This window comes from Zootoca vivipara, chromosome 7 (assembly GCF_965207765.1).
Source record: "Zootoca vivipara chromosome 7, rZooViv2.hap1.1, whole genome shotgun sequence".
NCBI classification, from domain to species: domain Eukaryota; kingdom Metazoa; phylum Chordata; class Lepidosauria; order Squamata; family Lacertidae; genus Zootoca; species Zootoca vivipara.
Window position 1 is genome coordinate 23,910,671 of NC_142590.1, and position 144,179 is coordinate 24,054,849.

At 42.7% G+C, this 144,179-nt stretch overlaps 1 protein-coding gene across 18 annotated transcripts; it reads left to right on the forward strand.

The window, feature by feature from the left end:
- The first annotated feature begins 2,284 nt into the window (after positions 1-2,284).
- Positions 2,285-63,326, forward strand: ZNF644 (zinc finger protein 644). 18 transcript variants are annotated; one of them, XM_088673824.1, is made up of 10 exons: positions 2,285-2,425; positions 3,556-3,615; positions 16,466-16,522; positions 30,696-30,841; positions 43,444-45,480; positions 45,907-46,453; positions 46,653-47,255; positions 50,352-50,474; positions 60,746-60,848; positions 61,636-63,326. In XM_088673824.1, exons 5-10 carry the CDS (start codon positions 43,480-43,482, stop codon positions 61,826-61,828), a joined length of 3,570 nt encoding a protein of 1,189 aa, XP_088529950.1. In that variant the 5' UTR covers positions 2,285-2,425; positions 3,556-3,615; positions 16,466-16,522; positions 30,696-30,841; positions 43,444-43,479; the 3' UTR covers positions 61,829-63,326. The 18 variants fall into 18 exon arrangements, with proteins under 18 accessions (XP_088529950.1, XP_088529944.1, XP_088529952.1 ...); XM_088673818.1 differs by having other exon boundaries at positions 43,444-46,453; XM_088673826.1 differs by lacking the exon at positions 50,352-50,474.
- The last annotated feature ends 80,853 nt before the right edge of the window (positions 63,327-144,179 follow it).

Genomic DNA, 144,179 nt, shown 5'->3' on the forward strand with positions numbered 1-144,179 from the left:
CATCTGACCTCCTTTACCATATAGTTGTATGATGGAAGAGGCAATGATAATGTTCATAGGTATAATGGATTATAAGTGCGTTATCTGCGATTTACTCATATTAGCAGAATAACTCGAGTAATGCAAGTAGTGATTTGTACACATCGTGTAATGCAGCGCCATTGATGCCAGAACTATATGAGGTGTGGACAACTTTTACCATGCCCAAAGTCATTTCAGTATATGTGCTGGACTATATAGATTCACCCATATGCGTTGCACGCTGCACTGAAGTTCAAGGACATGTGGTGAGAATAAGAGTGTATGCAATGTTTTCTTTCTGGGATGGTTTGGCATTTCACTGCCAGGAAATATTTCCAGACATACTGGAGACAGAACATCTTCACTGATCATATGACAGCCAGTGTGGATGGTCGAAAGATTTACACATGGGCCCAATTCAGAGCTGGTTAATATTACCTTTAAATCCCTGAACGTCTTAGGACGAGGTTACCTAGAAGTCTCTCTCCTCCTTCCATATGAACTGTATTATGATCTGCCTTGCCTTGTGTCTGAACAACGGAGATTGGTTGATGGGAGAAACTCTAGAGCAGGGGTCAGCAAACTTTTTCAGCAGGGGGCCAGTCCACTGTCCCTCAAACCTTGTGGGGCGCCGGACTATACTTTTTTTTATATATATTAAAAATATGAACGAATTCCTATGCCCCACAAATAACCCAGAGATGCATTTTAAATAAAATAACACATTCTACTCATGTGTAAAAGCACCAGGCAGGCCCCACAAATAACCCAGAGATGCATTTTAAATAAAAGGACACATTCTACTCATGTAAAAACATGCTGATTGCTGGACTGTCCGCGGGCTGGATTTAGAAGGCGATTGGGCCGCATCTGGCCCCTGGGCCTTAGTTTGAGGACCCCTGCTCTAGTGATTATGGAATACCCTTCCTAGGAAGACCCAGTTGGCTTCCTCCCTGATGGTTTTTACTCTCTCGAAAAGCCGTTTTTCTCAGCAGGTACCCAGACTTTGAAACTGTGGGTATTTTTGTGGTGTTCTTACATTCCCGTAAGTGGTGTGGAGCTTCATCTGCTGCTTGGTTTTTTTAAAATGTAAACTATTTTAATTATTTTATTGCCTTGATTGTTAGGTGGTGAAGAGTTTTCATCTGCTGTTGTGCCGGCAACGTTTTCTGGCGACACCCCAGGTGCCTCTTGACCCCATCGCCCCTGCTGCTGGAGATGTGAGGAGCACCGAGATCTTGTTAGAGTATCACAAGGAACCCAGAAGCCACCGCTGTCCCTGCTTCTCCAGTGCCATTGGACCCCTCCTGCCCTTCCCTTCAAAGTGTTGGTGCTGACCTTTAAAGCCCTAAATGGCTTTGTCCCAGTATACCTGAAGGAGCATCTTCACCCCCATCGCTCAGCCCAGACACTGAGGTCCACTTCTAAAGGTCTTCTTCTGGTTTCCTCACTGCGAGATGCTAAGTTACAGGGAACCAGGCAGAGGGCCTTCTCCGTAGTGGCACCCTCCCTTCAGATAGCAAGGAGATAAACAACTATCTGACTTTCAGAAGACATCTGAAGGCAGTCCTGTAAATGTCTGGCATTTTATCATGTTTTTACTATTCAGCTGGAAGGCGCTGTGGCAACAGCGAGATCTGTGGAACTCCCTGCCTCCGTGTGCCTCATAGGCATGCTCACACTGCAGCCCATAAAATTGCTTCCGGCTCCTTTAGGACCATGTTATCCAGCTGAGAGCGAACTTCAGGGGAATTCAGCCCTGAGCACCAAACCAGGCAATTGATCCTTGAGAAGTTATGGCGTGGGCCTGCCTGACATCCGCTTGAACGGGATGGGTTGCCATATTTTGAAAAGTGAAAACCAGAAAGCCCCGAAAGTTGTTTTTAAGCCTTTTTTAAGGAAACCACCAAAATTCGTTTTTTTTAAAAAAACAAAAACACCAAATAACCCTTGATTTTTCGATTGAAGATTCAGGGCACCCCCCCCCCCCGGTGTCAATCCCGGCTTTGAAATGCGACGTCCGGGAGCATGACAGCCCCAATGTAGGGCGAAAATTGGATGATGGCATAGTGTCAGAAGAAAGCTCTTTCCGTTTGCACATTGTGAGACCCAGGATACGGCTGCTGAAAATAATAGACCTTGTCCTCTCCCCGATGTCGATTCGGAATCCTAGCGGCGTCCAGCCAAACCCGGACTGGTGGTAGCCGGAGCCAGGCCGGAACCGAGCAGCCAAAGGAAGCAAGTTCGGGAAAGGAGGGCAAAGGCGGGCGAGGGGCGGGAAGAAGAAGACGCCTCCGCACATGCGCCTTAGGTGAGTCGGCGTGATGCCGTCACGGCGCCGCACGCAAGAGCCCCCACCTCCCCCCGCTCCCTCCCTCGGTGTGACGCACGCCCTGGCGAGCCCGTGAGTTTTCCGTTATGATTATTATTCATTACGGGAGGGGTGGGAGGGAAGAGGGGGGTCTGGGAACGGGCGGGGAGGGCGCGCGCGGAAAGGAGGGAGGGGGACGGAGCGGAGGGGGAGGGGTCTCGTCTCCCTCCTGTCGCATCAGGGAACATGGCGGCTGCCTCCGGTGCGGCAGAGGGACTGCGGCCAGGCCGGGGTGAGTGGCCGCCGGAGGAGAGGCGGGCTCGCAGGCGGGAAGATGGGCTCGTTCTTCTCCCCTCAGAGCGAAGCCTGGGACGGTGGGGAGGGGGCGGGGTATGCCGCTGCCGCCGCCGGCCTCCTCCTCCTCCGGCCTCCTCGTCCGACTGGGCCGAACACCAGAGAGCCGGGGCCTCCGCTGAAGAGGGTTTTTCGCTCGGAGGAGGCCGCGGGCGTGGGGAGAGAAAGCCGGGGCGACCCCACCAGCTCGCGAAGGCCGTGGAAATAGCGAGGTCACCCTGGCTGTGGGGGAGGGACGGCCAGCTGAAACCAGGGGCTCCTCGTCCATGGGGCGCCTTGACTACTTTTGTTTGCTTCCCCCTCCCCATTTCCAGGCCAGGTGAAAGTACCTGGGCCTCCCGGGTGCCACTTTCAAAGCCCCCCCCCGCTTGGTCTCCGTTGCAAACGGCACCAGCGCAAGGCCGTCGAGGCTCTAGCCCCACTGCGCCCTTGAGTTTCGCGATCCGACCGAGTTCCACGGCTTCTCGCCGGTGGAAGCGGAGTGCTTTCTCTCCTGAGCTCCCCTTTCAGCTCGCTGGGTCGGGAAGGCTCGCATCCTCCGGCGAGCTCGGCAACTTCCATAAACGTGCCAGGGAAGTTTTGGAACGGGAACGTTCAAAATCGCACAGGGACAATAGTAACCGGTGGTACTGATCGGCAGCGGACTTCCTGCACTATCCAGTTGCCTAGGGATGGATGGTGTCCTGAAATGTTTCCAAGCTCTTGTAGGCACACTTGTTGCTCTTCCCTTGGTCTGGCGCTCACATGACCGGCAAATCTTAACCAGGCACTTGAGATGTAACTGTTAGGCTACAGGAATGTGTGAGGATGTAAATCACCTGTGTTGTGTTTTGATGGGACAACTAACGTTCGGAATTCCTTGTCCCCAGGTTGAAGAATTTCAAGATGTGAAAGAACTTGGGCGGAAGAATTTTGCTGCTTTAGCGTAGGTAAGGCTTCAGGGGACTACGATCTATGCAGAATTAGAAACGGAGATATGAAGGCCAGGAGCTAAAGGGCACCTTAAACCAAGGTTGCAGGTGCAGCAATGGAATGTCTGGGTGCGCTTTTTTTATTATATGAAGCTGAAAATGAATGGTGGCTAAAATCTTACATTCATCTTTCACATGGTCTAGTCTTTCCCCTGCCCACCCCACTAATATTCTTAAGATGGTCTCTTCTCCAGTCTTTGGAGAGTAGCTGGTAATTGGGAGGCAGAAAAAGGTCCTCCTTTCTTTCCACACTGTGGTTTTAATTGGAAATCTTAGGTGCAGTACTGCTTCCGGAGCTCAGAAGCTGCTTGCACTAAAGAAATTCCCTGTCACAAAATGTGCCTAGAACAATGGGACTTTGGATCACTGATTCTACATATTTCCTGGTGTGAAAGCTGTACTGCAAGGACTTGAAAACACTTGACAAAACAAAATAAGCTAAAATGTAAATTAAAGAGTTGTCAATTCACCAAAACAATGCAGAGTACAAAGAAAAGGTCAATATGACAATCCCTTTACAACAGCAGAGATGGTACTAGTGGATCAGTAGTTTTTAACATCTGGTTCATACTGAGGTCACTTCATGGGCTTGGACACACTATTGGGGAAGTTACTGTTCTCTTTGCATGTTACTTTACTCTAAGTAATATAAGGTGTGAGTTAAGAAGTGGAAAAGTTAAAAAAAGGGGCTGAAAACATGAACCCGAAATACATCCATGTTATCAGGACTGATGCATGAAATTTGCCAGTCTTTCAAAAGTTAATTCAAGAAAGGAAAAACAGTCTTAATACGTAGTTTTTCAGTTATTCGTAAAATGAGAGTAGTGAATCTTTCTCATATTTACGTTTTGGGGATTAATTTAACAATGACTGCAAATAAAGCAATACTATTTAAAAGCAGTATGCAAAATTAAGGCTCAAAAGTGATTCGATATTGGGCCCATTTGTGGAACCTTATTCAGAAATACAGGACACAGTTTCAAATTAATGTATAAGTAGCACACCTTAAACCAATGACTTGGGAATATTGTCATGGTATATTTCAAAATACTGGTACTGCAAGGAAAACTACTTTTTCATACTTGATGATGCTTTTATTTCTTAATTGGTCTGGGCAGGTAAAAGAGATAACATTGTGCAGCATTAATGTATCAGAAAGGCTTTATTAAAAGTAAGAGGAGTTGTCCAGAAGTAGGGTAGATAGACTAGGAAGGTCTGGATTTGAGTTCCCACTTAGACACATAGAGAAGTGATTGGGAAAACATACATCTCAATTACACTTTTACTTACTAATTCATTATTCATTTTGAATGTGAACAGAGCCTGCTTTGCTCTTAAGAACATACGAATGTAAAAACAGCCTGCTGGATCAGGCCAGTGTGTGGCTCATCTAGTCCAGCATCCTGTTCTCAGAATGACCAGCTGGATGCCTGTGGGAAGCTTATAAGTGCAACATGAGCACACTCCCCGATTCCACCAACTGGCATTGCTGCCTCCAACAGTGGAGGTAGAGCATAGCTATCATAACTAGCAGCCATTGATAGCCCTCTCCTCCATGAATTTAATTCTCTCTTAAAGCCATCCAAGTTGGTGGCTATCACTGCCTTCCGGGGCATAGTTTGACTATGCACTGCATGGAGAAGTACTTTCTTTTATCTGTCCTGAATATTCCACGAAAGTGACAAATATATTTGAAACCTGCTATTCCAGGAAAAGTCGTCACTGACGAGGTTTGCTGCCACCTTGCTATCTCCGGCTAAGTCATGATTTGCCTTAGTGTTTTGCCTGCCTGCCTGCGCATGAACGGGCTCTCTGGTTGGGCGCGAGGGTCCGGCTGCTGGGGAAGGAGGGAGGGAGCCTCTCCCTGGCCCTCCTCCTGCTTCCCCCTCCCCAGAGCCTTTAAAACTTCCGGCCGTGGCGGGTGAGTTGGCGCCTTTTTTGCCAACTCCCCCCCCATAGGAACGCATTAATTAAATTTCAATGCATTCCTGTGGGAAACCGTGCTTCGCAAGACGAAATTTTCGCAATACGAAATGATTCGTGGAACGAATTCATTTTGTCTTGTGAGGTACCACTGTAAATGGGGCCAATAACTTTAGCATGTGTTGGGATTAGCAAAAACCAAACCACAGAACTAGTGGGCGCAATGGCCAGATTACCGTGTTTCCCCTTTTTTAATACGTAGTCAGAAAGTAAGCCATGGCAGCATTTTTTAGCATTAGTGAAATATAAGACACACCCTGAAAATATGACATACCTCCATGCCGTGTAGAGCGAGACCGCCGAGCGCCCTAGCCAGCCAGCGGGACCCAGCCAGCCAGAGGGGCGTGGAACCGGCTGCTGCTGCTGCAGCAGCGAGCGTGTGGCGCGCCCGAGCCAGCAGCCTGGCCTCTTTTTTTTATTTGCCTGCCTGAGGAGGCCTGCCGCCCCGCCACCGGAACCGGCGGCTCTCCGCAGCGCTGAGCACTCGGAGTGGCCTGGCCTCTTTTTTTTGGTTTGTTTGCCTGCCCGAGGAGGCCTGCCGCCCCGCCACCAAAACCGGCGGCTGCAGAGTGGAGCGCTCCGCAGCGCCGAGCGCTCGGAGCGCCCTGCAGCACTGGGCGGAGCACAGCGGCCTGGCCTCTTCCTCTTTTTTTTTTCCCCGGCTGAGGAGGCCTGCCGCCCCGCCGCTGGAACCGGAGGCTGCTGAGCGAAGCGCTCTGTAGCGGCAAGCGCTCTGAGCGCCCTGCAGCGCTGGGCGGAGTGCAGCGGCCTGGCCTCTTCTTTTTTTTTTTGCCTGGCCGAGGAGGCCTGCTGCCCCGCCGCCGGAACCAGAGGCTGCAGAGCGGAGCGCTCCGCAGCGCCGAGCGCTCGAAGTGCCCAGCAGCGCCGGGTGGAGCGCCTAGTCAGCGGCCTGCCGTCTCGGTGCCTGGAACCGGTGGCTGCTGCAGCGCCGCACAGAACGCCCAGCATCACCCCGAACCAGCGGCCTGGCCCCTCCGAGGAGGCCTTAAGGTACATCCCCTGAAAATAAGATACCGTGTGTTTTTTTGAGTAAAAAAAGGTAAAAGACGGTGTCTTAAAAAAAGGAAACACGGTACTAACAGTATTGATATTGCCTGAAAGTAGACTAAAAAAGCAGTTTAGGAGTCATTGTTTTTGTTAGTGTTTGTTATATCCCTCATTTCCTCATAAATTAATTATTGATTATTTATCCCTAGTGTTCAGAAGCATTGGAACATTCATTACATTTATGGGGCTGGGAGCCAATATGTCCATATCATTAAGTCAGGATTTGGTTAAAGTCATGTGATTTTTCTTTAAAAAAAGAGTCATGATTTTTTAAAAAAGAAGAGCATCAGAAGATCATTTCTTCAAATTTGCATGGCTTTTAACAGATAGGTGCTTATTTGAACATTTAGAATTCAAGCTAAAGTATCAATTGCTTCAAATTACAGGTAGGTAGCCGTGTTGGTCTGGGTCGAAGTAAAATAAAAAAAATCCTTCAGTAGCCCCTTAAAGACCAACTAAGTTTTTATTTTGGTATGAGCTTTCGTGTGCATGCATACTTTGGTATGAGCTTTCGTGTGCATACTTCAAATGACACTGATTCTATTATTTCAGTGAAGGATCTGAGAAAAATATTAAGACATGGTATATACTTTTGGACAACTTTGTATTGTGCTGGTGGACTTAAGTCTTGCTTAGTGAAATTAAGCCAATACTTTACAAGCTGACATATCTAGGAAACTAGGAAGTTACTGATCATTCACATTTAAAATTCTATCTAGAAATTGGTATCCCACATACTTAGTTTTGTTCAATATTTATTTGGCCATGTTGGGGCAAATTATGGGACCAGAGGACAAAATTATGTGGCGTGTAGCAAGAACCTATTCAGTTACCGGTAAGTGTTGCAGCACCTTGGCCCAATTCCATCCTGGCTAGCAGCCATCTGAACACCTTGCCATGCACTCTGCAGCTATGCTTTTCTTCTGTGTGTAGAGAGAGGAAATTTGCTGAGGAGCCAGTGCAGAAGAACTTGGGCAGTTGCTACGCCCAGGCAGCAATGGTGGCCCTCTTTGGCAGTGTCCATGCTCTCCAGATTAAGACTAGAAGGCATAGAGAGGTGGAAATGGTTGTAGAATGCAATGGTGGGCACCTGTCTCCTTACATCTTTATCAGGAAGAGGGAGGGGACAAGAGGTGCCAGCCAGAAACTACATGCCAAGACAGCTTCTAACCTCTATGTTGCCACTTTCTTTTCTACCTGAAACAGTTCCTCTGTTTATGAAACAGCCTTCTACTTTCTTAGCCTTTCACTTTTAGGCTTAGACTTGTAGTTTTAGGACTGGTAGGAAAAATGAATCACTATAAACCTGTAATAAAAGGGTTGTGTTTTGTAGGTAGGGCTCAGGACTTTCCCCCCCCTTGCAGGAAGGGAGAGAGCTTGGGATGTAGTCTTCTGGCATGCAAGCAAGGAACTCTTCAAGGTTCAGAGGAAGAATTGGGACACAGTAGTTGATTGCCTGGGGACAATTCTTTTTCGCCATTTACAAATGACTGCCACAGCTGTGGTAAGCCAGTGGCAGCCAGAATAACTGAAGCATCTATCTATGTCATCAAAGCAGGGCAACCAAGGAGAGAGGCATGGATCAAAAGTGCCATTCACAATCTCCTCTTATCTTTGGGGACTCATTGGTTCCCCCCCCCCCTCAACAGTAGCCTCTTGCACCTCCTGAAAAGAGCTTTTGAGACCCTCTGAAGGAGGGAAACAGGAAAACAGGCAAGCGGCCTCATGTATATGGAAGTGTTTTTCCTGTGTGCAGAGACTTGAATGCATGCATGTACCATGTTGGTTTTGCTGTACGCTCATCAGAAAGCTTAATGTTTATAAGATCGTTTTAAAAGCTTTGACTGTTATAAAAAGTACTAAATACATTGTCCAGGAACATCCCACTGTTAATAACAAACTGCTTTAAGTTGCAATGAAATATACTGTAAAGCTTTATACTCTTAGGCCAAAATATAAAGGCTGAAGAGCTAATCTCCAAACTTTCCATCACTTTATCTGCTGTTGTCAAAGTGTCAAGTTACCTCCTGCCTGGAGGCTGGAATGGAGCTTTTTATGGTTTTTTTTCCTGTCTCCCAGCTGCTGCTAAAAGATGGCAAATGTATTTTCAAAAATCACACAGTTTGCAGATGACTGGGTTGTGGAAAGGAGGAGAATGATTTTCTGTTGTACCACTTTCTGTCCTGTTCTGTGTAAATATCCGTTCACTGAATAGCTCTAGAGTTAGGCAGTGTTTCTGATAGTATTTGTAGTGATTGTCTTGATTCTTGAAAATTTCAAGCCATGGCTGTGTATTCAGAAATAGGTACAGTGTTAATTAGTCCTTGCATATACTGTAGGTAATATGACCGGATGTGGTGACTTGTGATACTTTATGTCTGAGGTTTTCAATCTTTTTGGGTCCACGGCTACCTTGACAAACTACATTCTTTCTGCGACGCCCCTGTGGGGCTCAGGAGCCCAGTTATGTCACCCTTTGCCTGCAGAGCTGGCAGCTTCTCACCCTTTTTCAAACACCCTCCCTTGTGGAGTGTTCCCTCAGCCTCCTTCCCTTTCCCTGGGAGTCCTCTGGGCAGCCCCTGGTATCTGAGCTGCTCTACCCCACCCCAAAGAGAGGTGCCTCCTCACACTGCCCCACAGGGGCCTGGGAAGCACCTCCTGGACAGCCCCAGAGGCACCATTCATCTGGGGAGCTTGTAGCCAGGGCTGCTGCAACAAACAGATGTGCAAGCCTTTGGGGAGACAGAGACGCGAGAGGGCATCAGAGGAAGGGAGGGAAAGAGGGACAGAGGCCAATGTTGCCCGTAGCACCCCTGACCATCATTCAAGGCACCCCATGGTGCCATAGCACACTGGTTGAAAACCACTGCTTTATGTTTATAAATCTACACTTGAAACTACATGATGACTAATGACTATCTCCTGTAGATCTGTGAGGGGGTGCCAAAAAGAGACAAGAGTTGAGCTGGGTTTGCCTCCTAGAATTGTAGAATTGGAAGGGACCCCGAGGGTCATCTAGTCCAACCCCCTGCAATGCAGGAATCTCATTTAATGTTTCCATGTCAGCTGTGGAAAATTATATTGGCATCTTTATTCACTTTAGAAATCAAGAATCCTTGTTGCTTGCTTCTTTAATGAAGATAAAGCTTCAGGAACCCCCATCCTTTTACCTGTATATATTTCTGGGAAGAGGTCTCCCTTTCAGTGGTAGTAAATATAGATGATAGTGGTTGGAGATGGCACTTGCCTACCAGTCATCTCACCCTGCAAACACTTGAGCTTTCGTCATTGCACACTTAGTTTTCACCTAGCCTTTTGCAGCAGCTATTTGTTGGGTGTGTGGCAGAGCTGTGGTAGCTGTCTTACGCAGGACAGCAAGATGGATGAGTGCTGAAAGCGAATTCCAACTGCTAGCATTTGTACAGGTGTTGATGGAAGGCAGTTTGCTTACTTCTTCTAGAGGTCAGGCCTTGGTTACATTGTGAGTTAATTCTGCATAAGCTGTAATTGCAGGTTAGTCTTCTACCATAAACAAATCTTGGTAATTTTTCCAATTTAAGGATGGTATAAAAATCTGATAAATGTCAGTAACTAATTGCCCAGTAAACTAGCAGTGTGGATAAATAAGAATTCTTCCTTAGCCCATTCATTTTCTGTTGATCATTAGCAGCCAGAGGTGAATTGACATTTACAAATACTATTGATTTCAAGATTCAGATTTTGACTGCAGAATTTCATCTTTGAAATGGATAAGATTTAAATGTACCTGACTTAGGAAAAGGTGAAACCAGGCCTTTGCTGGGAAGCCTCAGGAGACATTTATAGTACCGTATTTGGCTTCATGGTGCATTCATTATGATACATGGACTACTATATGGAGGCCTGGTTTGGTTGCCAGAGCAGAGAAACCTGCTTGTGTGGCCTGCCCACTTTTGGCAGCCTGGTACACAATTCATCATGATATTCTTGCTTCATACTATATTGGTGTGTTTTTATAGCTAAGTAGGACTGAACTCTGAAATCTATGTTTAAGTTAATCATATAGTTATTGAAATCTTCTGGGCATTAAAATGTCAGGAATTGTACAAGGATAGAAATGAAAAATAAATTAGGATGATTTTGGAAATGAAAAAGAACATTTTTGTAGTAGTTTTTCAGCAGTCCAAGTTGGTAATTCAGTTGAGAGAAGCTGAATTTTAATATTTACAACAAAATGAAGTCATGAAATGTTTTCTTCTACTACAGATAAAACATTAGTTAAATTTTGCTTTGTCTTCTGTTGATTTTGTAATGAATTACTTACAAACTTTACTAACTCTTGTCTCCAACTTCCTACAGTTTTTACATCAGCTGCATGTTGTCTTTAGTGTTTTCTGGTTGCCTCATAATTTTCCACTTTGTTCTCTTGCTTGGTTTTCATTTTTATATTTTTATTCTACCTTCTGATCCAACTTATAAAGCATTTTTCTCATCTCTTCACCACCTTGTCCATCACTTTCCCTTCACTCTGCTGACACCCTTCTACTTATCAAGCCCAATATTTCTTCATTCTTGCCACCCTTTTCACTGTTTCTTTCCACCAGAATGCCCTGCTTCCTGACGTAACAGAGATCTCCCTTGGTCTCTATATTTTAAAGAGCTGCTAAGGATCTATATCTTTGCTCAAAGTTTTCCTACTCTCTTCTCCTCCATCATTCTCCCTTTATCTGATTTCTGTTACTCTTGGGTAGTGAGTTTGTAGGCAAAACATAGCAGTTTTGTTTGTATACAAATGCATAGTTTCCCCCCAAGTGCTGTACAGTTAATGCATATGATTAATAATCTTATTACAGCACATTGGAGTGTTCAAAGCACTCAAGATACATTACCTTGTAATTTGGATAGAACTGTATCTTGTGTTAGTTAGCTGGTAATAACTAAAAGTTGAGTTTTTGTGTTGTTCCTGGGTGTTTATTGGAGTAGTTACTTTGAATGTAGGGCAGTGAATGTGGTAACAAATATGGCATAGACTTGCATAAAATGCTGCTTGTCGGTCCCCTCTCCCCAATTGTGCTGGGCTTGGGCATGCTACAAGCATTTCCAAAGGGATGAGACATTCTCTTCAACTCAGAGGGAAGGGGTTGGGCCTCAACCTTGCAAATATGCTGGGACTTGTAGGCATCCTGAAGACATTGGCTGATGTTAGAACGTGTCAGAACAATCTGCAGAAAGCTCATACCGGTTAAAGATTGATGGGTCTATTTATGGCTAGTGGGAAGATGACTGGAGAAGCATAGGAAACTTCTATGGATTTTTGCAAGCTTCCAGTTGTAAGTCAGATTTTGAGTGGTAATTGTAGCCTACAATATAGGGTAAATGAATAGTTATCTTCAAATTTCCTATTTTACCAGAAGGAAGGAAAGTGGGTTCATTTTAAAATTGGAGTAGTTCTGTTCTGCAGTAGTGCGTAGTTGAAATGCAGATGAAAGTTGCGTTAGATGGCAATATTCTTTGGTGTAAGCTTATAGAAAAATAGAAAAGAGCACAAGTTAATTATTGCCACCTTCAGGTTTAAAGGGAGAGTGCAGTAAGAAATGCAGAATCGTCAGTGTTTGATACAAAAAGAAAATGGCTACCAGAAATGAGTGCTGGTGCAGCAACATGGCTTGCTGTAGTTTTTTATGTGCTGCTTCTCCATCTTCCTGATGGTTTTGTTGTAAATTCTGATATAATTTGAAAAGAATTACATATATGTTATTTTGGTATTTTGAATTTTGTAATAAAAAATGACTGATTCTCCTGTAGAAAATATCTGATTCAGATTCATTAATTTACATAAAGCACAAGGAATTAAATCTCATCCCTGAAAGATGCTGGATATCCATTTTTAATCCATTGCTCTGACACAAAGCTAGACGCTGATCTTTTGGACACATTTAAGCATCTTAGGAACATAAAGTTTCTGTGGCACTGTACCTAGTTTATTTCAAATATATAGTTAAGCTTAGAAAATGTAAATGGTGAAAATGAAGTTTCTGTACATTTCTATAATCAATGAAATATCATCTTCCTTACTTGCAAGTGCCTTCCCTCCACCTCATTCTTGAGGAATTTTTTTCTGGAATATTTTTCATTGATTCATTTCCCCCCTGAAATATGCCCATTTCTAAAAATAAATGAAATCCATCTATAACCATGAATGGATTCCAATACAATATTGTCAAGCTTGGCAGCTTTCAAATTAATAATTCCCAAGCAGTTATTCCTAGGAATTGTGTGAGAAAGTGTGTGTGTGTGTTTTGTAGATTTCTAAGCAGGGATGAGATACACAGAATAATCCGAACCAAGTACAGTACAGTAATGAACTCTCAGGACTGGCTGTGCAGATAAAATGAGAACCAAGCTGAAACTTGTTATTTCATTTCCTAACTACAAGTGAAAGCAAAACTGAAACTAAAATGGTGATTGCTATTGCTTTCACTTTCCGCAACACCATGAAAAGAAATTGACATTCCCAGTGTCTCTCTTCAGGGCCTGTCCCCAGACTTCCCTTTAATGTATTTGCTGCCACCACCTAAAGACTTTGGGAGCTCCAGGACTTTCACTCTGTAATATTACCCATATACCTTTTCAACTATTGACATAAGTCGAGACATATTTTGGTTTAGAATCCACCCAGACTACAGCACAGATCAGGAAACAAACATTAATTCAATTAGTGCATGCAACAAGCAGTCATTAAATGCAGCATTCTTATAGCTCTAGTTTTCTGATTTAACTGACTAAACATGCTAGCAGCTGTTCTCATATATTTTATTTCTCTCCCAGTTACCCCTACTCTCCCTTAATTAGCCCTTGTGCTAGCCAGCACTAATTAACTGTCAATTCCTGCCTTCCACTCCCTGCCAGTCATTCCCTTTAGCTCTGCTTAATATTTCATTCCTCCACTGTTAAGTCAGCCTTCCACTTAGATGTCTGGTACAGAAACTACTATGTGGCCATGCACATAATTCTGCAGGTAGCGACTGTGAAACTGGAGGTGTCCAAGTTGGATGAACTCTGAAGTAGAATTGTGGACAACCATGATACATCATACACAATTCTTTTGTAAAATTGTTGTGTTAGTAGTTTTCACTGCCTTCATCCCTCCACCTCTTAAACAATGTAAGGGAAGTGCAAACTATCTATAAATTTTTGCAAGTTATTATTTCCTTGTAAGGTTTTGAGTTTCTTTAACATTTAAACCACTTTTAAGTATAATAATGTGCCTGATAAAATATGTTGATTCAAAAACTTTTAAGAACTACCTCATGCTAATTTTATAAGTCACATGATGAACATGTTAGAATTATGAATTTTCCAATTCAAACTCCCTACCACTTTAAAAATCAATTCTATTTTAAATTCAACTATGCAAGAAACTGGCTACCTCTCTATTTGCAAATTAAGTTTTTCATTATTGATGCAAAATAACCATGTTTTAAGAAGGGAGATGCCAAGAAAAAATGCCACTTTTAAGAGTTTTAACCACAAACATATAGATGTATCTGCTTAGGTAAGCTGACTTTGTGAAGAAATTAGTTGTCTCCTGGGCTCTGGCATTCTCATCCCACTTAGCCAAGAGTTTGTAAGCTTTTGCCACACTACGTACTGTATATGGTTAGTTTTAGAAGAGACAATTGCAGCATGGTTTAGGTAACTTGCTATAGACCAGGCATCCCCAAACTTCGGCTCTCCTGATAGAGGATCGAAACTGAAGCTACAGATCAGGGACAGCTACTGTGGTATACTGATATGTTTTGAACTACAACTCCCATCAACCCCTCTAGCAAGTCCCATGATCAGAGATTCTGTGTCAAAGCAGGATTATTGCTGATTCACTGAATAAAGCTTTGAAAGGATTTTAATTCTGTTGTTGCCACTGGTATCTTGATTCCTTTGTTACATTCTGGAACATTTTTTTTTCATCCTAGCATTTGATTAACTACAGTGGTACCTCGGTTTACGAACACCTCGGTTTACGAACTTTCGGTTTACGAACTATCCTAACCCGGAAGTTAGTAAACCGAGGTGCCGGAGGTCTACTGAGCGTCCGATGCCTTCGGGGAGGCCGGGCCTTCGCTCCGATGCCTCCTGGAGGCCCGCAGCGAAGGCCCGGCCTCCCCGAAGGCATCGGAGCGAAGGCCAAACCTCCCCAAAGGCATCGGAGCGTCGGATACCTTCGGGGAGGCTGGGCTTCGCTCTGATGCCTTTGCGGAGGCCGGGGAGCGTTTCCGCGACTGGGCTGCAGCCGCGAAAGCGGTCCCCGGCCTCCGCAAAGGCATCAGAGCAAAGCCCCAGCCTCCGGAAGGCATCGGAGCCGGGACTTCGCTCCGATGCCTTTGCGGAGGCCGGGGACCGCTTTCGCGGCTCCCCAGCCTCCGCAAAGGCATCGGAGCGAAGTCCCGGCTCCGATGCCTTCCGGAGGCCGGGGAGCGTTTCCGCGACTGGGCTGTGCAGCCGCGAAAGCAGTCCCCGGCTACCGGAAGCCGGGGACCGCTTTCGCGGCTGCACAGCCCAGTCACGGAAACGCTCCCCGGCCTCCGCAAAGGCATCGGAGCGGCTTCCGGAAGCCGGGGACCGCTTTCGCAGCTGCACAGCCCAGTCGCGAAAGTGCTCCCCGGCCTCCGCAAAGGCATCGGAGCGACTTCGCTCCGATGTCTTTGCGGAGGCCGGGGAGCACTTTCGCGACGCTCCCCAGCCTCCGGAAGGCATCGGAGCCGGGACTTCGCTCCGATGCCTTCCAGAGGCCGGGGAGCGTTTCCGCGACTGGGCTGTGCAGCCGCGAAAGCGGTCCCCGGCTTCCGGTAGCCGGGGACTGCTTTCGCGGCTGCACAGCCCAGTCGCGGAAACGCTCCCCGGCCTCCGGAAGGCATCGGAGCCGGGACTTCGCTCAGATGCCTTTGCGGAGGCCGGGGACCGCCTCCGCAAAGGCATCGGAGCGAAGTCCCAGCTCCGATGCCTTCCGGAGGCTGGGGCTTTGCTCCGATATCTTTGCGGAGGCCGGGGACCGCTTTCGCGGCTGCAGCCCAGTCGCGGAAACGCTCCCCAGCCTCCGCAAAGGCATCGGAGCAAAGCGGTTAATCCGTTCTAGGGGGTGTTTTTCCTCGTCTAGAACGGATTAATCAACTTCCCATTACTTTCAATGGGAAAGTTCACTTCGGTTTACGAACACTTCGGTTTATGAACAGACTTCTGGAACCAATTGTGTTCGTAAACCGAGGTTCCACTGTACTGTCTAGTAACAGGTTTCAATTTCAGAAAAAAACTCTGAAAAGAAGTACTGTTTGTAAAGAAACCTGTATATACTTCAGCAGGGCTGAAGACTGATGGGTACTCAGGATATTTGAGCATTATCTTAATCACCACATTCTTCTATAAAATGTAGTCATTGGAGAGTTGGAGGAAAAACGTGTATATAGAGGTTTCAATAATGGGATAAATAAATGTTTAGGTATAAATGTAAATGTTCTCAAAGCTATCAACATGAGTCTGACCAAACTGCGGGAGGCAGTGGAAGACAGAAGTGCCAGGCCTGCTCTGGTCCATGGGGTCATGAAGAGTTGGACATGACTAAATGACTAAACAACAACAACAATTAAGAAAGTAACTTATGTGGTGTTTACTTGTTGGTGAGATTGAATGAATACATATCCATTTGTACAGCCTGGCTGCCTATCGGGTATAATAAATTTGCTATCAGACAACTTTATCATAGTTTTTTATTTACTGCTTGTAGGTTTGTCTTGGTATTGGATCCAAACTTGCAGCTTGAAGAGGGAGAAGGCAAACATAGGTAAGCAGTAAAAGCTTCTACAGGTTTGTATCTCAGTTGGAATAATAACTAACGATTATTCAGAATCATAACTGTAATTTCTTTTCTCTCATATGATGTTATACTGTAGTTTTACAGCTTTCCACTTTTTCATAAATAAACCATAATAAAGAAATCAAAATGCATGAAGTTTTCATTAAAGCAAATGTCCTTGCATATGATCATCTCTGCAAGAAAGCCATTAGTTTTCATTATGTGATTATTTATTTGTTTACTGCCCTTTATGAAGATACGGGGCAACCCAAGCAGTTTCTGTGCCAAAATGGTGCCTAAACCTTGATTGAAAAGGATCTAAAAAATCAGTTTCCTCCCAAGAGTGCCTGGGTATGGTCTGCAACCACCTGCTCAAGAACCTTGCCCAAGAAAGGGAAATTGGCCACTGGCCACTAGTTTCTTAGATTTTCCAAATCCACTGAGTGTTTCTTGAGCAGTAGTTTTACCACTGCCTCTTTCAAGCAGGCAGGTACCACCCCCTCTTGCAGGGAGTCATTAATCACCTCTCTGGCCCAGCCAGCTGTTAGATCTTATCAGTCAGGAGGGGCAGGGATTCAGAGCGCAAGCTGTCACCCTGACTGATTTAAGCACCTTGTCCACATCCTTGGGCCTTGCTAACTAAAACTCGAAACAACTCAACACGACTATCTAGTGTTCTGGATACCCCTTGAGATTAATCTGCTGTCACAGCAGAGTTACAGTCTCAGTGGATGCAAATGATTTAATTCTCACAGTGCCTTGCAAACAAGTCACAATGCTAACTTCGATTCTGCCACCTCCTTCAGACCAGACTTTAAGCGGCCTGCACTACCTGGAAAAGCTGTGCCAGAAGGAACAAAGAGGATGCTTTGGAGGCAGCACAGTATGCCTTCCAAAGTGGACTCTATGATGAGCCCTCTCCTGTGTTCAGTTACATTTGACTGGAGTTTACCTCCACTTGTGTTTAAGCTGTCTCCCAGCTTGTTTCCTTGCCCTAAGCTCTGGACTATTACCAGGAAGCCAGGCGGGCTCCGTGAAGTGGGAAAGGGCGCTCAAGGGCCATTGTGTCAGTGTCCCGAGCAATTTGGATGTTCCAGAGGTTGGCCAGGGCTTTGACAGGAGTGCCAGTCATATCAGCAGGTAAACCCTACAGAGATGTCTAGAAACCCATTGGCTCCATCAGCCTCTGAGAGTGGAATCTCTTAATTGGCTCGTTGCAGAGGGGTAAAGGTGCTGAAAGCCTAAATCTTGCAATAAGTGATCTGACCATGCTGATGGACTGATGTCAATATCCCCCAATTTTAGATCACCCCCTTCCTTCCCAGTTGAGCAAACGTCCCAAGTGTGGCCTGTCATGCTTTGGGCCGGTGACATGTTGAGATAGCCCCATGGTCGTCATGGCAGCCATGGAGCCACCCCAGAGCCAGTTGCCTCAGCATTAATGTTGAAGTCCCCCAAAACCAGCAGTCTGGGAGTCCTTAGCACTACCTCTGAGACTAGCCTTGGTTCTGTATACCTGAATGAGCGTCTCCATCCCCACCGTTAAGCCCGGACACTGAGATCCAGTGCTGAGGGCCTTCTGGCGGTTCCCTCATTGCGAGAAGCAGCTGCCACTTTCTTTCCGTGCAGGGAGGGTGCGTTGGAAGTTTGGGATATACTCGTTACGGCGAGTATATCCCAAACTCTATATTTTGACTGAAAAAGTAGGGGGTCGTCTTATACGCCCAGTCACCTTATACGCCAGCATATACGGTATTAGCTGCTGCTTGATCATGAGTTTAGAATTGTTTGTGGAGACCATTTGGATGCATGAGTCCATATCACCATTAGTTTTATTGTAATAAAGAAGTAGGCAATTCTGATTTATTTATTTCATAAAATTTATACACCACTTGCTTGTAAAAAAGAACACCTATCAAAGTGGTTTAGAGAAAAGTTGTTCTGAGATTGCTTGTATACACTACCCTTCATTTATTTGTTATATTGCTTCAAAGGGTCAAATATTTTTGAACATCAAAAATGTAGTTGGCACTGTAGGATTTGAGGGCAAGGAACTTTGGGGAGATTTCTGTTTTTTTGATGTGCCAAGCTGAGTTTGGTTTTTCTTAAGTTAAGCCTCTGGCATGCTGGTGATGTTATCAGTTGCTATACTGTATTCTATTCAGAAAATGATAAATCTGCTGTTAGTTTCCTAGCCTGTGTATGGCCTGGTTTTTGAGCTCATGGGGCACTTTTCTTCACCACATTTATGTCTGTAAACCAGTTATGTTCAAGATACAATCACAACACATGTGGGTTTGGATGGTATGTTCAAATGGAACAAATCTGTTCATAAACGGTAACTCATTGCGCAGTGCATTGTGGGAGAGTGCACAGCTTATGCACACAGGCAAACTTGTCTCCTGCATTGGCAGTTCGACATTGACGATTCAAATAAAATTTGAGGACTTTGTCTATTGTTTCCTTTGAAGGATGCCAGTGACATTTGGCCCAGAAGTGCTGAGGTCAACCCTCAACAACGCATTTTGCAATGATCTTTCTGTGTGTGGAACAGAAAGATCCTTTTTTAGAAGTTGCCATTATGTCTGGCTTTCAGTTAAGGTGAATGTGCTGGTTGCCCAAAAACATATTTGCAGGTACAGTTACATTCTTAAGGATTCTAAAACCTGGATCAGCACGTTTTGCACAAAATGAAAGCCATGATGAAATAAACCCCAGTATTGCCGGGTCAGAAGGAAGGTTTGAAATGGGTTTTATAAACCCATGAGGTATAGATTACTAGTAAATAAAAACTTTAAATACATTTCACAGCATCACTTTGACCCAGCACCTGAGGTGCATGGTGTACATAGGGGTAAAATTGACATCAAAAATCACAAAAGTAAAAGCTTCAATATTTCCCTGAAGTATGGAGACTCCCCCCCCCCCCGAAACACCATGTGGTAATTCCCAGGTTGATGTAGTTGAGGACTACGGAGTTTTGGAGAACAGACACAAAAGTTTTATGAAATTTCCAGTGCTATTGGAATGTCTATAGCCCTGTCTCTTGGCCAAGGGGTAAAGCCCTGTAAGCTAATGGTTATCTCCACATTAGTCCTTTTCACACATTATTAATGTGTTGGGCTCTCACAGTTTTAAGGTGGAGTGCAGCTACTCATTTTGCCTTGCCAGCTCTGTCCTCTGTGTTGCACATGGCTGTCTGCAAGGAAACCCCCTACGCTTCAGCAGCTTCTCACACATAGGAAATCCGTGGGATTGGGAATCCTGGTGTCCGGAATGCATCAGGCCTTTGTGAGATGCTGCTTGTGCGTAGAGATTCCACTGCATACAACCATTCTTAACGTGGTCATTGAGGGCATGGCATAGTTAGAGTGGAGCTTGAAACCATGATTTTCCTATTCGCCAGTAATATGCGAATAGGGCTATTGTGGTGGGCAATTCTGTATGTTAAGTAAATAAATATAGTAATTAAAAGTAATCAAGTAATTCTTGCTTTCATGGCAACTATTTCATAGGATGATATTCTAAGGGATGTGTTCGTGGAGAAGGATACATTCCTTTCTTTTCCTTCCACTGTATGTAACACACTCCTTGTTCCTCTTTCCCCATTCCAAACAAAGCATTGTTTTTCATATAGAATGTGCTTTGTTGCTTTCCATTCTACATGGCAACATTTATGTGTTTATATATTTACCACCCTTTCTTCCTTTAAACCTTTGCATAAGGTCTAAGAACAAGTTGCAAGTTGAGAAGGCCTGCCTTAGGTTACACATTTCCTCTTTTTTTAGTTTAGAATGCTTTGTTTTATCAAATTCACACTGCTGCTCTTTTTCAGAAACAATTTTAGGTGGGTGTTAAAATCATTAACTCACTTTCTAGAGTGTTTATTTCTGAAATGTTGCTAGTTTAATTTGTAAGAAATTTGTCTCAAGAAGCATCATAAAATGTTAGCAGTCAGAACAAAGATCCATCCAGTTCATTATCCTGTTAACACCAAACATCTCTGGAATTTTTTGAGGGCATTTATAACAGTATATTACTACTGCTGTAACTGCTACTATTTTGTTGCTGACATTAACTAAAGTGCAACGTCCCCTGGGTCCTCGTTGAGCTCATTGGGGAAGCCGGAGTATCTAGTTGTATAGTTGCCCAGCCTCACCATAAACATAGCCATGGTAAACCACTGCAATCACTTGCAGAACTACACAGCAACAGGACTCTCCATAAATATGTTTGCCTTTCTAGAAATGTAGGGGGAAACCCTTTTACCAGTAATTTTCAAATCAACTTTTAAAGATTTTGCAGCAAAACTGTGTTTTACACACCAGATCCAAATTTGAAAGCTAAATTAATTCAAATCATAACAAGAGCCTCTCAGATACACATTTTGATGGGAATGAAATGCAGAGATGATGAAATATTTAAAATGAAATGAAATAGAAATGCATTCAAGAAAAGCTATGAACATATGTATTTTCCAAAAGAGTGTAGTTTTCAGTTTTATTTAAATTTAAGAGAGTTGTTATAACATGATCTACCAACGGTATCTTACATGTTGGAAAAATAAAAATATACATAGACAGAAGGTAAATGTTGATCTTGCTCCAAAAGCAAGGGGAACTTTATTCAGTTGTGGATATGTGAAAAAAGAGTTGATTTTGGGAAATCTTATAGATATTGTTTAATATTTGAAACAGTTTAATATTTAAAACTAAACTAATCAGTCAACTGATTGTCATCCAGCAACTTCCTTTGGTGCTGAAAGCATGTCTTCAGTCGGGATTGGTGCTGGAAGTATGCCTTTGAAGAGGCTAAATCTCTCTTTAACTGATGTGCAGTTGATTGTTGATTGGTGGGGAGCTCCTTTGAAGCATCTGTAGTGGGGAAAATAGTATTTCCCCCAGCAATTATGACATTTAAGCTTAAAAAGCAGTTTCACTTTACAGATAGGAAAAAATGTAAAATGCAGTGGCCACAAGCAAAAGCTTGAGTTTGATGAAAGCCCTACATATAAATATTATTGAATTGAAATCAGAATTAATTTGAAATTGCCCAAACTTCCACTGCAAAAGGAAATTAATTCACCTGGAAATTATAGGAACTACTTTCAGGTGTAAATATTAGATTTTTGAATTCAGTGAATTAGTTAATCTAAATTAGTTCATCGCAAGCCCTGCTCATATCTGAGAACTGAAAAGCCAGTTAATGTATATGGTGCTTAACAAACAGTATACTTTATTGGCAAGCGCTGAAGTTAACCATTTCAGTGTAGTTAATGCAGGAACTACACATGTATGAAATATAGGGTAATTTCAAGATAATATCTTGTTCTGTCAGCTGACTTCCAGCTTCTGAACACATTGACTGGGATCCGAAGATCCACACAATTAGTTCTGCATGTCTCAGCAAACTTGGGGGTTATGTTTGCTCAAAGATCAGCCACCCTTTTCATGGCACTGGGTAAATTACATGAAGCTGAAGGGACTCTCAAAAGCTGTTTGATATGGCTGAGGAGTCTGCTACTAAAAAGAGGTCAGATATCATTCTGGACATGCCCAAGCTGTTTGACCTGCTTAAAGTAGTTATTTGGAAAGAATAATAGAATTGTAGAGTTGGAAGGGATCCCAAGGGTCATCTAGTCCAACCCCTAAAATGCAGGAATCTAAGCTAAAGCATCTATGACAGATGGCCATCCAACCTCTGCTTAAAAACCTCCAAGGAAGGAGAGTCCACCACCTTCCGAGGTAGACTGTTCAATTGTCAAACAGTTCTTAATGTCAGAAAGTTCCCTTATGTTTAGCTGTAATCTCCTTTCCTGCAACTTGAAGCCTTTGGTTTGAGTCCTACCTTCCAGAGAGGGGGAAAGCAAGCTTGCTTCATCATCCATGTGACTGTCCTTCCAATATTTGAAGATGTTTGAAGTTGGATCTCAACTTATGTGCTCAGATTTAGGTTTACTATACACTTAGTACGAAATCAGCCTATTAGACAGTGCTATAGTTGAATGGTGATAGTACAAAACATGTCATAATGCAGTGTGTGTCAAAATTTGGTCCCCAGCAGTTGTTGGACTACAACTTCTATCATCCGTAGCTAGCAGGACCAGTGGTCAGGGATGATGGGAGTTGTAGTCCAACAACAGCTGGAGACCCAAGTTTGAGAAATAGTGCCATAATGTTCCCTTTCTGTTTTTTCCTGAACCAAGTTGTCAAAGATTCTAAGTAATTAGCAGTGTAGTAAAGGGACAGGATTTACGTGTATGTAAACGGAAAATATAGCTCATGCTAAGGATGAGGTACGTCATCTTTTTCACTTTGGATGTTTAAGGAAACTGATCTAATTTGCATTCCTCAAACATGGATTGGAATGCAGTTTTCCTTCTGAATTTTGAAGTACAGCTACACTCAGCTAAAACAAGTTCAAAACTGCATAAAGCAACTATTTTGGAGTAAGATATGTCTAGAAATTGATATATTAAGATAAGATAGATATTTAAATATGAATGCAGCTAAATGCAGAAAAGGTACTGAACAGATTTACGATTGAGCATATGCAAAATTGACAGAGACTGGAAATAGGCTGATCCAGTCATCCATACTTGCCCCTTGAGCTAGAGGAGGTGAACAGAGTTGGCAGTTATAGAATATGTTGGATGAGGGAAACAGATACTAGAAGTAAGATTGTCTGTTAGGTTAAGAGTAGAAAATACAGTCGTACCTTGGTTTTCAAACAGCTTAGTTCTCGAACGTTTTGGCTCCCGCCAAATGCCGCAAACCTGGAAGTGACTGTTCCGGTTTGTGAACTATTTTTGGAAGCTGAACGTCTGACGGGGCTTCGACAGCTTCCAATTGGCTTTGGTTTACGAATGTTTAGGAAGTCAAATGGACTTCCGGAATGGATTCCGTTCGACTTCTGAGGTATGACTGTACATTCATCTGATTATACTGTGTTCAAGTGGAAATTTTTGTTGACTAGTAAAACTTGCATCATTTAGCTACTGAATGTGATACGGAACAGGAATTTAAATTTTCAGCAATGAGATCCTATCAAAAGTGACTGAAATATAAACCTACCCAAATTTTGGTATACTGTACCTTTTTGTATGCTAAAAGACTAATACCCTGCTTCTTGTTTTAGGTACAGTTAACATCTATTCCAAAGGGACCCAGGTGGTGCTGTGGGTTAAACCACAGAGTCTACTCTAGGGCTTGCTGATCAGAAGGTCCGCGGTTCGAGTCCCTGCAACGGGGTGAGCTCCCGTTGCTCGTTCCCAGCTCCTGCCCACCTAGCAGTTCGAAAGCACATCAAAGTGCAAGTAGATAAATAGGGACTGCTCCGGCAGGAAGGTAAACGTTGCCAGAAGCAGCGTTGTCATGCTGGCCACATGACCCAGAAACTGTCTGCGGACAAACGCCGGCTCCCTCGGCCTATAGAGCGAGATGAGCGCCGCAACCCCAGAGTCGGACACGACTGGACCTGATGGTCAGGGGCCCCTTTACCTTTACCTAACATCTATTCCAATGAATTACTGACACATGTAGAGATCAGTCATGTTATGAACGTTTTAGTTGGGCCTTCTAGCGTTCATTGATACCTTCTTATGAAAAATCTCTAAAAGCTATTTAACAATCAGAAAATAACAATAGAGAAGAGTATTAGTCACAATAATATGTAAATTAATGTTGGCATTTTAAAAATAATTTTGGAGTGAATGAGCCTGATGAGATTTTTTTTTTTGGTAACAGCTGAACAGCTACTATTTGCATCTATTTAACTATTGGCTTTCCGCTTAGATGCCTTCTAAATGAATGTTTTAACTTAGTGTGTCTATCTGACATGTACGGCTGTTTGATGTCAGATTGTTAAGGCTGGTGATGAAACATTTTCAGACTTTCATAATTTGCAGAAGGTGAATTCCACTTTGTGAGGTGGATTGAACTGAATGTTGGATACAGAATGTGGCTACCACTTGGTGGCAGTGCCTTGCTTCAAGACACAAGTCTTCATTAACATTTTAATTCTGGAACTGAGTAGTGATTTGCGCAACGGGGAGTTAGATGTAGGTTAACATAAAACCAATATATATGTTAAAAGTGCAGAATTCTGTGAATTCAGAGATGGACTTGAACACGCAGTGTCATGGCCGCACACATACACAAACCCCAGTTCTAGGTATAATGGAAGTTGTGGCTTTCCTGACTTGGTAGTCCATCTCAGTATGGTTTCTAGGTGTGGTATCTGCCTAAATTGAACTATCTGAAGAAACAGCACCCCCCGCTGCCCAGAATTGCCATGATAAGGAACTGGTTCATCTTTCACAAGGCCTTAATAATCATTTCTGCTCGTGCTTTACTATCATTAGATGGACAAGTTTTTGTAAATTGCTTAGAGGTGTGTGTTTTTTAAAATATAACTTTTTTAAAATAAATGAATTAAATAAAATTGGGAAGCAAGTGGTCACTTGTCTAGTTTTGTCTGGCAAATGGAGCTCAAAAGTAACCTACCAGAACATTCATACTTCTCACAAGTCTTTTTTCTGATTTTCCATTTCTGGTTAAACTTTTAGAGAGAAATCATTCTTTGCATATGCAGGAAGTTTGGGGTGTTTGCATATGCAGGAAGGGCTGCTTTCCTAGTGGTAACAGACAAAATCACATCAGCAGGAAGTTTTCAGCATCCCTCCCTCCTTTGGAAGCCAGTTTGTGATCATTATTGTAGTACAGCACTAACTAAAAGCAGTTCTCATGTTCTTTTTCCCCGATTCTTTGCAGTCGCTGTTTCACAAGAAACATTTAATTTGGGCATGGCGGTAGTAGAACAGATAAGTCTATAAAAGTTATAAGCATTCCCTACCACTACCAAAATAACCCCCACCTACTTGTCCGCTGAGGGATCACAAAGATACTTAACATTTTTCCCTTGCCTGCTGCTGATTGGCACCAACATTTAGCATCTTTGGGCAGCTGTCAGGGTTGCAGCACGCCGGCAGGGTTTTATATTGCTGCATGCTCTGCCCTCTGACTGAGAAGAACTCGGTAGCTGGGTCAAGCTACTAGTAAAATTTCTCACAGTGCCTCTATGTAGCATCAGTCTGGGACTATGTGGAAATCTAAAATGGCAGCCTAACCAATCAACTCTGCTACTGCCTGTCACTGCTGCCGGTTTGCCATATGTCCTCCTTTTCTAGGACATGTCTTCTTCATTGGTAGAGGCGTCATAGTGGTCCATAGTTAAAAGTAGAAGTCGGAAAATGTGTCCTCTTTTTTGCACTTAAAAATATGGCAGCCCTAAGTTAGGATCCACTGACAGGAGGAAGAGGTTGAAAAACTGGGCATCTTCTAGAATAAGTAGCACTTCATCAATAATTACAGTTTGTCAATATCCAGACATTTTAATATGGAGAGAACAAATGTTTTTAGATTTTTGGATATGTCCAATAAAAACAGAATGTATACGCACCCAAGAATGAGCCTGAAGCTCAGTTGAGTTTACTTCCAAAAACAGAAGGTTGAATTTTAAGTCTATCAATAGATAAAAATGGGATTTCATTTTAGTAGTCTGTTTTTTGTGTGCCATTTTCAAAACTAGAGCTCTCCACTGAATCAGAAATTTTGTGTGTGGAGCAGTGTCTATTCTGCTGTTTTCTACTATGTAGACTCAGAAGTTGGCTTTGTTTACAGAAATTCACTATCAGGAATTTCAGTTTTCATGTGAAACAAGTATCTGGCAAAGATAAGGTTAAAATGTAAGGATATTTTTTGATTGAAAAAATAATTAATTTGAATCTCAGCAGTGCCATTCATACATTTCTTTATAAATCTTTATCTGTAAATATTTGAATATACAATTTCAAGGGGAGTATCAGTGCTAGTCTGTTGCAGCAAAAGCAACAAAGAGATGTGTGTTACCTCTAAAGGCTAACACATTTTATTATGACGAGCTTTTGTGTACTGGAATATCAGTCACAATATGATTAAGTGGACTCCAGTCCACAGAAACTTTTTTCAGAATTAATTTTGTCTTGAGTATAGAGTGCCTTTTTCTCTTGACCCACTAGTAAATAGTAATATATACATTCCTGGATTGAAATAATTTAAACAAAGACTTCTGGAAGATAGAGGTCAGGATGCATATTTGAACAGCAGAGGTCATCAACATGCACAGTTGCTTGGTTTGTCTGTGTATTCTTCCTCTCCCCCTTTACTAATCTACTTTACTGTATTTATAGGCTTCTCTCTTACAAAGTTCTCAGGGGACCTTACAGTAAAAATCAAATCAAATTAAGAATCGAACAGCAATAAAAAAAATTGGCAAAAGGATAAATACAGCACAAAATTATTCAGAGAGCATAAACGGCTTAAAACCAGCAGATTAATAAAGCCCGAGAAAATAAAAAGACCTTTTCCTGCTGCTGAAATGATATCCAGGAAGTAGCATCTGACAGACTTATCATGGGAGAGCATTCTATCATGAGCCACCACTGAAAAGGCCTCTGTCTTACACAGTGTTAGAAACTAGGATAGAAAAGCTAGGAGCCAAATGGCTCTTGTGACCTGGGTTGTGGTGCCAAAACAGAATCTGTAGTCACCATGTGTGGGAGTGGGGGGTTGGCAACACTTTTTATTATTTTGATAAGCATGAACTAATATGCAATTCACATAAGTGACACATTGTTAACATCACATTTTAAGCAGAAATTGTTTACAAATGTTTAAATTGGTGTTTACAAAAAAATATTGGTAGCATACTTCAGTTTTCAAAATACTCTACTATTTATTGTTAAACTCCTTAACATATTGTCTACTCTTGGTGTATACTTCAAGGCTTCTTCTCACCCCTCCCCTTTTTTCTTACAAACTTTATTAGTGATCTTGCAAGGCATTACACAAATACAACACATCTCTCAAAGCAAATAAAAATTACAGCCATTTACACAAAGAATACTAATAATACAAAGAAGTTAAAAAAACTAGAAACCTGTGTTTGTCCTTTCTTGCATACATAGTTATAAACCAGGCATCCCCAAACTTCGGCCCTTCAGATGTTTTGGACTACAATTCCCATCTTCCCCAACCACTGGTCCTGTGAGCTAGGGATCATGGGAGTTGTAGGCCAAAACATCTGGAGGGCCGCAGTTTGGGGGTGCCTGTTATAAACTAAGACTTCACCTGTGTTCCTGCTACTTCTTATTCAACCATTAACAAAAAATTATATTATAAAAAATTATTAAGAAAAGTTATCATACAGACTTCCTGTCAGTTCCCATTGTATAGATTGATTCTTACATTGAATGTACCTAACCTCATTTCTCGATTCTCTATACTTTCTCTAAAACAAACTTATAACAATTTATCCCCTTGATCTTATTTTCCCTATCTTTCTTAATCCAAGATCAGTCAACTGATCTTGAATACTTCAAGGCTTCAAGCCACATACATTTAATTGTTGAGTGTCAGCCAGTTGCAAAAAATGGCATCCATACTTTTGGAGGTGCTCGCAAATGAAGAATCTTTAGGTGCAAAATGTGCCTGGCGCCCTGCTAATTTCGAACCCTGCTCTTATAACCTTTTGCCACCTCTTAGTTGGTGGAGGCATTCAGGGAAGAGCCTCCAGAGAAGATCTCATGGTCTGGATAAGGGACCATGGTGAAAAACCTGAAGATCCTTGCTCAATTGCACTTCTACTGAGCTGAAAAAAAATAGCTTGTTTCTGTGGATGCTTTGCTACACAAATAGTTTTAGGTTGCTTTTGGTAGCTCATCAGGTAGTAAACATTTTATATTGTTACATCAAAACTGTTGTTTTTATACTTCTTAGAAGTCAGAATAAAGCTTACAATGTATAAAGTGTTGTTGTTTTTTTAAAAAACATTTTTCAAGAATGAAATCTCATTCAACTTTTTATTTATTCTATAACCATTGTGAAATGTGGAGGGAGGGAAGTTACCTTGTAGAAGCATACATCTCTACACTGACAGGAATCTTTTAGCATTGCATTGGATACGAACCTAAAACTTCTATTTTCAATCAGCTTTCTTTTTTAGCAGATCAGATTACTTTCACATTTGGCTGGTCTAATAAAGGTATCACCCTACTGGAGTTTTTGGAACATGACTACATTTGGGGTTTTTTAATCACTGATCATTTTTGTTTTTTCGTTCATTTTTTGTGAACTAGTACTATATAGGCACTATATAAGTATCTCTTGTTTTGATCTTAACAGCGGCTGATACTGAAAATGCCGCTTCCGTTTTGGATGTTTTAAAATTAACATAAAGAATGGATGTTACAGAAACATCTAGGGATGTGGCCTTAAATTATTGAAATTTATACTAAACGGATCTCTCAGCAATAGTAAGTGCAACAAAAATTGAGTATGTAATAAGCAAAAACTTGTTAGCAGCTTTAATGAGTGTTGAATCGCAGCTAGAGGAAACTGCTGGTTATTTGCCACTGAAAAGATATTCATTTTAAATATAGTCATGTGACAAAGGTGCATACTAAGTAAGTTCTTAGTTCAGAAAACAATTTTTTTAGTTCTTGACATTTCACTACTCTAAATGGAAAACTCTATAGTGTTAATTTAGCTTGAGGCACTTTTACCTTTTACAAATAGGTTGGTTTTGTTAATGGAACATACATAATGCATGTTACTTAAGTTCAAAGAGAAGAACCCATCTTTTTATAGTTAAACTTTAAAGGCTCTGGTAATGTTGAGTTTTAAAGTACTTGTACCTGTTATTAAGAAGTGCTTAACTTTGTTTTATTCTTAATGCTACAACATCAAATGAAGTTTTCCGGGTAACATCTCTGGCAATTGGAAGTATGTAGTCTCATTTTTGGAGGTCATGGAAATACTTCATGTATGCTCAAAGGAGAAAAAATAATTTGACAAATGCTCTAGGGATTCTTAAGTGAACTATATATTTCTCATGCCAAACTACTTCCGAAAACGAATACTACTTTATGCTCAAAATCTTTCTTGCATATTAATTACTGACTTGGAACTCTGCCCTCCTTATGTTAGCTGCTCCTGATTCAAGTTTGCAGTAGAAACTGGCATGTTTTCAAAGATTTGAGACCTTTTTGACTTGTAGTTGCATGAACACCATTACACCATGGGAAGTATTCACATATAAACAAGACATTACAACGTTTTAATCCTTTGTGCCCTGATAACTTGAAATTGAACTTTTAATCCAATTGTTAGTGAGCACCAAATCACTAACAGTTTTAAACCTAGTGGCCTTAGTCTATTATCGATAATGTGCTTGAGTGCTGTGAGCCATCACATATTTAGTGGGGTAGGAAAGCTGAAAATATTGTCAATGTATTTCACATCTGGCAACCAATGCATCCCTTTGATTTCAGATAAGTACACGGGTAGATGAGTCTGAAAAGCTTGGGAAACAAATTTTTGCGGCCCTCTAGCTTTTATGGTTGGTTCATTTACCAGAAGTAATAATAAATAATCATAATAAATTTTATTTATACCCCAGCCAAGACTGGGCTCAGGGCGGCTAACACCGAATACAAAACAATTAATTAAAATACAGCTTAAAAACAAGATTAAATAAAACATTAAAATTAAAATGCAGCCTCATCAGAAAAAGGGGGAGGAGATCAAGTTGATTCCAGGCCAAAGGCCAAGCGGAACAACTCTGTTTTACAGGCCGTGCGGAAAGAAATCAAATCCCGCAGTAATGTATTTAGTGTTAATTCTGGAAGTGTATACTCGATTTTGACCAAACGAAGCTTCTTCTGCCCATGTACTTACTGAAATTAAAGGGTGCATTGGTTACCAGTTGTGATTTTTTTCTAGCTCTCCTACCATACTAATTGAACCTTTCCTAGAAGCAGCCTTTGAGGATTCTTCTATTGACACTCTCTTTCTTCTGACTGCAGTCTGCATAGTCAGTCATCAAAGCTACTATCAACCTCAAATTCCCCCCACCCACCCCACCCACACCATAATTTAGAGCTCAAATTTCTTATAGATTATTGTGCTTTTATTAGTGAATTACCCACTTGAGTAGTGAATTACCTGTAACAACAACAGCTGCAACATTTTTTGCATACCAACTGTACAGTATTAAGCAACATGCGCAATCACCATATGCATGAGTTGGTCAGACAAAATTGTGATTCTTGTGTCATTGACAGAGATGACACCTGCCCCTTTCCATGATGACAGGCCCTATCATTTCTGAAGTGTCTTCTCTCAACTTGTCCAAGACCAGTTGGCTGTGTTTCTAGACTCCAGTTAGGATTTGATGAACTCAAGTCCCAGGTCTGCGAGGAAGAGTGAGGTATTTGGTGGTTTCAATTTCCAAGCAATTTCAAACAATGTAGGCATTTGAGCAGGCAACGTCTAATAGATTGGAGAAACAAACTTTGGTTGCTGTTTGATTATATATTTGGAAGCGTATCGTTACAGGTATTCACACCACCTTTAGTTTAAGTATAATAAAGGATGATCTCAGGCTTAGGTTTGTGGTCTGAGATTGCGGCTTCTTCATTTATTTTGTATAATTGTATACCCCAACCTTCTGGTACCTGTGCACCACTTAAAACATTGAACAACAATTAAAATCAGCCATAAAATACTGTTTTGAAGAAAGTGTCTGATTTTACAAAGCTGCTTAACCAAGTCATGCTGTTGAGCTGTTTAGGTTGGCATTGTCTACACAGATTCATAGTAGCTGTCCAGGGTTTCAGACAGGTATCTTCCCCAGTCCTACTTGAAAATGCCATGGTCTCAACATGGCGTGCTGTTGAGACTTCAGGATTTACAAGGAATGTCTTAGGCCTTCCTTCCTTCCTTCCTTCCTTCCTTCCTTCCTTCCTTCCTTCCTTCCTTCCTTCCTTCCTTCCTTCCTTTTTGATGTGCCAACCATAGTCTGGTTTCTCTTAGCTAATCCCATGGACAATTAAAATGTTAGCATGTTGTTACTTTCCATCCAGAACCCTGTACATTTGGTGTTGGTATCTCAACCATTGTCCTGAGTTTTTCAACCACTGTCCATTCTTAAGTTTTATTATTTACTTATTTAAAACATTTAGGTCAATCTGAGGGTGGGGCACATAATAATTAAAACAATTTCAGAAGGGATAACCCCTCTCCCACAAATATACATCAGTAATTTTAAAACAGCAGAGTGGTTGTACTATACTGTTCAGCATCACAATCAACAAGTCACAATGACCTAAGAGACCGACCAGGTGTTGATCTGGTGCTGAAAAGAAAAGAAAATTAGCGACAGACATGCCTCGGGTTTAGAGTTGTTGGGCTGCTTGATTATAAAGATGACAGATGCAACTCTCAACTGCATATTTTGGAAAACTTCCTGTAAACAGAGGGAAGGGGTCAACTAAAGGTTCTTGATTGAGAGCTGCCATTAAGCCTGGCCACCTGCTGAAGTGAGGACACAAGCATTTGCAGATGCAGTTGGGGTGAAAATGACCCCCAAAGCAAATCAGTAAGTATTGCTCAACAGACACTCAGCAAATCACAAAGATGAATTGGGGAGGGGGTGGGTGCACATAAGTTAGCTTTTATGTGATGGGAAAAACAATAAAATGAATGTTTGTAAAGGGGTGTTGTAAACCTGTTGGTTCAACTAATTCCTGACACCATGTGATCTAAAGCAGGAATGTCCAACAGGTCCATTGCGATCTACTGGTAGATCCCTGGGAGGTTTTGGTAGATCTCGGTCAATCGCTGGGTCCCTTTCCTTAGTGTTGGTAAAATGGAATCTGGCCCCGCCCTCCATTGTTGCATGATCTTCAGAACAGAATACGGAGTTTACTCAGTGAGGCTGTTAGTCTCCTCAGCGATCTGTTGGTGAGTGTCTGTTCCCCTTTCTCCCTAAAATTGGCCAAGAGTTTAGCCTTGAACTCTCCAAAAATTCTCCTCCCTAAAAAAAGCTCAACAACTTTGCCCCGAACCACCTAAAAACGAGGGTAGATCACCGCCAGTTTTTAATTCTATGAGTAGATCGCAGTCTCTTGGGAGTTAGCCACCCCTGATCTAAAGGATAGTGAGTAATTTGTCTATTATATTATGAAAATGAAAATACAGTTTTTTCCACTCTATGCACTTTCATAACAAATCAACTTCTTGCACCATGCTTCTTAAACCAATCATATTGAATAAGATCAATGGCATTTTGCCCATGTTTGGACAACCTATAGTTAATTTAAGATGGAAGTGAAAGCTTTAAAGTTCTTCCTTGTGGCTGTTTGTGGGCCCAAGTTTGGTTCTCGTAACACTAAGGCACAGATTACTGTTGTGTCTGAATAGGACTGATAGTATCATACTTCTGGGCATTCACGAGCTACTTATATTAGAGCATTGTATGAGAAAAGTAAAACTAAACCACTGAAGCTCGTTCTTGTGATAGCAAATCATGGGTTAGTGTTGAATTTGAATTGGGCCCATGGTAGCATTAGCATAACATTCAGGTCTGGGTACTGCTGGGTAGTTCCCTTGTGGTCTATTTATACATTGTTTTGAACTTTTTTAAATGTAGGCATGAATTCAGAGGGGTTCTTACAGAGGCAGAAGGTGCGTTATGTTCATGGAGGGGCTTTTGTACTCCTCATGTTAGAGCATTGCATGAGGACAACAACAGAAGCATGAGGACAATAACAGAACCTGCCTGTTATAGCACTGTATCAACATTTTTGCTAGCGCTTGCACAAGCATTTACATAGCTGCGCTAGTGGCTATTTTCATTCTGCTCATGGTTCTTTGGATCCAACCCATGGTGCTTTCTAATTGAATATGACAAACCTTTAACTGTAACTGCTAGTGGGCAACTAGCATAACATTTAATTTGGTTATGTGGCTAAATGAGCTAGCTTTTGAATGAGGACACTGTTATCATTTGTGTAACCATATTACACGGAAAAGGTTGCCATTATGAAATAGGTATTCAGTGAATATTAACCTACTTGTAATAAATACAATTAATAATGTACATAAAAGAATAAAATTAAGTGCATTTTGTTACAAAGAATTCTTAATGAACAGAAAGTGGGCAGCATAGATATGACAGGAAGGTTGAATCTAATCTGAATTATGAAGTGACCTAGGAAGTTTGCTCAGAGGGGATTACAGAATAATTATGTTAATATGCAATTATCACCTCATTTCTTCTGTAGTAACCTCAAGATGTAGTGTAGTAAGGGTGTTATAGCAAGTGCTGATAGTTTGCAAAAATACTGATGTTTGAGATTTCCGAGACAATGAGACTAGCCTGAGGCGGTTAAGTGATGATCTGTCATCTTGAAGACAGATCTGACCTTTGTGCTTCATTTCTTAAAGCTTACATTATATGGCTACAGGCAGCTATAGCTGCAGAACTCATTAAGGTTTTTTTTCTCTTAAAATTGAAATGTTTATGCAAAAAACCAGGATATTTTAGAGAAGTTTGTTTTTAGGTTTTGAAAAGGAGAAAATAGAGAAATGGTTATTAATTCAAGCATTGCAACACTGAGTAGTGTTACATTTATATAGAAAACTGAAGTAAATCTAGGTTTGTAGTTGGAGCTACCTTCTCTTTAGGATTTTGAATAGAAAGGTAGCACATATTCAGCACATCTCAGGCGTTACAGTTACTCTTTAATGTGTCGTCCTATTGATGTTCAAAGTGCAAAAGAACCCCAGTTGTGTCCCTCTGTTGATGGAAGGCTCTCAGATCCAACTTGGATTTTTTTGCTGCTCCTCCCTTTCCTTTGCAGTGCCCCCCATATGCTCCAGATCATTGAGGGGACCCTTTGAACGACATGGGAGGTGATGGAAGAGGCTGCAGGAGGGAAGGGGGAATTGGCGAGCCTTCCTTCTGTTGGATTAGAGAACCTTTTGCCAATGAAGGTGGACACAGCTGAAGAGTGTAGGCCAGGGGTCAGCAACCTTTTCCAGCCGTGGGCCGGTCCACCATTCCTCAGACCTTGTGGGGGGGGGGCGGACTATATTTTGGGGGAAAATATGAACACATTCATATGCCCCACAAATAACCCAGAGATGCATTTTAATTAAAAGGACACATTCTACTCATGTAAAAACACTCTGATTCCCGGACTGTCTGCGGGCCGGATTGAGAAGGCGATTGGGCTGCATCCGGCCCATGGGCCTTAGGTTGCCCACCCCTGGTGTAGGCTGAAAGCATGCTTTACTCAAAGAAGTCTTTACTAGATGTATTTCCCTCCAGGCTGAAAATAATATTGAAACGTATTGACGTGACAATTTGAGGCGTTTGCTGATGACCTGGATGGGTTGGGTATTATCCCTCGTCACTTGACGAAGGCAGAAGAGCAAAAACTCTGGGAGGCAGGCCCTCAATTTTCTCTCTCTTGACTGATGGATCAGATCTGTCCCCCCCCCTTCTCTGGCTGACCTTTCTTTAAGTTTAAGTTCTTGTACTTTCAAATACAGTGGTACCTCTACCTACGAATTTAATGCGTTCCGAACGCATATTTGTAAGTCGAAAAAATTTGTAAGTCGAATCCCATAGGAATGCATTGGGAGAAAAAAAACGTAAGTCGGAGCAACCCTATCTAAAAATTCGTAAGTCGAAAAAATCCTATCTAAACCACATCCAAGATGGCGGACAGAACTCCGTTCGTAAGTAGAAACATTTGTAAGTACAGTGGTGCCTTGCTAGACGAATGCCCTGTTAGACGAATTTTCCGCTATACAAATAGGTTTTGCAATCGGAGGTCGTCTTGCGAAGCGTGGCCATAAATACCTCCGATCACAAAACCTACATGGCATTCCTCTAGCGAAAGGGGAACGAGCTGCAGCGCAGGAAGAAGGCAAAAGAAGATCAGCTGAGAGGCGCTGACAGCTGTCACCGCTTCTCAGCTGATCTTCCTTTGCCTTCTCCCTGCGCTGCAGCTCGTTCCCCTTTGTGTTCTGCTGGTCTCTGCCGGTGAGGGGCAACTGGCAGAGACCAGCGGAACACAAAGGCTGTAGCTCGGGAAGAAGGGGGGGAGAAGTGGCGGGGGCTTTTCGGATTCTCCGCTTCCCCCCCCCCCACCGCCCGACAAGGCGGGGATGGGACGAGGCGTCTCCAGCCTCGTCAGATTCCCCAGGCAGTGTGGGTGGGTGAAAGCGGAGGATCCTCCGCTCCCCCCCACCGCCCGACACTGCGGGGATGGGACGAGGCTTCTGCAGCCTCGTTCGATCCCGGGCAGTGTGTGGTGGGGGAAAGCGGAGGATTCTCCGCTCCCCCCACCACCACCCGACACTGCGGGGATGGGACCTCTTAACGGAAAGCCCGTTCACGGCTAGATGCGGTTTCCTCGACTTAAAAGTTTTTAGATGCTGTTTCTTCGACTTACGAATTTTTCCGTTTCCAATGCATTCCTATGGGAAACTTGCCCCTTCATGGATCAATGCCTTGTCGTGGCGAAGGGGCTTGAATAACTCAGAGAAGCTATGAGCTATGCCATGCAGGGCCACCCAAGATGGACAGGTCATAGTGGAGAGTTTTGACTAAACGTGATCCACCTGGAGAAGGAACTGGCAAGCCACTCCAGTAACCCTGCCAAGAAAACTCCATGGACAAAGACAACAGGCATATAAAAGTTATGACGCTGGAAGATGAGCCCCTCAGGTCGGAAGGCGTCCAACATGCTACTGAGGAAGAGCGGAGGACAAGTACAAGTAGATTCAGAGCTGATGAAGCGGCTGGGCCAAAGCCGAAAGGACGCTCAGTTGCGGATATGCCTGGAAGCGAAAGGAAAGTCCGATGCTGTAAAGAAAAATATTGCATAGGAACCTGGAATGTAAGAACCATGAATGGAGGTAAGCTGGATGTGGTCAAAAATGAGATGACAAGAATAAATATCAACATCCTGGGCATCAGTGAACTAAAATGGAAGGGAATGGGCGAATTCAGTTCGGATGACTATCATATCTACTACTGTGGGCAAGAATCCCGTAGTAGAAATGGAGTGGCCCTCATAGTCAACAAAAGAGTGGCAAAAGCTCTAATGGGATGCAATCTCAAAAATGACAGAATGATCTCGATACGAATCCAAGGCAGACCTTTTAACATCACAGTAATCCAAGTTTATGCACCAACTACCGGTGCTGAAGAAAGTGAAATTGACCAATTCTATGAAGACCTACAACACCTTCTAGAAATGACACCAAAGAAGGATGTTCTTCTCATTACAGGGGATTGGAATGCTAAAGTAGGGAATCAAGAGATAAAAGGAACAACTGGCAAGTTTGGCCTGGGAGTTCAAAATGAAGCAGGGCAAAGGCTAATAGAGTTCTGTCAAGAGAACAAGCTGGTCATCACAAACACTCTCTTCCAACAACACAAGAGACGACTCTACACATGGATATCACCAAATGGGCAGCATCGAAATCAGATTGATTATATTCTCTGCAGCCAAAGATGGAGAAGCTCTATACAGTCAGCAAAAACAAGACCTGGAGCTGACTGTAACTCAGATCATCAGCTTCTTATAGCAAAATTCCAGCTTAAACTGAAGAAAGTAGGAAAAACCACTGGGCCAGTAAGATACAATCTGAATCAAATCCCTTATGAATACACAGTGGAAGTGGGGAACAGGTTTAAGGATTTAGATTTGGTGGACAGAATGCCTGAAGAACTATGGATGGAGGCTCGTAACATTATACAGGAGGCAGCAACGAAAACCATCCCAAGGAAAAGGAAATGCAAGAAAGCAAAATGGCTGTCCAACGAGGCCTTACAAATAGCGGAGGAGAGGAGGCAAGCAAAATGCAAGGGAGATAGGGAAAGATACAGGAAACTGAATGCAGATTTCCAAAAAACAGCAAGGAGAGACAAGAGGGTCTTCTTAAATGAGCAATGCAAAGAAATAGAGGAAAACAATAGAATGGGGAAAACCAGAGATCTGTTCAAGAAAATTGGAGATATGAAAGGAACATTTCGTACAAAGATTACCATAATCAAGGACAAAAGTGGTAAGGACCTAACAGAAGCAGAAGACATCAAGAAGAGGTGGCAAGAATACACAGAGGAATTATACCAGAAAGATATGGAGGTCTCGTACACCCCAGGTAGTGTGGTTGCTGACCTTGAGCCAGACATCTTGGAGAGTGAAGTCAAATGGGCCTTAGAAAGCACTGCTAATAACAAGGCCAGTGGAAGTGATGATATTCCAGCTGAACTATTTAAAATTTTAAAAGATGATGCTGTTAAGGTGCTACACCCAATATGCCAGCAAGTTTGGAAAACTCAGCAATGGCCAGAGGATTGGAGAAGATCAGTCTACATCCCAATTCCAAAGAAGGGCAGTGCCAAAGAATGCTCCAACTACCGCACAATTGCGCTCATTTCACACGCTAGCAAGGTTATGCTTAAAATTCTACAAGGCAGGCTTAGGCAGTATGTGGACCGAGAACTCCCAGAAGTGCAAGCTGGATTTCGAAAGGGCAGAGGAACCAGAGACCAAATAGCAAACATGCGCTGGATTATGGAGAAAGCTAGAGAGTTCCAGAAAAACGTCTACTTCTGCTTCATTGACTATGCAAAAGCCTTTGACTGTGTCGACCACAGCAAACTATGGCAAGTTCTTAAAGAAATGGGAGTGCCTGATCACCTCATCTGTCTCCTGAGAAATCTCTATGTGGGACAAGAAGCTACAGTTAGAACTGGATATGGAACAACTGATTGGTTCAAAATTGGGAAAGGAGTACGACAAGGTTGTATATTGTCTCCCTGCTTATTTAACTTATATGCAGAATTCATCATGCGAAAGGCTGGACTAGATGAATCCCAAGCCGGAATTAAGATTGCCGGAAGAAATATCAACAACCTCAGATATGCAGATGACACAACCTTGATGGCAGAAAGCGAGGAGGAATTAAAGAACCTTTTAATGAGGGTGAAAGAGGAGAGCGCAAAATATGGTCTGAAGCTCAACATCAAAAAAACCAAGATCATGGCCACTGGTCCCATCACCTCCTGGCAAATAGAAGGGGAAGAAATGAAGGCAGTGAGAGATTTTACTTTCTTGGGCTCCTTGATCACTGCAGATGGTGACAGCAGTCACGAAATTAAAAGACGCCTGCTTCTTGGGAGAAAAGCAATGACAAACCTAGACAGCATCTTAAAAAGCAGAGACATCACCTTGCCGACAAAGGTCCGTATAGTTAAAGCTATGGTTTTCCCAGTAGTGATGTATGGAAGTGAGAGCTGGACCATAAAGAAGGCTGATCGCCGAAGAATTGATGCTTTTGAATTATGGTGCTGGAGGAGACTCTTGAGAGTCCCATGGACTGCAAGAAGATCAAACCTATCCATTCTTAAGGAAATCAGCCCTGAGTGCTCCCTGGAAGGACAGATCGTGAAGCTCAGGCTCCAATACTTTGGCCACCTCATGAGAAGAGAAGAATCCTTGGAAAAGACCCTGATGTTGGGAAAGATTGAGGGCACTAGGAGAAGGGGACGACAGAGGACAAGATGGTTGGACAGTGTTCTCGAAGCTACGAACATGAGTTTGACCAAATTGCGGGAGGCAGTGCAAGACAGGAGTGCCTGGCGTGCTATGGTCCATGGGGTCACGAAGAGTCGGACATGACTAAACGACTAAACAACAACAACAACATGGGAAACTTGACTTACAAAGTCGAGTGTGCATTGGAATGGATTAAATTCGTAAGTAGAGGTCCCACTGTATTTTATTTCTGACTTTACTTGTGTTTTCCTTTCCTCCACTGAGATAAACAAAAAACATTTTAATGTGTTGCTTTTTCATATAAGATTTTAGCCAAAGTGTATTATAAATTTCTAATGGATTCAGTTGTTGTTGTTTTTTAAGATAAAATGTTTGCTAAAGAAAGATAAGCATTTGTCAGTTCTACTATTTTGAAAAACAAGCAAGTTGTACCTTTATAAAAGGAGTTTGGTGGGTTGTTGTTTTTTTAATGCAATCTTACCAACACGAAGCCCCATTGCACACAGCAGGACTTCCTTCGATACATAGGGTTCAATGGCATACTACCTCATTCCTGGCTTTCGTGAAATGTCTGCATAACTTCACTTCTTTATTTCTTCATCTATGTAGTAACAGAATCTTGTTTCCGCTGGCATCTCATTATTTCTTATTTTCTCAAACATTAGTGTTTTTCCACGCAAATATTCTTTATTAATCTTAATTTAATGTTCATATTGAACAACAGCTTGCAATAATACAGAGTGCACATTTAAAAGTGAATCCATCAATCTATATTTCATTATTCTCTTGCTCTACAAGTTGTCAGATAATAATACTGTTTAGAATTGGGGTTTTTTAAGAGTTAAAATAGAATTAAACTAAAGGCACCCTGGGCAAAAAAGCCAAATTCATAATTTGTGTGGATTTAAAAGGGCAGTTTGTAACTTTTACAATCACAATTTAAATTTCTTACAAAAGCCCATACTGCAGACCATTTGACATCAGAAGTGCCCTGAAAAAGTCATAAACATCATGAAGTCCAACAATTCAATTCCACAATCTATGCTTGCCCTCTCAACCATTTAGGTTGAGTGACTATGAACTGAACTATCATGATCTATACGGACTGCAGATTGGATGTGCAGTAAGTCTGCAACTTAAATGGGGGTTACGTTCTGGGGATCCTGTCTAAAGCCAAAATCCCGTATCATCAAAACACATTGGGTTCAATGGCGGCTGGGATTGTCAAAATGTTTTAGCCTGGACACCCACCTCATTCCGCCCCCTTTTATTTTTATAGAATTTTTTTTTGCCAAGCTCGTAAAGCTGAATGCGCACAAGTTAAACCCATGTCAATTGTGGGCTTACTGTACTGCATCTGATCCAGCACTGATTTGGTTTTAGCACACGGGAAAGCATCTCTCTTATTTTAAAAAAAACCTTCTGGCTTCTTTTGACAGATAAAATCTGTTTTGATATTAAAATCTTTCTGTGCCTACAAGTTCGTTTCAATTAAAAAGGCCTCATAGCTTGTGAACAAAATTCTATGTGGTTTAGACAAAAGGGTTATGTTTAGTTATTAACCTCAGACAATATTGTCTATAATAGTCATACTTTTTACATGTATAGGGAGAAACAACATTTCATGCAGACTTGCTTCAGGTTCTCTTGAAACCTTTCTGATAATGATAATTGCAGTCTCCAAGCAAATATGATATTCTTAGTTTACCACCCTGCTGTTCAGGGGGTACCAACAAAGTTGCTTTAAATGGGAAGCGTCTGTTCTTTCTCTGAACCCCTAACACCAGAACAGATGGATAGAACATGAAACGTGAAAGGTTTTACCTCAGAGGTGGCAACAGTGAAGCCACTCATTAACACTGAATTTACCACTTCGTTAGCAACGTTGCTTCCTGTTGAGAAAAGCTAATATAGACTCTCAAATTGACTGAGCATACATTTGTCTACTTCTGTGAGTGTAATAAGTTGGAGAAAATACAAATCTTTCTGCTGCATAAACATCACCAAACATCTAAAACTTAATTCCTGTACTTAAGTTTTCAAGAAGTACCTTGGACTTTTGCTTTCATTTCTCGTAACATTTTGTACTTCGTTTTAATACTTCTTTCATGCCTATTTTTAACCTTTGTCTATGTGATGTTGTAGCTCCTACTGGGTGCTGCATTATCACCATTTTAGGGTGATAACATTTAGTTCAATTTATTAGAGGAGTCTACTTTTATTCATTTGTAAACCTGTTAATATACAAATGCAATGAATATTAAAATATTAAAATCAAAGTTATTAAAACTTATGTATAGCTTTATAAAGCTGAATGAAGACTAGATTGTAGATAAATTTCAAGATATTTCAATGCAAGATCCCTAAATATTTGACTTTGTTTTCAGCCTCTCATCAGTATGGAAATACCGATTATTCAATACTTAAATAAATTTAAAGTATTGGCCTGAATTTAATCAAATGCAAGAATGCTAAGTGCTTTAACAGTATTGTAATAACCTTTAAATGTTTTGTGTTTGGAAAATGAGTTAAGATGATTTTGCCAACCATAAATGATTTGTCTGTTAAGGTAGCGCTAACCTTAGTAGCGCTAAAGTATTGCTTTATTATGCGATAATAGTTGTGCCAATTTCATTGGTTAGAAAGCAGGTTAGGAGCAAAACCATTTATTATTTAGACTCCTTGCTGACACGTCTCACTTAAAATATATTGAGAGATCTGAACCTATTATCTTGGAAGATTTTATCTAAAAATGTCTAAGAATTAAGTCACAATTTTGTGGGTTGAGAACCAGAGAGCCATTTCAGGCAAGGATGACACTTGCATGTATCAGGGTGAAGTGATGTTCCTTATGCAGCACCATGAGGAAAGGATAGATGCAGGAATTGGTGTCTAAATGATGCAGCAAGACTTTCAAGAAACTGTAGGCCATAGTGGAGAATATGGAATAAGGTGGAGTGATATTAAGTGGACTAGGAGCTGAGAAACAAGTGTTAAAATCAGCCATGAAACTCACTGTATGACCATGTGCCAGTCACTGTCACTCATTCTGATCTGCCTCACAGGGTTGTTGTGAGGATAATTTGCAGAAAAGGAGACTAATGAATGTCACATTGAGCTCCTTGGAAGAAGGTGGAATGGATACTGATAAATAAGGAACAGCCAAATTAATAGTTCAGCCAGCTTGTCTCTAGTTTTCAGTTGGGAGCAGGTTTGGAATCATGAAAAAGCCTAACTTAAAAATCAAAGAACACTTGAATTAGGGACAGAATCAGAATATTCACCCCCCACTCCCAAACACTGGACTTCACTTGTAGGTCCTCAGCAAATCAAGTATGTGCCTGTAGGTGCTGTATGTGTACTGAAACACTAAACCATACACATAAAGATTTCAACTATATACAGTGGTCCCTCGACTTACGAATTTAATCCGTTCCGAATGCACATTCGTAGGTAGAAAAGTTTGTAAGTCAAAAAAGCGGTTTCCCATTGGAATGCATTGGAAACGGAAAAATTCGTAAGTTGAGTAAACCACATCTAAAATTCATAAGTCGAGAGAACCCCATCTAAACCGCAACGGTTTTCCTTTTGGGTGTCGAAAAAAACGTAACGTGCAGCCATTTTATTTCATTTATAACTCGAAATTTCGTAAGTCGAGTACTTCGTAAGTCGAATTTAATGCGTTCCAAACGCACATTTGTAAGTAGAAAATTTTTGTAAGTCGAATCCCATAGGAATGCATTGGGAGAAATAATTCGTAAGTAGAAAAAATCCTATCTAAAAATTCGTAATCCTATCTAAACCGCATCCAAGATGGTGGACGGAGCTCCATTTGTAAGTAGAAACATTCGTAAGTAGAGTTATTCATAAGTAGAGGTACCACTGTACTTAAAACATGATAGAGAAATTGGTTTATATCAGGCTAAAAACAAAAAAGTTGAAATTCTTATTTCTTTGATCTGTCTCTGATTTAGTGGCGGGAATAAAAAATTAGGCTTAGAGTAGACCCATTGAAATCAATGGGGCCAAAATACAAGTTTGTAATAAAGAGTTTTGTGGCATGCTAAAAAGATTGTTATGGCATAAGTCACAATGTAGTTTGGCAAGTCTGCTGTATGTCTGGATCTTCTGCTTTCCTTTAGGAGACTTGTAAAAAATGTTGTTTTTTCAGTATTCATTAGAAGTATCATTTATAACTTTTCCATGACTCTTGAGATTGAGTTTTTAAATTTGGCATAATTTCGCCTGAAATTAGCTTCTTTAATTAATAGTGTGTGTGTTATATATTAGTGATCTTACAGTGAATGGTCAGCTTAGTAATGAAAATGCTTTTTAACTGATCCAGATTTGAGCATAAAAATGTTTTAATATACAGTATTATAAAAACTGGCCTATCTCAGATACATAGAGAAAAGTTCTAATAAGAATTTCTTTGCTTTTATTCTAGCATAAATGTGCTTAATGGGCAGAGCAGACCAGCAGTATGGATGAAACAGAGATCAATACTCAGATCATTGGTGCTAAAGGACTGCTAGATGACAGCAGCTTCATTTCTGAGAAGCAGAGCAGCATTCTCAAATCACAAGAGAGTGAAACATCATTTCAGAAAAACACGTTAACTCTGCCTGAAGAGCTATCAAGGGACAAGTCTGAAAACGCCTTAAGCGGAGGCCAAACGTCTCTATTTATACACTCTAGTGCTCCTACTGTTTCAAGTGAAAACTTTCTTCTGCCTACAGGAACTGCTGTTAATGGACCAGTTTCACACTCCACTCCCATTATGAAGAAAGGCAGCATTTCATTAACCACTGCACAAACTGTGGGCCATCAAGCAGATTCTTGCTCAGCTGGGACGGTGGCACATGATCACCAACTTCCCACAAAGACTTCAACCCAAAATTCAAGTCCACACCAACATTTGTTTTTGTTACCTGAAGCAGCTCATGCTAAGAACCTGACACATTCCATAAAAAATCTACCTCCCTCTGCTTCAGTCGCTTGTGACACACAACCATCTATAAGAAAAAGCATAAAACCAGATAGCACTTTAGTAAGCCAAGTAGACATGGGTGAGGATAGCAAAAGTTTGCTAGAAAAAGATGGCGGTAGCAAATCACTAACAGCCACATCCTCAGGTACAGGTGACTTCAGAACTGAAAGTGATGCAAAGTGGGACCCACAGAAAGAGTTCATAGAATTTCTCATGACAAATGAAGAACCTGTAGAGAAGTCACCAGTCCAGCCTAAAGTGGGCGTACCAAAAAGGAGGAAAAGAAAGATGGATGTTAGCAAAATCACACGTTACACTGAGGACTGTTTTAATGAATCAAATTATACTCATGACAATTCAGAATTGCTAGATACTGAGTTTTTGGAGCAGAGTGAGACTCTACAAGTGATAGAATCTCATAAATTTTCTTTAGCAAAAGTGAAACCTGAATCAACAGATGAGGAATTGGAAGTTGTGGATGCCATCCAACAATTGATTTATAACCCAAGTAATAAATGTGCAGGTGATACTTCTCCTATTCACACTAGCACTTTTCTTTCTAATGCTCTGTTAAACAAATGTGAACAAGATGAATTGGAACCACCAACTAATTTCAGTACTGATGAGCCTTCATTTTATCCCTGTACAAAGTGCAATGTGAATTTTAGGGAAAAGAAGCACCTGCACAGGCACATGATGTATCACTTGGATGGCAATAGCCACTTTCGCCATTTAAATGTTCCAAGGCCTTATGCATGTAGGGAATGTGGTCGGACCTTTCGAGACCGCAATTCCCTTCTTAAACATATGATAATTCACCAGGAAAGAAGACAGAAACTGATGGAGGAAATTCGTGAATTGAAAGAGCTTCAGGACGAGGGTAGGAGTGCACGGTTACAGTGTCCACAATGTGTGTTTGGTACCAATTGTCCCAAAACCTTTGTGCAGCATGCTAAAACCCATGAGAAGGACAAAAGGTACTACTGCTGTGAAGAATGTAACTTTATGGCAGTGACAGAGAGTGAACTTGAATGCCATCGAGGGATTGCTCATGGGGCAGTGGTGAAGTGTTCAATGATCACTGCAGATATAGCCCAGAGAAAAGCACAGAAAAAGGCATTAGCGAAAGATTCCTTCATGGAATCATCCAAAAAATCAGCTGACTATATGTGCAAAATGTGTCCATTCACTACATCAGCCAGAAGCATTTTAAAAAAACACATGGAATACTTGCATCCAACATCATGCATAGACCCTTTCGGTAGCCGACTTAGACTAGAAAAAAGAAAAAGTCATATTATAGAAGACCCTTTAGATTTTGGTAGCAGGACTAAACATTTCATCAAACAATCATCTGCCTTTCCAAAGAACTCTGTTTTAAAACAAGATATAAAAAGACCATTTGGCTCTGCATTCCAGTCCAGTAACTTTGCAAAACTTCACAAGAGGCCCCCCAGGATACAGAAGGCTCGGAAAAGCGTTGCACAGTCAGCTGTAAGTGTGTATGGTCATAGCTCTACAGACAAGCCTATTTTGAATAGAAATAGCACTGGCCAAAAACCTAAATATTTGCATCATTCAGGAAAGCAAAAGACTAGCGTCAGAGCTAGCAATAATTATTTATATAGATACAAACATGAAAACCATAGGATTAAAAAATCTAGCAGCCCTTATCTTTTACACTTAAAAAGGGAAGCTGCAAGATCTGTCAGGTCCTTACCTTTATTATCTTCAAATAATTCTCATAGATTTATTGTGGATTCTCTTAACTATGATGCAAAAAGACCAGGAGTCTATAAAGATAAGCATGTAACTGTAAAAAGGTTGGTTAAAAGATCCAAAAGTGAAGGCTCTGTAAAAGGAGATGATTTGGACAGTTATCCAGACTTTCTACATAAAATGACTGTTGTTGTTTTGCAGAAACTTGCTGGGAAAAAAGACAGCTATGAAACGGAGGATGAAAGTTCATGGGATAATGTTGAACTGTGTGATTACACTACACGGTCTGTGGAGGATGACTCTTACAGTGATATTAATCAGGAGCATGTAAACCTCTTCCCTTTATTTAAAGGTAAAATGGAAGAAGAAACTGGTGGTAAATCCTCTCTTAGATATGAGCAAAATGACGGATTTTATTTTGAGTATTATGAAGATGGCGAAGGTAGCAATTACCTGCATGATTTTCAAGATCCTCATAATTTAGAAAACATAGGCACAGCATTGCCAAAGCATAACTCAGTTTTCCATTGGACTGACTTATCGCTTGAGAAAAAAAACTGTCCATATTGTCCAGCAACTTTTGAAACAGGTGTTGGATTGTCTAATCATGTCCGTGGGCATCTTCACAGAGCTGGGTTAAGTTATGAAGCCCGTCATGTTGTCTCACCTGAGCAGATAGCAACAAGCGACAAAATGCAGCATTTCAAAAGAACTGTAACAGGAACACCTGTTAAACGCGTTAGAAAAGGTAAGATTTTTCTTTCCTTATCCTATGCAGGGGGAGTGGGGTGTATAATAATGTGGGTGCAGGTCTGGCTATGCTACATCCTGCCTCTCGTAATAGCTTTTATTTCCATTCATGGCAGAAACTTTTAATGTCTACGGTTTAAGCAAGCTGGGTCCTTAGCATCTGACAAATTGATAAATGAATGTTTTTTTCTTTTTAGCTATTGAGAAATCAGAAAGTTCTTCAGAACACACATGCCAACTCTGTGGAGGTTGGTTTGACACTAAAATAGGATTATCTAATCATGTTCGAGGACACCTGAAAAGGCTTGGTAAAACCAAATGGGATGCACACAAATCTCCAATCTGTGTTCTGAATGAGATGATGCAAAATGAAGAAAAATATGAAAAAATCCTGAAGGCATTGAACAGTCGGCGTATTATTCCCAGACCATTTGTCGCTCAGAAACTTTCATCAAATGAGTTTTTATCTCAAAATGTTATACCTCTTGAAGCATACCGCAATGGCCTAAAGACTGAAGATATATCTGTATCTGCATCAGAGGAAGAAGGGCTGAGTTTCCTCAATGAATGTGATGAAGCAAAATCAGTACTACGTGATGAAAAAAAAACCCAGTCAGTCACACTGATAGAACTTTTGAAAAATAAGAGGTTAGGAGAAGAAAGAAACCCTGATACCTCTCCTCAAAAGATCCATAATCAAACTGCAAGAAAGAGGTTTGTTCAAAAATGTGTTCTTCCATTAGATGAAGACAGTCCTTTGATGTATCAGCCACAAAAAATGGACTTGACTATGCAGTCAGGTAAGAGGCTTGTTACAATTTTAATAACTTGAAAATACATTACAAGATAAATTCCTACCCCCCCTCCCCCGGCCACCCCAATATTCTAAAAGTAATTATTTTCTTTGAGGCTGTTTTCCCCCTTCACAAGGTTCTAGACAGAGAAATATTAATGAAATTAGTTTTAACGTTAAAATTGCCTTCGTTTTCTGCATACAAATTGAGTTCTGAAAAGAGAGTAGCTTTTGCTCTGTAATGGCTCTTGAAGATGCATATAAAGAGGAAATGAGAACGTCTACTTAGCAAAATATGGTATCACTTAAATAGCAGACACATTTGGGAGAGCCCCTTGATCTTTCATAGACTGTAAGTGTTGCAGATATATAATCTGTTCATATTGTTAGGATTGTTCTTTTATCTGGTGTAAGTGAATGCATGACTTACTGGTTAACCGGGTGATGTGTTGTCTGATCTATGGCTAGATTTTATCCCCCGTCAGAGTAACTGTAATGGCCGTACTCCTGAACACAGCTATTGCCGTCAACACAAAATCCTTAAAAGTTTTTAGATACGTCTCTTAAGAATTGTGCCAACAATTTTATTCCTTTAGACTACTCCATAGCTGCCAAGTATCCCGTTTCCGCCGGGAAAACCCATTTTTTCTTACCGTTTCCCGGCGGTCTCCTGTTTAGTGAAAAATCCCGGTATTGTCCCTTAAATCGGCTTCTGCCCGGCGGCCATTTTTCTGGTGCCGCTTTGCCCTTCTATGGGCACCAGAAAATGGCGCTGCCGGCGCCGGAAGTCGCTTCCGCGCATGACCGGAAGTTGCGTGACGCGACTTCCGGTCGCAATTTGCCCTTCTATGGGCATCAGAAAATGCCGGCGCCGGCGGCGGAAGTCGCTTTTACGTGTTTCCGGTCATGCGCGGGAGCGACTTCCGGCGCTGGCGCCGCCATTTTCTGGTGCCCATAGAAGGGCGAAGCGCCACCGGAAGTTGCATCACGCAACTTCTGGTCATGCTCGCGCTGCCGATCCCGGATCTTTACGTCCCGAACTTGGCAGGTATGGACTACTCCCCCCCCCCCCATTCTAGCATAGTTTTAGAATGCTCTTCTGAAAGGTGTCTTTCAGTCTTGGCTGTCATGGCTCCGGAAAGCTCTGCTCGTCTCCTCTCACAACACGTCTGCACAGATCTTACTGCAGCTATCTTTTCTCAATCTAGTTTGAGTGAACGATTTATGTAAACTGCTCTGCGGTGAAAGTGCTTGATGTCTTATAGCCTTTTTATCGTTTTGCTGGTACTTTAAATTATTACAGTGTGATTGATAAAAGTCTTGTACACTGAGCATTACTTGATTTGCAGACCCATGTGATCGACCTGTTGCTGTGTAGTACCGCTATGGATTGTAGGTGAAGGACTGAATGTTAATATTGCCATATAAAAACCCTGGAAAAGTGAGGGTTTTTTTCATGGGGAAGCATTCATACATTTGAATCTGTATCTGCAGTCTGAAGTTCCTTAATATGGCAACAGGTACAGCACATGAGGCCACTAATTGTATTCTGTCTTCTACTTTTGTCTGGTTAGGCACCCTGTCTTCACACCAAATTTTGCCTTAGGTGACTGTGGTCATAGATCATAGGTACTGAAAATATCAATTAACATATATATATATATATATACTTTCCTTTAAGATCGGAGCTTCCCCAATAAAGCTTATTTCTTGGACAAGCTTCACATAAACTTGGAAGATGATGTTCAACCACAGCTTGTTAAATTTGGAAGTAATGTGCTACTTAATGTTAGGTAGCCTACCTTCTAGGTTTCACTAAAAAAAGCTGCTTGCATATTACTAATAGTTACACAAATAGAGCCCTTAAGCCAATGATGGCCAAACTTGGCCCTCCAGTTGTTTTGGGACTACAACTCCCATCATCTCTAGCTAACTGGACCAGTTGTCAGGGATGATGGGAATTGTTGTCCCAAAACAACTGGAGGGCCAAGTTTGGCCATCACTGGCTTAAGCTAATTGTGATTAGCATAGCATTTGACAATTAACTCACTCCTACTTCAGTTATTAAAACTTTCATAATTTTAATTCTCGTTATTTGTATATATTTTCTCAAGTATATGAAACCCAGTTTTAGTGTCTAGTTCTTCAATAAAAGAAGATATATTGCCATAATTCTAATATTTTGTTTTTTCATGTGTTGGAAGCAACCCAGCCAGATGCGTGGCATATAAATATTATTATTATTATTATTATTATTATTATTATTATTATTATTATTATCTGACAAGATTCTTGTTTTTGAGAAAAAAAGCTTTCAAATAAATGAAAAACCTTTTCCCAATTTGTTGAATGTGTTGTCTAAGACAATATATTTCTGAGGACAGTGAAAATGGTTGTGACTATGAAAGTAAAGTTGAGAAGAAACCATTTTTATTGGTTTCTTTGTCTGAAACAGTGTAGTATGGTTTGTGTGTTCTTTCCTGTGATGTTTGTTGATCATTTATTTAGCACAAAGATTTTAGCAAAAACTACAAATCATTAACTTTCATTATTGATTACGCATTCAGAGTAATGAAGATAAAATGCACCAAATAAAATGTTTTGTCTAACAGCTGTGCAGTGGTGTGTTTTTACCACCTTTTCCTCCCAGCCTTCATCAGCAACCTAATTTAGTATTGAGCCTTTTACAGTCTTGTGGGTAAAACACTTTAATTACCACTTTGTTAACTAGACTTTATAATTCTCTTTATTGGGAACATTAGAAGCCTTGAAACTTCTTAACAGAACTGTGCTATTCAAATTGCAGAATTGTATTTTGGGTTTAGGAAATATGTGAAGATAAGCAGGAAAGTGATAATTCAAAGAAGCTTAGGAATTCAAATCATGCCTTCCATTTTTTTGTACAAAATAGCATGTTTCATGCTAAACGCCACATGCAGAAGTAATCACCATGAGCTTGGCTCTTTCTAGTATATGAAATATTTACGTTGATGATGTAGTGAACCTGCGTAAAAACAACTTTTAATACAGAATTTTCCAAAACGCTTTTGAGAGTTTCACTTTTAAAGAGAGAACTGGATTATAGTTTTCTTTTGAATGATAGGTATGCCTGTGAAGCTTAGAACGTGTGCGCATTGCAATACGGCGTTTACAAGTGCTGTTAGCCTGTCCAACCATTTGCGCGCTTATGCACGAAAGAAGAGTGCTGGACTTTTGACTGGGACAGGTATGTTTGTTACAGATGTAAAATCAAGTCTGTCTGTATACATTTTCCTCATCAGACTTGACAGATTCATATGCTAATTCAGTTGACATTTAAAATTTTCTGAAACAGAAGTTGAATTTTAGAAACAGAACTTTTAGCAACTTATAAACTTATGTTGCTAATGTCCATTTTTTTCCATGCCTGGTTTTTATTTTCATTGGTTCATTTTAGATCCAGCATTATTTTCATGTGTACAAACAGTTGAGAGCTGAATGCCTTTTTGTTTTCTGGCTAAATGCAAAAGGAGCTGCTTTTATAAATGAGGGAGATTTTCGCCAATTATTTGATAGGTGAATTGAGAACAAGCTTGGATAAACATAGACAATTATTTGTGGTACAATTTTCAGCACATCATGTTCAACAAAAGCTACTCTTTATTTTCTCCCATAAATTTATTATCAGTTACTTTTTTTTTTAACTTTGGTCTTCCACAAAATGAAATAGTAACAACAAAGGCTGCTGTGTTTTGTGTATCCATTTGGTGCTTTATACTGTACTTGGATTTTGACAGTCCTGGGACTTTTATATAAATCAGACCCACCCAACTGCAGTAGTCTAAGCCAGTGGTCTTCAACTGATGGGCCCTGATCCACTATTGAGTCACAGTCTGATCGAAGGTGGATCGCAGCCACAATGCAAATACTTAAGAAATGGGTCCCACAAATACATGTGGGTTCTCAAATTGAAAATACTGAAGACCATTGGTCCAAACAAAAGGAGATGTGGGGGTAGTAAAGCTCTCAGTGTATATAAACACTCCCTTCCCTTCAAGTGCAGGTGCCCAAGGCCAGTACAATTTAGGAAAAATCAGATTCCTCAGTGGGGGTCGAATGGCTTACATGGAAGCATGATATTTAAGGAAACCACTATTTCTAAGTCAAAGCCTTAAAATACCAGTTAGTCCTCAAAGTAGCTTGATAGCTACTATTTCCATTCAACAGCCAACCGAACTAGGGCTCTAATCTGTCTCCTAGCTTTCAAGCCTTCTCTCTGAATTGTCATAGCTATAAAGTTGTGATCCTTAAGTATGATAAAAGAAGCTTGCTCTCCTTTCCTAATCCATAACCGAGCTATGTTGGGACTGCCATTATCTGTGGTTAGCACAAACCAGGGCTCATTTTATACCAGAATTTGAAATCAGGTTTGAAGCTGGCTTTCAATTCCTGGACAAAAGCAAACCCTAGATCGTGCTCATCACGACCAATGTCTGCACCAATATAACTTCCTTCCATTAAGGTTGCTATAGTGAAATGGAGTGCTTAAGAGTTGGGGCTGGGCATTCTCAGTCCATGATCTGTTCCTGCTCCCTTCATGGGGTGGTAACATTACATTGGCTTAGGCTCTGAGGTGGCTTATAAAAACACTGTAAATGATCAAGCACTTAATCATAAACTGTCTAGTCCTTAGAAGTATGATAGGTTCTTAATATCAGGCTTGTGTTATTGTAAATGTCATACTTTGCCATAACACTTGCAAATGGATACACATTCAAAATGAATTGGAATACTTTTAATTTATTGCTTAGTTTCATAGGTTTAATTGTGTAATTACCCTCTGACAACACTGAAGGGGTGGAATGTTAATACATAAATAGCCTGAAACATTTCCATACAGATGTTTAATTTATCTGCAAACTTGGAGACTGCAATGGATATTGTCACAATTTTTTATGCTTTGCAAATCATAAACGGCTGTCTCTTAACTCTTATGTGTGTGATCTGGAAATAAATCCCTTTCAGTTGTAGACTGTGCCTGGCTATTTAGTATTGTCAATTCAAGTGAAGAATTCTACTACCAATTTTCCTATGAGAATTTGAGAGCAAAATCCTGGTGTTTGTCTTCAGTCTGACACCACTTCTTTAAATTTCATTGTTTCCTATTATTTCTGTTAGCAGTTTCCCTAGATGAGAGAAAGATGCATTTTAGGGAAAGAAAATATATTAAATGGTTACTCTTCTGTGACAAAAATGTAATGCCCCTGTGTTCAAAGGTCATGTTAATTGCTGTACTATGTAATTATTTTTATTCATTTCAGCTTAATTTTAATACCTAGGACTAGTGTTTTTCGTAGTGTTACATATTTTTGAAGGAAATGCCATGGCCATAAATTCCTTTGAGCATTTTTCAGTTTTGTGCCCTAGTTGCATAATTGTATGCATAAATGACCTTTATTTTTATATGTGACAATTGCTATGGGACCTTTTGTATTTTACTTTTGAATAGGAGAAAAACTATCAACTATCAAACTCACTGAAGCTGAAAGGAGTGTTTTTCCCAGGGCTACATGAGCTTCTGGTCAAGACATTGGCATTTTTCACTACTCTGCCTTTGTTTATTTAATGGCTTGTGGAGAACATGAGCATGCCCTTTCCTCTAATGGTCAATTGAGCCCAGTGATTAGATACAGATGCTACCATGAAAAGGGTAAGATTTAGGATAGTGATGGTCATTGTCAGCCTGGAACATTGCATTCTCCCTGACCAAACTGCTTAGGGATTAGTTCCAGGACATCCCTGGTATCATTAGATCGCTCTACCCTTAACTGTCAGTTGCAACTTGAGTCTGGTCTGGGACACCCTAGTTTTTATTTATTTAACGAAATTTATATGCTGCTTGATGGTGAATAAGCAGTTTACAATGAAGAGTGAATACTCTTTATCTTCTTAATAATCACTGTTGTGTTTAGTCTGAATTTCAAGGTGTATAAAAACTGATGGTTTTAAAAGTAAAAATAAATTTATTTATTTTTAAATCGGGTATAGTAAGTTTCAATTATAACAAGGTGCACTTTTAAAGTGAAGTCTTAATTTCATGCAAATATATGTCTTAAAACTGAATTTATATAATTTGAGAGGCTAGTCATCACATGATTTAGTACTACTGTTTACATAATGCTTATATTATATCTTGATATTTGATGTCAGAGACTAGAAGGTCATCATAGGCGCTAGAATCCAGGTAATGCTATTCTGTTTCGCACCAGGATTATCCACTGAGCACACATAATCTACTTCTATCTAATGCTTTAGCTCCCTAAACTCTGCAATATTTTCAATTCCAATAGACAGCCTTTAATTCATGAGCCTAGCAGTTAAATGAAATGCACGTTCTTACTGCTTTCCATCTCATAGAGAAATTCTGTTTTCATTCTATTATTATTATTAAAATTTATATACCACCCTTTATCCAAGGATCACAGGGAGGTTTGCAATATAAAAACGTAAAAATGCATAACCTAGTAACAAACAAAAACAGTACCCGCCTCCAGTTATAGATTATTTAATTAGCCAAAGACCTAGAAGAAGAGGAATGTGTTTTCCTAGTGCCTAAGGATATGTAATGAAGGGGGAAGGCGAGCCTCCCTGGGGAGAGCATTCCACAAAGAGGGAGCCACCACAGAAAAGGCCCATTGTTGTGTTGACACTCTCTGGACCTCTTGCGGAGAAGGCATATGAAGAAAGGCCTCCTATGATGATCACAGGGTCCGGGTCGATTCATATGCGGAGAGCTGCTCCTTGAGGTTGAACCATATTGTGGTCCTAAGCCACAAACGGGGACCCACTGCAGAAAAGGCCTGTCCTCGTGTTGCCACCCTCTGGACCTCTCATGGAGGAGGCACACTAAGAAGGGCCTCGGATGATGATCATAGGGTCCTCCGGGTAGGCTCATATGGACAGAGACGATCCTTGAGGTATTGTGCTCCTATGCCATTTAAGGCTTCATAGATCAAAACCAGCACTTTGAATAGGGCCCCAAAACTCACTGGCAGGGCAGTTGGGTCAGGATTGGCATTATATGCTCAAACTGTCTTGCCCCGATGAGCAACCTGACCACTGAATTCTGCTCCAGCTGATGTTTCCAAACTGTCTTTAGATTCTATAGCACAAAAGACATGTGGATTGTATGGCCTAAGAGAAGATAAAATAGTAAGGTTGAAATGTTATGCTTATTTAAAGTTCTGATCAGGACTATCCTAAGCTGAAGTGGGTCACCTCAGATGGTAACACCAATTGTCAATAGTTTTATATTTTTGAAGGGATTTGGATTCCCTGCCCCATCACCAAAATGTATTGGGTTATTTCTAGTCCTAACTGCATTTGCAAGGCATTATGAATCCCAAATAATTTTGGTTGGCTGTACCTTTTTTTACTTTCTTTTATGCGTGTTGAAGTGGGGTGATCAGATCTGTGGTATATTATTACAGCACTAGTGTATTTCAGCCCGTTTAATAACGGGCGCTAGAACATCCTGGGGTTCGGAGAAGCGCTTGTGTAGCGCTTCTCCGAACCCTGGGACCTGTCCCTGCTGTCGGCGGCAGGGGGACAGGAACGGAGGAGGAGAAAGCGCTGCGTTCTCCTCCTCCGTTCCTCTCCCCCAGCCGCCGACAGGAAGGACGCGCGCACTCTCCCCCCCTGCCTCCTCCAACCACCGCTCCTCTCGGGCCAGGGAGGGTTGTGAGGAGGCCTTCGCCGGCCTCCACCCTCGCTTCCCTGACGTGCCCTGCAGTGAGGCGGTGTCCGGCGGGAGCGGCGGTTGGAGGAGGCAGAGGGGGGGAGAGTGCGCGCGCGCAGTCTCTGCTGTCCAATCCCTGTGTGCCTGGGGGACATGCGCAGTACCCCAGGGACACACGGGACAACTGGACGCAGGGACAACTTGGACATTATTATATAGGATACTTTGTGGTTGGATTTTTAAATATTTTCCCTAAAATTTTCATTTCAGTTTTGTTGGTGATAATGTATTGCACTGATATTTTGAGAATTATTTTCTGAAGTCATTAGAAATAATTTACCGGTAGAATCAAAATGTGTGTAAGGTTGTTGTTGTTGTTTTTGTAATCTTTCATTTTTTTCCAGTTAGTGTAAGATGTGTAATCTGGTTGTGTGCCGAAACTAGAAGAATAAACTGAAGCTCTTGCGTAGGGCTTCCGCTGATTAAGCTGGTTAGAGGAATCCTACCCTAAATGGGCATGTATTCTCTTCTTTGAGTTTATTAGCATTAAAAAAAATGTGGATGTTAGCTGAAGTTTTTGTTTCACATACAACAGTTCTTACGACCACCATGACACCACAATGCGCAACTTACGTAGCATAAATATGTTGTCAGGTGTGTCATTTAAACTTGTCTCAGCGCTGTCACAATTCCTTCCCTACAACTTCAGTGATTATTTATTTGAACTATACCATCAGCAGAGCTTTACAAAAAGAGACAGTTTCCTGGCCTCCTGAAGCTTACAGTTTGAATACAAGTCATAGAATTGTAGAGTTGGAAGGGTCAAGGAGGGTCATCTAGTCCAACCCCCTGTAGTGCAGGAATCTTTTGCCCAACATGGGGCTCGAACCCATGACCCTGAGATTAAAGAGTCTCATGCTGTACTGATTGAGTGTCAGGCAAGGGGAGACATTATTGCTTTTAGGGAGTGGGTGGAGTTGTGGTCTAAGGTCCTAAACCACTGAGCCTCTTGGGCTTGCCGATTGGAAGGTCGGCAGTTTGAATCTGCGTGATGGGGTGAGCTCCCATTCCTCTGTCCCAGCTCTTGCCAACCTAGCAGTTCAAAAGCACACCAGTGCAAGTAGATAAATAAGTACCGCTGTGGTGGGAAGGTAAACAGTGTTTCCGTGCGCTCTGGCACTCTTTTTGGTATCCTGTTGCATCGGAAGCGGTTTAGTCATGCTGGTCACATGACCCAGAAAGCTGTCTGTGGACAAACGCCAGCTCCCTCGGCCTGAAAAGCAAGATGAGCGCTGCACCCCATAGTTGCCTTTGACTGGACTTAACCGTCCAGGGGTCCTTTACCTTTTATTGCTTCTCAAAGAAAGATAATAGAATTACACATTAATAGGTTTAGCAGATAGATAGCTTTTAATGGTTATTTATCAGTAACTTCAACTTGGGTGTGACTTAGAAAAGTGTAGAAACATATTTTTCTACTTGACCCCCACTCCACTTTATTGAAGCATGTAGAAGCTTCTACCTGCTTCCACTCAGGTATATCAGGCCATTCCTGGTTGGCTCCTGCTAGCTAGGCTGATGCCACCATGGGAAATGTTATTCCAAAAAAAAAAAAAATGCAGAAGCAGGAAGAGTTACCAAAGTACTGGTGTCATTTGGGAACTTCATTATTTTTGCATTTGAGAGAGGGCAGTTGAAAAGAAAATTTGTCGGCCAAGTGATGGGCAATATGATCTTTGAATATGACAACTTCTCTTCCCTGACATTTTTCTTCCCTGAAGATAATGATAAATGTTCACTTGAAAAGAAACAAATCATTAGGGTGTTGCTACAACCAAGTGTTAATTCCTGCGGGTTTTGCAACATCCCACATGGACTTGACCTGCAATTTGAATGGACAGACAAGTGTCATGTGCAGGATCTTGCTGTGGAGTAATTTATTTGTATGTGTCTGTCAGTAAATTGCCACATGCTATGTTGGTCACAGATCATTTGTTAGAAAACTTCCTTTCCACAGTTTCCAATATATATTACCATAAGTTTGATATTTGCCCGTGAAACATTAGCTGTTTATGTATATGGCTGCAGATGGAGAATAAATTTACAGATAACTTATTGAGGTTGCAGAACTGTGTTGGACACACATGTTAAAGTACAGTAAAAATACAGCATTTAAACTTTCTGTGGCATACTTCTTGGTTATTTTTGTAGGGAAGATCATTCCTGTTAACAAATAGTTTAATGTTAATCCGAGTTCAAGTATTATTATCTTACAGATTTTATGTTGCTCAGTATTGTACTATCCATTTATGTTTGATAACTGGCTTCCATAAAACTTTGTTGCGAAACAAGCAGCTTTTATCATTCTTGTAAGAATTTATATGGCTCACTGTCAGTGGTGACCTGGTAACATGCTATATTCTTTTACCATTGGAATTAGCTTTCTCTTCTACAAGTTTTGTAGAAAGTGTATAAATGGTGATTCCTTGGCAAGCTATCATCCTGGCATATTCAGGAATGGCAAGGAGACTTCTCTTGTTTCTCAGAGATATTTCCCCTGTTGTACTTGCTGTGTTTCTTGGAGATTCTTCTCCCTTAGTCCAGCATTTACCTTCTATTGCAACTCTGGTGCCTTCCAGGCTCCTTTCTTTTATTTGACTCTGCTTCCTTATATAATGCTCTAAAAATGAGAGTTGGAAGGTACATCTGGTTCAATTTCCTGCCAGTGCTGGAAACTCTCTATAGCAGGGGAAGTAGACCTGGTAGACCAGGCCTAGTAGACCAGGACCTCATCTGGCCCCATCCCCATTGAGTAATTTTGGCTGGCGGTGCTTTGTTCAGATCTTAGGCAAGTCAATTGAAAAATAATGTTTTATTTTCCAGGGTGTTCGTAACCAAGACAACACACCTGTCGAAGTCACAACACAGCACTTCCCAAGCAAGCTGGTTATTGGGAACTTGGGAACTTCAGTGCATGGGACTTGGCCATTGAAAATGAATGTCTTGGATAATTTTACTGATCAGAGGCTTTAGAAGGGACTAACCTGATTGGGTTTTTTTGACCGCCACTGTAAAATAACTCATATTGGTCCTTGGGTAAAGACCAATAGAAGGGGGCACTATTGACTGGCCAGCAAAATATACAAGGCCAGAGGCAGAGAAGGCTAAAGAAGAGAAGTCAGAGATGCCAAAAGGTTAGCAGAGTTGAGATGTGCCAAGTGGTCATGAGATGAAGACTCATAGTTTAAGGTAATCCTAGAAGAGGAAGGACCAGAAGAAAGCAGCTAGAGGTAGACCCTTCTGGAAGACATGTGCTTAAGGAAGCAGATAGGCTTCAGCAAACAGGCAGCTTGGAATCTTTAAGATGGTGGTTCTGACTCAAGTGAGAACTTTTTCCTCAGAAAAGCATATTTGCTGTGACTGAACATTTATCAGGACAGTGAGAAGCAAAGTCAGAGTTGGAACTGAGAGAAGATATCATTGTAGACCCTAGTCTTGCTTTGTGACTGCTGGCTGGTATAGGGGGGATGGGGAATTGAAGTCCTGAATTTAAATAGAAGGTTAAATAGGGAAAGGAGATTCTATATTCCATTTCACATTCCATGGCAATTATGCCAAGTTTAAATAAGTCATAACATTTGAAGTTGTAACGTTTTATCTTTAATAATATATTGACCTGCAGTTGTTAAATTAATCTAATTTCTGCATATATTAATGCCTGTAATATATTATTTTGGTTCTTGTTTAAGCTCTTAGTTGATCAAATCTTATGCCCACGCTTTGTTAACCAGACTGCTATAAAAAGGTGAAATCCAGGGAGTGGTTATTGTGGTTGTAATGGGTGTATATCAGCAGGGCTAAGTTAAAGATACATATATTTTTTCCACACTATCCATGGTTGCATTTCTTCTACAGCCTATGTAAGCTTTTCAGTCATTTGGTATGGTTAGTGTGCTGTAACATCTAGAGTTTTTGCCTCCAGGAGGACATTCTAAATCAAAGTCCCAGAACTATTTTAGCTTTCAGTAATCTGTGCAAGAGAAGAGCTAGCTTTAGAGCAAATAGCTGGTGTAATCTCAGACCCCTAGAGCATTTGCTGATGGCAGGTCTAATAATTTGAGAATTGGGAAGAGAGGTAGATTTTATTTCCCCCCCTGAAAACTGGTTATCTTGGGAAATCAAATCTAAGAAAATGTGAGGAACTAAGCAATAGTGAGCTTTTTGCTGTTCTTGGTCCTGCTGTCCATATAGTGGCCTTTAATAATTCTTTAGCCTAATTTTGCCATTTGTATATCCAAGACAGACATGCGGAGATAGGTGTTATTTGGAATTGTGCGTTCTTCCTCTTTTTTTGCCAATGTCTGTCCTTTAAATAGTGGCCAGAAAATGCTGTTATGGATGGTATGGCATCTCCAATAGCAATACAATTATCATAGTTTCATTCCGAAGAGAGAATTTCCTTGGTGATGCTCAGTGGTTTTTCAGTGCAAGCAACCCAATACATTTTCCATTTCTGTATTTATTATTATTATTATTATTATTATTATTATTATTATTATTATTATTATTATTATTATCTAGGTGATAGTAGGAAACACCTCATCCTATAGTTTGTGGGTTTTTGTTTGAAAATGTTATGTTACCGGTACTTGATTTGAGGTATGGACAAAAGCTTGCTGTTCAGTTCTTTAAAATTTACCTTAACTCACTGGGTTCCAGCATATATTCTGATTGTTAGGTTGTAGTAGCTGTCAGATGGAAACTGCCTTTTATCTTCTTCATGCCATAAGTAGCTTAAATGAGGAATTTGGAGGTTATATTATATTGAGAGCATTTTACTTTACACAGTTTCTGACATTATCCTTCTCTGTAGAAGAGGTTTACATTAATCACAAACTTAAGTAGGTATTTGCAAGTAGAATTCTTGCTTTGTTTCCTGCTCTTTTGTATTGCTGGGACATGTGCTTGGATAAAGGGGCATGCATTTATTTTCCAAAATATCCTAAGTGTTTTCATGTTCAATTACATGAACATTCTTGTCAGTTGCATTCTTGTCAGACTAGGCTTTTCCTTTTGAATTCCCTACATTGCTTTATTTCCTTTTGTACCTCAAAAGAATTCACATCACCCTGACACAAATCAGTAATAATTCTGTAGCACATCTGATTCCTACACCTTATTAAAGGGACAATCAGTTATGGTTGGAGATCCTGATGCTCTTCAGCCTTAAGAACCTAAAACCAAAACAAAACCCATTATCATAAGACTCCTTTAGCATACAGAACAGAAAACGTTTCAGTGTAATATATACAAAAGTTCCAGCTATGAAGTTTGTCAAAACATACTTTATATTTAATCATTGGTCCTTTTGAGTTATGGTTGTTGGTTGCATGATGAAAACAAATGATAATGACACTTCAAATGATATTGAAGGCTTCTAAATTGATATAATTTGCAAGCAAAGCATGATGCTTGGGTTACCAGTTAGGTAGAATGACTTAGTAGTCTGAAATGTGGTTTGGTCATCAAATATACATGTTTTAAAATTAAATTTAAACTGTAGGTGTCAAGCATGTAAGCTCATTTGTGCATGAAAATGGTGTGCACACTTCAACTTTATGATGAATTGGAAAGTACATATTTTCAAGTTACATAATTTAATAGGGTATAGAAAATAAGTGAGAATAGAAGTATCCTTTAACATATTTCAGGGGGAGGGAATTATCCAGTAAAGTGCTCAAAACTTATATACATCTACATGTTTTTTTTTCTCTTCATAGCCATAGATTGTAAGCAAAAAAAATCAAGATCAAGATCTGGGAGCAAGAAAAAAATTCTGCCATTACCTCATGGTGCTGATGAAGTTTACATACTCCGGTGCAGGTATGTGTGGGTCTGCGTTGGGTCATTTGGAGTAGCTATAGCTTGTTTCCGATTTGTAGAAATGCATCTTGATTGAATTTGAGTGTCATGTATGTACAAAAAATATAGTTATCTGGTGACCTGTGGACCTAATGATACCCACCATGCATGAGCATAGCCGGTAGCTGCCCCCCCAATCAAGTAAATAAATGAAAATACTTAACTAACTGACCAATTGTGTTGTTGATAATTCGGGAAGTCCTTTGGGAAATCCTTTGGGGGAAATGGGAAGTCATTTGGGGGGAAACTGGGAAAGCCTTATTTTCCTTGATTCCTCTCCCCCCCCCCCCAAGATCTCATTACTTCCCTGCATCCCAGCAAATAACTCACTGCTAATGAAAGGGAATTTTAAGGAAGGGTAACCTAATTTGCAGGTGGCGCTGTGGTCTAAACCACTGAGCGTAAAGCTTGCTGATTGGAAGGTCGGTAGTAAAAAACACAACACAGATTGAAGAAAGATGGGGAGGGAAGAAGAAAACTAGACACCAGTTTTTAATTTACAGTTGTAATTTTAGAATTATAGGTATAATTTGTGATGTAAAGTTGTATGCTGCTGTTTTTTGTATCTAGAGTTACTTGTATCTGTGATAAACGATAGCTGAATTAATACCCAGGATTTTTTTTAAATCTGTCAGCAATAACTCAGGCTATGTTTTTCTGTCATTATTTTGTGAATCTACTGCACCTAACACAAAGTTCAATTACAGTGCTAATGTGCTTTATTTGGATGATTTTAAAAACTGTGCAGGTTTTGTGGTCTGGTGTTTCGGGGGCCCTTGTCTGTTCAAGAAGACTGGATAAAACACCTTCAGCGCCACATTGTCAACGTAAATCTTCCTCGGACTGGGGCTGGCATGGTGGAAGTAACGTCACTGCTTAAAAAACCTGCCTCAATTTCTGAAACTTCATTTTCTTTCCTGATGGCGGAAGCAGCTTCATAGAACGTTGGAAACACTTCATATTGCATTGAATGAACATTTTAAATATATTTGTTAGTTTTTTTAAGGTTAAAATAAATTATCTGTTTATAAAATCTGAAGCCGGAAAATGGGGAGAAGAGTGACAGTTAACATCCAAACAATTGAGTACTTAAAACAGTTACCGTAAGTAGTCTTTATATTTTATATAGGGTGGAAGATGTGTTTTTAAAGTTTACTATGTTTTTTGTCAATTACTGTGTTCACTATTGATACAAGCCCATTACACGTAAGCAGCCGTTTTTAAAATGTTGCACATGGGTACTTAAGATAGGTTTTATGAAATGAAAACATTCTTTACAGTGTTACCAGAATCAATGCTCTGTTTATTAAACAAACAAAAACCCTTGCTTAGTAAAATATTATATTTTGTTTGTATGTATGTAGTGTTTTGTACAATACCAAGAAATGCTAATGCAATTAACTCAATTTAGGGCATTAAATATCATGTACTTCATAGTTCAAGAGACTGTTCCATTCAAATAGGGCAATTAGTACTACTCTTATCTAGCTGTGTAAGTGTTTTTTTTAATCACACGAGACTCTTTTGTACTAAAAGTAGAGGGAAACTTGTTAAACAAATTTCTAAAAATAATGTACATAGTACTGGAAACTATTTGTGGTAAGGAAATAATATTCTTTACTTCACTTGCATTTCTCACTGACAATAAAATGGTGCATCCATGCTACCTCCAACTTTGTCAGCAGTAATGGTATTTCCCCTTTCCATTTGTTGCATCAAGCACTCACAGTTTTCTTTTCTTTTTAATCACAATTTTGTCAAGTCTTTCTTTATTATGCCTAGCTTAAGTATGAGTTGCTTACAGGACATTTTTGACATTTTTTGCCACCTCTTTTATTTAATACTGTAGAAATGTACTAAGAAGCATTGCTCACTACATGGCTTAGCCTAGACTTTTCATTTTACAATTGTTTAAAGAAATCATAACACCCTTGGACAAAAAAAAAAATAAGTTTCTACATATGAAGAGAATGTTTACAATTTGAATTTTAAAACTTGTTTTGGATGTAATTATATGTATGAAAACTGTAACACTATGCTCATGCTAAGGACCTATTTACAGAATTATTGAAATAAATGTGCTGTGAGGATGGAAAAAATATGGTGCAGGTGTCTTGGTCAAAATAAGTATTGGCTGTTCACAAAAATGAAATGTCACGTTTCAACAAATAAGCAAATTCCTCTTTTGAAAACTGGTTCTGTAATGCAAGTAATGTTTCATTTTATTCATGTAGGGTGACTAATACTGTAGTTAAGCCAAGGAAAAGCATTGATAATTGTTTTGCGTGTAAATAAAGTTATAAAAGCAGTTGAGATGTGAGGAGTACTTTGGTGGAGAATATACATACCTCACAGCCAGTGAAATTGCTTTCCTCATGGTATATCTCCTTACCAAGAATATATCTCTCTAAATAAAAAGGTTAAAAGAAAACATTAAAATGTCTGTAACGTGAACTATTATTTTACATTATGTGTGGCATACAAAGTTGATTTTTCTCTTTTGATCTTTTGAAGGATCTCAAGCAAAGTACCTGTGATGGAAATGTAATATTAGTTCCCAGGTAAAATGCATCTGACTTCTATAATTTGGTAATGGTTTCAAGAGCAGGCAAGGAAAACCAATGGAAAATATAGTGCAGGCAAGTCTTGTGTGTGTATGTATAGAGACGGAAGAGATTCATAGCAGGATCTCCTTTACTGTACATGGTTGGTATAACTTAACAAAAAAAAAAGTCTTATGCTTAAGCAAATGGAAACCACAACTGCACTCAGGGAGGGAAATGTTTTTTCCCTCCTCAAAACTGAGTTTCCTAATGCAGCCAATCGAGTTGATCATCAAAGCTGTACTACAAAGCCTGGTCAATCAGCTGATGGTTGGTTGTGCAGGGCTCTCTTCAAGCAGTGACAATCAGCTGGTCATCAGCTGATAGCCAGGGCTTCAATAGCGCAGAGGGCTTTGCAGATATGTCGATCAACTGATGGGCGGTTTCACTAAAACGCCTTTGGACTCAGCCATGACTCTTAACTATAAGGCAGGTGAGTGTGGCTTGGCCAAAATGGCCTCATAGATCCAATGGGGAGGCCTGGTGGGTTTAATTAGATCCATGGGCTGGGAGGTCCCTCACCCCTGTTCTCGATGGCAAAGCTTCATCAAAACTGTATAACATTTGGTGTTTCTTATAGAAATGGGAGAAGTAAAGTTAAAGTGTTCTACCTGCTTATTCGATAGCTTAAAAATCCATAATTCATACTCAATCCTGCAGTGATTCTTGCACTTGAAAGCTTGAGGAATGTCAGACTAAGGTTCAGTCTCTACTTTTCAACCATCTGTGGCCCAAAGAAAGAACTGCAGGGAGACTTGCTTTTTGCAGGTCTGAGCAATTAGGAAACCTGCTCTCGCTGACTGCAGACCACCTTTGCTGTACTCTCCTCAACCATCTCTGTCACATACAGACAAAATATTCATTCTGTTTAGCTGAGAGACTATGACTTGCCGAGTTGTCAAACCAGGATTCTTAACCCAAGACTTCCTAGCCAAAGCCCAGCATACTACACAACTGTACACTTTTTCTTTCTAAGTAGATGGGAAATGTGTGACCCTCCAGATGTTGCTGGACCACAACTCCCATCATCCCTTGCCATGGACCTTGATGGTTGAGACTGATTGACGTTGGAGTCCAACAACAGCTGGAGACCCATAGCCCCCCCCCTCAGCCTTTCTGCTTTTTTTCTGCAGCTTTGCCACTCTCAATTTACCCATGGTTATTCCCCAACCTCAGTCCTATTCCTATGGACTGACAGCAGACTCAGCCTTCGTTTGTTCATTGGAATAAATGTTTTTTAGAACAGTGACTTAACAGATAATGAGATCTCCCCCCCCCCAGCCCAATCCTTTTATGAGGGGAAAAAACATTGCATGGGCTACACAACAAGGAGTGTCCATATTTGAAATTTTATATAACTACAGTTGTTCTCTACTTATGAAATGGCTACTTGATATTATTCAAATATTTGAATAAACATACTCAGTGAGTTGAGATGATATGCTGGTAGAGTGATGGATTTATTTCTTTAAGATGCTACATCCTATGGACAAGTCTTCCAACAATCATTGCCTTTCTGATCAGTGTCAAACCTAGAGTAATTGTTCCTATTGTAACATCTCTCTTGTCCTGTGGATTTAAAAAGAAGCAAAGAACCAGAGTTCTACAGAACATCACAACATAAAGCATGCATCATAGAGCAGGTATGCATCACTTTAGATACACTATTTCCAGCACCTGAATTATTGATTCCTCAACACTCCAAAGCTTTAAGATGTACAAAAGGGCCAACTAATGTTCAATTATATCTTTCACATTTGCAAAATGCTGTGCTGAAGAAAATTGGAATAAATGGAAACATTTTATGCTTCTCTTACTGTACTGGAATCATATTGCCAGTGTGATTGTTCTTTGGCTATTTAAGGTAGCTGCATTTATTAGTATTCCTACTGTATCTCTTAAAACAGGTACAGACACAAATCATGTGTCTATATGTCTGTGAAACGCAACCCAGTGCAACTTGTTTATACCTTAAGTCTGTACCGCAGTACCAAATGCTACAATCTGGTTTTCTCTCATTTCATTCTGACTGGAGTGTAAAAAGAATGACTGACAAAGTAGAGTGTGAGTTAACAAGATTAAACTGTATTTTACCTGAGTGAGGATCTGCATGTCAACATAGTATATATACCACTCACTCGAAATGCCTTTCATCTGCCTCTTTCACAAAGAAGCCAATTATATCATGTAAAAATAATGTATAAAATAGCATATCTACTTTCTAGGATGTAGAAACTGCAGGGAACACAGCTCAAAACTGTATAAGAAATGAGAATGGCATCAGAAAATAAGGTTCCGTGTGCATTTCTATTACCTCGGAGCCTCTTCAATTTGTCATCATTCTTTGCTGAATAGAGTTCACAATCTTCTTGTTAATGTTCTTGAATGTGAATGCTGAAAGTTGCCGGAAGATGTTGGCTACCAATAGAGTTGACAAAGAAAAGTGTAAAATTGTAGCAATAACTCTTAATAGCGGATAAGCAGAATTTGTTGTTTACGCATTTATTTTTGAGTAAGCCTTTGAGTGGGCATTCTCTCTCTTCTGCGTGTAGCTTCAAATATGTTGGTTGACATGATTTAACTGAAGAAGAACCAGGGCAATAAAGCATTGGAGCATCTGCCTTGCCCTGGACAAAGCATCAGGCTTGAGTGTTTCTCCTTAAGTTCACAGCTAGTTAGGTTTGCACAACTAAGGTAAGATGCTTTTCTTCTTCTTTTTTACAACTCCTGTACAAACTTGCTGAAGACCAAAAGCAGGGAGTTCTGGTTAATAATGAATGCAGTAGATGTCACAGAACTTTCCATACAAAATTAAAAGGCAGTTTCTGATTTTAACTGGAACTGTGCCAGATAAGCTCAAACTACGACCACTAGAAGCAAACAAATTAAGCAACCTGCAAGCTGACATGATTTCACAGTATGGAGCAGATGGCAAATGATTTAATTAGGGGTGAAAAAAGTGCTGGCTTTACATTTCAGTTTGCTTTTAAGGTGTAGTTCTATGGAGCAGACTATGGATGGTGTGATGTCAAGCTAATGCATTTTAGACCTTGGTGTTGAGTAAAAATGGGAAGTCATGTCTCAAAAAAAAATGCCCAAAGGAGCAATTATGTAGTTTAGTCTAGACAACTTGCCACCTTAGTAAGTTTTATAGAAGTTAGTTGACACCATGGTTTATAAGCCATCTGGATTTACAAGGATCTGCTGCTTCCACAGTTCTGTAAGAGTTCTTGGAGCAAAATTTTCAAAGCTATTACACGTAAAATCTAATCTAATTACAGTGGTACCTCTGTTTAAGTACACAATTGGTTCCGGAAGTTTGTACTTAACCTGAAGCGAACTTTCCCATTGAAAGTAATGGAAAGTGGATTAATCTGTTCCAGATGGGTCCGCGGAGTACTTAAACTGAAAGTACTCAGACCGAAGCGTACTTTAACTGAGGTATGACTGTATTAAAAAGAGCAAACCAAAGGTTTATCTTGCAAAGTTACACATACTGAAGCACTATGTTTCTACAGAGCGTATTGAAAATTCTCTAATCCCAGACCTTCAGCCGTAGTGGCTGGGGCTGATCTAAGTTGGAGTCAAACTGCATCCGGAGGGCCATAGGTCCTCTGCCGTGTTCTAAAACCGTTGCTGACTTGTATTGTGGTCCCCTCTAACAGTGCTGACTATCTGTTGCAGGGTGCTGAATGCAGTGTTGCTATGGTACTACTCAGCATAAAAAACACACACCATCCCTACAAATCCAGTGTTACTATTTTATTCAGTGCAATCCAGAGAACCATGAAGATTGTCTTAGGCAGCTGGAGATTTTTGTCTTAACACTGGAGAGTCACAGGTTTAGACAATGTGCAATATATACAAGTCAGCAAGGGTCTCTGTGTGCACTGGATGTAGGCTGTTTTACATTGCACAGCTCCATTTGTGCACGAGAGAGTAGATCATATATTTCATTAGCAACTTGCTATAATGCTCTTTATCTATAGAACCAGTACCATTATAGAACCAGTACCATTATCTTCTGGTAATATAAAGTATGATAGTTTGATCCAGTTCAGGGGTGATTCCTAGTTATTGAGCAGAAAGATAAGTTACATATAGTCCCAAAGAAAATCAGGTAGCTCTGTATCTTATGCTTTGAGGGGGTCACCAGACTTAGAAACTGCCACAATGTTCTCTATACTACATTTCCAGGTGCAAGTTTGTTTTGTTTTTGCCTCTTTCTGAGTTATGATTAAATTTGCACCCACTATAACAGAATTAACCATCAGTTTTGGATAGAGATCATTGGCATGATCAGGGAATGCAGATAGCAAACATAAAATGGGATCATGGGAAATATTTGTAATATTTGCATCCATAGAGAGCAAATCTAACATGATGAACCATATGTTGTTGATGAAATACCAAAGTAGGTAGTTTCTGATGCAGTTTATCGTGTGTGTGTGTGTGTGTGAGAGAGAGAGAGAGAGAGAGAGAGAGGGGGAGATACCTGATGAAAGAGTTGCTGAAAGGCTGCAACCACACAACCTTGCCTGTTAATGCTCGAGTTCAAGCCCCTGAGAGTTTGTTGTTGAATGTGGTGAATGAGAAGCTGTACCTGTAGATTTATCCATCTGTTTCAAACAGAAAGGAGCCACAGTGCAATTATAGAGCACATGCATTGAATGCAGGTCACAGGTTCGAACCCTGACGTATCTGGGTTGCCATAGGACTCGTTTATCAAACTACAAAGAGGTGCTGCTCAGTGTAGACCGCAAGTGGGGAACCTGTGGCTCTCCGGATGTTGATAGACTCCAGCTCCCATCAGCACCTGCCAGCTTAGCCAATGGCCAGGGATGATGGGGGCGTTTCAGTGATTGGCTCATCCCGCTCAGTATTGCCTACTGTAAGAGATTTTTCAGTAAATAGATAGTTGGGTTCTTCCAAGAACAAAAAAGAAGGAAGCTGGTAAAAGCACACCACTGCCCTGAAACTAGCAGTGAGCATGTAGTCAGACAAAAATCACAAGGGGGAGGCAGCATATAAATTTTAAAGGGCTTAAATGTGATTTAAATACCATGATGAAGTTGCATTCAGCAACAGTCTGGTCACCAAGTACAGCGTAAAATTATTCTCCATGGAGACGCAGTCCTACAAACCACTTTACCATCAGCCATCTGGCCCAGATTTAATAAGCGCAGTTCAGTGAGTGATATGTAACCCAAGGGGGTGTACTAAATTTGCCTAAACATAAGCATATAATCAGCTCATAATAAAAACCTGGACACATCTCCAATTTTATATTGCGTTGGGAGTGTTCTTCAAAACCTAAAAAACCATTGCTTGCTTGTCAGTAAAAACCACTGTTTTCTCATTCTTCTGTTGAAGTAAGACACCTTCTGACACAGAAAGGGAACCTCTAACCTTCCTTGCTGTTGGCTAGAAGAAATTTCTGGCCTTGCAAGCAAAAGGAATATGAAACGCAAGTCTCTGGCCTTGCATGGGTTTCAGTTCTGGAAGTTGATAGATGGGGAACATCTTTCAGCCTGCGGGTCGGAGATGTACCCACAGAGATGGGAGGGCCAGAGGCAAAGTGGGTGGGTTAAAATTTTAAATCCTCACCTTTGATACAAATAATGGACATGATTGTTTTGTGTTGTTTTATTTCCCCCTATCCTCCCGTGTGGTGATTGCACCCTCTTTTCCTTTGTGAGCCTTGCCAAGCGTGACTCTGTGGATGTTGACGTCACTCTTGCTGCCTTTCTGTTGTCATCTGTCACAAAGATGGTCCTTGGCCTGCGTCAGCTTTGGAAACGATGCTTCGCAGCAGTAGGTTGTCCGAAAGAGAGATGCTATTCTTAGTGCATATCTCCCTAGCGCAGGAAATTCCTCCTGAGAGATGCACAGTATGCAGAATTCCAGCATAGCCATGCTGTTGTTGCATTTGGCCTGCATTTCCTTGTTGCTTGCAGTTTTAACAGCTTGAATTGAAATCCTTGAAGGGCATCATTTGCTGAAATTTTTCTCAAAAGTGATCTAGTTGTTCCTGCGCTTTGGAGTCTTTGAAACACCCATGAAACTTCTCCAGAGAATTCACACAGTAGGAATAGCACTGTCTGCTGTTGATTCTGATTTCTGCTTAGCAAGAGGATGCAAGTATTATGCACCCCACCCCCCAACCTGTACAGTTGTGTTTGAAAGTGCTTTAACTCTGACTCCAACACACTCAGAAGCAGCTGGCTTTTCCCTTGCACTTTTAGAGTGAGGTCTGAAAGATGGCCAGTGATACTAACCACGTAAGCAACGTTACAGGGCCAATTGTGATCGCTAAGTTGAGCTGCAGACCAGGTCTTTTCTGTGGTCTCTAGCTACCTACTTGGGAATTGGCAGGCAGATAGGACCAGCAAGGCAGCAGAAGTTGAAAAATGTCTGCCACTGATAGTATGGTCTAATTGATGGAGGCTCATTGATTTGCTGCCCTTCATCAGTAATGGTTCCAGAGAGACTTACAATAGCTGCACAAAAGGTGGACTACAGCTTCCCTCATCCCTGACCATTGACCATGTTAACTCAGGCTTCGGGGAGTTCAGAGTCCCAACAACATCTTGAAGGTCACAGGTTCCCCATCCCCATATTTGAAACTACTTGGGAGTTTTGTTTCTTTGCCCTAGAAGTAAGTTTAACACTTTCTGTAACTTAAAAACTGCATTTTGGGAATTAGTTAAGGGGAGAGCATGCTTTTCAAGACATGAAGATACCACCTCAAGTGGATCATATTCCAGTAAGCAATGCCAAACACGACAAATATTTCCTAGTTTTATCAAATCACCATAAATACATGCCTTTTTAACATTGCTTTGGATTTTTCCCTCTTAAATAATCTGATGTGTTACTACAAAGTTAACACAATGTTCAAAATAAACTGCAGCTCTTGTTAGGCATCTGTTGACATTTTAAAAATAATTTAGGATAAATAAGAAGAGGTGATGGAGGATTTAAAATTCCCTTTGTTTCAGTCCCATGGAAATGAAATCAAATAGCTTGATAACAGACTTGGGCTGAATAAGCTGTTGTGTATTAAGTTACTCAAGGACTGGGAGCAACAGCTGACCAACTGCAGTTCATTTACTGTTTGCTGTGATGAGCCTTACTGGAAATTTATGGAGCAGATGGTCAAGCAATATTCATGGCCTTATGTGCCTGAGTTGTTTTAAAACCCAGATAGGAGGCTAAGGGAGGTATTCAACGGCATGCTAATTTAAAGTCGCTTAGTGGTGTTCTGATTGCAGCTAGCAGAATGGCTTGTGCAAGAGGAGATGCAGAAAACCGCCATGGTTCTTGTCGCTGGTTGTGCAACAGGTTGCTGCTGTGGTCCTGAAGCTTCCACCAGTGTTTTTGTCATGCGGCATTTCGTATTGCGCAACCTTTTATTTTTGTGCTTACACTAGTGCAACAGCCTTTGCCCTGGAGGCTGGAGAACGTTGAATCTGGGCCTGAGTCTCCTTCCCATCTTTTGATATCTCTGTCTCAGGTAGTGGTGAATCATACATTAAATCTAAGCCATGGTGTTCCTGGATTAATGTATATATTTCAATTTGATCACATTAAAACACTTCTCTAGTGTTTAAAGTTATCTATTTGACTGAACTAAATAAATAAATTGGAGGAACTGGTTGCTTTCGATATGCCAACAATCAAATAATATTTTGTAATAAACAAGGTTAAAAAGAAAAAAATAACGAGCTGTTTTCTTTCCTTCTCTGCCTTCTCCGACTGCTGCTGGGAGCTCTGCTTAAGAAGGCTGAAGCCAGCTTGTTCTCATCAGTGCCTTCTCCTCGGAGTCTTTGAAGCTGCAGGAGAAGTCACTCCCCCTTCTCCCCCTTAAGGCTGCTGTTCAGCAGGTGAAGCTGATTCCTGTCCCATGACACTATTCCCCACTCCAAGGTGCCCCTCCACCTGCCAGATGGGTGCCAGCTTTCAGGGAACACGAGGGTGGAAGTGTTGGACCAACCGGGGGGAGGGGAGACATGGACATGTGAGACACCTTCCCAAGAGCGTTTAATGAAGTCTATGTCCGTGAAATTGGCCGTAGACCCCAAATCTCTCATGTTCTTTGGAAATCACTCGTAGCCAAGTAAGATTGTCTTCCATGAACACGGTCTTAACAGTGAGTCCATAAGTGACTGGAGGCCAATTCTGGATCCACACGTCCTTCCACAGTGGGGACATAGGTTTCTGTGTGGGAGTTGATCACGGTGAGGGTTTGCCAAACATGCTTTCTTCTTGGCTCGTTTCTCCCTTTCATCCTGAGTTCGAGCGTCTTCAAAGTCCATGGCACTTTTGGTAAAGGCTGTTCTCCAACTGAAACACTTGCAGGCCAGTTGTCGGGAGTTTATACTAAATTTTTTAGATTTGCCTTGAAGAGAGTCTTTAAGCCTCTCTTGTTGACCACCAGCATTACGCTTTCCATTTTTAAGTTGCTTTGGAAGACGATAATCAGGCATAGCCCAGGTCTGTGAACTGCTTTCCAGGTGCTTGGAGGGGGTGGTGCAAGGCATCCGGGCATTAGCAATGCTAGCCAAGCCCTGGCTCCATGGCCCACCTAAACCGAGGGAATTATGTTTCCTGCACAGCTGGCAGAGCCCCTCTTCACTGGGCATGGGACTGCCACATTTACAAAAGTACGTGCATTGTCTCTTTTTTTCAAGTTGTGTTTGGTGTGTGATAGCCCATTCACATGTTCAGGGATTCTTCCCTCGAAGCAGCCCATAGCATAGAGTTCTGCCATGCTTCAAGGATACCTTCTTCCTTCCTGGATCTCCATTGTGCACCGCTGTGGCTCCTGCAGAAGCGCTCTGTGTAAAAAGAACAGGTAATTGATGATGATGATGATGGGCGGGGTACAAATAATAAATGTCGTTCTACAAGTGACACCAATGTCAACACACCCTCCAATGATGTCATGTGGAACAACAATAACAAGGAGAGTTAGGTTGGCTCCCAGGTCCTTTCCTTCAGCAAGACCCAGAACACGCATGTAAATAAATAACCCATGTTCATGCCCTTTCTACCTACCTAAAAAAAAAAAAGGTAAAGGACCCCTGACAGTTAAGTCCAGTCGCCAACGACTCGGGTTGCAGTGCTCATCTGCATTACAGGCCGGGGAGCTGGCGTTTGTCCGCAGACAGTTTTTCCGGGTCGTGGCCATCATGACTAAGCTGCTGCTGGCGCAACGGAGCACCGAAACCAGAGCAGCGCACAGAAATGCCGTTTACGTTTGAGCCAGAGCGGTACCCATTTACTTGCACTTTGGGGCGTGCTTTCAAACTGCTAGGTTGGCAGGAGCTGGGACTGAGCAACAGGAGCTCACTCCGTCGCAGGGATTCGAACCGCCAACCTTCTGATTGGCAAGCCCAAGAGGCTCAGCGGTTTAGACCACGGTGCCACCCGCGTCCAGCCTTCTACCTACCTACAGCTACCCATAAAGTCTTGCCTCTGAAAAAGTTTATGGGTAGCTGTTCTACCTACCTACAGCTACCCATAAACTTTTTCAGGTGTAAATTTTCATTATTGTTAGAATTTATTACCTGCACCTCACCCTAATGTCCCAGAGTGGGTTACAACTATTTTTTTTTAAAAAAAATCAGTAATAGTTAAGCGATATATGTAAAAACCCTTCCACTCCAAATATGCTGGGCCAATGCCTTGAGATGGTAGAGGACTGGATGTGGGCCAACAAACTGAAGCTGAATGCAGGCAAGACAGAGGTGCTGTGTGTTTGGAGTTCTTGGATCTGGGAAATGGGGGGCTAGTTGCACTGCCTGAAGGGGCCAGTGTATAGTTTGGGGGTACTCTGCAATTCAGCTCTGCTACTTGAGGCCTGGGTGGCCTCCATGGTTAGGGTTAGCGTTTTGCCAGCTATGGGCCTTTTTGGACAGAGAAAGCATGGCTACAATTATTCAAGCACTGGAAATCTCCCACTTGGGCTATTATAATGCTCTGCTCATCACACTGCCCTTGAAGACTGGACACTACAACTATTGCCAAGCAGGATACCAACTAGTGCCACAGGTGGAGTGCATATTACATCTGTTTTTAAAAACCTGCACCCTCAGCCAGTTTGTTTACAGACCCAATTCAATGAGATTTTTCTGATATACAAAGCCCTAAATGACTTGTGCCCCAAATATATCTGGAGGAGTGCCTTCTGCCACATTAGCCTGCCCAAATGTTGAGATCTGAGGGCAGGGACTGCTCATGGTGCCGCTGCTTAACAAAAATTGAGTGGTGGGAGCACAAGGGAAGGTCGTCATGGTAGTAGTCCCTAGAGATGAACCTTGTATGTTGTTTTGTCAGGTCAAGGCATACCTCTTTTACCTGGGCCTTTGGAGAGGGAACGGGACAAGATTGGTGCTACCGTACCTCCTTTCCCTTATATGTTTTGGGATTAGTGTGTAACACTTTCGCAGTGTTATTGTGGTGTTATTCAGTGTGTTTTACCTTACTGATTTTGATGTACCCTGCCCTGGGACAGTAGGTGAAGGCTGAATAATAAACACAGACAAATCCAGCTCTCTCTCTTTCCTTGAAATATGTAACACATGTTAAAATTTTAAGTAGATAACACTCCTAAATTTTGTTGCTTTAATTTGACTGATTCCTTAGCATGCACTGATGCGACACAAATCTTACAACAATGAATAAGTTTTCTATTTCTTGCATGTAGTTTATTAGTGATGGATAGCATATGAGATAAAGGTTATTGTACTTTCTGTAATTTTGGATTCCTAAGCTAATTTCCTTCTCAAGGAGGTCTGAGTGAAAACAAACAAAACCAGAGTTGCCAATTGTTTCGGGGACGACGACACCCTCTTTGTTTGTTCTATCCTGTTTGTTAATTTCTATGGGGTAATCTATGCAAAGAAGCATTCTGTCCTAGATTCTCATCCTCTGCTGGACACCAGCTGTCGAGCGTACTAAAGATGAACTTGAATCCCTGCAATTGAAGGCTCAGAGGCTAGAGTAAGTAGTTTAAGACAGCATTATGCAGTCCACGACCACGTGGTGGAATGTTGTTAGAATTTGATCCCTTTACCAATCCTCGGAGCCAAGAGAAGAGAGGACTGGTATTTTCCACAAGTAAGAGAAAAGTGACTACTAACTGAGAGTCTGCCTGCTCAAGGAATTGCTGCCTCCTTTTGTAAATAAGAGTTGAGATTGTGCAGCCGTGTGCGGGCATTGTTTTCCATTAAACATCTAATCCCCCAAGAAACCATTCTTTATCAACTTGCAGTCAATGTATAGCTCACACAGGTGTATGGCAATAGGTTTCACGTTGATCCTTAATGCCAAACATTGAAAGTCTTCACTAACCTGCATATGATGGGGGGGATTTCTGAGCCAGCAGTTAACTTCTTGTGCCCTGAGCTTGACTGAGTACTGGGGCAGAGATTTTAGGGGGCAACAAGTCACCTCTTCACAGGAACAAAGCAGCCTTGCAGAGCAAGGCTTGGCTCCATGGTGAAAATGAGGCGAGATACAGTGTTGCACCAGCAAATGTCAGCAACCATAGGAATCGGACCTTAGGAAGTTGATGTGGCTCTTTTTCCAGCTAGGGTAGTGTAGAGTGTAGTGTAGGGGGGGAGGTGATGTGATAGCAGTGCATGGTGTGAAGAAAGTGGAGGCAAAAGGAAGGACTTCTTTGATGAAGAGTAGGGCTGCCATGTGTCAGGCAAGTCAATAGGAAAATCAGCTTTTTTGGCATTTGTCTAAGAAGAGCGCAACAATGTTGTGGTCTTCCTAAGAAAAGCTCAACAACTTCTGGGGTTTCCTTTTGAAATATGGAGTTAATGTAAGGAATTTGCTCCCGCAAGATGTAGTGGGGGTGGGGTGGGGGTGGGCTGCCAACTTGGATGACTTTAAAAAGGGGTTAGACAAATTAATGGAGGATAAGAAAGGCTTGCTGGTCATGATGGCTATGCATTCCCTTCAGGATCAAAGGTATCATGCCCCTGAATAGAACTTGCTAAAGAACAACAGAGGAGGGCTATTGGGCACATGCCTTGTGGACTTTCCAGGGGCATCTGATGGGCAACTCTGGAAACAGGACGGTGGACTGCCTAGGCCTTGGGATCCATATGCTCTTATTTTGTTGTTGTTTAGTCGTATCCGTCTCTTCGTGACCCCATGGACCATAGCACGCCAGGCACCCCTGTCTTGCATTGCCTCCCGCAGTTTGGTCAAACTCATGTTCGTAGCTTTGAGAACACTGTCCAACCATCTCATCCTCTGTCGTCCCCTTCTCCTTGTGCCCTCAATCTTTCCCAGCATCAGGGTCTTTTCCAGGGAGTCTTCTCTTCTCGTGAGGTGGCCAAAGTATTGGAGCCTCAGCCTCAGGATCTGTCCTTCCAGTGAGCACTCAGGGCTGATTTCCTTCAGAATGGATAGGTTTGATCTTCTTGCAGTCCATGGGTCAATGCCTCGTCGTGGCGAAGGGGCTTGAATAACTCAGAGAAGCTATGAGCTATGCCGTGCAGGGCCACCCAAGATGGGCAGGTCATAGTGGAGAGTTTTGACTAAATGTGATCCACCTGGAGAAGGAACTGGCAAGCCACTCCAGTATCCCTGCCAAGAAAACTCCAAAGACAGCAGGCTCTTATTTTATGCTCTTCCAAAGACCCCTCTTTGTGCTTGCTGCAGTAAGCGATCGTGTCTCTACTTGCCAAAGGTAACATGGGAAAAACCTCAGCTATTGGATTGCTTATCCTATTGCAAAAAGTAGCGTGTGACTTCAGCCCTTATTGTTTAACTGGGGGCTGATTGCTCGTGGTTTACGACTGGGACAAGCTGATAAAGTCTAGTTTGTGTTTTTCACCAGCAAACTGTCAGGCCGGGCAGAAGATCTTTGGTACTTTTGTCTATCAGACTCCAAGGCAATTGATGACATTACATCAGTTGTTCGTTTCAGATCTGCTGAGCCCCATGAAAATCAATAGTTTTCCATTATCAGGTCTGGCTGGGTCACTGGTCTGTCAATGAGCTGTTACAATTGGCGTACAAGGGTGAACCTGACCAGTCAATTGCTGCTGACAAGAGGAAAACATGCTGACAGCCAATAGAACAAGTCAGAACACAGATTTGCACTTCATCGAAAGAGGCTCAGAGCAAGGCCATTGTCGAGATGTAGGGCACACAGAGTTTCTGCTCTAGGAGAGACTATGGTGTAACCTTTCTAGGGAATAAAATCCTGGTCTGATGCAAGCTACGGTATGAGCTAAGATTCAAAGAGAGACATTTGCTAGCAAGTGAACCCACAGGCCATAGGCCCATGAGGTCTGACATCTCAATTTTTGCCCAACTCTGTTTAACACGCTTTTCCAGGCTTCTCAGCTACCATTTTTTAAAAAAAATGTTGAGAGATCATCCCAATATTAGGATACTAATTATTTTCAGCCTTTTATTAGCTCCTTTCGAGTATTAAATCCCAGGCTTTTCACATTATTTATGCCTTTGGTTCTGTTTGATTCTTCCAGAATTCAACGTTCACTTGTGTTCTCTCATGAAACAGGAAAAGGAGGGGAGGGGGAAACCACATAAAACTCCCTAGTCATCACTGGAAGTCAAATTAGCTGGGGTGGAGGCCGGACTCCCCGAAAAAGAAATCTTGTGGATTTTTATTTTTTCCCCTGTGGTAAAGAGGGAAAAGCAGAGCTGAGTAAAGCCGCCTTGCTTGGGAATAAGAACAAGAATAAGATGAAAAGTTGCTGTTTGACTTGCAGCATTTGGTAGCTCGAAACCCCTATCAGATCCCTCGTAGCATTAATTAAAAAGAACTTATTTTTTTAAAAAATAAAATGATGCATGGTTTAGATGCCCCCCCCACCGTCCCCATATCTACCCTCCGCCTCCTCTTCTCCCATGTGAGTCTGTGGGCTGAAGGGAATTCAGGTTAATATGTTGACACACTTAACAATGTAGGGTCATGTTGCACCGCATGCTTCACTGGTTTGCTTGAGCGCCGCCTCTGACAGGTTCCTAATCAGCCACTGCCCTAAAGGCAGAGGCAAAAGAGAGGGATTTTAATTACTGCTCCAGCCCAGGCTTTGCCAGCATTAAATTGAGACATAATTAGGCCTCCGAATTTTAATAATTGTCCTAGCTAATTGGGCAGACAAGTGCGTTTCAGCTGCATAGCGTGATTAGATAATTAGTATTTCCAAATGACAAAATTGGGCTCTTGATTACAAAGTTGAGAGAAATGAGTTAGGGGCGGGTAGCTGGGAAGGAGTGGAGGGATGGAGAGAGAGAGAGAGAGAGAGAGGACAAGGTAGCTCAGGAAAGTGACTCTTTACGAGTCTATTAGGAGGTAATTTTGTAGCCATTCAGAGATGTCAGAGAGCTCACTTGAGAGAGATGCGAGCATTTCGGCCGCAGAGGGCAGCAGGCCGAGGAAAGCCGAGGAAAGCCGGCTTCAAATCTCTCTGCAATGATCTCATCATTTGGGGCCTTCGTGTGTTCGCTGATGGTGGTTCACTAGGCCCTTTCCTGCAGGTGGTGTGTGAACCTCAGAAGAAGCATCTCATGGGCCTCTTTCTCCAGCAGTCTTAATTCACCAAGCTTCATATGCAGCCTGCTGTGGCATGGAGGAGGGCGACGAGAGGTCCTGCAGAGCAATGGCCTGGCAAGGTACCACAGCTGCCTTGGGATATTGAAAGGTCAAGGATCTCATGATACCTTCAGCAGAGAGCACCTCACAGCAGCTGCAAGTAGTTCACAAGTGAAGCCTGCTGCAAAACCTTACAGTCTGGAGTGATCCCAGACCCTCCAAGTGTTTAGGGATGTTCCTGATTTAGAGAAGCCGTCCCTGTTTCTGATTTGATCCCGGCATAGCCCACTGTTCCTTAGGATGTCCCTATTTTCACTGGAGAAACGTTGGAGGGTATGTGATCATAGAATCATAGAGTTGGAAGAGACCACAAGTGCCATCCAGTCCAACTCCCTATCAAGCAGGAAACACCATCAAAGCATTCCTGACAGATGGCTGTCAAGCTTCCGCTTAAAGACCTCCAAAGAAGGAGACTCCACCACACTCCTTGGCAGCAAATTCCACTGTTGAACAGCTCTTACTGTCAGGAAGTTCTTCCTAATGTTTAGGTGGAATCTTCTTTCTTATAGTTTGAATCCATTGCTCCGTGTCTGCTTCTCTGGAGCAGCAGAAAACAACCTTTCTCCCTCCTCTATATGACATCATTTATATATTTGAACATGGCTATCATATCACCCCTTAACCTTCTCTTCTCCAGGCTAAACATACCCAGCTCCCTAAGCCGTTCCTCATAAGGCATCGTTTCCAGGCCTTTGACCATTTTGGTTGCCCTCCTCTGGACACGTTCCAGCTTGTCACTATCCTCCTTGAACTGTGGTGCCCAGAACTGGACACAGTACTCCAGGTGAGGTCTGACCAGAGCAGATTACAGTGGTACTATTACTTCCCTTGGTCTAGTTGGTACTATTAATTTCCTTGATCTTCCCGTGATCCTGTGCAGGATTTCAGCTTTTCCAGAATTCTCAATTCCATCCCTCTTTATGGTAATCTCTCCCAGCACCTCACTAGTCAGTATTCTATGGACACTGAGCTTTCCTGGTTTCCACTCTGGATATTCCTCTAAATATTTTTTCAACCTGCAAACCTTGGGGTCCCCTCAAGGCCTGCTTTTAGCACATTCCTATAATTCCTCACTTATAGTCCACCCTTTCATCCAAGTCTTAACGTGACAGAGTTCTCCGTCGCCTCACGTTGTCTCACAACAACCCTGTGAGGCTGAGAGACAGTGTGTAGCCTAAGTTTGCTAAGTGAGTCTCATGGCTGAGTGGGGATTTGAATCCTGGTCTCCTCTACGTCCTAGTCTGGCACTTTAACCGTGACACTGGTTAAATAACATTTAATAACATTTCTGCTGGACCTCTGCAAACTGTGGTTGAAGACATATTCATTAGAAAGCCATAGGTATCTTCTGACATAGCTAATGATATGGATCTGCTAACCCTCCCTCCCTCAGTAAAAAAAAAAAAGTGTAGAAAATATCAGTAGACTGTGAAACAAAAAACACATATCTCCCTCTCTTCCGGCCCCAACGTAGCACATGATGACAATGATTGTACACTCCAAGGGTTATCACAACATACAGTGGTACCTCTACTTACAAATGTTTCTACTTACGAATGGAGCTCCGTCCGCCATCTTTGATGCAGTTTAGATAGGATTTTTTCTAATTACGAATTTTTAGATAGGGTTGCTTCTACTTACGAATTTTTTCTCCCAATGCATTCCTATGGGATTCGACTTACATTTTTTTTCAACTTACAAATGTGCGTTCAGAACGCATTAAATTTGTAAGTAGAGGTACCACTGTACTTGTAGTACAATTGTAAGTAGCACATTGCTACTATTTAACCTCCATGTGCTATGCATGTGTGGGCAAAGCAAGATCTTCCCACCACCAGGGGGCATAACAGCGCACAGAATAACTAACCAGCAATTCTGAGCCTTCTGCATTGTAGCTGGACAGCTTGCTGCCTCTTCTCCTTTGCTTAGTTTTCCTTCCGGGTCAATGGGCAACAAGATGGCAAATGTGTCACAACGTAATTAAGTGTTACAAATTGTTTTTATGCAGTACATATTGTCACTTGGGTGCTGCTAACACAGTGGTTTGGACACACCCCCCCCCCCCGCCGGGCACCCTTCGTCATCTCTTGAGACAGACGGATGCCAACAACAATATATTGTTGCACACCACTCCAATCTCTGAGCAGTGTGAGATTGTAGGGGTCCAGGTGCTTACCCAGGGTTTGTGTATCCTTTTTGGAAATGAGGCACAGCGGAGACTGTGGTGCCTTTATGATATTTGGTTTTATTTACACACATCTGAGCCTACAATGAAGAGTTTCCCAGCATGACACTCCAAGAGGGTCTCTTGCTCTGTGGGGATAGGAAATAGTTTGATGAAATTATGTATACCATGGAGAATGTGGAATAATACTAGTACTTGAGATCATCCAAGAGGGTCTCTTGCTTCTCCCAGTAAAATCAAATGCCTGTGTTTTTAGGAGAGGCAAAAGGAAGTCCTTCATATATAAAGATATGGTGGTAGCCACTGATTTAGATGGTGTTAAGAGAGGATTAGACAAATTCATTGAGGATTGGTGTGTCAATAGTTAATAGCCATGTTCAGAGGCAGGGTGCAGTTGAATGCCAGTCACCGGGGAACAGCAGTAGGAGGGGGGCTCTTGCTGTCAAGCCTTACTTGAGTGCATCCTTGAGAGATCTGGTTGGTGACTTTGTGAAAGAAGATGCTGGACTAGATTCCCACTGGTCTGGTCCACAAGGACCCTTCTTGTGCTGCATGCCACTTCTTGCAGAAAGGAGTTGGCTAATAATAATAATAATAATAATAATAATAATAATATATTATTTATACCCTACCAAAATATTAAAATACAGTAATCCATCAAACATTAAAAGCTTCCCTAAACAGGGCTGCCTTCAGATGTCTTCTAAAAGTCTGGTAGTTGTTGTTCTCTTTGACATCTGGTGGGAGGGTGTTCCACAGGGCGGGTGCCACTACCAAGAAGGCCCTCTGCCTGGTTCCCTGTAACTTGGCTTCTCGCAGTGAGGGAACCACCAGAAGGCCCTCGGCACCGGACCTCAGTTTCCGGGTAGAACGATTAAGGCTATTCCTTAAGTTACCTGTGAGATCAGAGGTGAAGGTAGAGTTGGGCATTTGCCCACACCACTTGTTGAATGAGAACAATGCAAGTCTAGCAAGAATGGAGGACGTGAATTGTGTGCTCAGGAGTACTTCACATTTATCCATCTTAAGTTACTGTTCTCTAGTTTCCTTGTTCTCTTCTAGGACCATTTCACCCACACCTGTGGTTACATCATCTGAAACATGAACACTGATTCATCTAAATGAACACGTTCCTTTGAAGAGTGAGTTGAGATTATATGGACCAACCATTGCTGTTCTGCTTTAAGTTGGAAGTGGAATAGCAACTTTGCTTCCAGATTTCTAGAATCCAAATAACATTCTGTAACCAGTTGGACACTCGCCCTTTATCCATACCCAAATTTTGTGTGTGTGTAATTTTCATTAGGATGGAGAGGGTTCAAAATTCCCTCTCACTCTCCCCCTGCACTGCAATTTAGGGAAGAGGAATAGAAACCGATATGGCAATGCTACTTAGAAAGGAAAAGGTTAAGGAGATGGAGTTGATTCCTAGAGAGGAGGAATGACCCATAGAGGAAGAAATGATCAATTATCAATACTCTATCAATTCTATAATGGTCATAACCAGCAAGGAAAGCTGAATAGCTGCACAATGGATCAGCTATACCTGAGGAAATTATGCAATGGTTCCATTGTGCTAAAAAAGCCCACGTTTTCTTACCTGTGGGGTCGGGAGGGTAGCTGAACAGAGAAAGCATAGGTGCATGTTTTGAACCTGATGTCATGCAGATGCCTCATAAAAAGGTAAGTGAACAAAGCATGGCTATTCTACAGTAAATGCCCAGGGTAGAAGCAGCCATAGGTCTACCTGTCATGTTTGGCCTGTGGTGGACTCATTACCCAGGTAAGTTGCTGATCTCAAATTATGCATATGCAGTAGTGGCAGGGAGTGGCAGGGCAGAAGGGAGGCCAAAATAGTAGGTGGAGCGAGAGCCAGGGGTGAACTTTGGTAATGTGGTGTCCTGAATGAGGACAAAATTTGGCGCCACCCCCAACTTTTAGTAGGTACCCCCTTGGCAGCCTGTGAGGAGGAAGTGTTCACAGCACCCTGAATCTGGCACCGCCAGAGCCAATGAGAGCCAACTAATTCTAGCTTTATTTCCATCCTCCTCCCTGCTTGGTTCTATTGGGGCATCATGGCAACAAAGGCACTTGAGACTGGAAGCCAGTGCCACAGCCACAGGCTGCAAGTAAGATACCTTATTACAGACTATTTTTTGACAAGTTATTTCCATGTGTTTTTTTTAAAAAAAATTGTTTCCACGTGGTACCAAAGGGGAGTGTGCTTGCTTTTTGAGAAACACAATCCATCTTGAGTGTGCAGAGCTAGTTGTGTAGTTGTTGTTTATCCCGTTTTGTATTTTTCTGTTGTGAACTGCCCTGGGATCTTCAGATAAAAGGCAGTATACGAATTGTGTAACTGATAATAACAACCATATCCCAGTCCATGTGCTTTAACCATCAAGCATATTGATATTTTTTTTATTCTGATTTTTAATGGAAAGAAGGGGCTTGTGTATGATTTGGCCTGGTGTTCTGTGATGCTTATGGGAGCAACGCGATTCCAGAATCACCCTGAAAACAGTTGTTTTTGTTGTTGGCATAATTCTGCGTTTTGTTAACCGTTCTGATGAATAAATATGTAAAATAATATCTGAACCAATGTTTGACCGCTTAATCAAGTTTGTCCCCCCCCTTTTTAAAAAAAGACCAAATAGATGCCAAAGTTGCTGGGTCCAGGGCAGGAGAGGAAGAGAATGGGGAGTAAGTCACTCAAGAGAGGCTTTTCCGAAGGCATGGGTACATTGAACCTCTTCCAAAAGCCACAACTTTTCCTGCTGCATTGGCTCGAAAAGTCTGGCAATATATTTGTAGGGCTGCCATACATCTGGTTTTTCCCAGACATTACAGGCATTTCAATTGACGTCTTGGGGGGGGGGGGGGATCACCGAAATGTGTCAATCGAAAAATCACATTTTGGGGTTTGTCTTAAAAATAAATAAATGCTGAACAACTTTGGGGTTGTTCACAATTTACAATTTGGATTTGTTTCCTTAATAAAGCTCAACAACTTTGGGGGAGTGTCTTGGTCTTCACTTTTTGAAATAAATATGGCAACACTATCTGTTTGGCAGTAGCTGGGCTCCCATTTTGAGTTCGCTTTTTGCCTTCCACAGATAAAAATCTAACACCCACCGAAGGAAGGTGTAATATCAGACTGTCACAAAGATTTCGCCTGCCTGTACACAATGTGAGGGTTTCTCTCCCCTCCCTGCCCGCTTTTTGAAGAATTTCTTTTATGACTGATCACTCAACACCTTGTTGGCTCTGATTGCAGAAAACGCACCTTATAAATATATGATAACCACCCTGTAATAGGGAGTGTGACAATTTACTTCACAGTGTGTTTCAGGCTGCTAATTGATCGTTTCAGTCCAGGGACTATGCAGAATAAATTACAGCCATCAAAAGGATATCACAGTTCATTTTTGTAGAATGGTGCCTGCGTCGCTTCTTGTTCATCTTTTGTTGAATAAGCCACATTAACCCGATGCGCTTGTTATTAATCTGACTATTCAGACGGATCTGTGCGCAGCCACAAGGGGGCGCTCGATTTGCATCCTTTGGCAAGCCATGCCTGTTTAAACCTACCTTGATCAGATTCCGGTTCTTTTGTAGAAGGGCTGGATTATGCAAGACAGTGTGACTACTGGCTGTGTGCTCCACTATTTTATAAATTAGCAGGAGGGGGAAAAATACATAGAAAAATGTTTTTTTTATGAGATTTTTTTTCCTTCTTCAATTTTTAATTCCTCATTGAGCGATCAAAGAGCTGGCAAGTGGGTAAGAGATTAATCCTGAGATGGTAAGCCCTTTAAATAGAAACTGGTTTGTTTTTTTCCTTCCAGTCCTCTTTAATTTCTTTATAAATGGTAACAACAACAACAACAACACCATCAAGATATGACCTGGTTCAAACCAACAGCCTATGTTTTGAGAAAATGTCTGAATCTGATCAAAGGTTCAAATAAAATGTGATGAGATGTATTCCACTTCTAGGTAATTCATCAAACACTCTTTTTTATTATGTTTAAATAATAATAAAATAATAACAGTATTATTAGTACAGAAGAACTAATTTCTTTAAAGAAAGTAAAAGGACTGAGTTACTTCTTTCCAAAGGCTTTAGAAGAAATCGTTCCTTTCTAAAGGCTGCAATCCTATACACACTTTCCTGGGAGCAGGTAAGGTTTACTTCTGAGTAGAGAAGCCTAGGATTTCATTAAAAATCACTAAATGAATGCATATATTGTTTCAAATGAAGCATACATTTATCAGATATACGTGTGTGTTTTACATTTAGTCTATCTCCCGTTTTACTAGTTGAAGAATATATTGGAATTGGAAGAACTATTTTGTTGGCTAAAGGATGAAGTGGAGGGTTTTTGGTCTGCTTGAGATGATGGAAGTTGACCAATGAATATTTCAGGCATTTGTTTTAGACAGCTTGTTAAAGACAGTTCTTCCATTTGAAAAATAATAATAATTGGTGCCCACCTTCAGTAGGCCCCCAAGAGGACTTTTTCTTATAGCTTTCCCTAAACAAATCAGATGCTAAAGCAAAAGTTTTTTCTCTGCCAGTGCAGCCACCTGCTTGCACTGCTCATACTCCCTTCCAGAATTACATCTAGGAAAATCCATTAAGATCATGGTGCCTAATCCTGCACACTTTGGGGTGAAAAGCAGTGCCTGAATTATGGGGATTGTGTGTGTGTGTGTTGATCCCTCAACTCTCTTGGATAACACAAAGGGTACTCTTTGCAGCAGAAATAGGAGTGGGGCACACACGTACTTGAATGTATGTGCTGAGTATCGGGATAGGCTCTCCCATATTATGCATTTGAACCGATACCCAGAAAAAAGGCCGTCTGAGCTGGTAGGGATAATCCATAGTGTATCGCTAGTTGTTCTTCTTCTTTTCACTCAGGTGACATGCTCTTTGACTTAGTGTTGACGTGTACTTCAGTCAAAAGGCTGCTGCTATTGGTATGTATTGTCAAAGTACATAATTCCATCTCTGATCATTCGTGCTGTGCTAATGAGAAATTATTCTCTCCAGAATGCAGTAACTCCAGTGCGGAGCAGTGGTTTCAGGGTTTTATGCCTGTGAAATACCCGGAAGATGAAAGGACATATATGCATATAATTTTGCAGCCATCAAATCTGCATTTACAAAATCCAAACATTTTTACATGGTGTGTGTGTGTGTGTGTGTGTGTGTGTGTGTGTGTGTGTGTAAGCATAATGAGACTTGTTTGGAGAAGAGGGAAATTTAGAAATCGAATTGGTGGCAGTAGATTCTCCCCAATCAGAGACAGGAGGCACTTTTGAGGCATTGTCATTGAAACCATGTAGCCCTGTATATTTCAGAGATAGATTGAAAGTGATAGTAACACATTTCTATCTTTCTAATATTGGCACAGTGTGTGTGTATATATATATATCTAGCTATATCTGTATCTATAGGATAGGAATGAGTTCATATTTTTTTGTTGGATAAAACCTTGCAAATACTATTATTATTATTATTATTTACTATATATTTGCAGATCAAGACTTATGGTACACTCCTAAGTGTGTCTGCTCAGGAGTAAGCCCAATAATAATGGCTATTGTTGTTGTTATTATTTACTATAGATTTGCAGATCAAGACTTATGGTACACTCCTATGTGTAAGTAAGCCCTGTTGAGTTGAATGGGACTTACTCATATGTAAGCGTGCATAGGTTTGCAGCCTTAGACATTTGTAATCACACCTTTTAAGAGTTGATATGCATATGAGCATGAATGGAAAAGGAAGGAGATGCTCTCATTTCTCTTCATTGCATTATAACTGTAGCTACAGTATAAACTGAGTGAAAATGGCCTTCTGAAATTCTCTGTTCTGTTTGCAGGAGGCAAGGTTGGGGTATTTCTCTGAATATTCTCCATTGGGAGAAGAAAACCTCCAATAGGTTTTGTTTTTTTACAGTAGGACCACCTATTGTGCATCACAGCATCACAGCTTCTCTCTTATTTCCCAAGATACTATTTTTTCTGCTGCTACAAGCCTCAACTCTATTGGTAACTTGGCCACCATTTTGCATCTTCCAAATTGTCCCAGGCATAACATTGTTCTGGGGCGTTATGTGTGTGTAGGGATGGAGAACAAAATTGATTCTGCTCTTATTCAAAGGCAAATATACCCAATTCACACTACCTAATCACACGTTTATGAAACAAACATGTTAAGTGAAACACAGGCATCCTTCGAAATTTGCATTTTGTAGGAGCTAGTAGGGGTTCCTATGATGAGCACAAAATTTATTGCAACACCACCAATAGGAAGTAGATTTCCGCCCTGCCTTCTATACCTCTCTCTTGCTTCTTTATTTTTTTAACCAGCTAGTTAATACATACAGTTATCGATGACATGGAGAACATCTGAAATTTAGAAAAATAATGCTAAAACATTGAAATAACCAGAAATAAATAGGTGTGCAATTTCCCCAAAAGGCGTTGTATAGCGCAGGTATCCCCAACCTGCAGCCCTCCAGATGTTTTGGCCTACAACTCCCATGATCCCTAGCTAACAGGACCAGTGGTCAGGGGTGATGGGAATTGTAGTCCAAAATATCTGGAGGGCCGAAGGTTGGGGATGCCTGGTATAATGGCTATAATGTCTACTGTACTACTATTGTAGATATAGTTTGGCTGATATGCTGGGCATCTTTTAACAAAGAATTGTTGCAAAACTACAGCTCATTGTTTCTTTGTGGGAAGCCACAACAGTGAAATCTGTTTTCAACCCTCTTTAAATTGGTAGAGAATATTCCGTTCTGCCAGAGATTTGCAGAAGCCCAAATCTCCCTTGATACTCCAGAGACTGTAGAAGACCTTGCAAAAACAATCTGGCTGGACATGTGCACAGATTTTATTTTAAAAAATTATTGCGTCAATCAACATTCAGAAATCCCTACCTTCTATGAGAAGCATTAAAAGTCTAATTACATTAAACTTTTAATTAATTTCAATTTTTAAACAAAGGCAAGTTGCCATGTGCCCTTGGAGATGCATAGCCATGTTATATCAATGTTGCATATGTAATAAAACGACACTAGGTTGATTGAGGAGTAGTGGTTTTCTCACCTGGTCAATACGTGGGTTGACAGTTTGTCCATAATGTTAATGGACAATATTAATATTAAGTCCCAAAGTTTTGAGATCCAGATCTCAAGCTGGTCTGCATGGAGAGTCTTGCAATACCGTAGTAAGCTGTGCTACAGTCATCAGATGAGTGGGAAAGTTGTTGAAGAGTTTCTGAATAGTACATTAGGAGTGGTATTTTAGGATCCAAAGAGATACTTTGTTTTGTGACTTGGTCTGCTTCTTGAAGTACTTTTTTCCAAAACAAAAAGACTTTGGGGCATTGCCACCGCATGTGAACCAATGGGCTAGTAACATTACATTTTCTCTAATGCATAGCTGATACATTTTTAGTTGGCTTTCTTGATAATACTGGGTACAGTGGAACCTCGGTTTATGAACACCTCGGTTTACGAATTTTCGGTTTACGAACGCCGCAGACCCATCTGGAACGGATTAATTCACTTTCCATTACTTTCAATGGGAAAGTTCGCTTCAGTTTATGAACGCTTCAGTTTATGAACAGACTTCCGGAACCAATTGTGTTCATAAACCGAGGTACCACTGTATATATACCATCAAGATTTTTACTAAAACGGATTTACAGGGAACTTTTAGCCAGATTCTGTTGCAGAATGTATCAGCTAATGGCTCACTCATCTCTTTTTTCCCATCGTGCCTTTAGAGATGTGAGAGACGGCAGCATTAGAAAGTTTAATGCTTGGTAGATTTGCGAGTCAAGGCCTTTACCTAGTGGATTGTAAATGGACACTATCTTTTCAAAAGGAATTTGGATTGTTAGTTGCCTTAGAAAATGCAGGACCTGGTACACTGCGAACAAATTACTTGGCACTCTAGCCAATGTAACTCAAGTCCTGTAAGAAGTCATTGACTTGTAAGAAAACATTGGGCCAAAAGAGTCTCACTCTCCCATTGTAGTAGTCCATTATCAAGTTCATTAATTTACATATTTTTTTTCCTCTTTAGGTTCTTTGGGCCATTAAGTGTAAACATTTTTTTAAAAAAATATATTCTTTATTGGTTTAAAATACATACATGTGAAAAAGTATACAAAATTGTTTCAGCAATAATGACAAAAAATGAAAAAGGTAAAGTAAGAGAAATCCGAAGAAGAAGAAAAGGGGAAAAAATGGAAAGAAAAGAAAAAGAGAAGAAATTATGTACAAAACAGAAGTTGGGGGGGGGGGAGGAAAAAAAGACAACAACAACATCTTCTTGAGCAACACTTAAATAAAAATTCTTGGATCTCTCTCTTGCAAAATATTCTCTGCCTGAGGGTGAGCTGGCCTGAGTGGTGCAGAGGCCTTGGAAAGGTGGGATAGATTTCATATACTGTATATATGAAATCTCTTGCTGCGCCCCTAACCCCTGGCCAGAGAGAGACCCTGACTGTCTAGAAAGCCCCCAAGAACGTATAACTTGAGAGCCAGACCCCAGCTTTTCTGCCAGGCTGCCTGTCTTTTCATCCTACAAAACAGCACCCCTGGCGCCCCCTGTTGTTCACTGCAGGGTGTATCATGCTAGCAAACTGTTTTCCAGGCGTTTCCTAATGGATGGGAGCAGAGACGGCCGATGGGAGCTAATTGCTTTAATTGGCCGGTGCGCCATTAAAATTTCTTTTTGTAATTATAGGATTTTTTAAAATGTGATTATTATTTTACGCCGGGTGAAAGCTATTCCACACACCCCTCCCCTCTGGGGCAAAGACTGGGAGATGTTTCAGGCACTTTGAAATGAATTATTCAGGCCTCTGTCTCATCCCCACCCCAACCTCTGATCTCTTCCCTCCAGACCCCTCATTCAGGAACGGTGAGTCCCCAGGCTGTGTTCCCCCTCCTCTCCTAAGGCAGATTGCAGTCCCAGGTGGTGGGGTAGAAAAGTGAGCTAACAGGGAGTATGTTGCTGCCAGCTTCACCGCTACCTTAATGCCACAGCGTCATGTATTGTACGAAAACTCCCTCTAACAGAGAAGCTCACAGACCTACTTTACATCTGCAGGCGGGGCAGAGGATGCGCTGGAATGTTGTCTTGCCTCGGCAATGGGCTGGATGAGAGCCAACAAACTGAAGCTCCATTCTGATAAGACTGAAGCACTGTTAGTGGGTGGTTCCCAAGACCGGGGCGGCGGGGATGGGAGTTTGCTTGCTCTTGATGGGGTTACAACTCCCTCTAAAAGAGTGGGTACTCAGCTTGGGGGTTACTTCTGGGTCCTTGGCTGTCGCTTGAGGTTCAAGTGGCCTCAGTGGCACAAAGTGCCTTCCATCAGCTTTGGCCGGTGGCCCGCTTGTGCCCCTTTTGGACAAGGAGAGCCTAACGTCCATTGTCTATGTTCTGGTAACCTCTAGGTCAGATTGCTGCAATGCGTTATAAGTTGCGCTGCCTCTGAAGATGGTGCAGAAACTCCAGCTGGTGCAGAATTCGGCAGCCAGGTTACTCACCAGGGCCAGAGGTTTGAGCATAGTACACTGATCCTGGCCCGACCACTGGCTGCCAGTTAGTTTGGGGTCCCTATTCAAAGTGCTGGTTTTGATCTATGAATGGCTCAGGAGCACAATACCTCAAGGATCACCTCTGTCCATACGAGCCTACCCAGACCCTGTGATCATCATCTGAGGCCCTTCTTTGTGTGCCTCCTCCATGAGAGATCTGGAGGGTGGCAACACGAGAAAAGGCCTTTTCTGTGGTGGCTCCCCGTTTGCGGAATGCTCCCCCTAGGGAGGCTCGCCTGGTACCTTCATTATACACCTACTCTACTCTACTCTAGCAGACCCTCTGCTCTGTACTTTTCGAGCCGCTATCTTAGCTGCTGATGCTCTGCTGCCAAACAAAATTGTCTCTCTATTATAGAGTCGTGGGTGTGGGTGTGTGCTTCAGGGCTGCCCACCCACCCATTGAACTGCCTTCTCCATGCCAACCTTGTGAGAGAAGGCATCTGGCTCAAGGCATTTCCTACCTTAGTTAGAACTCAGATTTTTTCCTATCAAGCACATATTTCTTGCAATAAACGTAGCTGCCTCATTCCCCCAAACTCGGGAGTATTAGATTATATCCCAGGTAAAGTGTGCTTCTCCAGTGGATAGTCAGTGCACAGTTCAGCTTCACCTCCAAATGTCAACCTGAGCAAGGATAGAGCTGTACAGAGAGGTGTTAGCAGGGCAGGCCTCACTATCGCCCTCCCAAACCCAACCAGGTAAGCTGCAGTGATGCCAAGGTCGGACCACTACTGATATGTCAGTTTAAAGTAGTTGCAGTAGATTGCAGATAAACGGCTCAGGATCGCAATGCTTCAAGGACCGCCTCTTTCCATATGAACCTATCTGGACCCTGAGATCATCTTCTGAGGCCCTCCTTCGTTTGCCTCCTCCTTGAGAGGTCCGGAGGATGGCAACATGAGAACGGGCCTCCTCTGTGGTGGCTCCCCATCTGTAGAAAGCTCTTCCCAGGGAAATTCTCCTGGCGCCTTCATTATACACCTTTTGGCGCCAGGCAAAAAATGTTCCTTTTAAACCAGGCCTTTGGGTGATCTGATTGACATCCTGTGCCCTTTTAAAATGTGTGGTTTTTTGTGGGGGTGGGGGGCTATTGGGTTGTTGTTTGTATTTTTATTATGTAGTTTGTAGTTTTATATCTTGATTTTATTCTGAGACCCCTGGGTACAGGGCGCTATATAAATTCAATAAATGATGATGATGATGATGATGATGATGATGATGATGATAGATTGAATGCATCTCACCATCAAGGGGAAGGCTGTGACCAGGTGACCTGGCTGCAATGCTATTTTCCTAGAAAAATAGATGCCTCATTCTCTTATAATGGCAATAGTGCCCACCTGAGAGGGGCCGGAACTGAGTTCTGGTGAGTTCTGGCTGAAAAAAAGCCCTCCCTGTGTGTCTGCTCAGCTAAGTAATAACAGTTGATGGGGAACTTCAAGGCACCTCCCTCTCTCCCTCCCTCCCTCCCTCCTTATGGTCTTCATCTTTAAACCAAACTTGGATCTGATGGACAGCCCTTGAAGTAGAGGACTATTTCAGGCAGAGGACCGTCCATTGTAAAGTAGCGCACACAGCCAACCTAGTTTGTGGGGCTCTCGTACTGGAGTGCTGGTTTCCGCACCGGATTCCATCTGGGTAGCAATATTTATACGAAACTCTTTAACGATGAGCCGCACTCCAGGCACCCAATTCTGGATGTGCGTAGCCCAGCGTGCGGCTTTGCATATGCTGCTTGCCTTAAAGCTTCTTCCACCCCGATTCAAAACAAACACTAAATAAAATCCAGCGCCATACATGAATCCTGACATCCCTGTGCCCAGCCTCTGACTGTGCGGATTCTGATTCTGAGAAAACGCTGTTTCCTTATTTCAAAAAGAAAAAAAGGGGGGGGAAGGAGTAAGGATGAGCAGCTGGAAGACCCCAAAAAATTATTACTTTGGAAGCTCTGCGACTCATTTTTTATTTGTAAAGATTTATGAACAGAAGAAGAAGGTAAAGTTTAATACTTTACAGAAGAGGATGGTGGCAGAAGGGACGCTGACAAAAGAAGGTAGTGGAATAGCAAATACGCTTTATGCGAAGGGAATTATTCTTTACACATTAAAAAACCAGAGATGTGGCAATCACCCGTCCAACTCGGCGGCTTTCTGATTGGGACGCAAGGGTGAGATCTTGCTAACAATGCGCAGATCTGTATATTTAATTGCGACCCGCTTGTATGTTCCTGTTGAGGGAGGATGCAGATGACAAGCGCATTTTATATATATATGTGTATCTGAAGTTGACAAAACCAGGAAGGAAATAACTGACAGATGAAAAGACAGCCAATGCTGAGCTAACAGGCAAATACATCAGTACAAAGTCACCTGCTTTCTGTGGGGAGCAGGAGTTTGTTTTATTCTGCATCTCCAGAGTTTTATCTTCTGTCTGTGTGATGGGCAAGAGAGAGAGAGAGAGAGGGAGGGAAGGAGGGAGGGGGAGGGGGGAAGAGAAAAGCTAATGTGCCCAGTTTAGGATATAAACATGCAGATGAGATGAGAGATCTGACATCATGTTTCACTCAGGACTTTAAACAGAGGAATAATACAGGCTTTCTCCTGCTGTGGAAAGTGGGGGGGGGGGGAGAAAGTGGGGGGGGAAGAGATTTTGATCATTAAAAAAGAGAGAGCAACCTAGCAGCTGGTTCTAGGTGTGTTTACACAAAGAACCCATTCAGTTCAGTGAAACTTACTGCCAAGGAAGTGTGCATAGGATTGCAGCCTTAAAGCCATTGGCACCTAAAACGTGTCTGCCTGCAGGGACGGCCCTACCATTAGGCAGAGGGAGCAGTAGGCAGAGAGTGGTGGTGAGATATTTGGAAGACGAGGGCTGTGTGTTCCCCATGGCCTGCTGCCTATATCTGCAGTTGAGTATGTTATTCTGTCAGCAGGACTGCAGTAAGATTCAATTGCCGTCTCCGTGCAGTTGGGAGGGGGCATCTTCTCCTTTGCCTCAGGCGGCAAAATGTCCTGGGCTGGCTCTGTTATCGACATACATCTACATACAACTGCTAGAAAAATGCTGTAAGTATACCCTATGGCACAAATACGTTGGGTATGCCAAGCATGGATACCCATTTAGAATTGCTTCTTTCCATATGTGCCTTCATAGCCATACATTAATGCAGTAGATGGAAACCTGCGGCCTTCCATGTGATGCTGGGACTACGACTTCCATCATGCCTGACCATTAGCCATGCTGGCTGGGGACCATGGGAGTTGGAGTCCAGCAATATCTAGATAGTCACCATCTCTGCATTAAGCTCTTCTGCTTTGGGGTGGAATAGACAGCTATCAGAGGGACAACCTCAGTCATGGTGCCCCAACCATGGAATTTTCTCTGCAGAGAGGTCTGCCAGCAGAAATATCTTGCTGTCCTTTTTACAGCAGGCAAATACCTCTTTATTTTCTCAGGCCTTTTAGCCTTAATTTACAACCCAATGATGATCTTTCTTTACCTATAATGCCATGTTGCATTTTAGTCTTTGTGTTTTATAATTACTTTTTATTTCTATTATTCACATATTTAAATGGGTTGTTTTTCCTGGTAGTCTGCGGTTTTGTTTTGCTTATTTTAAAAAAACAGCAACCTGACATAGAAATTCTTATTGCAGGGCATTATAGATATTTCTGTATTAAGTAAATAACAAACATTAGACAAAGTGAGCTGAGTTTTATAGCATTTCCTTTATTCAATAGTGTGGTCTGTCATCAAGGCATGAGGCAGGTCCCAATAGACTAAGTGGTAAAATGTTGCATTAAAATCCGGCGAAGCTCATTTATAATCTAAAAAACTCTGTAATGTTAAATATTATGAGCATGATATTTAAACCACCACTTACTGTGTTAATCAATAGTTTCCCCAAAAGCTAGCCCATTGCTTTCAAAAGGCCATTAACTCCCAAAATACACTCACTTCACTTCACAGACATATGTAATATGTATTCTCTCTCTCTGTTGTATGTGCAAAGGAGGTGGGTGGCGCTGTGGTCTAAACCACTGAGTCTCTTGGGATTGCTGATCAGAAGGTCAGTGGTTCAAATCTGTGTTGCTTTATCCCAGCTTCTGCCAACCAAGCTACTTGCACACCAGTGGAAGTAGATATAATAATAATAATAATAATAATAATAATAATAATAATAATAATAATAATACATTTATACCCCGCCCATCTGACTAGGTTTCCCCAGCCACACTGGACGGCTCTCAGCAGAATACTAAAAACACGATAAAAGATCAAACATTAAAAACTTCCCTAAAGAGAGCTGCCTTCAGATGTTTTCTAAAAGTCAGAGAGTTGTTTATTTCCTTAACATCTCATGGGAGGGTATTCTACAGGGCAGGCGCCACTACCGAGAAGGCCCTCTGCCTCGTTCCCTGTAAATAGGTACTGCTGTGGCAGAAAGGTAAATGGCGTTTCCATGCGCTCTGGTTTCCGTCATGGTGTCCTGTTGCTCCAGAAGCGGTCTAGACATGCTGGCCACATGACCCGGAAAGCTGTCTGCAGACAAATGCTGGCTCCCTCAGCCTGAAAGTGAGATGAGTTCCGCAACCCCATAGTCGCCTTTGACTGGACTTAACCGCCCGGGGTCCTTTACCTTTATCCACATGCAAAGGCAGTTGGAGTAAACCTGTACAAAGGTGAGAGGGCTTATAGGTGTGCGCATTTGACTTTGCAGCATTGATCTGCAGTGGTTCGGGGCCTGGAAGCACATTTGGAAATCTAAGAAACTGCTGTGGATGCCACATACTGTAATACCCACTTCACAGGAGATAAAAACCAATTGGTGGTACTCAGACCAGCCACCAAACTTGGCAAAACATCCTAAAACACAGACAAAAAAAGCACACAATAGCCCTGCAAACCAAACCCTGCCCCCCATCCCAATCTCATTCTAATAATAATAATAATAATAATAATAATAATAATAATAATAATAGGAGGGAGAGAGGGCATTGCCACGGTACTCGTGGGTGTTACATTGGGGACCCCAGCTGTTCAGTGCACACTCAGCCTCTGAATAAGCCATATAAAGATATTATTAATATTATTATTTGCAGACCACCCTCTACCCACAGGTCTCAGGGCAGTTCACAACATAAAATCACTAGATAAAAACACAAAATACATAATAAAAACAAAAACAACTCAATAACCCCTCCTCCCCAAAAAAACATTTTAAAAGGGCATTGAGTATCTATCAGCTCAAAGGCCTGGTTAAAGGAACAATTTTGCCTGGCTCCTAATGGTGTAGAATGAAGGTGCCTGAATTGTGTAATCAGAACCCAACCAATTGGCCTTGCATATTTATTTCTAGCAGCATTGTATATAGCGTTGCTCGGGACTTCTAAGAAACCCCCGAAGCCAGCTCAGTTTTGAAATGGGCGGTTAAAATCCGCACGGCTTTGAAAGGTTCCACCCGCCATTTTGATTCAAAATGGCCTCCAGTTGTATCCAAACATAGACAAAAGCCTGCTTGCTTGACCTCCGGAACCACCCTGCCAAACATGCTTATGATACCTTACGAGGTGTCCAAACGCGTGGCAAGCAGGCAAATGACTTTCCGCAATATATAGAGCCGTTGCGTGTCTCTGTATAGCCAAGGTGATCAGAGCTCACCTGCCCTGGAGAAAGCCTTTGTTCTCTCTGCCTCGACTTTGTCTGCTCCTTTTGAACCCAGACAAGGTTCTGGTGGGGGAGGCCTTTTAAGCTTTCAGCTTGGAGATGTGGGGGGTGAGGCCTTACCCCTGCTCCCGGCTCAATGGTGGTGGTGGGGGGAGAAAAGAAACCACACTGGCCTCTTTGCTTGGCGACGAGTGGAATTAGGAGGCGTTTAACTTTTTGCCAGGCACTTTCATCGCAGCTTTGCCGCTTGTCCCTTCTGCTTTTAAGGGAACTAATAACTTTCGCAGCGAGGGGCAAATCCTGTTAATGAACAAATTAAAGTTCAACCTGTTATTCAAGTTCACAGCGACGGGCCCCACTCACTGCTCTTTTAATAATAAGAGTTATACATGTTACTTTCTTTTTCTCTCCCCTGCCCCCCCCCCAACCTCACGTTGATTAACTTGGTCAGGCTTTTCAGATCTGTCCCCCTGGCTAGTAGAGCGATGGCTTCTGGATGGAATCTGACCTTAATCCGAGCTTAATTTGGCAACTTTTGTAAAACACATAAAAGCCCGTGTGCAACTTTTGTGTGCTCAAATGATTCCATCAGAGACAGGCGGACCCACAGGAAGGGGCTCTCTTGCCCCCACCGCCCCAAGCAAGATCTCGTTGCAGTCTAGCTGGCTAATTTTTCTTTGGGTTTCAAAGGAGAGGGTCCGGTTTACATTATATCGATTTCTTTGAATGATGGGTGTGAGAAAGAAGGAATTTCCTCATCTCCAAGAGAGGGCTGTACTGCAAAGGAATTCAGAGGCAAAGAGGGAAGGAATATTGCTCTCTGCGTGAGCTTATCTCCCCGGCCACCACCTCCAACCCCTTTTCTCTAGCCTCCTCCATTCAGATTTGGTTTTTGAGGCCTGTTGTTGTAAGCAGTCCTCACCAGACCCTGATATGTTGACACTCGCCAAACACAGTGGTCTCGAAGATATAACGCCAGGATCCAGAGATTTGCAGTGTGCTGCAGGGGTGGCTGGAGAAATTTGGTTCGGTTCACATGTAATACCAAAATCGAATCTGCACTTTCTGAAACCACGTGAGGGGCAAAATGAAGCTGCAACGACACTCCGATGCTGTCAATAAATTATGAGACGAAGGGGTCCAGGGGGTGGAGCAATCCCCCACTCAACTCCTTTAGCCTTAAAATAAACCCCTCACTACTTCTGGGCTTCTTAGTAATGAGAGTCTAATTCCAGCTTTCGTGGCCTGATCTTATAAAAACTCAGGGCTACTTAAATGAACAACCTCTTGCCTACAGTAAAGCCCCCCCCCCTCAGCTAGGATCCCCCCTGTATCAGTTTGCCTTTTCACCTTGGCAAATTTGTGGCACTCTAGGTTTTCACCCTATTGCCCCTTTTGTGTGACTCTAGGACACAAACTATCCCCCTTTTCCCTGAGGTAAGTTTTGCCCTCTTCTGAGTCTCCACCTCTGTGAGTTTTGATACACTGAGACGATTCTCCTTGGCACAACAAAGATGAATTTTATTTTCTTGAGAACATAGTTTTCTTTTCTTAACGATTCATAGGGTTACAAACTTAGTTACAGTTGTACACTAACTCCAAGTTAACCTAAGCCTAACCTAAACCACCACTAACCTCACTTCACACCCTTCTCCTTCCCTCCTTTGTCCCCACGCTCCCCTCTCCCTCTCCAAACGGCTATCCCTTCCTCTTTTGAACCGGGAACCATCCCGCCTCCAAAAGATGTGCTGTACCGTTAAGTTAGAGATGGATTAACTCTTTCTAATCCAGGGTGTAATAAATCTTCCATACAAGGGCTAATCCGTTACCGAAGCCATCCTTCAAAATTTGCACTTGTCTGAATTTTGCAATGCAGTTCTCTAACCAAACAAATGCATATATTAGGGGGAAGTGTGTGTGTGTAAAAATGCATGTCTCGGTGAAAAGACGTACAAAAATTCATTTTATTAGAAGTTGCTTGCAAAGATGTGGACACTGACCAAAGGTGCTTACAAAAACGGGTTTTAAACCACTGAGCCTAGGGCTTGCTGATCAGAAGGTCGGCGGTTCGAATCCCTGCAATGGGGTGAGCTCCCGTTGCTCGGTCCCAGCTCCTGCCCACCTAGCAGTCTGAAAGCACATCAAAGTGCAAGTAGATAAATAGGGACCGCTCCGGCGGGAAGGTAAACGGCGTTTCTGTGCGCTGCTCTGGTTCGCCAGAAGCAGCTTTGTCATATGCAGGCCACATGACCCGGAAGTTGTCTGCGGACAAACGCCGGCTCCCTCGGCCTATAGAGCGAGATGAGCGCCGCAACCCCAGAGTCAGACACGACTGGACCTGATGGTCAGGGGCCCCTTTACCTTTACTTAAAAATCACTAAGTCGGGATAACTGCTTACCAAAATGCACGCAAAATTGCACACAAAAGCGTATATAAAAAGAAATGCACATTAAAATGCTGGTGGTTTTCATATATGTTGCAAACTGCTGCAGAAATGTGATGAATGGGACTTAAGAAACCAAAACTCAGAGATTTTCCATGCTTCGTTCCCTCTCTCATTCTCTCACTCCCATTCGAGAATCATTGGCTTTTAGCTGAGTGGGAAGGAAAATGCATTTCTAGCGCTTCTGATCAGAAAAGAACACACAGGACATCTAGGCAAACATGAGACATCTGGTGGAGAGATCACTTGCTCTTTTCCAAACACATCCCAAACACATCAGTCTTGAAAACCACATGTCAGAAATGTCGGTGAACTGGCATACTGGTTTGAATAGCAAGCCAGTTTGACCTCGGTTGAATTCTTATCCATGCCACCTAATCCCCCAAAATAACAAATGCTCCTTAAAATTGGATGCTATTTGAGAATTTAATCTTGATATGGGTATGTGTATGAACTGGCTGTTTTGAGATCCCCTCTCCAATAAAACATCAATTCTATATAATATACAATGCTATATGACAGTCTTTCTTAAACTTGGGTCCCCAGATATTGTTGGACTGCAACTCCCATCATCCCTGACCACTGGTCCCGGTAGCTAGGGATGGTGGGATTTGTCGTCCAACAACATCTGGGGACCCAAGTTTGGGAAAAGCTGCTGCTATATGATATAATAGCTCTGAAGATGCAGTTTTCCAGCCTCCGCTGCAGTCTTCAGCAATTGGGGGTGTAAAAAGAGGCGTTGGGGCTGAGAACTCACTGCTAGAGTCATTGCAATCAGCACTCCCTCCTCAATCGTGGGTTAGGACCATGAATTAGGAATAGGCAAATCAGGCAATTCTGATTTCTCTCAGTTTCTTATTCTTCCAGTCTTCAGGTCAGTTCTCCACATTTCCACACCAGTATGCTGCTGATTTATTTATTTTAAAACACCCTGAAAATTCACCATTTCACTGCAAAATTATCCTAATACGTGCATCGATTTGTGCGTAGCTTTGCCTAATGCTAAATGGTATCTTAACTTCACAAATATATGCTGTTTTATGAACACTTTATGAACATGCACATTTATGTACACATGACTTGGCCGGAGAAGTGCGATGCAAAATTCAGTGAAGCACAGGTTTCAAGGGGACGCCGTTTCTCGGCCGGCTTGTCGGTTCAGGCGAATGAGGCAGGATCGCCTTCCAGTGCGAAGTGGAGCGACTTCCTCTTTGCATCCAGACCGTGACGTCATAGGGTGAGCGCTGGTTCTCGTCAGCTTTCTAAAACCAGCGGCTTCCTGCGGCCAGCATTAGATAACCCCCAGAAACACAAGAAGCACCCTAAAGGAACTTGGCTAGAGGGGTGGGCTGGCAACTGATACCCTCCTTGGGGCAACATGGTGGTCTTGGGGGAGTATCAGGAGCTATTGTGGTGATTAGAGAGTCCCGCCTCCCCCCCCAGCTGATCTCGAGGGATTGGCCAGATGGGCTGCCCTTGTGCTTCGCTTCCCTTAAAAAAAAAAAAAAAGACCTCTGGGCTGCAGAGAAGCTTGATATAATCACCATGACAACTTGCCATCTATGAGCATACAAATCATGGAGATGAAATAGACAAAAGATTAGGCCTGCCCTGAAAAGTACAATAAGTTTCTTATTTAGCATTTAGATAACTGCCTTGCCTTTCGGAGCAAGCTTCAAAGTTGAAGCCAGTTTAGACCAAGAGGATTAATTCTTTCTCCCGCATGCTTCATTGAATCTCTCATTACCAAACTTTGTCTGTATTGATGTAAGATTTGATTGAAGATTAGAGCATTTAGCAAATCTTGCTTTTCTGCATGTATCAGGCCTTTTCAAGCACAGCCCGGTGCTGCCCCAGTGGTCAATACCCTTACTTTTATCCAGTGTCTGCTTCATTTAAACTTAATCAACTCCATCAATGAACTGGAACAGGGAAACGTCCCTGCGGTAAGAATGCGGTTCTCTTCTTAGGATAATTCTTTGCTCCTGTTCCCCAGTCTGTTGGTGTTAAACCCAAAATTGCACTCTGATGAACTTCATCAATATGATAATGACAATTGGGGCTCGATAGCCGTCCTGGATGTGTGTGCATTGGTTTTTTTGTGCATGCATAGGAGAATGGAAAGTGTATCGTGAAAACCAGATACAGCGACTTGTACTTATTGTTCCTCCTAACTTCTGCTTAGCTTGCCTTTCTGGGTTTTTGTTTATTTGCTTTTTTTTCCAGGGGGTGGTGTCCTTGCCCCTTCACCAGATCTCTTCCTCGGTGATCTTGGATCCCACTCCAGCTGGAAAGAATCTTTTTGGCCGCCCTTATTTCCAGGCTTGGCACAGGCGACGTAGCAGTGAAAACGGTCCTGAAATGCCCTTGAGCATTTCGTTCCGGATGAAATGTGTGGCTCTCCCAGATTTCCATAGAATCGTAGAGCTGAAAGGGAACCCTGGGGGACATCTAGACCAACCCCCTGCAGTGCAGGAATCGTCCATGACAGATGGCCGTGCAATCTCTCCATAAAATTCGGCAAGAAAGGAGAGTCCACTGCCTTCTGAGGGAATCTGTTCCATTGCCAACCAGCTCTTACCGTCAGAAAGTTTTTTCTGAATGTTTAGTCGGAATCTCCTTTCTTGCAACTTCATGCCATTAGTTCAAGTCCTACCCTCTGGAACAGGAGAAAACAAGCTTGTTCCATCTTCCATGTGACAGCCCTTGAGATATTTGAAGATGGCTTCTCATATAGGGGGTGATGGAACTGCCACATCTTTGCTGCTCTAGAGGCTAGAGGCTTGATATGGAATGCTATGCCCTCAGACATAGGAGCCAACTCTGAGAATAAAATATTTGAGGGGGCTGGGCCCCTGCAAAGTTGATGGACAAGGGGTACCTTCCTAATGCCATTGGACTACATCAGCCTCAACCAGCACTATTGGGAATGCTGGGAGTTGTAATCTAACATCTGAAGGACATCACATTGGCAACTGTTGGATGAGAAGCTGGCTGTGGTTAGTCAACCAGTGAGGGCAGAGCACTTTGTACGTGCTCTGAGAACCTCTTTTCTGACACTTCCAGGAATGAGCTTGATAGCTTAAAAATAGGGCTCTTCCAGGCAGCCTGTTTTGTTGAACTTTCATTCTGATTTGCTTACGCAAAGCACTTTAGGTGGAGGTTAGATTACAGCTGGACTTTATCGAGCGTTCCTGCTCAATAGATTATGTTGTGGGCTGTTTAAATGTCTCCCCCTCCATCATTCCACACTTTCCGCTTCCATTCCTCATCACTTGCCTAACTGCAAAAAGCCCCCTTCTTTTTTGAAGTGAGTTGGCGGCGCTGAAGCGAGCTTCGCTCCACTTCAGTTGCGCCAACCAAAATTTCCCAGTGCTTCAATTCCTCGTGCAGAACACCGACCATACGAGAGCCGCCCTAGAACTATGTGGGGTGTTGCTTTTAAGTGACCAGGCTCATCCTTGGAGGTGATAAAAAGGAGTTTCTTTGAGCATGTGCAGATTGCTTTGTCTCCACTACCGGCTTTAGTCATAGGGCACAGCATTCCACATTTCTTTTTCTTTCTCCTTTTAGAAATTAACCTTTGACTGCTCAACCTTTGTTGAGAACAATTAGCCACTGCTGTTGGTAAGGGATGAGGATTTGTTGCCTGGGGCCAGACTGGGCAGGTGAATGCCTTGGCTTGGGGGGGGGGCTTGAATTATGCGCCCACTTTCTTCCCCTTGTCAACAAGTTTCCCCAGCAGTAGAGGACAGATCAATCAAAGCTGACAGGGTGCATGTGAAGCTTTTACGGTGTAAATCTGGAGCTCTCGTCCCAGCCCAGCGGCTGCTGCATCTGTATATCATTTTTATACGGCTACCAGTAGAGCAATTTCCAAAGTATTTGCAAGGAAAATGGATGTCCCCATCTGTTCGCAGCATCATAAATGTGCCACTTTTGGAAGCTTTTCCCCGGTAATCATATCTTTAATGATGAACAAACTTGTGATATATACCTTTCCATAAAATGGGGTTTTCTTTCACTTTATTGTGATTGGCTGGAATAAATAGCTTTTCCATATGTTAGGGAGATAAAATATAAGGATTAGCAAGGCTCGTTTGCTAGATCGTAAACAAAAGAAACAATTCATCCCAAAGACTCCTTAAACAGAAACAACTACAGAATTGAGAGGTGTTAATGAGGGAGGTCCGGTGGCCTCGGGCCGTAAAGAGAGGAAGAAATGCATTTGAACAGCAGTTCCCAAGCTGGTGCCCTCCAGATGGGTTGGACTACAACTCCCATCATGTCTGCTTTGGAAGAATAGCATCTGACAGGGAGAGCCTGCAGCTTCGTACATTATTCTGTAGTTTTCTAATGCAGTCAGCCTTATCCGACACTCGGTGATTATTCCAGAGAAATGTTTTAAACGTAGTTATGACATACTCTCTAACATTTCTCTGATGAAAATAGCGACATCCTATTATTATTATTAGGGACCCAGGTGGCGCTGTGGGTTAAACCACAGAGTCTAGGGCTTGCCGATCAGAAGGTCGGCGGTTCAAATCCCTGCAACAGGGTGAGCTCCCGTTGCTCGGTCCCAGCTCCTGCCCACCTAGCAGTTCGAAAGCACATCAAAGTGCAAGTAGATAAATAGGGACCACTCCGGCGGGAAGGTAAGCGGTGTTTCCGTGCACTGCTCTGCTTCGCCAGAAGCAGCTTTGTCATGCTGGCCACATGACCCGGAAGCTGTCTGCGGACAAACGCCGGCTACCTCGGCCTATAGAGCGAGATGAGCACCGCAACCCCAGAGTCGGACACGACTGGACCTGATGGTCAGGGGCCCCTTTACCATTATTATTATTATTATTATTATTATTATTATTATTATTATTATTATACTCTGTACATCTGACTGGGTAGTCCCAGCCACTCTGGGCTGCTTCCAACATACATTAAAACATAATAAAAACATTAAAAAGCTCCCCTAAAAAAGGGCTGCCTTCAGATGTCTTCTAAAGGTTGTATAGTTATCTCCTTGGCTCGACGGGTCCATACCCTCCAACATTTATCCGATGAAAATAGGGACATCCTAAGGAAAAGCAGGACATTCCGGGATCAAAGCAGAAAGAAACTGGGACAATTGGAGGGGCTGTTATGAGCCTTGATTTTTTTAAAATCATTGTTTGGGTCTTTCCTGTGATTTTGCTGTGACTTCATCATTGCTAGGGTCTTCACCGTGAGACAAGGCAAATGGCTGTGGTGCAGTGGTAGCTAGGAATGTTGGACCCAGGAGGCTTAACTCCAAAATCTGCCACAAACCATGCACCCTCACTGTGTGATCACGGGCTGGTTCCCTTTGGCGCAGGACTATTGTCAGCACAAAGTGATAGGTCTGTGTATGAGGCTGCCCTGAGCTCTTTGGATGGTGGGCAGAATTGCAGAGGTGAGAAATGAAGACCTCTTGGTCATCGAAACCAGGCTCCTGAAATTCTACGAGTGTCAAATCTTCATGGGAACTGTCTATGCAGCTGCCTTCTCCACTGCTCCTACCCAGCTTTGTAAAGTTGTGTTAAAGAGCGTAGGGTAGGGAGGAAGCGCCTGGAATACAACTCCCATCAGCTCCACCCAGTGGTCAGTGGTCAGGGATGGTGGGAGCCATAGCCCAACAGCTTCTGAAGGACCACAGATTCCTCTATACTTGCCTTAGAACAGTGTTTCCCAAATGTGGGTGGGTCTCCAGCTGTTTTTGGACTACAACTCCCATCATCCCTAGCTAGTCAGGGACGATGGGAATTGTAGTTCAAAAACAGCTGGAGAGGCACGTTTGGCAGACACTGCCTTAGGATGTGGACTCCCTGCATAGCTGCCAAGTACCCCGTATTCCCCGGGAAACCCCCGTTTTTCCTTACCATTTCCTGGCGGTCTCCCGTTTGAGCTCCTCTCCTGTAAATCTCCCTTAAATCCGCTCCTGCCAGCAGCCATTTTTCTGGTGCCAGTTTGCCCATCTATGGGCACCAGAAAATGACCGCCGCTGGTGCCGGAAATAGCTTCTACGCATGCCTGGCGGCCATCTTAGGGGTGGCCACATGGCAGCGGCCATCTTGGAGGTGGTCGCCGCCATGCAGCCACCCCAAGATGGCCACCGCTGCTGCTGCTGATCCCTTCTCTTTTTTTTGCGGGAGACTTGGCAGGTATGACTCCCTGGGGTGAATAGCTAGGTACTTGGTCGATTAAATGTCAATACCTTCAATGTGTTTTATAAATTTACAGCCCCTAATGGAGGCTTTATCAAGCTTGTGGGTGCAGGGACCGACTTTGGCCTCTCGAACTTCAGCAGTGCCCTGTGCGAGCCCAACAACTGATGCCCCCTCACCTCTTTCCTCCCGTTCTTGCTCAATTCACCACATCATTGCTGCCACACCCTGCAGCCCCCGCTAGGCTCGGCACCCATTGCGGCGCAACCAGTTGTGCTGCCCTAAATCCATCTCTGGCAGATGTGCACAAATACATTGCTCCTTGTGCCATTTCTGATGGGAAGCCAGGATTAGGCTATGTTGTGCCAGCAGCCCCAAACCCACTGAATCCAGTGGCCAAACTCAGGCTGATTTAATGAAGCCAGCTCAAGCCCTCTATGAGACAATAGAGATCACAACTTCAGCTCTCCTCTATTTATTAATACAGGCACCTTGTACGCTGCCGAAAGTGAGATGCTGATGTGGTGGGGAGCCACACCAGCACCTCAGGTTTCCATGTTTTAGTCTCCTTTCAAAGACTTGTAGAATTCCAGCTGTGGAGATTCTCTGATCTTGCTCCTCCTGTTATGAACAGTGCAGGTCCCTCACTCCAAGTGGAACGGCCGTTCATCACCCTCTGGCAAGACAACGATGAATGGCAGGTTATATTCTCTGCCTTTGGACTCTTAACAACGCTTTAAACACATGCAGGCTGCCACAGAAACTTCGCCAAGCATCCAAAGGGACAGGTACTGCCATATGTGTAATTTTATGCCGCATTTCCACAGTTCAAACCATGCTCATGGTGGCTTCCAGCATGAAAAAAACACAAGAGGAACAGAAGCAGTCACAAACAATAAATGGAGTATTAGAAAACACAAAGCCAAACCGACATGTTTCCACAAAAATCGCAACAGAATCAAAAATAAATTTACCAAAAGCCAACCTTCCCCACCACAATACCCCAGCCCAGCAGCAGGAAATGTTCCAAGTAACAAAATATCCCCTTGGAATCCCGGGCTGCTTCAGAAATAAATGCATAGCTGCCAAGTCTCCCGCATTCCCCGGGAAACCCCCGTTTTTCTAGCTGTTCTCAGCTGAAAAAACTGATTTTTTTGTTTTTCCCCGGTTATTCTGGCGCGGCGGCCATTTTGGAACTGGGCGGAGCATGCTCACAAAGCGACTTTTGATGCAACTCTGCCCAGTTCAAAAATGGCTGCAGTGCAACTTCTGGCGCGGCGGCCATTTTGGAACTGGGCAAAGCAGCATTAAAAGTCAATTCTGAGCATGCTCCGCCCAGTTCCAAAATGGCGACAGCGCTACTTCTGGTCTGCTACTTCCGGTCCGGTCCCTTATTTCTCCCACAGGAATTTGGTAGGTATGAATAAATGCCCTTTGCAGTCACCCACCAATCACATGTTATTCAGGGCTTTCTGAGGCGCTGCCATCAGAACACAAGAAGCTGCCTTAACACTGAGTCAGGCCATTGGTCCATCTAACTCGATATTGCCCACACTGACTGGCAGCAGTTCTTCAGGATTTCAGACATGTAAAACTGATGTTCTGCCCCCAAGCTTTGGCCCTTCCACCATTAGGTATGGAAAAATTTATCCACAACGGTGAATTTTCCCCACCCTCCCCAACAGCAATTTCTAGCAAATTTCCTGCAGATGCAAAGGCTCCCAAAGTACGTACAAATGCCTTGTGAGCTGCCCATTATTTCAGGGGCAGAACACCTCTGCATGTATATCTCTTTGCACATGCAGAAAGGCCTCTTCCAATGATCCTGCAGAGAGAAGATGAGCATCCCATCACAAGGAGTTCCTGTGTTTTTGGACTGCAGTGAAGGAAGCAACACCAAGTGCGCTAAGGAATGCACACAAAGGGTGTGTACACACCACCCATTTAAAGCATACCCCTTCCCCAAGGAATCGTGGGAAATGTAGTTCACCCCACATAAAGCTACACCCCCAGTGCCAGAAACAGCCTGCACTTCCCAGGATTCTTTGGGGGAAGCGATACGCTTTAAATGGATGACGTGAAAGCAGCTCGAGACAGATGCCTGCTTTTAACATTTCAGATAAACTATCATAGCCCAGGATTCTGACAAAAACCTGGAGAGTCGCTTATTTCCTATCCCCTATTGACAAAGCAGCCATATTGGCTAATTGGCTGAGATTTTAATAATTCATGCTAATTGAAATATTTCATCTAATTAATGACTGCGGCTATGATAACTAGCCTCAAGAGTTGCAATGACAATAGGAGCACTACATCTTTTTAAGGTTTAAAATCTTTCTCCCCCTGATTCCCTTGGCTTGATATATAGGCTAAGAACACAAACGTTATCTATTAGGAAAACGCGACTCGGTGCCGTCTCAGAAGACAGGCCTATGATACCCCGATACTGCTCTTTGTGAAGTCATTTCCCGGAAGGCTTACCATGCAAATTCAAACTCAAGGTGAGGATCAGTCATGGCGTGTTCGCAGGTTTGGTACTCTAGTTCCGATTTTCCTTCCAAACCATTCAAGACGCAGAAGTGCTGAGATGCAGAATGACATAGAATAAAACACAATAGATAAAATGCTAGCAACCCCATTGCCGTCTCCCCATTCTGTGACATGTTTTGGGAGGAGGGCGGAGAGAAGATGAGCATCCCATCACCAAAATTGCATTGAGCAGCAATTTCATGAAGATTGCAGAAATGGATTCCTCATCCTTCACCAGGGATGGGGTACCTTTGGTCCTCCATATGTTGTTACACCCCAACTCCCATCAGCCCCAGCCAGCATGGCTAATGCTCATGGATGATGGGAGTCACATTCCAACCTTTGGTCTGGAAAGCCAAAGGTTTCCCATCAACACATCTCCCTAGAAGTAACTCTCATTGAACTCAGTGGGACTGTCAGGGCCGTCTCTAGCAGGTCGGGTGCCCTGGTGCTGAGGCGCGGAGATCGCTCCGGCGCCCCCGCCCTCACAGCGCGCAGCACGGCTTCCGCACGGCTTCGTAGCGCAGCACCCCCCCTGCCGGCCCCGCGCCCCGCGCCACTGGGACTGCACCTAGAGCCAGGCCTGGGGACTGTCCTTTGCGAGGACAGTGCGTTGGGTTGTGCTGTCCAAACTGTGGGATGTGATACATAAGTAGCAGTCAAGTACAACATTCCTTGTTTTCCTAGAGTGGACATGCGGGGGAATGTTTAGTCCAGCCAGTCAAAAACTTCCTGTTTCCTCCTGGTTGGAACATACTTCCTTTGCATGTGACTAGAGGTGGGTGTGACCTTACCTGTCCAGGTAACAAAAGGGCAACGCATGCTGCCACACTCTCTCTTCCTTCGTCATTGGAGCAGCTTTTTAGCTAGAAATGCTTTGTTGGCTTTCAGCCAACAGAGGACACTGAGATTATCCCCATATGGGATCATACCTGCTAAGTCCTGGACTGCAGAATCCGGGACCGGCAACCGCGTGACACCGGAAGTTGCGTAGATGCAACTTCCGGTGTCACTTTGCCCATCTATGGGCACAAAAAATGGCCGGCGGCGCCAACGGAAGTCGCATCTATGCATGTCCGGAAGTGCGTAGACGCAACTTCTGGTGTCGCTTTGCCCATCTATGGGCACCAAAAAAGGCCGCCGCCGACACCGGAAGTCGCGTCTACGCACTTCCGGACATGCATAGATGTGACTTTTGGCGCCGGCCATTTTCGGTGCCCATAGATGGGCAAAGCAGGGGGGGGGAAATGGCCGCCAGCAGGAGAATAACAGGAGACGAAGTGATACGGGGGACCGCCGGGAAACGGTATGAAAAAACAGGGGTTTCCCGGGAAAAACGGGGTACTTGGCAGCTATGTATGGGATAGATCCACAGGTATATACTTTGTAACTATGCCTGCCTTCAGGGATCCAACTTTGAACTGATGACGTGAGTAAACTTCTTTTATTGACTTTAAATAAGATTGTCATGTATTTATTCTTTTAAGAGGGATAAAAAGGGAACTTACCAGGAACATACAATTCAATTACACAAGCCTTCAACCAGCTATCTGCTGTGCATTGAAAAGGGAATATAAAACTCTGCTAAGTAAAAGTAACTTGCTAACACAAGTTAGGGAGGATATTAATCAACAATATATCCTCTTCTGCCTCCCTGAACATTCCCACACAAACTTACAGTAGCACGGGACCCAACTCTGAAAGCATTTCCTTTGGAGCTACTAAAGCTAACTCCTATATCAGTGAGTTCAAGGCTGTGTCCTAAAAATGTCATCCATTTAATTGTCGTGAGTTGGCTCCTTTATACATTTAAAGGAGCTGATGAGAAGTGCTGGCGATGTCAAAAAGAAATAGGTAGTTACATCCATATATGGTGGAGGTGTAACGAAATAAAGCCCTACTGGGATATGATTTATAGGGAAATGAAAAAAATTCTTAAGTATTCATTTAAAAAGAACCCAGAATTATTTCTCCTGGGTATATTACAAGATGAAATTTGGCCCAAAGATAGAAGCATCGTAATGTATGCTACAACAGCAGCCAGAAACTTGATTGGTTTTAACTGGAAAAGTAACAAGGTACCAACCAAAGATGACTGGCAGAAAAAAATGCTAATATATTACAATTCAGCAACGAAATATGCTGAAATTAAAGGAATTAAAGAGGAAACCAGAAATAAAGATTGGGGGAAATATAGAAATTACGTAATGACAATGATGGAAAAACCCTCGCTTGCAGAAGCCATTTGATGACTCAGGCACGAAAGATCTATTAAGAGATAAATAATAATGTTTCAGGTATACAGATGATTGAAAGAACATAAAAGGCGCAGAACAAATATGGCTGGAAGCACAATTTTCACGTATGGTGGGTGGAGGGTGGGATGGTGGGGGGTAGAAAAATTGTAAACTATACATATGTATATATCTTTTCTATATATAATTCTTTATTTTTCTCTTTTTAGTTACCTTTTTATCTTATTCTTTTTATCCATGTTCTTCTTTTACCTGTTTCTTCATAACTGAAGTTTGCTTTCGTTGGTCATCAATTTGTTGAAGTTTACTTTTATTTATTTATAGCATGTTAAATGTATATGATTTACTATTTTATATGATTTCTTGATTTATAACTGTTTATAATTTATAATAGGTTTCTTACTCTTTCTTTCACCTTCCTTTGTTGGTGTTGATATAATTTGTAATGATTTGAAATGCAAATAAAAAAAAATAATTGTCGTGAGTTGGCTTGCACTTGCATGTTCGCCACGTAGATAGCATGTATTGCCACAGACGTGTTTCAGTGGGGTCAATTCACACACTCGCCTGCCAGTCATCAAGTATTCTGTATTCTCGATGACATAGGAACCAACTCCTAGGGGCCAAGGTCTCTTTGTCCGTCCCCCCCAATAAAATATTTGAGGGGGCTGCCCCAAAGTTGATGACATTGCTGTTCAAATGGTGGATGTGTAGGGCTGCCATACATTTGGGTTTTTCTGGACATGTCCGGGAATCTGCCAGCAAAATGACGTCCAGGCGGATTTTTGCTGAATTGGCAACATGTCCGGGGAAAACCTGAACATATGCCAAGTAGGGTGATTTTTTTTAAAAAAAATTCTTTAAAAAGCAAAGAAAATCCCCCCCCCAACGATAAAGCTCCACAACCTTGTCTGGATTTTCACTTTGGGGAATATGGCAACCCTATGTATATGCACCGCGTCCTGAGATCGATTATGTGGGGCGGGGCTTACTCTCCCCCCCCCCATGTTTTATTCATGTGGGCACCTCTGCTTGATGAGTGGCATATGGGCATGCGAACATGTGGAAAAGAGAAAGAGAGAAATATTTCGTTCCTCTTTGTTCCAGAGAGCAGGATCCGGAATAAACAAGGGCAGGATGTTCGAAAGCAAAAACGTATGCAGCGACGGCGACTTTGATACACAGTTTCCCTGAGTGCAGGATCAGACCCTAAATCTATGCCAAGAATGACATGTTAAAAATAAACCTGCTAGAGCTCTTGGAATGCAAAGAAAGCATCAGCAAATGTGTGAAAGTGTGAAAATGCCACCCCCACACCTTCCCTGGGCCCAATCCGATCATTGCCGAGCTCCCACTCAGTTCAATGGCATATCTACACAGAGAGCCTTCACCACCAACCTCCTTTTTTTTTTATAAAAAAAAAAAAGCAAAATGGAATATTTATTCCTGTCTTTGCTGACAACTGTAAAAGAACACCTTTTGGCTGAGATGATGCTTGTGAAATATTAGCCCACGTAGTTCTCTGCCCCCCTGCAAGAAGCTGCTGTAATTAAGGTTTCATAATGAAAGCCTGCCACCTATTTATCACCCAGAACTTAAAACCTTGTCCAGAATCGATGCACAATTCAGCTTTATTAAGAGTTTGGTTTGCAGGGGTCTGGAGGGAGAAGAGGCAAGGAATTGCTAATTGTAGGCAAGCCTTAAATTTCCGGGTGTTAAATACAGTAAAAGGGATAAATAGGGTGATAAATAAACCCTTGTAATATGTTATTTATATAAAAAAGGGAAAGGAGAAGCTCAGGTTTTTTGTTTCTAAGCAAGGATGCCTTCACCTTGAAATCGGTTCTGTTCACTGGTCAGGTACAGCCTGATCAAATTGAGATATAAGCTGCTTATAAAATTAAAGGCAAGAATAGATCTAAGTGGAAAGAAGGGCTTTAAATATCCCATACACATACTTACTTTTGTGATATAAACACTGGTTTCTTAGAACTTTCTTTGCAGGCTGTCAAAATGCAGCTGGCTTTTCCTTAGAAACAAATAAACAAGATATATGAATAACTTAGCACGCCTCGCGAATTGTGTTGCACTTCTGATGGAAAACGTACGTCCTCATCTAGTAAAGGAAGTGACTGCCTATCTTCCAATTTAGGTTGCAATCCTAGAACCCTAGAACCGTAGAGTTGGACGGGACCGATGGGTCATCTAGTCCAACCCCCTACAATGCAGGAATCCTGTTCAAATTTAGCTGGGGTACCTTAATGGGACTCACTTTTGAGCAGATGTACATCAGGTTGTCGAGTCAGATGCACACCTGGAAGCGGGCATCCCCATTTGAAATGGCTAATTGCCCGCTGCAGAGCTCACCTAAGGATGAATCAGGAAAGTAATCTCTAACACCGAGCCATGTAGAAGCACTACTAACAGTATGAATAAAATATACCCATACTATTAGAGCAAATGTGCTATACAGGTTCATTCTGTTTCCGTGTAAGAGACCGTTCAGACATTTGGTGCCTGTGAGACAAATGCTGAAGACATTTGTTAAAATAGATCATGGTTCATTCAAACAGATTTCCCCATCATCATTAGGGTCTATTGGTGATGTATTTGCATTGCAAAACATGAATTGCCCAAGGTTCACAAATCAAAGACTGGCTGAACAGCATAAGGGCAATACTATACACAGCAAAGCTTTTGCATTTAGAATGGTTTAAAGACAGGGAACAGGCAGCGAACCCCGTGCATTTATTTCAAGGTGGAATTTATTTGTTCGGTTTTTTTTCAACCTTCATTTTCAACAAAATGCAACTATAGATGTGTTGTGTATATCTGCAAGAATGAATGCATCTGAGCTATCGAAATGCTTGCTTTTTGTATTACTATGAAATAGCAGTTGTTATTATGCTCAAAGGCGATGCCAAGATCCTGGATCCAAGTCAGCAATACCACATTTTCATTGCATTGTGATATTAAATGGTTGTAAGCCACCTTGGTAGGTGCTGGAATGAGGGGGCTAGAATTTCTGTGATAGAAGATTGGGGGACACCTCAGATCAGATTCAGGGGGCGTGGGGGTGAGGAGAGGGAGGAAAGACCCATTTTGCAAGCAGACCTCATTCTGCTTGCACCCCCAACCCCTACTTAGCACTACATTGACTTCCACTCCCTAACTACAAGCAAGCTGGGAAATATGAATGGATGCTTCATCCTGGGAAACCCTTGTCTGCAACCAAAGATATCACACCATGTTTTGTGGGTGCATGATCTGCTGTGTCACCATAGGCTGGAGTTTGAGCACATGGTTTTTTCCAGAAGTGGTTAGTGAATAGTTTGAAAAACCTCTGCCATGCAGAGGGGGTCAAGAGGCCAGCTGGCTAGCCCCCAGCTGGATCATGCCCTTCCAGCCGACATGCTGGATGATCCCCCGAGCTCTGGAGTGACGTATCCAGCGACTCAGACTTCAGAAGTCTGAGCACACTAAATTAGCAGCGCGCTGCCGAACAGAAGAGGCGTGGAGAGGCCTGTGAAAGCATAATTACAAGCAGATTTATTAAGCATAAATCAGGACAAAGAAAAACATGTAGTCTCTCCTTCGTCTCCTCAGAGAGTCTCAAAAGCAAAAGCTGTACACAACGGGAGTTCCCAGCAGACTGTGCTGGAACGTAAACAGACATGTGACACGTAACAATCTCACACGTCTGCTCCTTAAGGTGGAATGGAATATCCCAACAGTCTGCAGCCAAAGATATCACACCATGTTTTGTGGGTGCATGATCTGCTGTGTCACCATAGGCTGGAGTTTGAGCACATGGTTTTTCCCAGAAGTGGTTAGTGAGTAGTTTGAAAAACCTCTCCCAACTAAAAAGGCTTCTGCTGACATAAAGGCTGGCCGAGATGTTACTGCAGCGTCCCTTCTTTTCCCCGAAGGGTCTGGTATGCTTTGTCCATAAAATTAACCTTTGTTTAAAAAGCATTGCAATAATTCACAGACAAGGGCAAGTGCTTAATGCAATGGTTTCCCCGTGTTCTGCCTTCAAGGAAGTATTTTTGCATTCACTTATATTCTGGGGGTTTGCTGTAGGATGTATGGATATTGCATTCTAGGTCATGTTCAGCCCCTCTGGCGTTTGCTCTCCCCACAGGAACTATTTTCGCCTCTGAAACTTCAGAGCAGAAGTAGCTGACAGGACACTTCTCAGCGGTAGACTCCAACACCCTCTGGAGGGCACCGCAGGCTAACCCCATCTTCAGGAGTTTGGCCCTGGCACTAAAAGGGACGCAGGCATCTGGGTATGCGGCTGCCAGCATAGGTGGACCCCTAGGCCTGGTTACGGCCTAGGCAGGCCCACTGTCAGGAGTGGGTGTCAGGAGCAGGTCAGAAATAAATCACACGGCATCAGTGAAGCTAACTCTTTATTCAAGGAAACCAGGTTGACTCAGGAGGCCAGGCCTAGTGAGCACAGCAACTTGGCCTGGTAGATCTTGCCCCAATGAGGCAGTTGTCTGGACTGAATGTCCCCACCTTCCTGCAGTTTCCTATATCTCCTCCCCTAGGTCCTTCCCAAGCAATCTGAGACTCAATCATTGTGTCTGTCTTTGCTCCTCCCTCTTCATACCTCTTCTGGTCCTGGAAGACCAGGGGAAAGGGGTGCTGGTTGCAGCAGGAGCGGGAGACTCCCTGGCTTCTTCACCAGCCAGACTCATCTCTGCCTCTGGGCCTCCCTCCTCTCCAGTCTCCCCTTCTGCCTCTGATTCTGGACTGCTCTCTGCCACAGACTCTTCCTGCTCACTAAATCCTGTTCCTTCTTCAGCTCATCCTCCCAGGCTGCTCCCTCTTTTCCCTCTGACCACTTGCCGTTATCCTACCACCAGTCTCTGGGCTTTGAGCTTTCTTCCCTTGGGGGTTCCCCAGCTGGTATCAACCACCTTTCCTCTGTGTCCAACCAGTCCATGACACCCGCATCCCTGCCTGTTTCTCTAGGAGCTGTGCTGCTAGCTAACCCACAGCTCAGTAGGTCGAGGCAAAGCAACACACCCCAAAGACCTGTGTATACTAGATGAATATAAAAGTGGCACCATCTTATACCGTGACTTGTGGCAAGCTTTCCAAAAAGCTTAGCCAGCACTACTCTAGTGCATGCTTAAACCAATGTAGTGCCCTCCAGGAGTTGCTGGACTACAATTCCCATCATCCCTGACCATCGACCACACTGTCTGTGGCTGATGGGAGTTAGAGTCCAACAACTTTTGAAGGGAAACGACATTGGCTAGCCCTGCTCTAGAGATACCAGACAAGATTTAACAGCATAATTATGCCCCATCAATGACTATTATTATAGTTTTGATCTCACAGCGCCCTCCCAACTCCACAATCCTATGATTCTGTATCACACAACTTTTCTCCCTCCCCCAAAGCGGGGGGAGCCTTTGATGTAATTTGCGCAACACTGTTATTTGTGTTTTGAGCCTGCCCTGTGTGTATGTTGCTGAAATCCTTCGGCTTGTGCCCTTGGTTTGAATTCTCTCTTCTCTGCCTTTTCTTTGACACTCTCGTCGGCTTCCCTGTGCTACATATTATGTGTTCTATTTCACAATATTGATGTTCTGCTTCGCCGTGTTGTGCAGGTGAAACCCGATTTCCGTTAAAGCTGTGTCACCGACTTCAATGAAGCCGGGATTTATTACGACGATTCTCCTGCATGTTTCCGTGGAGCCTGGCTTGATCTTGACTCGGATCTTTGGGGAGTTAACATAAATAACAACAATGATCACAATCCCTCAGAAGCAACGCAGGGCTTTGTTCACCGTGGGCTTCAGTGGGAATTGAGACCTCTGAGCAAGTGGCTAGGCTCCAAATGCAAAAAAAAAGATAGAGGAGGGGGAGCTTCCCTAAGTTTAGGTTTGCCAGACTTTTCTGCTTCTTGCCTTTTAGGATGTCCTAGACTTGAATGCACAGAAGTGATAAACATCCCCCATTGATCTAACCATCTTTGAAGTTCCAGGCATGAGGTCTTAAGCTGTGTTCTTAATTGTTATTGTTGTTTTTGTTTTTACAAATCATGTCCTAGTCTAGTAGCCTAGCACAGATCTTTTTTTTTCAAAGGGGCTCCTCTCCTGCTGTCCTCAAAGAACATGTTAAACCCTCCTAAGCTGTGATTCTAAATACACATACATGGAAATAAATTCCCTTGTAAACCACGGGGATTACGTTCCAAGTAAGGCTGCTGTCATAAACATGCTTACTCAGTTGAACCACTGAAATAATGAGAAGTAAACTTGGTTGAAATCAGGCGCTGTCTTTGAGACTGACATTCCAGAAGGGAGAAGACAGGAGAATTGCTGTAAGTCTTTTTCCCAGCATGGAGATGCAGGGATAGTGAAAAACGCAGGCATGGAGACACAATGAAATTATGCTATGTGTACCGGATTTCTGCCAGTCTTGCAGCTTTTAAAGGTGTCACACCTCTTCAAGGAAAAAAGTGGGTAACTTTAGCGCAAGTGAAATACATAGGCCCCAAATCTCTGCTTATGGATGTCTAAAAATTTAGAAATTGCTGGTCCACGTTTTTCAGTATTTTGCTAGAAGTTTCCCCTCTGCCTAGCACTTATGTTGTGGGGAAATGCGTGTCTTCCCGTAATTCAAATGACTAGATCTTGATATGGGGAAAATGAATTTCTCCCGTCTGGCCCTAGCTAAGGTAACTTATAATCTGAGGTGTTTTAGGCACATATCAACAAGGAGGAAACAAACCCTTTTCTTATTCCTTTGTCTTTTTCTGCTCTTTTAAGAACTTCACTATTGATATATTTTAGCCATTAGAGGTGTTCCCCTGTTTTCTTGTACAGACAAAAGAGGACCACACTCTTTCCTCCTCAGCAGTACTCGTTAGGAGGAGAAGTCAACATGGCACCCTCCAAATGTTGGGCTTCAACTCCCATCAGCCTCTGCTAGCATGGTCAGTGGTCACAGATGATTGGAGTTGTAGTCCAGCAACATCCGAAAGACATCACATTGGCAACTCCTGCCATCTTTCGCTTGCCATGGACTTTTGATGCCACCTTTTTCTCTCTCCCTCTTAAGGTTTCTCATTTCTCCTTTCCAGTTCACTCTCCACCTCCCCCTAAAAAAAGAATAAGAGAAACAGCCAGGGAAATTTCACCTTTCCACTTTTCATAGCTGTGAAGTGACAAACTGGCTTTTGGATGGAGAAAACGGTGGGTATCTAACATGACTGTCCTAAAACAAGCCTTTTTTGGGGGGTAGCAAAACAGCCACCTGTTGGGGACTGATATACAGTAACAATACAAGGGAATTGTGGGTCAGTTGTCCAAAGGACAAAATAAGTATGGGGCAAACTTTGGATATTTTTTTAAAAATCAATTAAATATTTAGAGAAAGTTTATGCTAAGTAAAGTCTTGTGGTTTTGCACTTTACTAGAGTGTAACAGTTCAGACTGGAGGTTGGGAATGCTTCCTATGTTCCAAGAAATCTAGCTTGGATATATAAACATAGCATAAGAGGGAGAGGATATTCTTGCTTTCCTTCCACCTAATATGTTCCTTTCCAGTGTAGAAAGGTTTCTTAAAACACATGGAGCAACATTCAAAAGCATGATCTTCCAGCTGGAAACTGAAATAAGGTAGTCTCAGAGGAGGTTTCTACAACATGGTTTTGCTGAATTGGGTACCAAGACCTTTTTAATTTTGTCACTGGCTTAAGTAGTCTGCACTCATTGTTGTTACATATAAGACAAGATGGATTTCCAAGCAGCTTTGCCAGACCTTAGAGTCAGACTGTGTACACACTCCTGTTTGCTCTATATGCAGTGCGCTCCCAACACTGGTTTTGGAAATGGTGTACACATGACGTTAGCCACAATTCATATCTATCCTTTTTTCATTTCTGCTTTTTTAAAAAAATGAAACTGCATTTTTATGTGGTTCCCACTTGAAAACAGCTTTGATCCGAACTGAGAAAAAGAACAACGTAGCTGCATTTGGAGCCAGCAATGTGCACACAGCCTTAGTCATGGAAGTTGAAATAAATTTCCTTCCCCCTGCCCACGCCAAGACCTTGTGCCACTAACAATTCTGTGGCAGGAGTTCAACAGGTGCAGCCTCACATCACTGCATCTGTATGGAAGGGGGGGGGACCCACACTTGCCAACCATGCAACTATAAAAGGCACAGGAGCCTTCCTAGCAGAAAAGCAGCAACTGGAATATACAATTATATTCATTGTACAGATAAGGAACTAATATTAGCATCGCAAGGATCTTCAGCAAGGATCTGAATCCAAGGATGAGCTCGGTACTTTTGCCATTGTGCCCATTGTCCTCCTGCAGTCGAAATGAATACTAATGTCTCCATCCGGCTGGTAATAATTCAATATAAAACAAATCTGTGGCTCAACAAGACGTGCATATGAGAACTTCTTTGGAGAAGGCTTTGTTAGAATTCATGAGATCTCCTCCATCAACTTTTCAACACAACACAACCACCACCAGTAGCAGAAGAAGCCAAGGGGAACAGATTAATTTGGCACTGATGATATGCCTGCACGGCGGATTATGGCCCTGCTGCTGGTGAGCCCTAGGCCTGGTTTGGGAAACAGGGGAAAGCTTGGCTCAGGCAGTTGTACATTGCATTTGCAGAGCGCCCCCTGCCGGTGCCCTTCACGGATCAATGGAGTGCAGGGCGCTAATGAAAGGAAGATTGGTCAACAATATATTTTAATTACTGTACTGCTTCCCTCGCTTCACTGGCCTTGTGTGGTGATTGCAGGGCTTTGCGGTGTCCTGATTGACACTTGGCCTTTTTCACACATTCTCTCTCTCCTTCTCTTTTCCTGTGCCATATTCTAGGGTTGTCATATTTCAAACAGGGAAAATCTGGACAGAAAAGTTTGTTTTTTGGCCAAAGGTGTCAAGCTTTTTTTGGACGCGATAAAAAAAAAACTATTGCTGTTTTTGAGCTATTTTAAGGGGAAATTGGCACTGCCAACATGGGATGCCATACGCCTGGATTTTTCCTGGAAATCTAGGCGATTACTGTGGTCCAGTGCGGAATTCCGTGTACGTCCATGGAATTCCGGACGTATGACACACGTTCTCTGATTTCATTTCATTGTCACTTTTGTCTTAAGAAGCTCCCCATCATCCTTGGCTGGTCTTATCTCTCACTTGCTCTCCTTTCATTTTCCGAAATACCCCCCCTCCCCGCACCGTCGAAGCCACCCGGCGGGATCCATCCGTCGCGGGCAGCCCAGACAGTTTTCTTGTACTTTATTAAAGTGTAATCAAACATCGGTTAAGTGGAAAATAAATATCCAGATCTAATAAGCTGCTCAGTCAGATCGTGTAAATGCAAATTGCAAGCTGGTTCCCATCTCCCCGCCAGGGGACTTGGAACAAGCCGCAGCAATGGCTTCATCCGCCGCGATTGTAAATCAACGAAAATAATGGCTGGATAATGACCAGTTTGCGGTTTCAAGCAGATTGAATGATAACAAACGGCGTGTGTCGCACCAGCTTTTCATTTAGCATCTCATCATGGAGCGAGCAGCTCGCCTAACAGCTTGCCTGCCTCATTAGGTTGTTGTCGGCGGCTTGTAAATTCCTGGCTGCAGCGAGCAGATTACCTGACAAAGTTCCGGAGGAGGGGAGGAGGGATGCGAGACAATTCAATCCGGCCCATCCATCCCCTTCCTTGCAGAAGGGAAACCGCCTTGATCTATTGCTGAGGGCTGCAGTGAATGGATAGCAATATGATGCTTTCCTAATGGGGCAATGGGAAAGGGGGGAAAACATACACATGCCGTATATAATATAGAGAGACGGGGAGAGAGAGAGAGAGAGGAGGGAAAGGAGTCGCAGCGCTCTGCTAGGTGCCCCAGCGAGCTTTCTATTTCTTGTTTGTGCTGATGTTGATTTAGCTGCTAATTGGTGACAGAAATTGTCAAATAAGCGGCAGAGAGCGACTCCCCTCCCCTCCCGGAAGGTGCGAAAACCCTTTCAAAGATGAACTGCTTGCCTGTAGAAAAAGGGGGGGAAGGGGGTAAAGGAGGAAAAAAACAACCACAACCAAAGAGAGAGAAAAAAATGCAGAAAGGGAGGAGCAGGAGGAGGAGGCGACGGAGTTTTGCTAAATTTCTCCCGGATATTTATTGCGCGCATTAAAAAGACAAATCAGGCACCAGGCCCCATATTACAAAGATCTCTCTCGTCCTCCTCGAGAAACGCGGATCGGGCGCGTGTTTGTTTGCGGAATGTGTTTGCTTCCAGGATGTAATTTAACAGAGTCCCACTCAACCTATTTAAACAGAGAGGCGGATAAAGGGCTTCCTGGAGATCTCTGGGGGAGCTGCCAGAACCCTGCTTTGACTCCTGCTTTCCCCAGGAGCATCCGCTGAACAGTAATTAGGCTTTGATACTCTGGCAAATGAACAGTAATTAGAATCTGCTACCTCCAAGTCCTTTATGCCGCGTTGCCGGCTCTCCCGCTCCCTCCCCATTATGGAGCATTTAGATGAGGCAGCTTTCCACCATGGCGAGCCTCGCCACAGCCCCACAGATGGCCCAGGGAAAGGGAGGCCGAGCGAGAGGCTCTCCGTTGGAGGGCTCTGGGACCTCCGAGGGGATTTTCTGGTTATTAGAACCCGACTAGATCAGGGCCAATTATAAAGAAAACTGTCAGTCAAGGGGAAATGGCTACATGATTAGTGAAAAGGACAAAATCAGGTGAAAAGTGTGAATCATTCAGGCAGCTTTGATTTGCTAATCAGGGGAAAGGGAGAGAAGAGGGGAGAGTCCCCAGCTGCACCTCTCCGGTTTACTCTCTTCGTTTTTTATCATGACCTTCTGAGCAAGTTGCTGATTTAATCTGTGGACGTAGAAGAAGAAGAAGGGGGCCAAAAGAAGAAACAAAATCAAAATACACACGCACAGAGACAGAGAGATGAAGGGGGAACAAGCAGCTCTCTCGGAAGCGCACAGAAACAAGCTCCCAAGGAGCCATGGCGGGGTCAGGCAGTGTAAATTGAGACGAGACGACAACCCCGCCTTTTAACAATGGCTGCGGCGGGAATAAGCGAAGCCCCCGTCGTTCTTAGGGGCAGGAGCTTCCTAATTATGTTAATGGTTTTTAATAGACTAATTCCCACTGTAAAGCTTCGGGAGAGGAGGGAGACGGCGTGCGCTCCCGCCCCTTCGCTTCTCCGTCGAGAAGGGCAGCGTTAGCAGCAGCAGGGCTGTCTTTTGCAAGCGCGCGTGGCGCCATTTTTTCCCCCTTCTCCCCCATCAGGGGCGCACACACAAGAAGGCGCCTCTCCCTTCCCGCCTTCCCTTCCTCCTCCTCCGCCGCCGCCGCCATGGTTTTGACATTTGAAGGGCGTGGCGGCCCCTTTTGTCAGGTCTAGCTAGGCCTTGGAGAGAGAGAGAGGAGCCGCGCGCCAGGAAAGGAGCTCTAATGAAGATGAGCGAGAGGAAGGAGCCTGACAGTTCTGGCAGCTGCGGCATCGGGGCCGCCATGCTAATTTCCCTCGCCGGGGAGAGAGGGGCCGCGATGATGGATCCCCATCGCAACCCCGCCCCCCGCCAAAAAGGAAAAAAAGGAAGAAATCTTGACCACCCGTCCCATTAGCCTCTCGTCGCTGACAGTGGAAGAGAAAGAGACGGGGAGAGGGGAAGGGGGAGATGACGGGAGAGTGGGAAGCAGTCAAAAGAGCCGCGCTGAAAACCTGAAGCTTCTCTTCCAAAAGTACTAAAAATAATGAAAGTCACCACCGCCACCCACCCACCGCCGCTCTCCCCTCCCAAGACGCTGCTTACTGCCAAATTAACCTCTCGACCAAGGAGCTGTGGGATTTTGGGACTGACAGGAAGGGAAATAGTTGAGATGTGTTTTCAAATCCACCGCCCAGCCCTTTCGAGGTCTGAAGCTACTTGGTGATACTCTTAAGGTGCGGCAGAAAACAACTGGACATGTAAGGATTAAGGAAAAGCAGCTGCCTTCCTCCAAATGCATTGGTGCCCCCTTCAAACCCATTGGTGCCTCCTTCCTCCAAACCAGGCATCCCCAACTTCGGCCCTCCAGACGTTTTGGACTAGAATTCCCATCATCCCTGACCACTGGTCCTGTTTAGCCAGGGATCATGGGAGTTGCAGGCCAAAACATCTGGAGGGCCGCAGTTTGGGGATGCCTGCTCCAAACACATTGATTCCTCCTTCCTCCAAACACATTGATGCTGATGGATGAGTACAAATAATTTTTTGCTGGGGGTACTGGATGTTTCTAGAACCTCTGCTGCTTGTTGCTGGGAAAGTGAAGTTCTCTGGCCAGATAGCTATTGTCAGTATTGTGATTGCCACCTTGGAGAAATGTTACAGGCTCTTGTGGATTAGATCTAGACTCTATATCGGTTTTCTCAAACCTGCTGCCCTTCATATGTTACTGCTCTACAACTCCACCGTCCCTGACGATTGGCCAAACTAGCTAGAGCTGGTGGAACTGCGAATCCAGCAATATCTGGAAGGTTTAGGAAGATTACTGTAGATCACTGATGAGTGGCAATGGCCCTTCTCTTCTGAATTTTCATCTTTGAGTTTGCTTTTTAAAAATGTGTTGAATGGGCATAGGACCACCTGTCTAGCAATCAAGTAGCTGTCTTGACTCCATCGAGCAGCCGTCTTCCCTTGAGCTTTCTACAATGCTTCATGCCCAACTGTACATTTTGGGTGCATGGGTTATTCTTTCTCTCCACAGCCTTCTCCCCCTATGGTTATTTTCCTGCATCAATTCTGGATAACCTCTAGATAACAACTGTGTGAACACAGTACTGTAGGAAAAGATGGTTGGATCACACGTTGTTTACAAACTTCTTTTTGCAACATTTGTGGAATATGTTTGCAAAATGTCAATTTGATGGGATTGTTTTGACATGCATCTTTTTTATTATTATTTTAGACATTACATCTTGAAAGTGTTCAAGCCCCAAACTATTATCAGGGGTCTCTTTAAGTTATTCAGACACTTTCTTCTGCCCCCTTGTTCCCTCCATTAGAAGCATTTCTTCTAATGCTTAGCTTAACCCTTTCTGGGCACCTTCTTGGCTACCTGACAAGCCATGAAAGATAAGAGATTTGTGTGCATTGCTATTGAACTGGGGAAGAATGAATTGGCACACCATATCCTTCAGCAATCAAGAAACGCAAATAGTGAGCCAGAAGGAGTTGGAAGACCTTGCATCTCCCCTACCAACTTCTTTCACGTCACTGTTAGGCAGGCCAACCTTACACTTTGAGAAGCATGACAGCAGATGCTGTGCGCATACAAAATCCATCCATCAAGCTTCTCATTACAGCAATTTTTATTACCGCCTTAGTTTTCAATTTGTATACCTGTGAGTTTGGGTATCTTACGGCTTTGCCCATACTAAAGGAATTGAGTATTTAGAGTATGACATTGGTACCAAATGACAGAGGCTACATTTCATCTTGAAAAACTGGCAAAATATGGATGACTTTTGCTTTCCTCATGAAAGGCTAAGGCTTTAGAATCACAGCCCTATGTTGAAACGTAAAACCCAGGTGTATCTTTGCTGCGAATTGTACTGTGCGGATCAGGCTAAAAACTGTTGACACATCCCCTAAAATACAAATGACCTCCGCTTTGGACAAATAGAAAAAAACAGTTTGGAGGGAATGAAGCGCAGGGAAGCTTCTACACAATTGTCAGGGTGATTTTTTTATTATTATTTTTTAGAGCAAGAGAAAAAACCCCACTGTGTCTCCACTTTACAGTTGACAAATAGTACGGTGTGGAATGCTTGGGAAGGCAGAGGAAGAGGGTTACCTTGACAGACAAGAAGTACAATTATCACAATATGATGAAAGAGTTTCCACGAGGGTGTATTGCACCGTTAATTACTGTCCTTTTTCTACAGGCTTCTAATGTGAGGAAAAACACGCAATGACAAGTGTGGAAAAGAGCAAGCACTAAATTACTGTCAGAAAAATAAACGGAGTAGTGTGCTGCTGCACAGTGATTTACGGGGGCAATTAACCACCACCCCACAGAGCTGCTGAGGACAGCACTGCTGCCTGCGGAAGTGTCAGGCGAAGAGGAAGGAAGAGGCATGCTTGGCCGTGGCTTACCAGACAACTTTGCAAAATAAAATAAAATAAAATAAAGCAAGGAGCCAAGGAATGTGAGGGCTTCAGTAGCATGTCTAATCCAGGTGCATCTCTCCTTGCCTTTCTGTCCTTAAAGGTTGAATGCAGAAACAGGCTGAAATGAATGCACAGATCCAGGGTGTTTCACTAGCGGCTGGAGGCCGCTTCCAAGAGTGGTCTGCCTCTATCCGTGACCAACTTCATGCCCTCGGGAAACTTTCAAGTAGGACATCTCTCGCTGTTTTTTACCAGCACCTGCTCATTGGACAGATAGGGCCTCTGAACTCAAAATTCCAGTCTTAGACACACACTATGGATAGCTATTTTTTTTAATGCACTCTGGGCTAGGGGCCCAACTTCATGCTTCTGATGTAGTGTTTTGTAGCTTTGACTGTATGGAAAGTGGATGCAGTGATATCCTTACCATTCTTCATCAAGTGATTATGTTGATCTCTTGATCTCCAGAATGATTTCCTGTTGTGTGGCACTAAATTTGAAAAGTGATGCTCTCTCTTTCCTTTATCATCAAGGTTTCATGGAAGTATTCCAATGTACAAGTTAAACATGAAAAAGCCAAAATGCAACTTGGATTTAGTAAGAATTCAGAACGGCTCTTCATAGTGAATGAGGAAAGAAACCCCACATATGGGTTAACTCTGACATATACCTACTAGAGAGCAACAAACACATGCTGTGCTATACATAATCTTGGGTTGGAATCAATCTCATTCATCAGCTTTTCATCAGGTCCATGGTTAGGCCAGCTTAACTGAAACAGAAAACCAACCTTCCACATTTGCTGCAGCTTTTTCTTTCTGCAAGCATAAAGTTTTGAATAGATTTTCAATTGTTTCTCCCATTTCACCCTAAACTGTGCCAGTTCTGATGCTGCACGCCTGCTTTGTGTACGGAGAAGGAAACAAATCTCCCAGAGCTCTGCTTGGGAGCTTGTGTTCTTCAGGAATTTGGAGGAGTCTGCAGATCTGCTTGTTTATCATTGAAGCCAATCTGGTTTGCAGGTGCGGTAGATGATTAAAGAGATTGTAAAATAAAGGTTAAATGAAAAATACTCTGCAAGAGGAGAGGTTTGAAAGTAAGTTTTGATTAAGAGAGTGCTATTCCATTAGGAAATCTGGAGCAAATGCACTTTGGAGGATGAGTTGAAATGGTACGAGTGATGGTCAGTGGGGCAAGGCAACCAATGGGACCCAGAGCTAAGGAACCATGAACTAAAGGCTACACTGTCATCTTGGCTGTTTTTGTAGAGTCTCAGCACATGAGAGAATGCACACTGCCTATTGACTGAGAGAATGTCCAAAAGTTCCCTGTTAACAGGAATGCAGATATTCTCAAAGCGCAGCACCGGAAGTCCCTTCTACACATGTCCGGACATGTGTAGAAGCGACTTCCGGTGCCGCGCTACGCATGTCTGGGCACCGGAAATCGGGCGGCGCCAGCACCCAAAATGGAGCCTCCCTGGCAGGTAGGAAATCTGGGGGATTTACGGGATTTTTTCCAATCTGGGCTGCCAGCAGGAAACGGTTTAAAATACGGGGGTTTCCCGCGAAAAACAGGAGATTTGGCAGCTATGCCTGCAGATCATGCAGCCCACAAACCTCCATGTATAATTTGATAAATGATTTGGTAATACTTAGCAATGAGAATCCAATGGCAATTTTGTCATTGACTCTAATGCATGGCATGCTGCATTAGTAATTCTGTACTTCTCAGTTTGCAATTCATGATTTTGCACCTCATCCTTGTTACTACAATATGAAAATAATTGTGGAATCACACAAAGAAAGCCCTTCCTATCTTTGCTCATGAGTTTCCTGAGTGTCCTAAGGATGTGAATATGTGAGATTTGTCACCCAGGAATCTTGTTCTAAACATTACATTTCCATGCCATGCTCAATGACACTTGGAGCAACTGCTTCTGCCACCGTGCTTTAATTATTTTGAAATACTGTGTGTGACCCAATGGTGCCATTGCCTGGTGATGTTTCTCCCTGGAGGTGAGGCTTGCTAAGGGGAATTTTTTCTCAAGGGTGTGATTTCCCCTCTTTCTAGGTGGCCCACCATCTCACAAAGAAAAAGATCCCACCCAAATGTCTCAGCATTTGAGTGGCTGACCCCAAGGTCATGCAGTGAACTTCATGACTAAGTGGGGATGGAGTCCAAATCTAGAATTCTAATCACTATCCTCAGCCTTAGTTTTTTGATTTAAGCACAACTTTATTATGGAGTGGGAAGTCAGTCTAATAATGGGTGATAGACAGACAGACAATAATCCTTGTTTAAAGTTAAAGGGACCCCTGACCATTAGGTCCAATCATGACCGACTCTGGAGTTGCGGCGCTCATCTCGCGTTATTGGCTGAGGGAGCCGGCGTACAGCTTCCAGGTCATGTGGCCAGCATGACAAAGCCGCTTCTGGCAAACCAGAGCAGCACACGGAAACGCCGTTACCTTCCCGCTGTAGCGGTACCTATTTATCTACTTGCACTTTGACGTGCTTTCGAACTGCTAGGTTGACAGGGGCTGGGACCGAGCAATGGGAGCTCACCCCGTCGCGGGGATTCGAACTGCCGACCTTCCGATCGGCAAGCCCTAGGCTCTGTGGTTTAACCCACAGCGCCACCCACGTCCCACTTATTAGTGGGATGTTACTAATAATGAAAGTTGATCAGAGGGTAAGTATGCTAGTCAACACTTGTCTTAACTGCCCACTCAGAATAGTTTCTGACATCCTCAGAGCACATAGTAAATGCTGGTGTATGTCATATATACAAGATTTTTGCTCTGGAAAGCAACTGTTAGAAAGCAAACTGCTAAATGGTAAGGGATGGGTAGCAAAAGCTGATCCTAGTTTTAGAGTTTAGGGATACCATTTTAGACACTTTCATATGTACGGTAGTGCTTTGTTTTATTCACTCATTAGACCAACCCAAACAGCTGGTTCTTTGCTCCTTAAGGCTGAGAGCTCCCAACCAAGGAGGGGAATATGGGTAATTTCTATTTCTAGTCATTCTTACAGGGTGCAGTAAAGTATATCAGGTACCATCTCTGGCTTGTGTAAGAGGCACCCTTCAACTAAGATGGGATTCCTAAAGAGAGTTATGAAATACCAATGATTCCTGAATGCTCGGGGAAATTCGGGTTACATGAATGACACTTCTTTTGAAGCCCTTATCTCACTACCTGGAATGGTGAGATGGAAAGGGCTATTAACAGGTGTCATGAAGTACCTTCTCCGATGCTGCAGAGCTCAGAGTGCACCCTGGTTTTTCCAGTAAGCTTGAGGCAATGAAGCAGGCTGGATGACAACTGGCACAAAAGTCGCAACCAAGCTGATCGAACACGTTAAAATATATAATCACCCCCTACCATTGAGATAAGTATCTTATGGAGAACCTTTCCTCCATATCAGCCAGCCTAGGATCTTAGATCTGCAGAATGGACCTTATTGTTGCCCCACTGGCAAATGTTCCTTCTTGTGTGGGGGTGCAGGATAGCGCCTTCTCAGTAACTGTACTCTGGCTGTAGAACTCTCTCTCTACTTGGCAGTATAGATGACTACCTTACCGATGAGCTTTTGTTACGTAATTAACATATCTAGGCTGCACCTGGTGTGGAGCTTGGGGATGTTTGCATTATGAACTGTTGCTCCTAATCTGAATTTTAGCTGTCATTTTGTTGTAAGCACTGTGTTTTATTTTGTGTCGGAAACCGTTTTGGGACCACATCTGTGGTGAAAAGCAGCCTGCCAATTTATTAAAATAAACTAACTAACTAACCAACCAACCAACCAACCAACAGGGTGCCTGACTCATCAAAATACCTGGCATGACTGAGGCCTCCCAGGGATGTAGTTGGGACCAGCTTATCGAAACAGCTGCTGTCAGCTGTTCACGGGAGTCTGTGCAAGAAGCAAGGGGGGGAGGAGAGGGAGAGAGCCAGGTCTTGTTTGTCAAAGGAACTAGTAGCAGTAGCCCAAGCAATATATAGGACAAAGGGAGGTGAGGTGTGACAGGGCTGGAGGCAGGTGAATGTTGATGGTATCCCAAGTCTTCATAAGGAACCAGGAAAAATACTAGGAACAATTCTAAGAGAATTAATTTCTACGCCTTTTCATGACTAGTAGAAGCCAGCGTGGACTTGTCAAATTCTGCCAGACTAATCTTTTTTGGGTGTGTGTGCGCGTGTGCGTGAGGTTACTAGTTTAGTGGACTGTGGGAACGCTTTGGACCTAATTTATCTTGATTTCAGCAAAGTATTTGACAAAGTTCCCCATTATATTTTGATTAGCAAATGGATTGAATACAGATTAGATGGTAATGCTTTGAGGTGGCTTTAAAGTAAAGGACCTCTGGATGCTTAAGTCCAGTCAAAGGCGACTATGGGGTGCGGCGCTCATCTCGCTTTAGGTCAAGGGAGTCAACATTTGTCCACAGACAGCTTTCTGGGTCATGTGGCCAGCATGACTAAACCACTTCTGGCGCAACGGAACGCCGTGACGGAAGCCAGAGCCGTTTACCTTCCCACTGCAGTGGTACCTATTTATCTACTTGCACTGGTGTGCTTTCAGATTGCTGGGTTGGCAGAAGTTGGGACAGAGCGTGGAATCAAACCGCCAACATTTTGATCAGCAAAGGTGAAACCAATATATGAGATTGATGCATGACATGCAAAGCAAGATATGTCAAGCCTTTATTTGTTGTAATTGTAATTATTTGTCGTTAGGCAGGTCAATTATAAATGGAATGTAATTAATGTAATAGTGATGTTTATTTTTGTTTATTTTTTATTATTGTAACTATTTGTTTTATTACTGTGGAATTTCCAAAAGAAAGCATTTGTAAAAATTAAAAGAAAAATAAATAATAATAAGTTGCATTACTGAAATAAATGCACTTTTCCACGATATTCTAATTTTCCGAGTTTCACCTGTATTTCCTGTTCCCTCTCTCTCTCTCTCTCTCTCCCTTTCTCCTCCCCAACCAGCCATGTAGACTGTGTGGGAATGTTAGGGATGTGGATTAGGATATATTATTAGATAGATCCTATCCAAGCTTGTGTTATCAAGCTTCCAATATCAGCAGAGTGACATTCCCCTTTTGTGCGCAGCAAAAGTGTGCATTCAGGTTTGTTAAAACCTATACAACAATATTATACTTCCTGGCAAATCCCCCTTTTCCCTCTTAAAAGAAATACACGACACAATAGTCTTAAAATAAGATAGAGTTTACTCACATGACATCCTGAGTTGACAGCATAATCTCAGAAAGGCAGGCTTACGTAGAAAAGTTACAAATATGTACATCTGGAGTCTACTTAGTTAGAGTAAGGCTCCATCTGGTCTCTCTCTTGGCAGCAGGCTGAGAGGGAGAACCATCCTAACTGGAGATTCTCTGGAGATGTGTTCCCATGGAAGAAGAGATGGCTAAGAGAGAGAATGGCTGCTGGCTAGGGGCTTTTATCTGCCAGCTAATCCATCTCATCTGCATGTCTGGAGGAACAGGAAACTGAACTTAGTCAGGTGTTCCTCCAGGTGAGTTCCTCTTAGTGGACACTCTAGGAACTGTTGTGACTTGTCTGCCCCAGTATTCCATCCCACAGACTGATGTTTGTATGCATATTCCAGCATCAGGTTCATGCTTGAAGCTGTTTCTCCTGTAAATATACCATATTTTTCTGTGTATGGGACACCCCCATGTATAAGACAACCCCAATTTTTTTGAACCCAAAATTAAGAAATCAACATTTCTTGGGTTGTTGAGCGTTTTCGCCTGCCCACCCTTCTCTATATTCACTATCCGCGTTAAAGACGTGTTAAATTATCAGAAAGCCACTCCATAAAGTAATTTGAGGATATAAAAGCACCATCCCATGTCTAAAGGCTAGGGATGGGTCTACACACAGGGGGAAAATACGCTATAAAAGTCAGAAATTAAATAGTTATAACAAAAGGGAGGGAAAGCTATGTAAAAACCGCGTAGAACATGTTTTTGCTCCCTTGTGCCATCTAGTGTTGCATGTTTATAACGAATTCAAAGCATTTTTTGGCTAATGTAGCTGGGAGAGCACTTGACAGAGCTCCTGGGGAAGGGAATCCTACAACTGTGGAGCCACCACTGAGTAGCCCCTGCTATTAGCCAGCTGACCTTCACTAGTGGTCAACCACTTGGGTAGGTTCACAAACATTTGTGAAGCCTTGTTGGGTGTGCTGCACATTTCGATTTTCAACGGAAAGTCCCTCCCCATCCAGATAAGCTCCCAGTCACTGCCTATGGCATATGCTCATCAAAGACAAAGACACACACACACACACACACACACACACATCTAAGGTTAGAACTTACAGTCCTTGATAATGTGCGCATCGCTCCACAGAAGAGCTCCGTTCGCTCTGGCAAATTGCTTGAGCAGAGGCTGCAACACATCACATGTTTATGTATGTATATTCTAATTATACATGCTGTGTTATCTACCTACTTAATTACAGCTGTAGTTTAGAGATTAAAGTTTATATGCTTTGTGATGCATGCGCACCCATGCATAGTTATGCATTCATGCTTGAAAGGAGCATCATTAAATATTCATCATTACTGCTCAGATTAGTTGTCAGATCCTATAGAATACAAGGGGCACCTGCTATCTTTCACTGTTTTAAATTCAGCAACGAGCGAACAGCCGTATTTTACATCTCGCAGTTAATGTACTTCTCTACAACCCCCCCCCCAAAAAAAGATCTTTCGGATTATGTGTTGGGAAGCGTGGAGGAGGTGGGAGGGGAATGTGCTGTAGAATCCAATATGTTACAATCTTTGTTTACAGTGCATTTAAAGGGTTTATTGATTTATCAATAAGTGCCCCTTCTGCTGAGTGCAAGTCTGAGGCCCCGTTCAGTGCAGAGCAGCTACAGCACGTCAGCCTGGAAGCAGGGAGGTCTAAAGGTGTTTTCTGGGGAGAGCTGGGTAATGTAAGGTCATACCTTTGTAACCTATAGCATCTCCTAAACTTTGTTGGTGGCATAAAATGCTGGATAGTTCAAAATTTAGAAACAACACATCTATTGTTTTTAATGTTGCATATCTGGTATGGGAAGAGTGAAATACAAGTCCCACAAGGTTTTCTTATTAAATACAGAAATCTGATAGATTTCTCAAAGCGAACCTGCATGTTACAAAATGAGACATTTTTGTTTGTGCAGTATATATGAATATCATATATCATATCATCATCTCTATATATGATTATTATTCTGACCAAAGTATCTATATCTATCTATCATCTGTATATCTACAGTATCTATCTATCTATCTATCTATCTATCTATCTATCTATCTATCTATCTATCTATCATCTATCATCTTCATCTCACTCACTTTGCCTTAATCTCTCTATTTGCTACTGCTTAAATTGCTTATTTTCCTACAGACGAGAAATACAGTTGTTAAATCCCACTCGGCTTCCCCCTCCTCATTGCAGCTGGACTGGCAATAGCCACCGATTTCTCTCTCTCTCCCCTCCACCCAAACAGAGGGGAAGAAATATATAGGTCCATGAATCAATCTAGATAATGGGAAGGCTGGATGTAATAAATAATACAGTAACAACCCTAAACTAATGAGCTGTTGCTAAGGTACATTTCACAGGCTCATCCTCTATATAAAAAGTCACTAATAATCCCTTAGTGTAATCAGATGATAAAGCTTTGCCATAAGGCAACACCTGTGCAATTAAAACTGCAGATTCTTTTGCACGTTTCATTAATTTCAGGATTTTGTAAAGGCACAATGACTGCACTAATAATCTAGTCTACTTGACTCCATGTCTACTGGAAACAGGGTGTCTAATTAGGTAAAGGTAATTAATTAGAGATAAATGGAGCTAATCAGACTCAGTTAACACTAGTTCTCTGAATTAAGACATTTTGGGACACCTACTATTCCACTGCCTTTGATATTTTCCCAACAAAGAGTTGGAGGGGAACAAGAAAGCATTTCATTGATGTCATTCCAACAGGCCGCAACAATTACATAAATGATTTTGTTAACATTGGTAGCCTCACTAGAGTCCATAGGGTGGTCCATAGGGTGCAAGTGGTCATTATACATAAGGTTTCAATATTGAAGGGCCACACTGAATTTGGGATTGTGCAAACCAAATACTCTGTATTACGTATCTGATTTGCCACATGACAGAAAAGGCAACTACTGGAGGTGCGTGAAACTTCCCGGAGAATTTCAAGCAATCTTTTTTTAAAAAATTAACGAGCTGCCTTTGAGATTTCTCAGGGTTTGTTTTGTTTTTGCCTATGAAGGAATCAGCGAATGAAAATTTTCTTTCCAATTTCAGGTTAGGCAAAATTTGCTGGCAGCTGTAATACCGGTAGTAATGGAAGATAAGGGGGTGGGTTGGGGTGAAGAGTACATCTATAATAATACACTACACCATAATCAGAAAAAAAGTTGTTTGTGTGAAATAGGAAGTGCCATTTTCTCTTTAAGAATTCCTTTACCAAATCCCAAAACTGTTTCTTTGAACTCCTGAGACTTTGAAGCCGTTTGATGTTTTAATCTTATGGCAGATTTTGGGTTTCAGTAGAGAGATTGGGTTCCTAAGTCATTACTAGAGTCCATATATCCTGGATTGAACAAACCCATGCCAAATCCATATATCCTGGATGGAACAAACCCATGCTGTATGCTTTGTGATCAGGACCTTATTTGAACTGCAGATTAGCTGCAATCTCTCGGTAGTTGAAGAATAGCTACTTTGGCATTATGTAATAACATTTACACACCACTTGATTGTAAACAACAACACCCAAAACTATTAAAGTGATTTCCAAAAGAAGATTGAACAATAAAATCAGGGGAAATTTACAGCCATACTTTAAAAGTTATGTCTTTTGTATACATTCAAAATGTTAAAATACTAAAACAGATTTAAATTGCCTCAACTTTCCAAGCAATCTGGATAGGCTTGTCTAAACAATCATGTTTTTAGCAGGCACCACAAAGAGTACATAGAAGGCAATTGACTGATATCAATAGCAAAGCTGTTCTCGTGCAGATATCACCAATTTTGTCTTGTACCTCCTTCCCATTCTTTTGCAAAGAACTACTCATCCAAGTAACTGGGTTACTTTGGGTCTTCACAAAACATTATTCTCTACAATCTCCATGAAAGCCCATTCTGATTCATTTTAAACTCAGGAATAACATACAACAGGGCAAAGTTTTTCAGAATTTTAAGTGTGAATGAGATCCGTTCGGTGAAGAATACATGACACAATAGACCCAAAGACTTGTGGATAGACCACAGGTACCCTGTTCAAACTGAAATATTACCAACACCGGCAAAAGTTGATTGAAGATTGCATTGGGTTGGAATAAAAATAATATCCCAAATATTTCACATCTTTCTTTGGCTCTTTGGCTCTGACATATTTCCAAGGGCAGTCTATCCCGTTGGCATTTTTTTCTGAGTGTCATGTACTCTTAACTAGTTACGATAAAGACCACTTTAGTATTGACTGAGTTATTGATATTTTCCCAAAGACTTAACATTCTTTCCCTCTTGCACAATGTTGAGCCAGCTGTACTCCTCCGTGACCACATTGTGGGTTGCAATCCAATATTTGGAAAACGCAGATACAGGTGATTTGAAAGAACTGCTTATCCACATCAGGCTCACCAAATCGTCATAAACTGTAATCTGTGAGAGCAAAGCAAATAAAAGCCTTTTTAAAAAATTCCAAAACTGTAATGGAGGGAAGGAATCTTTGCTCTTTTGAAGCCCCACATTGTGACTTGCCACCTACTGAAAGGTTGGAAACTTCTAATCTTGATTGTTAAAAGTGCTTGGAGAGATTTTTGAAATAATAAAAAAGTGCTGTAAATAAATAAGGAGTGTTCTGGGAATGAGACCTTGTTGAGAGAGTTTTAGCCTACAGCATGTTTTTTAAGCAGCCAAGTTCCACTCTCCTAAAAGGAGCATTTATAATGGAAATGCCTGAACCTTTTAACTCTGCTAGTACTGTCAGTGAGTGTTGTAACAGGACATGGAAATCTTCATTGTGTTAGAACTGTCAACAGAAACAGGGAGGATCCCTCTTGAAGGATAAATATGGTGTAGAATAGTCAACAGTGCAATTAAAGACTTTTAAGTCTCTGGACCTGATGGGTTCCATCCCAACACTTCATGAGTGGATTTTCAGCTGCGCAATGGGACTTCCGTTTCCTTTCTTTCCCTCATGTACCCACCAACCTTGCTCTGGAAGGCATCATCCAACCTTGCATGGATACCTCGTTGGTGAGTTAATCTTGTGATTTGCAAATGTAACAGGTGACCCATGATCCCAAAGCGCACACACCCCCAAAAGCTGATTTTGAGGGTGTGCAGAGAGATGGAGGTGACAAGAGAAGTTCTGCTGCACACACAGAGGCCTGTTGTGTGAGGTGGTGAACAGGGAAAGGATGCAGAGGACCAGACTCCTGGCACCAGCATCGGAGGAGGAGGAGGAGGAGGAGGAGGAGGAGGAGAGGAATACAGTGGTACCTCTGGTTAAGAACTTAATTCATTCTGGAGGTCCATTCTCAAGCTGAAACTGTTCTTAACCTGAGGTACCACTTTAGCTAATGGGGCCTCCCACTGCTGCTGTGCCGCTGCCGTGCAATTTCTGTTCTCATCCTGAAGCAAGTTCTTAACCCAAGGTACTATTTCTGGGTTAGCGGAGCCTGTAACCTAAAGCATCTGTAACCTAAAGCGTCTGTAACCTGAAGCGACTGTAACCCGAGGTACCACTGTAGTCTGATGGGGACATGCCTGTTCTCAAGGAGGAAAGGAAGCTTTAACAGCTTTCTCAGTGATACGGCTTACACATTTTCTGTGTTACCTGTGGTCCTCTTGCAAGTTCTCTCCTTCGTAGGCAGGGCCGTCTTATCCATTAGGGTTAGTGGCGCCCTGCACCACGGTGCCCATGGATCAAGCAGCAGGAGTCCAGGAGCTGCAAGGGCATGCTGGGTGGCAGCGGCTCTTCCTATGGCCAGCCGCACTCTCTCGCTTCCTGCCTGGGAGAGGAGGAGGAGGAGGCGGTGCACAAAGCTATGTAGCGCCCTTCTCCCTCCTGCCTGCCCTGCAGCAGTAGCGGGACTGCTGAGGAAGCCTGCACGGCAAGTGAGCCTCGAACTGCCCAGCACAGGGGGCGGGGAGGATGGGGAGGGACACCGAGAACATCGCCCCCGACCCCTTATGAACCACGGCGCCAGATATGCTTAAGATGGCCCTGTTTGTAGGTCCATTAGGGCACTGATGTCTCTGTGTCCGAGTCTCCTGTCCCAAAATTGCAGATCCACCTCATCCTTCTAGTTTGAGTGTACCACTTTAGCAGATTGAGGTTCTGAAAGTTTAGTCTCATACACATCATCTATTAGACTTGCTTCTACATATGCTATGCCCTTGCTCTCTCGGTCCTTGAGAAGTGGAAGGTTCAGGAAAACCTCTGAAGGGTCTTTTGCTTTTGGAGAGAGATGGGGAGGAGCGCTAGAGACTTATGGCACCTTTTTAAATAGCTATTTACAAATGTACAGCTACAATACTGTACTGACCCTTGAGATATTCTTTCTCCCCCACGGCTTACTTCCTTACAGAGCACAGCAACGAACCGTACCTAAGAAGAATTTCAGGAGTGCAGTTGCACCTATTGGTGAGTTTCCAGATTGAGGCTTGGGGAAACAAAACTTTGTAACACCATTTGCTGGCTCCTGCATTGTACAGTGGATGCTCGGGTTGCGAACGTGATCCGTGCGGGAGGCACGTTCGCAACCCACAGCGTTTGCAACCCGCAGTGCTGCGTCTGCACATGCGCAAAGTGCGACTTAGTGTTTCTGCACGAGTGCCGAAACCCCTCCCCCTTCTGGTCCTTCCAGGTTCGGTGTGGTACGCAACCCGAAAACACACAACCTGAAGCGTCTGTAGCCCAAGGTATGATTGTATTTGCAGAACCGGAAGTTGATGCAGAACCGCAGAGTATTTCTAAGGTCTCTAGCACAAAGGATGCTTCTTGATCATTACAATTAAGTACAATGTAGTGGCGAGACTTGGGCAAGAGAGTATTGGGTTCGAATTCCCATTCAACAATAAAACTCAGTTGGCGACCTTAGGCCAATCCTTGTCTCTTGGCATAACCTTTATCTCAAAAAAGATTGTTGTGAGGATAAAATGGGACGGCTCCACTTCCCTGAGCTGCTTGGGGTGTAAATGTGATGGCAATCATTAAATACAAAGGGAAAATAAGGCAACTTCAACAACAATCACATATAAAATACATGAACTCAATAAAAGAGGTGGAACATTAACCTGTTAAGAATAACTTACCTTTTCTTCTCCATTTCCAGCCATTCCTCTTGGCTTTTGACTGCTATTTACTCAAGTGATATCAAAGTACGCTTCCCCACAGCCAGGAGCTATAATGCAGCCTATAATCCCCCATCTTGTCAGCCACTCACTAGATTCTGTGCCAGGAATTGAACTGTTGTTCTTAAAAACAGTGGTTGGTTCCTGCACCGTCTTAGGACCCAGCATGCCAGCTTCACATCTTAATTTCTCTTTATCTAAACACTGAAGCGCAGAAACTGATTGAGGAGGGTGTGAAGTCAAAGCCAGACTCCCATATTTTCCGCTCATATAATCAATGAGAAGTGAGCTAAATATCTCTTAAAACACAGCGCTCCACCTGATTTCATATGCTCCACAAGAAGAGAGGAAATGGATGATGGATGTACAGAGAGAGCGGGGGGGGGGTGTCCCACATTTTGCCACAGAACCAGAGCAAAAGGCAACCCACAGAAAACACAATTGAGAGCTACAGTTCCCAGAGCTCTCTGGGAAGAGGGATTGCTTGTTAAACCATTCTGAGAATAAGGGTATCCTAACAGCCACTGTGGGAGATTTTACTTTCTTGGGCTCCTTGATCACTGCAGATGGTGACAGCAGTCACGAAATTAAAAGATGCCTGCTTCTTGGGAGAAAAGCAATGACAAACCTAGACAGCTTCTTAAAAAGCACCGACATCACCTTGCCTACAAAGGTCCATATAGTTAAAGCTATGGTTTTCCCCAGTAGTGATGTATGGAAGTGAGAGCTGGACCATAAAGAAGGCTGATCACCGAAGAATTGATGCTTTTGAATTATGGTGCTGGAGGAGACTCTTGAGAGTCCTATGGACTGCAAGAAGATCAAACCTATCCATTCTCAAGGAAATCAGCCCTGAGTGCTCACTGGAAGGACAGATCGTGAAGCTGAGGCTCCAATACTTTGGCCACCTCATGAGAAGAGAAGAATCCTTGGAAAAGACCCTGATGTTGGGAAAGATTGAGGGCACTAGGAGAAGGGGACGACAGAGGGCGAGATGGTTAGACAGTGTTCTCGAATCTACGAACATGAGTTTGACCACTGCGGGAGGCAGTGGAAGGCAGGAGAGCCTGGCGTGCTATGGTCCATGGGGTCACAAAGAGTCGGAGATGACTAAACGACTAAACAACAACAACAACAACAACAACAGCCACTGTACTAGTACGCTCAACAAGCTATAGTTACCAGGATGCTTTGGGAGGGGGAAGCCCTCCCAAAGTGTTCAAAGTGGCACGATGCTTTGGAAGTACAGTGCAGATGGTGTGTTGTACATTAAACCTGACATGGATATGGAAGGCTAGCTGCCGTTTCATTTTTCGTGACTGATGTCACAGGCGCTTGTCAATAGATGGCTGTGACAGTCCCACCTCTGTAATCCCAACGGCGCTGTGAAGTGTAATGGAAGCCCCTGCTTTGGATACAAAATTACACCACCCCAGCATTGGAGATTAGGATCTGAAGGGCTGTAAATAACACAGTGGGGTTTTTTTTAGGCCAGCTGCCCCACTGCTGTTCCTTGCACCCCTTGTAAAGCCACGTCTGAAAGTCCAATGTAGCACCCACTGCAACACGAAGCTGAAGTCGGACGTTAAAATTGCCAAGGCTTTCATGCACCTGTGTGGAGGTGTTTTCCCTTACCTGGGAGTAAGACCCACTGAACACAATGGGGTTTACTTCCGAGTCGACATGCATTGCTATTGCACTTGTATGGCACTCTTTAGATTCTGCCAGAGGTTACTGGCAAAGTGTAATTCCCTTCTAGCAGAAGTTCCCCTGCTGAACTGCTGTTGGGAAATTGCTTGCAGTGACTGAGCCACAATAATGTATTGCCCATGTTGTAAAATGATGATTTGCAAAGCGTCCTTTTCTTCTGGGACTCCTCTAAAACTTCCCCGCTCTACTGTTCAAGAAGCGTTTTAACTACATGACAGTTGTCGAATGTTTAATATTTCAATGAGAAAGTTCATAAATTTAATAGTTTCTTTTATTATAACTCTTTTGGATGCAATTAGCCAAGGATGTACTTTAAACTGCCTTCTCCTTGCTATCAAATTGGGTGGGTTTTCCCCCCTCGTCGTTGTTGTTTTTTTTTTTAATGTTTCAGAAGGAGGATGGGGGGGGGGGGAAGGTCTGTCAAACCACGGGCCTTCTCCCTTGGTGCACATTATTAGAGTCTTTTTAGAGACAAGCAAGCAATTTTGCTGTCATTGGTCTTGTTCAAATAGACTCTGTTTATTTATGCAATACACTTGGGGAAGGGTGTCGAAGGGAAGCTCACCACTGGGCAGCTGACAACGAACCTGCACACTCATCTGAAAATACTCTCAACAATGCACTGTCAGAGAGAGTTCACTTTAAGAAATATCGCTGATAGCACACTTTGTGCCTCTCTCCTTCACTATGAGGCCAATTTATATTGCTCTGGCAGGGCAGAAGGGATATGAAGTGGGAAGAGGGAATACAGTAGGTTTGCATCCTTTTTGGACAATGAGGATGCGATGGCTACTTACAAAAAGGAAACAAAAAAAGGGGGGGGAATCCATCACTGAAAAAGAGTGCAGGTATTTGAATAAATATTGGTACCTTGGTTCTCAAACGCCTTGGTACTCAAACAACTTGGAACCCAAACACTGCAAACCCGGAAGTAAGTCTTCCGGTTTGCGAACGTTTGTCGGAAGCCGAACATGCTCTGTTTTGGGTGTTGCACTTCTGTTTTGAGTCTCTGTTTTTGCTATTTATTTTGCTTTTTTGTTTCTGTGGTTCTTTTTGTGTGTGTGACTGTGTGGAGCCCAGTTCAGCTACTGATTGATTGATTGTGTGACTGCAGTACATTGTTTATTGCTTTCATTTTCAGTGGTCTCATTAGATAGTAAAATCCATGTTCAATTGCTGTTTTAGGGGTTGTTTTTAAAAGTCTCTGGAATGGATTAATCCATTTTGCGTTACTTTCTATGGGAAAGCGCGCCTTGGTTTTGGAACGCTTTGGTTTTGGAATGGAATTCCGGAACGGATTAAGTTTGAGAACCAAGGTACCACTGTCTTCCAATACAAACACATACTGTACAAACATAAACTGATATAATTTACTGCAATATGAATGCAATGTATCTCTCCATAAAACTCTCCAAAACAACCACCAGACTTTTAGAGGACATCTGAAGGCAGCCCTGTTTAGGGAAGCTTTTACTGTTTAATAAATTATTGTATTTTAATATTTCTGTTGGAAGCCGCCCAGAGTGGCTGGGGAAACCCAGCCAGATGGGCGGGGTATAAATAATTATTATTATTATTATTATTATTATTATTATTATTATTATTCATAGTGGGGATTGGGAAGGGTGTGGCTGGCTCAGTCTGCTGTCAAGGTGTTCTCTGTTGATACTCCTGGTCTTCTCTTTGAACCAGCCTCAGACTGGACTTCAAATAGAATACACCTTCAGGCAGAGTACTCTAAGGTAGGACACATGGCCCTTTGAGCAGGCAAAGAGTAATACAAAAATGACCCATGTGCTAAGGGAAGCTTGGTTTTTGGTGAACTGCGGCCAGCTTCTTAACCCTGGACAGAGTTGGTCCGAGGTTTTTTGCTGCCTGAGCAGCAAATGGCATATTCCCTCCACGCCAAGGTGGATAGTATTCAAGCCGATCATGTTGTTTTGGTACCTGATGCAGAAACCCCACAAGTACCTTTTGTGTGTTTTTTCGGTCATTAAAAATACAACGATAGTAAAATGACAAACAACTTACTGTTCAGTTAGGACACCCCCACAGATCAGCCGATTGCAGTGGCTATCACACGCTGCCTAACAGTAGGGCCGGCTTGCTCAGTAGCTCACTTGTGACTCTTGGGCAACCCTTTCTGCAGATCTGCAGGGAGGCAAATACTCACGGAATCATAGAAATGTAGAGTTGGAAGGGACCACGTGGGTCATGTAATCCAGCCCCCTGCAATGCAGGAATCTTTGCCCAACATGGGGCTAGACCCACAACCCTGAGATTAAGAATCTCAGGCTCTACCGACTCAGCTATCCCTTGGATAGCTTTTGCAGTGGGTTTTTTTGAGGTGGTGGTGGTGGTAAGGAACGAGATGCCTAGTACTCATACCTTGATAAAAGTGTTGTGCGTCCCAGAACAATATCAATATTATTATTATTATTATTATTATTATTATTATTATTATTATTATTATTTAAATTTGTATAGCGTCCTATATCCGCAGGTCTCAGGGGACTCAGCTATACAGCTGCAAAAAAACGTTTTAAATGTGTTGTAAAGTGCAATATACAAATGTGACACTAGATGGCGAAACTGAGCTATGCAAAATTCAATGTATTTTTCAAAACTTTTTTTTTAAAGTGTTTTCTCAGCGGGTTTTTTAAAATATGTGTGTAGATTCCACCAGGGTGGTTCACAAGATAAAGTCATGATATAAAACACAGAATACATAATCAAACTAAAAAACAAGAACAACCCAATAACCCAACAGCAAAATGATACATGATGGTACTCCACCTTGGTGAGTAGCATCACAAAAAAGCACTGGGTTTGTAGGATTGTCTATTTGGGGGAAGGGTGCCATTTAATGTTCCACCTCAGGCAGCAAAATGTCTTGAGGCTGAACTAAACCACCTCATAGGTCAGATGTGGCCGTAAGTTGGCCTTTTCCTACCTATCACTGAATCAGACCCCCCCTTTCAAACTCTATGATAAATTGACAGTCACCTGGAAGTAAGGGCTTTAGTGGGTCAGAAAGGTATGGAGGAAATTGTACCACTAATGATACAAGGTAAGCGTTTTGAAGGGTCTTAGGAATGAATTTGCTTCTGAAAAATTCCCCTCAATGGAAAATTAGTGACGCCCCTTTGACTCTCCAGAGTGCCCATGGAGGAGCTATATGTTTGCATTTATTTATGTGTTTATATCCCACCTTTTATAAACAGGTTTTCCCCATCTGAAGTGTGTGTGCGTAATTCTGATTTTTATTTTACTTTAACAATGAAAGCCACAGTATCTCAATAAAATCCAAATGCTAAAAACAGCACAATGTAAAGCAAAAATGGACAAGTTAGTATTCATGGGTCCCCAGTGATTCTTTCCCTTAAAAATGAAATTATAAGCAGGCTTCTTTTTTCTTTTACAGCACATTGATTAAAAATGGCTTGACCCTCTTGGGCCAGACAGTTTCTTCAGGGGAGTCAGTTGAGTCCCGTGGGACGGCATCCCTGACTGAAAGTATACATTTCTCTTTAAAGCGCAGATTATTTTTGAAGGTTATCGACGCATGCAGATTTCAGTAAAACATGTATTGATGGAATGCCATGTTCGCTCTTCCTCTGGCTGACATGTAAACTCAGCCCTCTCAGCTTCAAGAGTGTGGCTTTCAGTAAGTTATTAGGAAAGCCAGTCCTCACCTTTCCTCCCACCTTTTGCACAAAGCGCAAGGAAAACTGAAAACCGGTGTCCATTAAAACAGAATCTCTCAACTTTGCCGTTACCTTATGACCGAAATCTTTTGAATACGAAGCACAAACGTCCATTATAAAGTTTGAAACCGTGCCCTGTCCTTCCCTCTGATTTCTTTGACGTTATCATTCAACGAGCCTGGTGAGAATGATTGAGTTTAAAGGAATATGCTTAAGGTATACATCACTGGTGTGAGTGAGGAGAGAGATCTGACTCCTTGTCTTTTCATTAAGGATGAATTCAGCCCAGGGGTGCACTGTGGACTTGGCAAATAGCATTATAATAGTGAGAGAATATTGCCCACTGGATAGCTTGAGCAGATGATTAAATTTAAAAGCGCACATTGTCCACATAAAGCAAATAATGTTTGGGTTTTTATTATTATTATTATTATTATTATTTTTACATGTACTGTGAACATTCATCACTGGTGCTGAAGATACGCAGTTGCTAATTATTGCAGGGCTTTTTTTATTTGTAATGTACTGTAAATTTTGTATAATACTACTGTGACCTTATAGAGAACAAGGAGAGATGACAGGGGGCCTATAATTATAAGATGGTGAAGAAATGCTATAATTATTTACTATTTTTAGGAGCAGTGTGCATAGCCTCTTAATTTGCATAAGCTTTAGACATTCACACGTTTTCTGCCTTTGCTCGCGGATGATAAATTTTTCTTCAAATGAGAGAGGAAGACTCTTTCCATAAGAAGTTAGCCAACTGGGAGCCTGATTATAACGAACAACAAAATTGTTGGTGGCAGCTTTGCAAAAAAATGGGGAGAGTTTATTTGGATAAAATTGGTTTTAAACCAAGATTCAAAACATCCCCTCCATTGGGTCTTGAAAGCCTGTGATTTGCTTTTAGAGAATTGACTAAATTATCTTGTGGCTAAAGCATTAGCTTAATAAGAAGGGGGGTGGGGGTGGGAAGGAAGGAAGGCCCGCAACTCCCCAGTAATCTATTTATCACGTGTAGAAGGTGATTATGACAGTATGTTCTTATTAGGGATGAATATTTTGTGCTCATTAAGTTTACCCCCTTGAGTACTTGAGGATGTAAAGTGTGTTTTTCAGCAAGTACCACAATCTAAGCTACTTTTATTGTTTCATATTTAGTTTTCATTTGTCTTGCTGCTTTGTTGTAGTACATCTGGTGCTATTAAAAGGAAATGGTCCAGCCAATCTGGAATGGCTGGCTCACATACCAAGGAATGGGAAGGAAGCAATGCTTGAACAGAGACCAGCTCCCGCCTTAGAATGCTACCTAGGTTTGGCAGCCCACCTTCTGGCAAACATCCTTTTATATTAGCATTTGAATAAGGAGTGTGTCTCACTAGATGGGGCTCTCATGGATAGCTCAGATTTACCGTGATTTGAAGTCACTGTGAGTTTTTATCTGCAGGGATTCGTCTTGGAAGTCATATTCCAGTTTTAAGGAAACGCATCCCCTTGGATATCTCCAGCCCTACTAAAGATAGATAAACTTTCTCCCTAGCTGATGATGGCAGCCATGTGTCCTACTTTACAAAGACCTGTTTTTTATTTTTATTTGATGGGCTATCAGAGGAACATAGGAAGTTGCCTTATACTGAATCAGTAGATCTAGCTCAGTATTGTCTACACCAGGCATCCCCAAACTGCAGCCCTCCAGATGTTTTGGCCTACAACTCCCATGATCCCTAGCTAAAAGAACCAGTGGTCAGGGATTATGGGAATTGTAGTCCAAAACATCTGGAGGGCCGAAGTTTGGGGGTGCCTGGTCTACACCAGGGGTGGGCAACCTAAGGCCCGTGGGCCAGATGCGGCCCAATCACCTTCTCAATCCAGCCTGTGGATGGTCCGGGAATCAATGTGTTTTTACATGAGTAGAATGTGTCCTTTTATTTAAAATGCATCTCTGGGTTATTTGTGGGGCATAGGAATTTGTTCATTTTTTTTCTTCAAAAAACCCACCACATGGTCTGAGGAATGGTGGACTGGCCCATGGCTGGAAAAGGTTGCTGAACCCTGGTCTACACTGTCTGGCAGTAGGGCAGTGCTGTGGTCTAAACCGCTGAGCCTCTTGGGCTTGTCGATCAGAAGGTCTGCGGTTCGAATCCCCACGACGGGGTGAGCTCCCATTGCTCTGTCCCAGCTCCTGCCAACCTAGCAGTTCGAAAGCATGCCAGTGCAAGTAGATAAATAAGTACCACTGCGATGGGAATGTAAATGGCATTTTCATGCGTTCTGGCTTCCATCATGGTGTCCCGCTGCACCAGAAGCTTTTTAGTCATGCTGGCCACATGACCCGGAAAGCTGCCTGTGGACAAACGCTAGCTCCCTCGGCCTGAAAGCAAGATGAGCGCTGCAACTCCATAGTCACATTTGACTGAATCTAGGGGTCCTTTACCATACCATACCTTTTTACCTACCTACAGACTGGCAGTGGTTATATAGGGTTTTAGGTGGGGATATCTCCCTGCCCTACATGGAGATGCTGGGGATTGAACCTGGGACCTTCTGCATGCAAAGCAGATGCTCTACCGTTGAGCTATGGCCCTTGAAGGGCTGTCCTCTCCATCTTAAAGGAGGGGATGGCAGCCCTCTCCATAGGAACCCCATTTCCCTTGCCAGGAAACCAATCTTTTTTGAAGCCAAGTGTGATGGTCTGTACTTGGTGTTGGGCAAAGGGACAGAGTGAGGATCTTGGGTTCTGTTCCACCCTTCTTCTCAACAACCTCACCACCTGAGTTGGCAGAGGCAGTCTGTGGTATAGTGTGGGAGAACCCTATGATAATGTTCCACCTTATCTCATGAATTCATGGCTGTCTTGAGAACCATGGGGCTGCCTCAATACACAGTCATACCTTGGATCCTAAACGCCTTGTGAGTTGAACATTTTGGCTCCCGAATGCCGCAAACCCGGAAGTGAGTATTCCGGTTTTCGAACGTTCTTTGGAATCCGAATGTCTGACGCAGCTTACGCGGCTTCCAATTGGCTGCAGGAGCTTCCTGCAGCCAATCAGAAGCCACGCCTTGGTTTCTGAACATTTTGGAAGTCGAACGGACTTCCGGAACGGATTCTGGTCGTCTTCCAAGGTACCT

What these genes read in the sequence shown, in the direction of transcription:
- ZNF644 (XM_088673818.1), top strand. Translation starts at nt 43,480, where the DNA reads ATGGATGAAACAGAGATCAATACTCAGATCATTGGTGCTAAAGGACTG. An exon ending in GGACTTGACTATGCAGTCAG is followed by an intron (nt 47,256 to 50,351) that starts GTAAGAGGCTTG and finishes TTTGAATGATAG; the next exon opens with GTATGCCTGTGAAGCTTAGA. An exon ending in GTTTACATACTCCGGTGCAG is followed by an intron (nt 60,849 to 61,635) that starts GTATGTGTGGGT and finishes AAAACTGTGCAG; the next exon opens with GTTTTGTGGTCTGGTGTTTC.